Genomic DNA, 144,179 nt, shown 5'->3' on the forward strand with positions numbered 1-144,179 from the left:
GCAGGAAAAAGTTGGATCGACTGATTGAAGAAAAAGGATCACATGACTCAGAGGTACTCTTCACTCTAATTGCAGTCTTATGCAAATAATGTGCATGAACTATTTCTTTTCTGTGTTTTGATGAGTAGTCATTGCGTTGATCCTGTACTACTGTAGGTTGCAAGTCTAAGGTCAGAGCTAGAAAGTTTAGAGAGTCAAGCAAGGCTTTATCAAGATCAAGTTAGTGGAGAAGGAACTATAGAGTTGAATTCAGAAGAGGTGAGAGAGTTTATGTAACTGCTGTAGTCATTACAGATCTCTAATGAATACGATGTATTGTACTGTTTAGCTTGAACATTATCGCCATCTGAAGGACAGAGCTAACAAGCAAGTTTCTGCCATTAGAGAGAAGCTGAACAAAGCACGGCGAGCTGAGCAGTCGGATGAAGCGTCGTTGAAGTACCAAATGTCAATGAAAGACAGCTTAGTTGAACAAAAGAAGAATGCAGTAGACAGGATGCAAGAGCTGCAAGCACGAGTCAAGCGTCTCAATGAATATCTCAGGTTTGCTTGTTTGCAGTTTCTATTGCCTTGCTTGAACATGTTTATATATGATTAATTGCAACTATATGAAATAATGAAATAAAGGAATTGGATATAAGGGTCAATAGGGCATGCTTGTGACTTGTTCTTCGTTGTACTGAAGCAGACCTTAGCAATTGGCAATGAAAAAATGGGTGTGCTTTCTTGATAAGATCAGGAAACAATAGTTGTTCAGGTGGCACCATTGCTATATGCATGTTTTATGTAATTATATTTAGTTTATCTGTGCTTTAGTGAAAGTTGTTAGGAAGGATTACTAATTCTGACATCATAATGCAGCCTTGGTAGCAGTATGGTTTTAGGTACTAGCTGAGCAGCTTGTTGTTTGCTCTGGGGATTATTAATTGTGTTAGTATCTCATTCTAGACATACACCTATTTTTTAGTATCCTGTGTTTGTGTGTGTGCACGTGCTTGAAATTCAGTGCTTGCAAATATTTTCTAGTTTGTTGTACATATGACCAACCAAGCAGAAAATTGTCTGAACATATAGTTGATTTGATCAGAATTTTTTTCAATTCTCTTATCCCAAACTTGTTTCCCCTAGATTATATTGTAGAACATAGGGGTAGTGCTGTCTGTAGTCATAAGGTTACAGGCATTGCACTCAATCTACTAATTACTACCTTGGTAATGGAGTTGTTTAAGCATCATACACTATGTATGGAAGTCAACAGTCATGATCATGATGACCATGAAGAACGTACAGACATGCCAACAACTGATGAACACGACCATCAACTGCTTGAAACAGATCAGCAGAATGATGCCGGATATGTTGTTTAGCCACCTTACGTAAATAATGCTTTACTGGTACAGTACTAACCTCTTAAGACCATTGGTACCCTAGCCTTGACATTACTAGTAGGCCTTCCTCCGCTATGGGTAATCCTTCCATGCAAACGTAGCAGCAGGGTTGGAGATTTTGACTGTCGGTAATACAGTATTGAGTATTAGGTTTCATAGAGTTTGTGTTTGTTAATTGTGATTTATAAATATTTTCTCTAGGTGATACTTTGAGACTTTATGACTGCATTATTTTGATCTGATTGAACTTTTGCATTCTACAATGGGATGCTTTGTGTTACTGGAAGCCCTACAGTTAGAACTGTATGGTATCAAATGTAAATAGACATTCCACAGACATACAACATACTTACATTGCAGCTGTAGATTAGGCAGTTGTTTTAAATCTAACTTGAAAATAGCTCGTGTTTTACTACCTTGCAACGAAAGTTTGTTTGTGGACAGTGAAAATCGTAAAGTTTTGGAGGAACATGAAAAACAATACCAGGAGATGGAACACAACCAAACTACCAGTGCCACTCGATTAACAGAGATATCATCAGAATTAGAAGAGGTAGAAGAGAAGCTGCAGGAAGTTCATATGAGCAGTTTTGAAGATGAGAAGAGGCGGAAACGAGCTGATATACTAAGTGCATTACAGAATGTTACACAGGGAGTGGTGAGATATAGTGTAGTTTCAGTTTACATGCTTGTACAAGAAATTTACTATGCCTTTTAGTATGGAAGGGTGTATGAACTGTGTGAGGCCAAGCATCACAGGTGGGTGAAGTTACACCATGTGTTTGGCTTAATTTTTTATGTTTACGTGCACATGCTTGGTTTGTGCCATGATCATTAGAGTTTCCACTCTTACTGATATTATTACCAGCAAAACATTTGAATGAGACGCTTGTATTCTCAATCAGGTGACTTGGAAAATTTAGTTTGTCTGACAAAGGCACTCATATGGTGTTGGGTGGAACTCTTATTATTTCTTAAAATGCCTTCCTCCACATGTAGTCTCACTTTACATCAGTTACTTTAGCTTCATTTGACTGACTGTGTTTCTGTTAGGCACATGATTGCACTCGTTCGATCTATTGGGAGACACTTGGATGACATTGTTGTAGAGAATGCAGAAACAGCCAAGATATGTATCAAGTATCTCAGGGACCAGGTTAGTGTTCTACCAAAGTAAAGGTTAGCATGTACATCTAAAAATGATGTCAGATTTGAGATTTTTGCAACATAATATTTGTGCTATGATTTAGCCGCACTTACCTAATGGGGTCAGAGGCTACCAATTTAAAGCCCCAGCAAAAGAAATCACTTACTTAACAGTTCCATACTGGTAGTTCTTCTGCATGTGAAAGAAGGACAACTTACTTAGGTTGCAAAGTGTAGTTTTAAAGAACGAATGCAAACTCTACGACAATTTGGACATTTTGAAATTTGGGAAGCTGGTCAGAAAATTTGTATTTCATAGCATTCTTCCGCATTACAATGTGTGTATTGCAATTGCAATCTAATTTTAGATGTGTTTGTGGCTCTAAATGAGTTAAGAATTGTAGCAGTGTACATTTGTAGCACATCAGTGTTTTGCACTGCCACAGTGGGTCTGGATTATGATGTACTGTAAATCCAGAAATTTTTGTACTCATAAATTTAGTAGTTCATACACATGGCATTTTAGTGCATGACATCGGTACAGTACTGTATCCAAATTCAAGTGCATCTATGTATAAATTTTAGTGTTTATGTTTTTTAATACAACCAGGTACCGTTATCTGTACGAAAATAACTAAAATTTCATGAGTACAAAATTTCTGGATTTACAGTACCTAGATACAGTAGGAGAGAAGTTATTGATTGACTATTTCTATTTAGTTTTCTAGTTTGCAAATTGTCAGTGGCTGCTGATACACATTGGGCTGTATTGCTATATACCATGTAAGATGAAATGTTGGCGGGGAATTATTTTTGCAGATTTGGCAGATTTTTCAGCGACCACGAATACAAAATCTGCCATTAATTTGGCCACCAGGATATGTTGACGTCATCACCCACGTGGATCAGGCATCATATGGCGATGGTACGTCACGCGGATGAGGCCACAATATGGTAGGTAATCCCTGCTTGTCGTCTGTTGTGCTTATGAATGAGGCCATGAGGCTATATATGAAGCTGGACTGTCATGTTCACATGGACACGGGTCACATTCTTTGCACTGGCACAGCAGTTCTTCATCACTCGGCAGTAGTTGGAGACCAGTAAGTTAGGGAAATTTGAACCACGAACACAGCTGTCAATCACAAACTTCTCCATGACCACTTAGGGTAAGACATATATCAGTTATTAAACAACGATATCCGAATGCCAAAATATAATCCGCCAAGAGCTTTATCCTTCAAGTTCTTAGCAAACCAATCTCTTAGCCAATGTTTCATCTTATACGGTAGTTATATTTATACATTGCAGCACTACTTTACGCTAATGTGCATGTTTGTGTACACACATGTACGTATATACTGTGTGTGTACATTTTGATGCATTTATGATAGTAAATAATTCTAAACAAAATAATGTATTAAGTTTGACATTTCAACATGCAGGCCACTTTTGTTCGAATAATTTCAACATATACCGTGTAACCGGTTATTTCTGCGATCATAATATTTCTGCGAATTCTGCAAGGAAATCAAGCAGCACATATATAGAATTCGCAATACATTTGTCCTATCCTCAGAGTCTCAAGAAGTCACTGAGGCATGTACATTTGTGACACTGTGTGTACCAGTAACTGCCTTCCTGGTTGGAATGCAGAGATTTATTTGCAGTAATTGAAATTTTGCGTAAATTCTCAAATCGCAGTAATTTGAGACCTCAGAAATAACCGGTTATACGGCATGAATCTATGTATGTACATGTGTATGTACTGTAAACTGTCACTTGAAAGTTACACTAACTTTGGAAGTTGGATTTGCTTACAGATAGTAGAAGGCTATCAGAACAAATGGGACGTTAGGATTAGCTTCCTGTGTATGAAGTGTCTTAGGACAGTTTACTTACTTCCAGCATTGGAAGTAAGTAAACTGTCCTAAGAACAGAAACAGCTAATTATAAAATGGTCTTTTAATGAATCAGTTAACAGCTGTTCTTGTCAACTTTTACTACGTATTTCTGATTGTTTTGGTATTATTAGCATGAGTTGAACATTGTTGTTGTTTTCTGTGCTTGTTCACATCATTTGCTAGTGTAGTAGAGACTGTCTGTATGAACATGAGTGCAGAAAAGATTCTGTCAAGTTTTTGTCTCTGTTACAAGATGGGAATGTACTGAAATCTGCAAGATGGCATTACTCTTGCACTATTTAGCTTCTGGTACAGTAGATTGTGAGAGAGGATTTAGCTTAATGAACTCTGTGAAAACAAGTAGCAGGAATAGGCTTATTGATTAAGGGAGAAACTGTAAATGCCCTTATGGCAATAATGAGCCATAGGCATCCCTGTGTCAGTTTAACATGCAAACTTTATTATAATGTTTGAAACAATACATCACTGCCATGATCAGAGTTTTTACTTAACAAAAAATTGAGCAAGACATTTCAAACCTTAGTAGGCATGAAAATCACATTGCAGCAATGATATGATCATCGTGTAGTCTCCTCTTAAGATGTATACTTCTTGTTTAAGTCAGCAGAGTGTAAATTTTGTAAGTAACTATTAATATGGTTGATTTGACTGGTTATTGCAGTATGTTTTCTAAAGGCACTAGGTGTTGAATATTTTCTACCCATGACTGACTTGAAAGTCAAACCAATTGACGAGAGATTGAGAAGTCTCGGAGGCACTGCTAAGTTGATGTTGGACTGTGTGAAGTTGCATGTTCCAGAAGTCAAGGTAAGTAGTTAAAGAGGCAAATTGTAAAGATGTTGTACAGAGGCAATATGCTAGGGAGCACTGTTTATGTATTATCTTATGTGGTTTTCCACTAGCAAATGATACAACAAATGACGTACTAAGCATCTTGATTACTATTTCTTCTAATACGGTTGTCTTCTAATATATGTTAAAGCAAATGACATCATGAAGTGTTCAAAGAAATGCATACATAGTTTGTTGCAATAAATTTTGGGTCTGTTTGCAATGGCATTGATTGATTGGGACAGGTAGACATCTGATAGTTCATGTCCTGAAATGCTGGACAGTGTAGTGTCATGTGAAGCTCAACTTCATGCTGCATTTTAGTATTGAGTTTACACTCTGTATAATAGCATACATGATGATGACAAAGACTTAAGTGAATGTGGCATGTTACTGTGTTTCAATTCCACTTAACTCTCATTCAATGGTGTTTTGTTATACTTGTGATTGTTATGTACTTGTAGAAAGCCATTCAATTTTGTGTTGGCAATGATGTTGTTTGCGAAAATGTTGACGAAGCTAGAGATATTGCGTATAAAAGCAGAGAAGGACGAACGGTAAGTGTATGTCTATCAGGACATGTGTTTTGTGTAGCAATGATAATATGATGATGATGATGATGATGATGGAACATTTGACTATTTGATAGAGTAGAGTGCTGGTGTGGTCTCTTCTTACATGTACATTGAAATGAGGCAATTTTCTGCTATTATGCTTAGTTACATGGACTGTGTGGGGTTCTTTCAAGCCTTGAACTCTAGGGGTGCATTTGATTGACGTCTTTGAGAAGAAACTGGAAGACTTTGGAAGAGACTGAAAGATTGGAGTCAATCGATTGCCTTTTCCTTGCTGGAAGAGTTGTACCAACTGTGCATGCGTAGTTGTTTGATCCTCGACATTGTGGATGGTGGTTCATTTGCTATGCATGCAGAGCATGCAGAACCACACCTATCTTTCAGACTCTTCACGAGTTGGAAGAAATGGAAGAGGCTAGAGGAGTCTTCCAGAAAAGTCAGTGAGCAATTGAATGCATCTGAAAGATACACTCCTTTTTCCTGTCATGGAAGAGATCAGTTGAATGAGCCCTCAGACTAGCTGATAGAGAGAGAGAGGGAAAACACAGTCAGACACAACCACGTGTTATCCATACCCAAACCAAGTCTGAAGTATTCTACACAAATACATGCTGTGTCAGAACACATAACTAAACAATGTTACGTTACACTTATCTCTACTGAGATGTCAGGTCTTTCTGAAGTCAGACTGCAATGATATACTAGTACCGTTATTCTAAGCACACTCATTAGTTCCAGAAGTTCATGTCCATCACAGTTTATTATTTGCCAGCTACCACACTTCTCACTGACTTTTTTAACACAAGTGACCAGTCTTCAGGATGTCTGTTGGGCTTCACCTCCAGCAGGAAGAGCATTGTTTTGGGGAAGTGTCCTCTTGTAGATTTTGTCTGGCTGGTTCAGGTGGTATCTACTTGCTGTGGGTAGTGCCAATGCACGTGATCCAGAGCCAAATAATAAACTCTTCTTTGTGTTGATCAACCAGGCATACTTCTGTGTTAGTATGATCACTTGCAGTATTTAAAAAGGACTATGGGAAGGTCTTGACACACTTTCCAGTCCTTTCGTTGCGACTCTGACATCTTCAGAACCATTGCACATTCTTCAATTCATAGATCTACTTTTTTGTATTGTAAGCTTTCTTTTGAGCAGCTTAAGACTTGTCTATGTTTGCAAATGGAGCTTGCAAATTAGTCTTCGATTGGCCAGCAAGTCTTCCTTATATTCATCAAGATCTACAACATATGGGCTGTAAACATAAGACAAGACTGTCTCCATGGATATTCAAACATCACACCAATATAAGAGAGGAGAACGGGACAACTTGTTTTACTGAATTTGAGGAAATTTCAAGGTGTCAGAGGAAGAATGCAGACATGGCTGCTATGATAGCATACCTGCAGTATGGTACATTAGTCAATGAGGAGAAGGTATTGCGCAGAGTTGTCATACTAGAAAAACAAGCAATTTGAAGTTGTTAAGACTGTCCTATACCACAAAAATCTTACATTTTATACTAGGAGTAGCTGTTAGAAAACAAGGGAGAAAAGAGTCAGACACAACCACATGATCGAAAACAAAGGCTGATACACACTCCTCATGTACATTCTATATTAGCACAACTAACTAGGACGTGACATATTACATTTTATATGGTCTTTAGAAATCTTTCAATGTTCTTATGTCTGCAGCACTAAGAATTTGTGCCACTTTGTGTGGGATACTATTGCGGTAGTGAGCTGTCAGTAGGCTATGTCTTCTTTTGCAGGTAATCACTCTTGAAGGCATTGTTTTTCATGAGTTTGGAGGAGTCAGTGCTGGGTTTTCGTAAGAGCTTATTCATAATAGCTAAGTGCCTTATATATCAAACATATATGTCACTGACAGAGAATTGAAGAAGAAAGCAAAGCGATGGAATGAAAAGGTATGTGTAGCTGTCTCTTGGTTTTAGAATTCACAAAAAACTTTTGTGTCAGGTATTGGGTTTAACATATTGGGGTTTTAATGCAACAGTCAAACTTGAATTTACTTATCTTGAGATCAAACATGTATAGGCATTGAGAAAGGATAACGTAAATGGTTTAGATCACTGATTTGGAAGTGATTAAGCATGCTTGTTGTAAAGAGCATACAGTATTAAAACAAGCACCTTAAACCACTCTAGATATTGTCCAGCTTAGCACTTTGGCATTGTGCTATTCTTTTTGGTAACCATGGCATTACTGAGCAGTGTGAGCTTTTGCAAAAGTGAAGATTTGTTTTTTAACTTGTTCTTGTGTGTACAGCGGCAATGCATTGACTGATGTAAAAGACTTCTTTAGGAGTTGGCTCTTGTGTCTTTTCTGTGTTTTGCAGTGACGAGCAACCTCTGCTGTAACTCTGCCATGTGCTTCTGAGTGATGAGATCACATCACTCAGAACTGCACGGCTAGAGTGATGACAGAGATCAGCGTGTACACTGTAGTTGTTTTTCACTGCTAACCACATTAAACACACAAGAGTTAGGATCGTATTGGAGTCTTACCTTTTTTAATCTTGTAGTGCTGTAACAATTTTATCTATTTATGGTAGATAATTAGTCATGAAGTGATGTTTGTTGCAGAATGTTGATAATGTAAGGCAACAACGAGAGCAGTTGGTTGCTGAAATGAAACATCTGAAGAAAGACAGGACACAAGTAAAGTTTAGAAGGTGGAATTTAATGTTTTTGTGACATTTCCAAAATGATTGGTAGGAGGCAGAGCTACTGGCTCTGAAAGCCAAACTGGATGCATATCGGCAACGCCAGAGTTACTGTGAGCATGACATCAGAATTACGGTAAGTTGGCAAGAGTTTTGCTCAAGAGTACTGTTTGTTTTTTAGTTACTGTGCTTATGAATTATTGACTTTCTGCTAAGCTCAGCAGTTCTAAACTGTTGTTGAATGCTATTTGAATGTAATTATATAATTTGGCTTGGAAACGATGCATATTGGTAATGGGCTGAAGTTGTTACATATTTAAAACCACCAACTGCAGACATGAAAGAATGAACTCGAGTAAGTATTGATGTGACTGTTCTTGATGGCATACTCAGCTACTTGTGCTTTCATTTGAAGTCGTCTTTTTTGAGTCTGTTGTCTAAGTGCATGTTATTTTGAAGGTTTAGATATTACCCCATTAAAATTAGTAGAAAGAGTATCCTTCATTAAGGATGTTTCACACAGGCAACTTTGAGTAGAAAAAAACTATCAAATTTTATACACAAACCACATGAGGGAAGGACTTTCAGTGGGAAACCATGTGCTGTTGCTATAAATTATGCTGATGTAGTTAGTATACATGAAGGCTACATTGGCTGTCACTCTACAGTACTATGAGTATAGATAATTATGAGTCTAAAATTTACACTTCATCAGTTACATTGGATCTAGTGACAGCTGTTTTTGTAAAAAAAGTTTGTTTTGCTATAGGAGGAAATGAAAATTCCTCAAAGTAGTGATGAGCTCAAAAAACTGGACGTGAAAGTTATGGAAACAGAGGTTATGTTTTCGCATACTATGGTTTGGGGACAATGGATTTATTGCTTATGTTTCTCTAGAGTCTAATTTCGGATATGACTGCTGCTGTAGCCCGTCGTACTAATATAGTTGAAGAGTTAGAACAGGAACTGAACAGCAAGGAAGATCAAGTCTTCGCTGATTTTTGTACAAGAATTAATGTATCAAATATCAGGTAAGCTGAGCAGAATGGTATTTACATTAGGTCTTGTTCTCTAATCCCTTTTTTTCTCATAATGGATGAGCGACAGTCAGGTTTGTTTTTAACAGCATCACAATATTCCATTGTTAATAACAAGGTTTTTTGTAGTTTTCTATGTTGACTTTTCAATGCCTGTCTGTAAACATGCACGCAACAATTACCTTTCAGCACAATTATATTTACAGATTGTAGGCATAGTCATTTTCCCTGTTCCGCAGTCTACAGCTGAGTCACATTTTTTGTATGTGACCAGGAGCACATCAATTTATTCTTCAAGTATCATGTCGCTTATTTTGTTGCTTTCCATATCTCTATCATTGTTAACTGAACTCCCGGTTCAATTCTTTTATTTTGGTTGTACTTGATCTAGGGTGGCTTAGAGAATTTGATTTTAGGTTTAGTAACATTACATTGTTAGAACTCTGAGAATAGCATTGAGGAACGTTTTGTGCCTCTGCTGCCAATTGGTTTAAACTATGTTAACCACAAAAGTCATGTCTTAAAAGCTTGCTAGTAACTTACAGGTAGTACTGTATTGCTGTAATGGTGACATTCACATTACAGGCAATATGAGGAAGGTCAGCTAAAGGTTCATGAAGAGCGAGCGCAGCGTCTAAGAGAGTATCACGAGCAAATCACTAGATTGAAGAATCAGGTATTTGTTTGTAGTTTAATCAAGGTTGGGATTGAACACTGAATTTGCCTCTAGTTGGGCTATGAGCAAAGTCGTAAAATGGATGGTTAGGCTTTGCATGTGTCTTTTGTTTTGCAGCTTGTGCTGATTTCTGTTTATGTAGACTCAATTGCAAAAGTAAAGCAAAGTATTAAAAAGGACAAGAAAGAAGTAAAGGAGAAGGAAAGGAAAGAAGGAGAACTGTCGAAGGTATATGGTTAGACTGGCGCAGCAGTGGTCTGTCTGATTAATTTGGTTCCATGATTACTTTGCTACCAAGTCAAAACACTTGTAACTGCTATTGGTCACATTTATGTCAGAAAATTTGAAAATTTTTGTTTATCTATTGATCTGCAGTTATCAGGTTTAGCTCTGGTTAGGACTGTTGCAATAGTTCTTATGCAGCACTCTTAATTACACGTGCTACTAGATTTCTAGTATAACTAAAAGCCGCAATGCTTTCTCATAGTAACGGACGTCTCGTGAGAGATGGAAAAATAAGAAGAGCAAAATTTGTTAACTATGTACTCTGTCTGATGATAGCAATACAAGCTTCAAGAAATCATTCGGCATTTTCTGATGTTATGTTGTCTTGGAAAACAATATCTGATGTTACTTGGTATTGAAATCCAGGGTAGAGTGGGTCAGGTTTTCTTCCTACTTCTTATTAGAGATTTCTTGAAATTGTATTTGAAATCTGTCGGCAAAGACATCAATGTTTAGTGACTACTTTCTTTCAAGGAAGTCAATGTAGCGTTAGATATTGGCCATGAATTTATATTTTGATCAAGTTAAAATAATGCATTTTTTCTTGTGTATTATTATGCACATGTATGTGTACTTGAATACTGCAGCAGTTGTAATTGTTAACTAACTAATGGTTTGTAGGATACTGAAGAGTGTGCTTCTCAGTTGAAGGAACTTGAAGGAGCAATGGCTGTGAAACAACAGGAGCTAGATGAGAAGGTTTGATAAGAATTGTGTATATGGTTGAGTTCTTAAGTTGTTTTGTTATAACAGAACATTGAGCTAAATGAGGTGAAGACAGAGAATGGAGAAAATCAACGTCAGACACTTGCATTTGAGAGACGCATGATGAACCTGGTTGGTTGCTTTTGAGTTCTCAACACTGTAAAGTAACATACAAGTCACTACGATTACTTAAGTAATTTTATTTGTAAAATGGTGCAGCTTGTTTATATGTACACTATTGTAATTAATACTAACGTCTCAGTCTTATTATGGAAAAGGTAAAATTTATAAAGTAAACATTTAATTGGGGACATATCTGTTGACCTATAACTAGCTGCATACTATGGATATGTCAGAGTTTCAGTGAGCAAGACGAAACTAATGCAAACAGAACAAACAGACAGTACTAACGCATAATGACTATGTACTTTGCAGAACAGTTTGCATAATGCTAGTAATTTTGGTTTTGGTACTTGCGTTGGTTTTGTAGCAATTTATGCTTTATTTTGTATCTTAGCAAAACAAGGACATTACATGTATGTTGATGTGTGCATACTCCTAGACTATGGCTTACTGAAAACAACTGGTAGCATTGTCTGTGGCTTTTATCATTGATATCTGTACATGTAATGTTGTTAAGTACTCAGCTGATTAAGAAAGTGAAAAGGAATAGCTAGAGTGATTCGTTATTTAGTAAAGGCAAATTGATGCCATCTACTGTAGATGTACATTGGTAATCATGGTATATCTACATGCAACCATTTGAAAATTTAGTTCGACGTTGTGTTTCAACAACAATTATCCATTCTATTTCAGTCTTCTCATTGTGACCAGAAATGTGCTGAGCGCCATCGAATATTAAAGAAATGCAAAGTAAGTGCAAAAATGATTTCAGTACAACGTAGAGGAATGGTCATGTCGTTTGCTTTCTTATTAGATGGAGAGTCTTAATCTGCCACTAGAGGAGGGCTCTCAGTTGCTAGAAATTGTGCCACTTAGTGAGGTAAGCCAAATCATAGAACCATTATTTATTATTTATAATACACGTACATTTAGTGTATAGTATACATTAGTATTGCTATTTGGCTACGTTTGTTTTTGCTTTTAAGTATAGTTGTACTATTACATAATTGTGAAGGTTGTATGATAGTTTGGGAACAGACAATGTTAAACTATACATGTTTGTCAATTATGACAAAAACAAGCATTTGAATTTGCTTGCGCCAATCCTCAATTGTTTTTGGTCTTTTAGTTTTGGTGACATTTGTTTCCTTGTATCAGTGAAGTTATATGCAGGCACAGTGTGCATTGCAATTTAGGTCTTAATTAAGGTGTAGATTACTAAAGTAAGGGCTAGAGTTTGCTTATAATTGTATACATTATTTGTTTGCTATTTAGTGTAAACTAGAGACATTAGCTTACTTTCCGAACAATAAACTAGCTAGTTGCTTGCGGTATGGTGTATTTGTCTGCAGTTCTTTTTTTTCATAATTTCAGTTGGTCTTGTGTAGCCAAACTACTCCCCTCTCTATTTGTAAGGTGGGCAGACATCTCCTCGCCTTACAGATGATGAGAGGGAGCACTCAGACTAACTTTCAGTAGATATATGGTCTCCTTGCACCTTGCATTGATCGTATCATGCTTGTGCTGTATTTATGTTTTGATTTACAGGCAGAGATGAGTCATTCTGCAGAAGGTATAAGTGGATCAGAAGGCATTGACTCAATGTCCAGCGAGGTGCAGTTTCTTGATAGAAATGTGGTAGTTTCCATTGTTTAGTTTGTAGTGTACTATTGGATGTGTCAACACTTTAGAAGCTGAACATGTTGTAGTAGTGTTACTAAAGCACTCTTGCTATAATGCTTATTAGTACAATTAGGGGAAGATATGTAGGCCGCCGATTGAGCTGTTTGACAAGGAATTCTATCTTCAAATTCCTGGAATGCTTTCTAGACATATTAATAATATTGTGATGTAGATTTAGTGAGTCAAGGAATTCTGTAGTACAGTAGCTGCAAGATTTGCACAGTGTTAGATTGCTGCTGGATTTTCTATCTGTTGTTGATCTGTTGCTGGATAAATGACTTTGGATTTTAGAATGGTACAGGGTTTCCCCAAGATTTCAAAATAGTGTGGCGGACATGGTAGTTGCAAGACACGCCCTTTCCATGACAGACGCTGGGATACCCAGACCTTTGCTACAGTGTAGGTAATATTATTGTTGATGATTTCAAACTGAGCATTAGTTAGTCAATTAAGCCCGGCTTCCATTACAACTAAACTAATTAACAAAGAGAGTGACGTATTGCGGTCAGCCTGAGGCAGACTGCTTGACTGGAACTGGTTTCCTCCCAGTCGTTAATTTTAGCTTCTGTCTCTTTGTTACATGCTGTCTTTGAATTTTATCCCTAATATACGGGAAAGAACGAAGTTATTGAACCTGCCACTTCCCTCTTCACCTATGTCATTTACGCACATGCACACTAACGCGAGCATCTGTATAGCTTCGAAATTCCAGACCTTCCTCACATAAACGACACTTCTGGACTTCAAAAGTGGAAGCGGTAACTGGTTGACCAAGCAATCGTTCTTCAGTGACTCGCCTTCTAATTATGACTTTCACTGTCAATTAGAATCCAGAACTTTCCTCGTTTTTGTTTACATGCGATTGTACTTGGTCACATGGCTGGGATTTCTCAGCGTGGCACTGTACCACGCTACCATGCTTTAGGGAGAACCCTGTGATAACATCAACACAGTACAGTTGGAATTGCTAACTTGTTTCATGGCACTTGCATTTGCCAGTAATGGTCTTTGGGAGTAGGTGTAGTTTGAGTTCTTAGAGCCAAATGAGTGTGCGGTTGACTAGATGTTTTATTATTAACAAATTATTTACTTTCCATTTCTTCTATAAATTTGTTAGAATGATGTCATTTACTTTAATAGGGTGCTCGTCTTATTTATGATCGTGAGCAAGGTATCAAGCCTGACTACTCTTCATTAGCTGATGAACTTTGTGAGGTAATCTGTTGACAGCAGCTGTACAGTTATGCATGTATAATTGCTAACTGTATTGTTTGTACAAATTTTTGTTTCTTTGATTGATGCATCAATGTTATCAGAAATTGGAATTTCAAACTACATATAGTATTATTTCAAATTTTGGTAAGTCTGAATGTCTTACCAGTGAAGTTCAAACTTTTTCTTATATCCTAAATGATTGTAAATGGTTTGCTTTAGTGGCCTGAGCTGTTGCATGTATTTTCTAATAACTGTTTCTACTTGATGCTTTTGTAGATCACTTTAAACAGCATTGTCTATTAATGTGGCTACTTACTAGAGAAGCAACTTTTTCAAATTTGTTGATGTCAGTTATTGCATATGAAGGTTGATTATGTGTTTGCTAGTGACCTTTAAGTGTAAGCGTTGTTTCTCATGAGAATGCTGTAGCTTTCATTCCTTTTTTGATTGTTGCAGTGACTAATATAGTATGTAATTAGTTTCAAGTTCTCCTTATATCGTTTGTCACTTGTTGTGACTGTTTGTCATCCCTGTCACTCTAACGTGGGCCATCAGGTGGTTGTAAATGGTGATTGTGTTGTGGTAATAGTCTTGATATGAAATGGTTTATTATCTATAGAGGTAAAGGATGTCCACCGTGATCCGCTTGGTTTTGTTTCCTCACAGTAGAGACACATACATGTAGTATATCTTTTCTTGTTATTTGTCAGACTGAACAAATTGAGTCCAATTGCACTGACAAATTGTGCAGATACAGTTATTGTTAAAGATAGTAGTTTATGGTAGAGCTACACTGAGTTATGCACTAAATAATGCTATCTGTACACAATCGTCAAAATATTGACGATAATGTTGGCTGTAAAATATGGACTACTTGATGTGCATACTACAGAATTGTTTTTGATAGGAAGAAGATCTCAGCAAAATTAAGAGCAAGGGGGAAGAAATGGCAGCATCTATCAGTGATATGCAGAACAAGTTAAGAGCAGTTGGTGCTTATAATCCTCATGCTTCTGACAGGTCAGCTGTATTTGAGAGTCTCTAGGTATGAATATATTTACTGCAAATCTAGTGGCATTATTACTGCTGTGCATAACACATGTAGTCTTCATAGTTTGTACTTGGATTACTGGAACCGACACAAGTTAAGCATTTAAACGATCACTTTAACATTCTAGAGACTAACAGCACATGATATTTACATTATAATTGAAGTGTAATGTATATGTCAGACTAAAGGATGCAGATAAACGGCTTCGTGATGCAGCAGACGATCTCAGTGATTTAAGGAAGAGGGCTCAGAGGGCAGAGAAGGCTTTTATGGATGTCCAGCAAGACCGGTAATTCACTTTAAATAGCAGCATTGAAAGACAGCATGTCTTGATGTATTTGTGTTTTATTAATTTGTATTTCTGCCTTTATTGGTAAGTTTTGACAATGTTGTGTTGGTTCCTTTATTACTTTTATATCTGCATTCATTTATTGTCTAATATGAAAACATTTCAGATATCTTACTTGTACTCAATTTTGGTTTGACCAGTGTGGAAAATAGGGAATTATATTTTGGCTTGGACAGACTGAGCGTAGGTAGGACATCCTTATGGTGTTACATGAACTAATTAAGTACCTCCCTACTGCAGCCATTTTGCATGTAATTTTTTACAATCAATTTCCAAGGGAGAAATGGTGTTGAAGGCAGCTAAGGTTTTCTCTCGATAAAGCATGCTAGGAGGCACCAAAGTTCATGAAATTAACAGTGACATGATTGGAAAGCCATCACGTGCTATGAGACAAGGTTTACACTATGATATATGCGTACGTGTGGATGTTTTGTCCTAACATGTCCAAACAGTGGTTCAGTATTTGGTCGGACAAACAACACATTAGGTGGGACATTGTCCTATGTCCTACCGTTATTTTCCACACTGTTGACTATTGCATGGTTGGTTGCAGTTCTCATCTTATAACTCGAATATGTTACTTATATGAGACCATTACTATGGTACATCTTCAATTTGTTCTCAAAAGAGCATTGTTTACAATACCTTGCCAGACATTTTGAAGCTACAGAACACGTAACCATCTTGATTTAACACTAAAATGTTTGATATAGTAACAAAAGGGTACGATGTCTCTTGTTCTTTATTACATGCATATGTTTTGTTCTATTTTGTCTTACTATTCTTGCATATTTTTTGATGTTAACAAATTAGTTTTTAGGATTCTTGCACCAATGTAATTTATACATACATTTGTACCTTTTTATAGTTATAGTATGTGTAGACTCAGCATTTGGCTCAATCTCAGCCATGTGGAGCATACACTCTTCATTAATTTATGTTCTAATGGGAAAATGAACATTAAAGGGTAGAGAAACAAAAATTTACTGTTATAGCATTAAATCTTGTAATTCCATCTAAGTAGATTCCTGCTCTTACTGACCGCTGTGTTACTGGAATTAAAGAAAGATAATTATTTGTAATTCCTGCTAGACTTGGACGTGTGTTAGACTTGGACGTGTGTTTGACTGATCCAAAAATTCAATAAATCACAGTTTTAGTTGTTGACCCAATATTGAAACAGAAATGAAGTAGGTATTGCCACTGGCTAGAAAACAATTTCAATTAGATATTCAAAGACAGAAACGTTTAGAATGTACGGTTTCATTCCTGATTATTGAATTTGAGTTGTTGCCTCCTCAAAATGGAGAAGGTTCTTGGAAACAGGCTCATTGATGTCTCTTTTGAAGAGCACAGATTCAGTCTGCATCTACTATGTCCTAAAACCCTATACTTGCAATACTGTTGATGATCAAACCGGCCTTGTGAAGTTACACTTGTTGTGAATTTACACTTGTGCCTTGTTGCATATCTTACTTTGCTGTACAGATGGTTTCATACAATCAGACAAAATGAAGTGCTTTATGTTTTCTCTAAACTACTGAGTGGTGTTTACCGCAAGCTTTAATTATTGTAGAACAAATGATAAAGTATGATAGTGAATGAGATATGACAAAGAAGATTTCAGTGAATGTTATCAATGATGCAGATACAAAGAAGGCATTAAGGACGTTGAACAAATAGATGTCCTTTACTGCATTGTCATTTAGGGAGGCTCTAGTAAGCTGACAACAACTCTCATAAAAAGCGACTTGCTTTACTGATTGTCGACAGTGACAGTAAGGGCACCTTACGGCATTGCTGTCAACTGGATTTGTTGTCTCCCTTGTGCTTGTTTACCTTCAACTTCCATGTATCTGAAGGAAGAGAGAAAGCTGCGGAGCCTAATGATAAATTTTTCCTTATTGTAACAGAACATTGCTTACAATTAATATTTGCATGGGTATGTGTTCAGTTGTGTTTATATTTTTTTGTTTGTAGTTACACTCGGTTTATGGAGGCATTTGATGTGGTGAAAGATCGTGTTGATGAAATATATAAGGTTTGTTGCAAAACTATTGTTGTAAGAAAACTGTGCAAAAACACTTGTTGTAGAGTATTTGCTACCAGCCAGGAGCACAAGCTGCTCTATATCCAGACAACATAACGGTAATTTCAATGTACCTTGTATTTGGAACAATGGGCATGTAGATGTGTATAGTGGATTAGTTGCAATACCTTTCATTGTATGACATGTGTACCACAAAGCACTTATGTTTCTGCTTCTTCGGAAACTGCTGGTTGTTACTTACCCAACAGATTAAACTAACTACACATAATCATATTTTGTGCATTTCTGTTATCACTGTATTGTGTCTCTGTACGTTTTGGTTACTGTGGTTGTGTGGGGTCTAAGTGGCAAATGGAAACAAGTGTGTTCCATCTTTATAGCAATGTGAGCAGTTGTGTTGATAAATAGATTTCTTTTCTTACAGCAAAGTGAAAAACAAGACAGCAAAATTTTATGACCAGTTCTTTGATGATGATTTAATAGGGGCGCATTTCTTTATTCTTTTCTGCTTCCTCTGAAGAGATAGAGGAAATTCTGCTTTGTTTCTTTATTTTCGGTGGAGGTAGAAGAGTGGTCAGAGGTGTCAGAAGACTCTTCCGCCTCTTCCAGGAGAGCAGCCGGAATAACTTTGCTGTGTTTCTTTTTCGCTTTCGTTTAGTTACCGCACACGTAATTTGGGTTGCAGACATGTGACATTCCACAGGCAATTCGTTAGTGGGCTGTAACGTGTAGATTTCTACCATGACAATCAACTTTGCAAATTCTGCATTATCAACTGCTTCTAGCGACGCCTAACCTTTCAACATACCCAAGAATACGAGTTCTGGCTGCGCTCTCTTTCCCTATAAGGGGGCCACAACTTCTCCAAGCTCTTCAGATGGAAAAAGCTCATTTCATTGTCAGGAAGAAGCAACAACATCACTTCTGCTACCACTACTGCCAGTTTGACACGAAAATCGTCCATTGCCAAAGAATTGACACAAGCGCATGTGCCACATCTTTCGTCTTTGCCTACTCTTCCAAACAACTCTTCCAGAAGAGGCAGAAAAGAATAAATACGCCCTAGATCTGTTTGTGTACATACAGCCAACATCTCAGCAGATGGTTGTTTCTAAACAATGCAGAGTTGTTTCTGCTTGTCTAGGCAGATTATCTCTGTTTTCATGGAGAGAATATGATTATTTTCAGGGTTAGAAAAGCTCATTTGTTCATTGTTATGGCGATTTAAAGTCACGTGATTTTGGGTTGTATCTTACTTCTTTCTTTTTTATTAATAAAGTGTTGGAAGAGTCACAAGACTCCTTTCTGACTTTTTTTTATGGAAGACGGAACAGTGATTAAATGTACTTAACTGCCACGTAAGGTGCATAACTAAACAACAGCTACCATTTTTGCACTTATCTCTATATTACTGCCAGTGCTCAAGCTCTCCTGAATTCTCTTTCAACGGTATTGTACTTGGCTCTTCTCATCCAACTGTGCATGATCTAGCTCTTCTAAAAACTCTTCTTATGCCTCAGACCAGAAAAGATAAAGAAATTCACTACTAGTATTATACTTCAATGTTCAGATGAGCTCTTTCGCTAAAATTTTTGCTCAGGGTGTACATAGTAAGCAACTATGTTTGATAATTACTTAATATCAAACTATGCGTTTATGAAGTAATCAAATGTAGGAAACCCAGGTTTCTAGCCAATATTTTTGAGACAGCTATCATTTACTGTTAATGACCAACCTTACAAATGTGTGTAGTGAGCAGTTATATCATTTAGATTACACTCTGCGATTTCATATTTTCCTTGTTTTTAGGATCCTTACTTGGGTGCAATTATGTATGAGTGTATTCCACCTGGAAAGCGGTAGCAAATTTAGTAGACATTCTATTTCAAATCAAAGCATTTTCTGCATATGTTGTGTCTTAGATTTCTTCCAATGAGAGATCTTTCTGGTGGTGAAAAAACAATTGCTGCTCTTGCTCTTGTATTTGCACTTCGAAGGTTTGTGATCGTAGTATTCAAAAGTTGTATGTATGTGTGTGCATGCCAATCTTGAAACTGCACCTTTATTATATCAAGAAGGCTATCTTGGCTTAGTTGGCAATTTAGGTTTTGTCCATTTTAACATTCCACTTTGATTCATCTTCTGTGTTTGCTGTAGTTTTCGTCATCCTCCTTTCTTTGTTCTTGATGAAGTTGATGCTGCTTTAGATAGAACAAATATTCATAAGGTTAGTGTCTGTACTGTAAGCAATTTTAATTAGGTGTAAAGTCATCCCAAATCTTCAATTGGTATAATGAAAGCTTAATCTTTGTCTTGTTAATCCGGTAGTCCCACTTTCAACTTTATCAACATTGCTGTCGAGAAAGAGAATTGAAATGCTAGGTTTAATTTTATTATGAGGACAGACAATGTGCTCAGATAGTGTTGTAATGAGACAGATGACAAGCAGCAAGACTGACTTACAGTTTGTTATAAATGAGATTCAGTAAATCATATGTCTACTGTATGTGTGTGTTTGTATAGTGGTGTATGTTTGAGTAAGTCTTTATAAATGTCACGCATTTAGTCATTTACAGCTAGTGCTGAAATTGTATGTTAGATATCTAGATTGCGTTTAGTATTATGCTGTAGACATTTTCTTGGTGTTAGTTAAACTTTTGCTACATGTATTGGAAGTGTTGTGATCTAAGCATGCTAAGGTTTCATGTATGCTGTAGATGATGCTATTGTTGCTTTCTGCTATTTTGAGTACTGGCCTGTTGTCATAAATTAGTGGAATTTAAAAGCAGAACATGGAGGTCGAGCAGATCGTAAAGATCATATCAATGTTGTGTTCAATACTCTAGGACTACAATTAGCTGTGTGCATTTCAATAGTCCTGTGTTTCAGAATGCGTAAATCCTTGTTGTCTCTTACATCATAATTTCTATCAGAGTTACAGTTTCTGTTTGGTATATGTGTACAATCCCATGTTGCCATTGAGTATTTGTTGTGTCATAATTATGGTTATCCCATGTTCACGTGATGTATGACCAGTCACGAGTGCATTTTGAGATGGTGTATATGACATATTGCACGGCAAGTGCGCAGTAAGTTACTGCCGGTTAATACCGCACTCTCACTTTATGGTGCATGTCATATGACCATGGTATACTCGCAAATACTTATCGTATGATTAGCATGCTAGTATATGGCTCTCCTAGCAAGTGGAACAAAAAGCATGTGCCAAAACACGTGACCAAAGCACGTGGAGCCCGCGCGAGGAGGACTGGGTACAAGGTTAGCTTTTACCAGCACTCAGAGTGGAGTTAGAGTCCTCGGCTTTTGCCTCAGGCACTAGCCTCCCCTCTCATGCTGGTAAAAGCCGCACACTAATCTTATGATAACATGTATTGATGAAGTAAGGTTACCATAGGGCAAGTCCCTAACTTTCATTCTAGAGATTGTAGAGTTTGTTAGCATACTTCTTTATTTTTGTAGACTAATTAATTTTTTGTATATGTGTCAGGTTGCTAGGTATGTTAAGAAGGAGTGTGAAAAAGGTAATTTTCAGTGTATTGTCATCTCTCTCAAGTTGGGATTGTATGAACATGCTGATGCATTAATTGGAGTTTCAAGAAAGGTACATGCATATGTAATACACATTGTTCTATCCAGCTTGTGTTTTGCAGCTCAGCTTTTACCTTAGTAATGTTATGCTAGCGCTGCTAGTGTATTATTACACTAAGTTTGTTAGCACATCTGGCAAAACTGGTAGGTTGCTCTGACTTGTAGAACTATCAACAGCTGCTATTCTGATTTCTCTCTTGTTGTGCGAGTAGTCCTAGAGGTTGGGATTCCTTGCTGCCATTAGTGCTTATACATTGTACTTTGTGTCACAGTGATTTCTCAGTTGGACAAGCTGTCTAGGCAATTAAATCAGACACGGCATGCAATGTAGACTCCGTAATGTCATGCATTCAAGGCTTGTTTTCGCACAGCCGAATTTGCCAACAGACTTCTATTCAGAACAGGCTTCAATTCAGGACGGACTTCTATGCATGGTCTGAAGCTACAACATTAGAACTGGCTTTTTGCAGCTCTGACTACAGCCAGCTTGAACGTAACAGTGTGTACCGTTCCTTTAGGCTGTGCATGGACACTGATGGTTTTGTAAACAAAGACAATAAGACGAGAGGGAGAAATGCTGTAAAGCCCCTGACCAACACGGACAAATCACAAGGAGATGATTGAGACCAGGCATTCACAAACCTCAGCTTGTATTCAAGATTGGCTCCTGTGCCAATGGCAACTTTGAAAACTTTGGCATTATTTGAGACTGGCCTCTAGTCAAAGTCAGCTTTAATATGCAGCAACACTGTGTGGTGCAGGAAAGTGTTGAGCTCATAGTGCATTGTAGTTTGTCAACTTTCATCCAAACAATACTAGCAACATTATTGTTGTACCCTACTGCAAGCGTCTATTCAGGATCACGGAGACTCTGTTCCAAGAAGCTTTGAATGTTCTGGTCTCTAGTAACATGTGTATTGAATTCATATAAGTCATGTGGGTGGTCACTGGGGTTAGGTACACTAAACATTTTAGTCTTGTTTTACAGTGATTTCTTATGAGTTTCTAATGCTGGTTGTGCAACAAAAAGTGATGTGTATCTCTTATTTTCACTTTCAGTTGCTCTTGAAAATGTTATTATTTCAATAATTGCCATTATTGTTACATATAGTGGAGCTCTGTGCACATTAGGCTAACAGACCACACATGCAGCATGACAACTGCGATTTTGCTCAAAATTATGATCATGATGATACTCAGATGACTGTATAATACTAAAAAGCATGACTATGCTTTTGAGCAATGATAACCTGACATTACAGTAGGCTTCTATTCTTGAAAGGGTACAGTACATATGAGGTGGGATGGTACACTCTATACATCCTCAATTATATGGTGTCTAACTTTGATGTCATAATTTATGAGCAGTAGGGAGTATATCTTAGTTACTGTAACAGCTGTACACATTCTATGTTTGTGCAATTGTATAACCAAATTTTTATTTGCAGAATGGGGCAACTGGCCCGATGAGTCAGATTCTGACATTGGATCTCACACAATATGCAGATGTTCCGTATGCTGACTCACCATATGGCATGTAACTGTTGCTGATATAGTGTATCATCTGAACAGACTCGTTATCGTGTCACTGTAGGTTAGTTATTTTATCACGTAGTTACAACAGCAAAGTCTCTTGAACAATGCAGTCGTAATTAAAGCATTGCAATATGTCACATACTAACGTACCAGAGGAAAGCCTGTTTGCACAGCTCCTGAACTTGGCCATTGACTAGTGCTTCAATCTATGAAACAGAAGATCAGGTTGTAGTTTACATTTCTGTTCATTACATACAATGACATTATATTGACAGCAAGTATATTTTATGCACATAAGGTAACACTGGAAACAATTGCAATAATTGCATTTTCCAGTGCAATTGTAAAGAGATTCTAGATCTGTCAGGTAGAAGTTGGTCAACTTGAAACCAATTGACTTACACTTGGCATGTAATGGCTACGAATGAGTGTATAAGGAGTTGCAGTATTTTTGATCGAATTGCTTGATTACATTTTACAAATTATGGGTCAGACTATAACACCATGCACACTAACTACACCATACATTGTTGTGCTATGGAGCTGTTGGTACAACTGTACCTTCAAATGGAAGTGAACTCGCGTTTACTGCTTAAAGTGCTTTGTGAGTGGTTACACCCAGTCGTCAGAGCAAGTACGATGATGACTGGGCATAGGCATGTGCAAGTAGATAAGGTATGACAGCTTGTGGTGTTGCAGGTTTGTATGCATCATAAATGTTAGAAGTTACAGGGCAACAGGAAACAAAGAAATGCTACAATTTCTAGAGCACCAGGAGACAACTGCTATCTACTCACAAAGGGGATTAACACAGAATTTTTCTCTGTGTGACTCTTCTGCTAGTACACTCACAGCAACGGCCAATTTACAGTAGATTTTGGACATTCTTCACATAAGAAACGAGGATAAACTATATGTTATCATAATGGCAGTTATTATAGGAGAGGACTCTTATTTAAGTTAAACATGAAAGGGAAGAGTCGTCATGGGGCTGCGTACAAAGAAAGGCAAACATTTTTAAATTTGCAGCTACAGTAACATTCATGTATCTAACCCTTACTCTACTTCATAATTTGAATTGAGAAGATACTTATTTATTGGAAAGGAACACGTGCAATTGACTACAACAGTTGAAATGTGAAGTGTTGTAATATTTATGTGGTTTAGTACCTTTTGTAGATATTCGCCAACAGTTGTTGGTCCTTCTGAGCTTTCAAATTTACACGATAGTCTGAGTACCATTTTCTTGAATCCACGACGAAACTGCAACATAAAGAACATTTGCAAATGTATGCAGTATCGTATTCCATGTTAGGTATTACTATATAGGGTCCTGGGGAGGCCATGGCCCCAAAATTAATAGGTGTGCCCTTTAGGACAATAGACAGAATCTCATAAATGTTACCTAATCTCCCCAATTTTTTGGTGGTCTAGTGACACCACTGTTATTACTGCTTGGATTTTAGCTTATATTTAAGTAGAACAACAGGTTTTGAAGACAAAGTAATGGTTCAATGATGATCATTTTTAAACATTGAGAACACGAACAGCAGCAGTGAGACTAAAACTGTCACTAATACAACAGTTATTGTAAAAATAATCAGTTTGGAATTATTTGTACTTTCGTCTTGCTCAATGTGTTGAATTAAAATAAATTGAATAATTTTTATTCAGTAATGAATGTTTGGACAGCTCTAACCTCTTGCATTGTTACAAGGCCATCTCCATCCATGTCAAACTTGTCTCTAAGCTGTAAAGTAGCATGCAAGGTATGATCAGCTAATTGTATATATGTAGTAGTAGTAAACTATACTTCTTGCCATTTGGTTGTCATAGGTCCTGCACCTTCAGATCGTTCAAAGTCTTCTATACTCAGTTTTCCGTCACTATTCGTATCGATAATTTTGAATAGCCGAGTGATCTGCTCATTGCTTTCTTCGTCAAGGACAACATCATAAATTACCGACTCTGCAGCTTCATTGACAAATTGGGAATCGTGGCGTATCTAGAAGCACAGCAAAAGAAAGGTAGTTGATTGCAAGCTTGTACATCGAACTTTAGAAGGTCTGTTGTGCGTGCGTGCGTGTGTGTGTGTGTGTGTGTGTGTGTGTGTGTGTGTGTGTGTGTTCTTTTGTCTTTGTGCGCTATTAATTTACACTATTGTCTTTAGTTGATACAAACTTTACATACTGTATAATTTAAGATTTTAACTTGCCATCAGAGGACTGGCATAGTGTGGTCCTCAAGTTTTGAGGAGCTTATCAATCACACTGCAAAGCCTCACACTGCAAAGCCTCACCCCATTTCTTACTTTTTACTTCCACAGGATGGATGTCCGCCATTTGCAGAAAAGTATGATGGGCATGCCCACTTTACCTGTCACGACTATTTTTCACACTGGCTTCAGTCTGAAATACTGATCTGTTTGTTCCATCAAATAGATAGTTGATTCGTGATCAACACACCACACTATTATATATATGGCTGACTGTTTGGTAACCTTAGGGAAACATGGTGCTTCTGCTTGGCACGCCTACAAAGATTGGGGAGGCACCCTCTTGCACCCCCTCCCTCCCTCTTGCACCCTCTTTCACCCTCTTGCATCCTCCCTCCCTCTTACACCCCCTTCCTTCCTCTTGCACCCCTTCCTCTGGCACCCCCTTCCTCCCTCTTCCCTGACGCTATGCCAGTGGTCAGAGCAAACGAATTATGAACCTTACAGTTTGCAAGATCATAGGAGTATGACAAAGCCCAATAGATCCATGCAAGATTCTCTGGTCACCATTGCATAATCTTTTTTGCTTTTGTGAACTGAACTTGTAAGCTCTCCTATGGCTAAGTATAGAGTTTGGGGACGATGACGTCTTATGACGTTCTAGTACGTAGATATAGCTACAGTACACATTCTAGTTAAACTGCCATGATTACTCCAATATTTGCTGATAGCTGTTTATACGTGTGAGGCAGAGCGATAAGCAGTGTACGTTAACTTTAGTTGATCATTCATAGCATACATACACGATACTTGTACTCTTTTAGCAAGCTACCCAACACCACGCCCTTTTTAACTACTTGATGTCTTACCAACTGCGGTGGAAGACCTCTCGCGCTTTCACGGAGAGAATTGGAACGCTCACGCTTAGCTGCCATTCAGAGTCCCGTCACCAGCGTAATCAGGTCCAGAGTAGAAGCTCACGTGACGTTGACACCTAACCATTGCGCCGGCTCAGCTGTCCAGGCTACATGGAATTTTGATTTTCCCTAAATTTTCGATAGTTGTTCAAGATGTATGCTTTAATTTAAGGCTACAATTTCAATACATTTTTGTTTAAATAATGGTTTAATTACAATGGTCTAGCGCCGTAGAGAGAGACTCTGGGCCTAGTATTGTTAGATTATTAGTGTAGTCGGCAACTTTAGCGTGTGTTGTGTGTTTTAGCCATTCCGTGCGTTTACACTATGTACCAGAGCTCGCGAATTTTTTTGGGCCCGGTTATTTCAAGTCCCGGATATATATATCCCGGATAAATGCTAGACTCACGTGCTTGACTTTTTAGTACACGTGCCGTGGCTATCCTGCACGTGAGTTTGCAGCACTTGTCACAGTGCAATTCCCCGTCTGTTCAATTTCGCGTTCTTTTCAGCTGAAAGCATGTTTACAAACTTCCCTGCTTCTGTTTCATTCACGTTGGAGAAGAGGTTAGCTAGTAGTAATTAGCGAAGGCACTTCGGCTAGGAAACCTTACGTAGCAGGGGCTGTCTAGGCTGCGCCTCACGTTACATTTGACCTGCGTAGATCTGTAAGAGAGCTATCCCGTCAAGATTGCACTAGGCTGATCTTCCCTCGTGTCAGCCCAGAGAAAGGAAGCATCATTTGCGTGACTGGAACTAATCAGTTCAGTGATCCACACAACAGAAGCATGATGCCCAGCCATTCTACCTGTACAACATGCAGTAGAGCATTGAGTAGGAAGGAGAATGAATCTAGCGAAAAGGCTTTGAACAGGCATTATGGTGCATCATTTCTATTTGGAATCTTTGATCTGGATGCAATGCATGAAGCCAAGAGAATAGCATCAGAGGTCAATAACTTAATTAATAAATTGTGCACAGATAGTATATAGCAACTTTCTAACAAATCTAAATACAACATGCGCGCGTGCGTGCGCGCACACACACACACACACACACACACACACACACACACACACACACACACATACACACAGCTACTTACAATGTGCATGCATGTACCTGTCACTATTGTACCAGAACTAATGTTCTATCAGTAATGATAACCATTCAACTTTTAATAGGTCCTTCAGGAAGAAAAATGGTTCGATCAGACCTATAACCTTCCAAAGAATTTGAATCTAGAACACCCTGACAATCATGCTTTACAAACGTTCAAGGAGCTATTGCTAAATCAATCTGCATCTGCAACAGTATGTGCTCGTCTTAGTAACAGCCAATTGTCAAAGTTAGCATGTAATAGATGGTTGTCAGATGAACTGCTAGAGTGTCTTGCTAACATCGTGAACCTGTCATCAGAAGATTGTTTGTGCCTTGTACTATCAGAGTACAACAAGCAAGACTTCAAGACTATATTACAACAGCACTCCATGGAAGAACCAGCATTCGACTAGCTTTTTGGATTATAAATGTGCAAATTGACCCTATGTCAGGCACTGCTGTAGCATCCAATCGACTATTAACAGGAAACCACTGGACTGTTGTTGCTACTGACTTTGATGCCAAACTCTCCTTCTATGGTGATTCCCTTGGCTACCCGGTTCCAACTAACCTAGTTGTCGAGACCCAGCAAGTATTCACTGAATTGAACAAGCTTCTTAATGAACACATTACAACTGCATATCCAATATTAGCCCTACACAAGACAGTGTTTGATACAGAAGGAAAGCATGTTTGCTCACGTGAATGCTGCAATTTCCCAGTGCAAACATGTTCATCCTCTTGTGGAGTTATTGTCATTGCTTTCATTGCTGTTGCATCAATTTGTCCAAAAGAAATTTGGCAGTATGTACAGCTTCCACAGATTTAATGTCCTCCTGTGAAATCTCTGCTTCGTATTTATCACCATCCAAGCACATATGCACAATATCTGCGAAACGTCTTGGCAACCTGGCTATTAACTAAAAAGATAAATGTTCAAAACGTAGTTGACATATCAATATTTGACGTCAACAAACGTCTTTTAATCCCTTTACCAGGAAGTAAAAATGCAAGTCTGTCAGAACAGATCACCACCCTAGCCTCACTTTGAAGAGAAAATGAATGGATATTGATTTAATAAACTCTTACAAACTGGTGCTCAAGTCAGAGGAAACATTTTGTACGAGAATAGCAAATCTATAGCCAACGGAAGTGCTACAGCAGGAGAGTTGCTGAGATAGATAAACTGAGAACCAAAAAGCTTGCTGACAAAGAAAGGAAGAGTGACAAAGCCATTACTGACAAAATAGAGAACAGTCATTCAAGTCTGAATTGTTTTACCATAGCTGATACTAGAAACAGTGAGATACCTCACGAAATAGCGTACTTGTTCCCTGATTCCTACAACTACATAGTTGATCAGTACACTAGACATACACCCGAGTCATTCCTTGGAGCAGAAACCCAAACCTTTAGTTTTCAAGCATTATTGTCTGCTTTGTCTACTATTCTACACAGACCCTGAAATAAGGATTTCAAATTGATTGGCCATTTAGTCAGAGCTGTAGCTGCCATTTTGAAGCGGCTCTATTGCAGCCGCCATTTTGAGAAATGAATGACTAATTACATAACCCTTCGTCGAGTCTGATCTATGTCATAACTGGTAGAGTGATGTGATTTGTGTTGCCTAAACTGGATATGTTTATGCTAAACAGTGTGATTAAATAGAAATATTTAATCAGTTCAGCTATATATCCAGTATTGTTGTGTGATGCCTATCGGCTGCCTGCATGATTGTACAAATGCCCTGTATTGTGTGTGTACTAACGGTTGTCTGTCACAGTCATTTGTGGACAGTCTCACTGCCTGCACAGTGGTTATGTCACTACATTGTGGTAAAGCAGGTGGGTAAAGTCTTTGATCATGAACTAGCTCAACTGTCTTGACCGCTGGTGAGTTGTAAGAAGCGCACGAGCGCAGAGGACGCCTGAAGCTGTGGTCTCCTAGCATCATAAACTGTACCCCTGAAAGCAACCCGAACATTTCAATCCATGCTGTAACTTTGTTTCCAGTAGTGTACCAATGCTCTTATGGCCGGCCGTTATTTCATGCTCTGCTACAGATGTACTAACTATGTATCCATCTGCTCATGCACTAAATAAAATGCCTGCTAATGAATCAACACAAAAGCAAAAAGTTGAGTTTTGTTTATTATAAAATTTATAATTTATAGTGTATATATATGTTATGCACAAACACGGATATGGACAAACCGTGGATGTGTAGTGGATGTCTACTTTTGCCGGGTAATTTAATTAAGGGTTAGGGTCACAATGATATGGTTAGGGTCAGGGTTAGTGGTTAGAGTTAGGGTTAAAATTAGGATTAGGGTTCGGAATGCATGGTTTGTACGGGCAAACCATGAATTGTGCCGGGTAGTTAGTTTATGGATTGTCCAAATCCGTGCTTGGAACACAACATACTGTATATGCAACAATCTGACCAGCAGTCAAGCAGTACTACATTTGAATGAACAACTGTCAGTATGTTTATGGCATTGTAACGCAAAGATTCTTTTAAATCGATGATGTTTACATGACTTAAATTTGAACTTTGGTTGACTTTATACAAAATAGCTATATTAATTTTTATATTTTGATGCACGCCCATATTTGTCTTTATTACATACATAAACAGTCCCGCCTCAACATCCAAACAACTAAGGCATGCATGTCCTAACTCATCCATACATCCACTATCTCTAAATTTAAATGTTGTAACACCAATCTAGCAATGTAAGACCACAATATGATAGACAATTGTTGTAATAAACTGTTTAAAGACTATGAAAAACATCCTGTTGCTCACTGCATAATTCTTGAAGCTATAGAACATAGAATCTTGAAACTGTAAGGTGACCATAGATTGAGAGTTTCCACAGCAAATGGACAGAAGAAGATAACACCAGCTGCTGAAACCTCATAGTTTATAGTTGGTTGATTGCAACCACCTAGCACTGCTCCATCACTATCTTTGATAGTATCCCTTCTCAGTACATTCGAATTAAGCTGCAACTAATCACAAAAATACTCACTACAGCAGTTGCAATATATGACATCTAACAAATGTACGCAACAGGATATCTAATACTTTTTAGTCTTAGATTGACCAAAAACATGCATTTGCATACCCTGTGTTTGTTTGTTGAGCCACATGTCTCTCTTGCTTTAGAATATCCAACCAATCAAAACTTTCGGCAATAACAATGGGTGACATCACATTAGTCCACAATCGTGACAGAAAATTATGGACACGTTTCCACTAGCACTTGAACCAGTTTAACGAGTGGTTTAAGCTAAACTGGTTTAGGGATTAACATGTTTCCACCTGCACTAAACCAGTTACCAGGGTATATTCTAAACCTAAACCGCTTTCCTAGACCTACTTTGTAGTAGGTTTAGCAAAGTGATTTAGATTGAACTATGTCATGACAGTAGCGTGCTTGCTTAGATGGCTTCTCGACAATGCTGTTTGATGATATTGACTGTTTTGCTGGTACAGGATTACCTTGAAAGATGTAAGGGTTGTTAATTAACTAAAGGAGAGAGAGGGAGAAGATCTTTGGTCATCGTCATGCAAATTCCTAGTACTATCATGTGACAACTAACAGTTGCTCTGACTCTGCGACAGAGCAGCCAATACTTCAAACAAGCCTACAAGTGTTCCTAAACTATTTGTCTTGCACAGCCCGGATGTGCAAGTTCCTAAGAGGAAACAGTCGCTTTCTTGAACTTGTTTAGTTTATAAACACATTTAAGCTAAGTTAAAGTGCACTTAGTGGAAACATGGCCTATGTTTCTATCTTACAAGTATACAGATATAAAAAATCCTACATTTCCCACGAGAAAACGCATCATGAAACTGTTCTCCATCATCAACTAATTAATAAGAAATTAAATAAAGTGAAAATGATGTAGCTTGGATTGCATAGTACAGCAATCGGTAAATAATCTACACGGCTGGCTTCCTTTGGGGATTTGACAAATCAATCGCACGTCAATCGCACCTCAAGTACAATTATGTGTAACCTCCCCCCTTCTTCCTCCCCAAAGTGAAAAACCATCCACATTAAGTGCCTTACAGCTCAAAATAAATTTGTAAATGAAATGTGACATAAAGGGGGCAACATGCAACAGAATACCCAAAACATGGTCTAATAATGAACAAGACAAATATTGACCCTCACCCACTTGAGCTATCCTTGACAATTAGCCTTGACTAATTATGTTAGAAAGCTCTCGCGTCTCTGATCAATATTTAAAGTATTGCCTCACCAACCATGTTCTAACTCTTATTAATTTTCCCAATATCAGAATTTATATAAAATACCAATCACACCTCTGATTACCCCACACCATTTACAGTTCAAAATTGTCACTTGTCACATTACATTCCTATTGTGCCGAATCAAATTAGTTTAAAGTTAAGATCAAATACAAAAAGTGTCCAATCTAGTACCTAAAGCCTGATTCACAATATCTGCTGGAGACCTGCCGGACCTACCCGACAGCTGTCGAGCAAAATGGAATAAATCCTATTCTGTCTGGCTACCACTGTGGCTCTGGCTGCACTCTGGCTTCAGTAGGCGTGGCAAGGTGCATTTGCCAGACTGCTGTCCTACCGATATTGTGAAATAAGCTTAAATAAGATGTTGACCGTACTAAGTTTGCACGAAATCCAAGTCAAAGCGCTGAAATTCATAGTCATTAAACATCTTAGGTGAACATCTTGCAAATTTGATTACTAGTTACTAAGTAATAGCAGGTAACTTTTAAATTTGAATTGACACCATCCAGAGTTAATTTGACAGACAACTAAGCTAGTTTAACAAGTTAAAAAAATTTGATTTCTTGACACATTGTGAATTTGATCTGACATAAAACAAACTTGATTTTACAACTTGGAAATTTGATCTGACTACAAACTAATTTGGTGTGACAGAATACAAATTGACTGTGACAAGTGACAATTTTGACCTGTAAATAGTGTACAACAATTTCCAAATTATTAGGATGAACCGTTGACAACTGCACATAAATCAAAGTACTATAGTATGCATGCTCAGTGGGTCTTTCGTGTCAGTGCATGCTAGTACGCTGTACGTACTGTAATCGTATGTAATATCAATATTGCCAATTTACTGTTTGAACAATAATATTCAATTTATGAACTAAAACGTACCGGTTTCAATTTGTTTGAATTTCTGTTGTGTTGCATAATTTGAAATTCTTTCGCAAAGAAGTCCACATATGCAATAGTAGACTCTAAGAGTTCAGCAGCTGCTGCAAATAATTCCAAACTGGGGTCCCTTCAGATTAATATTCTCCTTCAATGCGCGCACTCATATTCAACAATTAAATGACCGACGGTCGAAAACAAGAGAACTATCAGTGGCGCCGTATTCGCTGCAAACACATGCACGTGCTTATAAGTCAAGCACGTGAATATCCGGGATATTTATCCGGGACCTGAAATAACCGAGCCCCCAAAAAATTCGCCAGAGCTCTCCAGGTTGGAGGCCAAACCTCAATGCGCGGCCAGTGTACCATTGTGTACCCAGGTCTGCGCGCAAGTATAGTTTTGCACTGTCGTATTGGAGCTCCTTGTTTTCTTCACTTGTAGCTCGTTTCACGATGAACTATTTCATATAGTGACTATATAGGCTGCTGATTGGGGAGCCGTGGCCCCGTAGTTCCTACGCCTATGCCCAGCCCTTAAGAGGGAACTCCACCTGAGTAACTTGGTGTGATGGAAGTAACATTAACATTGGTGCCTCAGCCTCCCAGACCCCTGTAGCGCCTCCATATCTATGGTATGGGGAGATAAGCTTGAGCTCTTTGATGTAACTACGTGTTTGTTAGGCTGTCCAAATTGCCAACACAAATATCAATTTTGCACGAAAATGGACAAGCAGAGCATTGGTCCTTCGTCCACCCTATTACAACCATTAGCACGTGATATATTTAATCCAGAAAACTTAAGAATTATCAATAATAACACAACGTTTGCAACAGACTATAATAACACTTGTCAGGCATGGCATAGAAACTAGTCTACCACTATCTATAAAACTTGCCAACACGACCATGGATAGCTCAGGTTGGTCAGCTTATACAACGTTCAGCAGGAATTTAATTAATCTTGTAAAAAGACTACTATCACCAACGTCAACTGCAGGGGTAAACTGGGTTTATAAGAAAAGGTGGTTAGCTGCAAGACAACCGGAACTCCACGTGTTGCTCAAACGAAAGTGCTTCCATTCTGCTCAGATTCAGGAACATCCTGGACACAACAACAGTCGAGTTATCACCAATACACATATTAGTAACTACATAACCAAATACACAATCTGTTCACTTCATGCATAGGTGTATTTGACATGTCTGACCCTGATAGTAGAACTTACTTCACATATAAAAATCTTACAGAAACTTATAGGTTTCACAGAAAAATTAATGAAACGAATTTATCATAAAGAAAACATTCACATAACCATAGCTAAATTTTACCCAACAAAAACAAAATGTCAGGGTCAGACATCCTCATCTGATCAAGGGGCAACCCAATGGCATCCCGACTGGGTCTAACTACATTGCCTGTTGACGAAATCATTGCTTCATCAATTCATCAGGTCTAGGCTACATTCACTAATCAGGGTCAGACTACGTTTGTAGGAAAATGAGGTAATCTACGACCTCAAGAGTAGGTGAGTCAATTGGTGGCTTTGCAATACTGTCGTCACTTCCGCCATCTCCAGTTGAAGAGCCACTCATGATGCGTGCATTCGTTGTACGAGGTGTGCCAGAGTAGGGAGGCAGTTCACTAGATGATGAATGACCACGAGCTCGCACCTTGCCCGGATAGGGAGGAGCAGGCTTCCCAGTGTATGGTGGATTAGGACGTCCTTCATCAGCATCGCCAGAACTCGACAATCTCTTTTTCCCAACAGTGGCATATGTGTGGTGGCCATCTGTCTCTTCCGTCTGCTTTTGCTGATCCATAAACTTACCACGATGCTGAATGATATCAGGAGGTGCAGCATAAAGTTCACCACCACCACCATGAGTTCGTAACTGAAAACTGAAAAGAATACACAGAGTCATAAATCTGCTACAAAAGACACATGCTTACCACTCATACCTTCCAATGTTGTCTATACCATGTCTAGCTGGTATATACGATCCTAAAACACAAACTGTATACACACAATAGTTGTGACCATGATCAGAGAAGCAAACCTTTGTTTCTGTGGCAAACAAAGATAATAACGAGTACTGACATAAATACTGCCAACACCACAACTGGCACAATAATGGCAATGATAAACAGTGACTCAAGTTTCGTTTCCATGATAAGAAGAGGGCCTAAAGATCAAACACAGTCAGCTACCGACACAGTGATGATTCATGTGTGCCACATCACTTGCTGTACTGTTCCTTTCTACACACAAAAACAATACATAGAGATCACGCCATGAAAACCAAGTAATTTGTTCAACCTACCTAACTCCTTCAGAGATATAGTAGCTTGCGATGTACCTGCTGAATTTCGGATTTCACAAACATAGTCACCGTAGTCAGAGGATGTTACACGAAACTTCAAACTGCTGGTCAAATCAAGTTTCTCAGTCCACGCTGTCGTAATGGTATATTTGTTAGTGTCATTCAGCAACTTTTTGTCCTTTAACCAAACAACAGTCGGTTCAGGCAGTGCATCGGCTGTACAAGTTAGAACAGCTGAATCCTCCTGAAAAATTGGTGGTTGAGCTTCAGATGTCTTTAGTAATGGAATAACTGCAAAAATGTACAACCACAATCAGTCAACAGCTGGTAAAAACAATCCTATGTATCATCACAAGCACCCTGTTAATAAAACCAACAAACTGCCATTCTTACTCATATTCTACGAGTAAACTGTGCTTCAGATACAAACTCCTGAAGAATTTATTGTACAATAATTACTGTTATGTACACGTGCACAATCAAATCTTAACAGTTTTAGGGTTCTGCCCAAAGTGGTTGGAGGTGGTCAGACCAGACCATCACTCGACAAAGATCGACCACCACTCTGCATGTTCCGACTTCTACGATATGTATATTAGCTAGTGTTTTACTTGCTCCAAGCTGATGAACATTGGAAGGTGAGCAGTTTGTTGAAAGGTGAGCACTTCGCTTTCATGGTGCACAGTGGTAGACCCGCCCTGCTATAATACGATCTACAGCAAGATCACTTGTGGTACTAACGTGGTGTTCCTGGATATTGTCGAGGTGTCTAGTCAAGATGTCTTTACTGAAGTATTTCTCACGGAAACGACATCAATTGGAGTCAGATAGACTTCCAGCATCAGTAAAAGCATTGAGAGTGGCGATGACGGATGGCAAGTAGTGGCAAAGTCTACCACGGATAACCAAATGGAAAGGCATGAGGATATTTAGGCTTAACTAGAGGACAAAGCCTTAATCAGAGGATAGTTGTTTTGTTGTAGTAGTGAATTTGTGTAGATCATATAAGTCACCTTCTGATAAACTGCGCCCCTTAATGCAGCAGATACCCGACCACCACTCCGAAAATCCTGGGCAGAACACCAAGTTTGCAGTCTGGAATAGGAGTATATACATCATAATAACAGGATACATAGTTTTTGCACTGCAATTTCTTCCCTGTGAAACTGCTGCAACTACTCATGACGGTACAGCTAACCAAAGATAAGGCTTGTTCAAGAGCAATCCGCAACCAGTTTTGGTGTTGTCGCATTAAAATTTCTCATAATTAAAAGAATTCTCACCAAAATCAACAATCTCTCAGATGAAAGTGGTCACTTTATGACACAATCTTTGCAAACGTTTACCATAACGGAGAAATACAGCATTGAAATTACCTGTGTGGGTATGTTTAGTACCCGTGTAAGTAAACTCTGATTGCTGGTAGCAAGGAAGACCAATACTTGTGCACTTTCAAAGCAACGATTGTGAGACGTATGGTGGGAAGGTGTGATGTATTGACTAAAGCAAACTGGGACCCCAAACTTGTTATGCCAGTATCGACTGCGTCAATAGAACCGTGGAGCCTCAAAAGGAGACTCTTCTTAGATTAGTTCATTGATTGTGTCTTGCTGCATTTTGGGAGCGTTAGAAGCACTTGATATGGTTAAACCTAAAGTATTTACTTCCAAAACAAGGGCAGAGAGTAAAGCCCTGTTCACAGTACGACGCTGACAAGGACACTCAAAAGAGCGTTAGCAAAGATGCTGGTGCTGTACCATTCACACAGTATTGCGTCTGACAAGAATACTGCACAAAGAACACACTGCGACAGTGGTCTGGCACTGCAAAGTAATCACGTGTGTACTCACGACAGACATGGACGATGACGTTTTGCTTTTGTTGCTGCTGTGCCATAGTCTCAAGCGTTTTCTTTCATCCTTAGGTCCTTGTAGTCCTTTGACTGGACTTGCCAAAGCAGAGAAAATCATGCACACTCAATGAAAACTTCCATTGATGCTTTTTGAACGAATAGAATATTCCGGATACGTCCAGTTGCTCTGACTGACTTTCAATTGGTTGAAAATAAGCACGTGATGTCATCAGACCCTGGGTCACTTCCGGATAAGACGCTCGATTAAAACTTTTCTCTATTTCAGCGTTGTGGACACTAGGCGAGCATCGTGCGAGCATCACAGACGCTGACACGTTCAAAGCGTGACGCTGACGCTCGCTCATCGTCAGTGTCCAGGATGCTCACAAGACGCTTGTGGTAGCGTCGTACTGTGGACCGGGCTTAAGTCAATACAGGAAATCATCTATACAATTCGTGGCCCAGTCTCTGCTTCTGTGGCTGGCTGAACCGTAAGCTTCCTGCAAGAAGATACTTGACCTTGTATCTTTCTTTCAAGCAAGTCTTAGTATTTGGTGAGATTTCTCCTTTAACGTGGTGGGAAGATCCAAACACAAAGTTTGTTACAGGAAATACAAACAACTCAATTCAAACAAATTATGATGCAAGCAAATCTACAAATACAAACAGCTTACCATCTACTGTCACATTAACAGTCAGCTTGTCAGTGTAGTCCTCGTCTCCGACCTTGTTACTAACAGTGCATTCGTACAGACCCGCATCACCAAGTTCCGTAGACCCAACCACAAGCATACCACTCGATGTCATGTTAACTCGACTACCTGACAAATCCACACTGTTTCCATCTTTAGTCCAAACGCGAACCAACCCTTTATGTCCATATGCAGGACAGGACAAAGTTGATAGTTGGCTTCTTACAAATATTTTCTTGTCAGGTACAGGTCTAACTTCAGCACCCACTACACACATAAAACATATAAGTGCAGCACATTTTGTCGTTCACTCCACAAACAACAGCATTTCACCAATGAAATGTCTCACAAACATACTATAGCTGCTTACCTTCAATAACAAATGATGTATTTGAGTCCGTATGTCCCTTTAAGTTCATAGCTCGACAGGTTATCACATGGTCATTGCCAAGGCTTTTGTCGGTGATGTTGTATTTCAATGTTCCAGACGCTTTATTACCATCAGGTGTATAAGTAATAACAATGTCTGTGTTTGCTGAGTCATTCAGAAAAACACCGTCTAGTCTCCATTCAATTGTAGGTAAAGGATCACCAGAAACATCGCATTTAAATTCTGGAATGTCACCAAACACGACTGACACATTAACGGGACTTATCTTGACAGAATGGATTACTACAAAAAGGAAACATCTACTATACTACATCAAAAATTGATCAAAAATTATTTTACCTGGATCACGAACAACCACTCTCACAATGCGTTGATCCACTCCAGCAGAATTAATTGCAAAACATTGATACATTCCTAGATCCCCGTATTTCTTAGCGGATGCAACTTCAAGTTTACCACCATATGTTTTCACAGTGCCATTAGCATACCATTTGACTTCAGCTGTGGGGTCCCCGGATGCAGCGCATTCGATAGCGAACCCGTTCCCAGTGTATGCAATTTTCTCAGCAGGAATCTCGGTTGTGATTATTGGAGCCACTAGAAAACAACACTGCTATTGCCAACTGAAACTGATCATTGCCATTCATAGTCGTCATATTCAATATACATACAAACGTCTACGCTACATAACAAACAAACAATAACACTTCACTTTCACAAGATTGCCATCCTGACCAATGCAAGTCAAGCATTCTTTGCAGTGCAGTTCATAATACCATTGAAACTGCACTGACTAACAGATGTTTAGAAAATAGACTTCTATAGTAAGGTACATAATAGATGGACTATAAATACAACCAAGGAACAGGCAAGCCCATTTCTTCGACAGACCCCTATGAAAAATGTCAACTCTCCAAACCGAATAGTACATACCTAGTGCAAACACATAAATACAACTTTCAGACGTGTATGTGTGCAAGCATGCAAAGCACACTATTGTGTACACTCATGGTTTGCATAGATAATATATTCACTAATAAACATTTATACAATAGATTGCGAAGTATCTGCTAAGAATTATGCTGTCCTAAAATAAAATGCAACTACGCTGTACTGCACACTGTGACTTGTGAATGAATATGACACAACTGCAAAGGTGGGAAACATCACAACTTGGTTCTTTACTATTTAGTTAATAATAATATTTCAGCATACAATGAAGATTTTAGTTCATCGTTACAGTGCTCGAAATGGCGGTCGGACATCGGACATTTCCGAAATCCGAATACTTGTTATTTGTCCGATCACGAAGACTGTTCGGACAAGATGTCAAACTTTAGCTAAAAACGCAACTGTAGACCTGCTGTAAAGGAGCTCTAGTGTCTTGCTCTTAAGGCTTGATATATCATTTTCCACTACAGCTAGCTGCACAATGAGCGTCTATTCGTTTTGCCGCATGTTTCCGATGTCTATTACCAGTGATCGCCACTCTTCATTTGATAATTGAATTATAATTACTAGGCCACAGGTGCGGCCAACTGTAATGGACGTGTTTCATCTCTACATCAAAAGGTTCGTTGTAAGATTAGTGTTTCTCGTATATGGGTTAGTCAGAAGATACACATGAGTTATTAGTAGTATACCCCAACCGGTCTTGTAAAACGGATTCCCGAGTCGTGTGATGTAATGATATGCACGGCATTCTCCAACTATGTCGTAACTGGTCTGCTGTGAACTTCAATCTTCTGTCGCTTTTCAATTTTATAGTATGTACAGTATCCTACAGATTTACAGGCTACTCTCTGTTCGCACTGACTTTGCTCCCGAAAGTCAGTAATGATGCAGCTGTAATTGTTTACCACATGCAGATGTTACGTGATATCCCAAAACTGTCCATTATAGGTCATATTACAATAGAATGAGGTTAAGTAACTGTAAAGAAACTCGAAGACGAAACAGAACGGGAAGAAGAGTCAGGAATACCAACCAACAGCCCGCGAAACAATGAGGACTGTGAGTTGATGTCACAGGGGTAGACCGTTTAGTGACCTTGCTAATTGACTACTTCCTCTAGTAGCTGTAAAGTCATACCTTCTTATTTTATGAGCTAGGAACCCTAGCAACTCTTGAAATGCAGCAAACAGCTAAAAAATATTAGACACGCCGTCGATAGCCTACTATAGAAAATCCGGGAGCTTGCGGATTCTAATGATACCAAGATCGCCGCTGTCCGCCCTAGTGCAAAGAACTTGAGAAGTTATTACAGATTTTCAAAGAGCAAAGTCAGCGTGAACAACCTCCTACTTCCGTAACGTCCTAAACACGTTTAGTGGCCGAACGGATGGATGTGAAGACGATGATGGACAACTGGCTAGCACACGCGCTAAAACTCGACTGTCCGGTGACCCCTCTCAAGAACTCGACTTCCCATGTTTTGCGTTATTTACCGCGTGTTATGGTCGGTAACCTAGAGTTTAGCTACTTTTTAGCTAAAGTAGTACTTTATTTCTACTTTCTACTTTTTTACGTTTAGCTACTAGTAGGAATTGCAAAAAAAGTTATTCCCGGATGTTTTCGGAATGTAACTTCATATATCATGTAACTCACTCGCAAAGGTACAGTATACGCGTAGCATGTACTCTGTTTTTCAAAATTTAGCAAATTAGAATGCGTAGCAAAGGTGTTAATCACTTTTAGCTTAGGAGGAGGTGTTGCTAACAGGTGTTTTAGAAACGCATTAATGAAAACTTTCCATGCTTCAAAAACTCCTAAACATGTTTCTTTCATAATTTTTCAGATTTTTATTAGTACTGTACATCATGTGTATGAATCAGAACCATTTTGGAAACTAACTTTGCTAAGGACACAAACTATTCTGGATTCACAGTAACTTCTAAATAAATTTGGCATTGTAGGAGATATTGGTAGGAGATATTCAACTGCGCAGACTCCAGTCGCTGGCACAACATTCTTAGAATAGTGGAGCTGTTCTTCTGCTTGCCTGTTGCTAGCGGTCATTTAGAACAAGTCTACTCACAGCTTAATTAAGATGATAAAGACTGACAGAAGGACGTGCTTGGCTGAGGACTAATGCGCATCAATGTATCTGGACCTGCTCTAGCTGACTGGGATGCAGACTCAGCCATTGATCACTGGTGGAGAGAAGGGCAGCGTCGTCACCATGAGCGAGCATTAAAGAAGTTTTCATCGCAATCACAGGACAGCCACAACAGTAGTGATGATGTTGAGTTTTCTATTGAGGATTGGGAAGCTTGGGCGGGAACTGTTGACAAGCACTAGTTCTGTACGTTGTACATGTAACCTGTACAATTTAGTGACAGTTTAAGCCTAAGTATTACCTGATTTACTCTCTGATACAACAATTAGTACAAGCTGCTTTACAGCTAATTAATATATATAGTTAATTAACAGTGAATATAAGTGCTTATGATCAGTACAAAACATGACTCAACTTTTGCTTTACTATTAATTAATTTAGGTTTATACATTTTGCCTTACGCATCTCGTTATAGAAAATTTCTAATGTCGCTTAATCCAAATCACAAGTCATGAAAAACAATCTGTGGGAGACCATTTTAGTCTGACGTCTATCTCAAACTCCGTTGACTTGTGGATACTTAGTACTGTTCATAGACCAGAACTGGTCTACCTATGGCTAGACTGCTTTAAAATGTCTTGTCTAGTGTCGTCGTAAAAATGAAGAAATTATTTCCACTGTTGTGTCTTTCAAGAACGGCAAAAAATTGCCTCAGCTTTCGTGATACCTTACTAAACTTTTGTGCTCATGTAGCTGTTGACTGTTTATGGATATCATAAGGCATGGTGAGTATGTTAGTTACAATGGAAAATATGTTTGAACCAATTCTAGCTGTGAAGTCCAATCAATTTAAAAATTTTAGTCTTGTGTAGTCAGCCCCTCCCACTTTTGATATCAAAAGGAGGAGGGGCTGGCTACTGAGACTATGTCCTGACAACGTTGAAGCCTTAATTCGAGCAGTGGTTAGTCTTATTTCCAAGCTTGCTGAGATGAGTCTAACAGCAATCTATGTATAAGTGTCAGAACCTCTCCAGTCTTTCAACAGCAGTATGCGTCAATGACCCCTTGGTTTCCACTAAGACCGCCACCATAAGAGCTTGCCTGGAAATAGCACAGCTTACTACTAGACCTATGTCTAGTCGGCCCTGGCTGTTCAACATAAGAGGACATCACCAAACAACAACCATAGCAGTCTGCTAGCCTTTTGCATGGCAACTGGCCAAAGCTTTTATAACTGACCTGGCTATGCCACCAATAGAGCTCTCTGCTTTTTCTCTCTTGGAGAAGCCATAGCGCTTGGACATCTGCATTGGCCATTCTTACTATTACTAATTTTTACCATTTTCTAAAAACGGGCAAGTCCATTTCTTGGAAATGGTATATTTACAGACGGTGCTCTAGAGAGTAGTAAAAGCCAAAAGATATTAGTTAGCCAGCCACTGAGGTAAAGTAGAGTGAAAAACTAGAAACATAAAAGATGCCTTTTGCCACAAAACTATGCACACCGATCATGCATGCTCTATACATACAGATTGGCATTGCAATAGGTATATCCCATGCAATGCAGATAATACAAACAAGTCCATTTCTGCCAAAAACTTGTCAATTTAGAATTTACTCGAGTGATTTTATTGGACACTCAATTAATACCAAAGAAAACCAGAAACAACAAACTTAGATCATTCTTACCTTGTACTTTAAGCCAGGCAAATTGGCTGTGATTGTTTTGACTTCCACCCACTGCTGTGCATTGGTATTTACCGACATCGCTTTCTTTGACTTCATTAATTACCAAGTTACCAGCACCTTGAATGCGTGATCCTTCATACCGCACAGTTATACCATTATGAGTCCACGTGTACCCAGTGGCAGGGGATGCTGCACATTCCAACGTAGCTGACTCCCCTTCAACTTTAGTAACATTAACCGGCTGTTTCAAAAATTGTGGTGTAGGTAGAGGGCTTGGTCTCCCTGTTAGCACAAAGAGACATACTCAGATCAAAGTCAGGCTACTGTAATTGCTAAGACTGGCTGCATCCAGTTTGCATCCGTTCAAAAATCACTTTAACAAAATTGCAATAGTTCAATGGTTGTTAAACATTCAAATATGTTGACTGTATTTGTCTTAAAAAGTTCACTGACTGCAAACAACAAATCCAGCACACAATGGCGACATCAACCAAAGAGCCTGTTCTAGAAAATCCTCACAAAGCTACACAATGACACAGACACAAACACCTGTTTTACAAAAATCTACATGTAACTTGTACTTTGTACAGTTGTCAAACTCGCGGATTACCAACTGCTAAAGAAGAAACAAAGAAGACAAACAAATACATAAGAATGAAGAACACAAGATAAATGTAGAAAGGAAGAGGGATAGAAATAATCAAAAGGAGACATAAATAAAAGGAGGAATCAGGTGCAAATCAAAGCATGGTGCACCCAGTGAAAGTGCACCCCCAACCTGGTAAGCGTGCCACCTCTGAGAGAACAGTATTTGTTGATATGGCAAAACAACAGACCGCTTTATCAGACTTTGAGGTCAAATGTTCACATCAAGATGAGAAGCACTGCTGTGGGCGAGTTAGGTCTGAAAGCCATCGCTTTTCCATATGACTTTAGATTAGTAGGACAAGACTTTGCTAGCTGCCTGACACAATGTAAAAGTATAATTACTTCTATGACTGCCAGTTTTGGCCAGTAGACTATCCCTATGTAACATCTTCATGCGTCCGTGTAAGTTACAGCCGCTTCCTTGTGATATTATCCAGATTTTCATGCGGAGATGAAGTATGGATGCGATTCTCATGAAAAGTTCATGCAGTACAGACTATTCCACTTGATCTTTGCATGAAACGTCTGTTCGAGCTCCGCACGAGCAATTGAGCTCCGCATGAGTATAGTTTGAAGGCCGCATGATCACTTTGAGCTCTACATGAGCACTCCGTGTGAGCACTCTGCGTGAGTAGTTGACTTCCAAATGTCGTGTAAACTCATCACTGTCTCATGAAGAGACCTTTCAGACATGTTCAAGTTCATTCGATCACCCACACTATCCATCTTGCCAATGTAGACATCACGCTCATTGGTTGAGAACAAAGAAGTTATAAGGAGATGAGGTGCAACAGTTCTACTGAAAGCCGTTCTGATGATGTTTTCACCCTGATTTCTTGGAGGGTCAGCCTGCCTATTTTGACGTAACAGTTAGAAACTTTTTGCAGCCCGTTATATGTTACAAAATCAGCTGTAAGGGCTAGAGCTGCAGCAGAGGCAGGTGAACTACAAAAGAATATTTGCCATGAAGACAGAGTTCGTGCAGCTGGTGGTCTCTTTCACCCCTTAGTGGTTGAGACTTGGGCTCTGGTCATTATTCAGCATCAAAATTCTGACAGCTATTGCTTCCAAAACCTCAGCAGTCAGTAGCCCTAAATTCCACCAGGCTTTCCAAAATGATGCAGCAACCTTCTATTCAATTATGGAAACATAATTCAAGAATGATTCATAAGAGAATTCAGCTTGACGTAAAAGACGTTGATAGTTGAGATATACGTGGGTGTAATCAGACTTGTTGGTTTTGGGATGTTTAGGGGATTGTGAGTTTGCAAAAAATATGAGCCGCACCGAAAAAAGTTCTTCGTGTCAGGTAACAATGCAAAAAATCACGGTTGGTCGATCGGAATTTTTTTATTTACAAATGCATACTAATTAAATTCTGTCAGAGTAAATTGTTCCTCTTGTATTGGTGTTTGCAAAGGCAATTCTCTAGAAGCAAGTAATAGCACAGAACAAACAGGACTTGTCTGGAGGCAACCGTTTTTATTCAGCTGGGAAGGGCGGTTGTCATTCGTTGTCTCTGTTCCCTTCACAGTATCGTATGCCTTGTAGTGGTTAGGTGAATCATCATCTACGACAGGATTCGGCAACCAGAAGAGCTCGTTTTCAACGTCAACAAGATGGCGGGTTCACTAGCACAAACCAAATGTACATTTATCAGTAACACATTTCTTTATCTGGAATGAATAATGACGAATGCGACAGTGGGTAGTGATGAAATTTCTTAAGGTGTGGCTTGTTTTTAGATCATCTTGTTTTGGTGCCAGAATACTGGTATTAATGGCAGGATCAGTAGCAGCTGCAGACTCCATGAAGGATATCCTCGTCAGTAGCCAACTCACATATGTGCACTTGCAGGTCAACGTCTAGAAGGCGATTGAAGCGTTTCTCGACAGACTTCACTACTGGATCCATAGATTTTGCCCATGCCTCTTTGAGAACTAGTGGTAGCTTGCAAAGTGCCTCCATACTAGCACAGGCACAAAGGTATTTCTCCGTGTCATCTGAGCTGGCTTCTCAAGAGAGGGCACAGTTTTGTAGACCTAGGTTCAAAACAGACATACAGCGTTCAGAGGGGTTTACATATGAGAGGTCTGGAGCGGTACGACAAGCGACAAGCATGTCCAGATCCAATGCATAAAATAGCAAGATTCAGGACAACTGCATGAACAGAAATGTGCAACGAAGATCACCACCCCTATCAGTGTATGCAAAAAGAACTGGAGGTACGTCATGTGATGGCAAGATGTGACTTCTCAAAACTGCACAGACCTCAACAGCATCTCGCACGGATGTAGATGGCTGAAGCACAGTATCCTTGATAATTACGTTCAACTGACCTTGGTAAAACGACCCAGAGGTTTCACTAGGAATGCTGCACTTGAATATCACAGATGGTGTCAGTGATCCATTATACTTTTCTGATCGTGATCCATTGTCTTATTTTCCCCAACCATGATGTTTGGTCTGGCTCTTACTCCCTTAGACATTCGTAGTGCTGGTTCACCAACAGGTATCTTTGCCTTGTGGTCAAGGCAGACGAAGGTATTGGGATGTCGAATACTAACGGCCATAGCCCAATGCATCTTGAATAATGCTAAACAGTAGTGGTCGTCTTCATGGACAGAACGCAGCCGTCTGGCCTGCACATATTACCTGACATCCAGCTTACCACTGTATTTCAGTGAGACATGACTCTGTCACAATTTTGGCTGAAATTGCAATGCTAGCCAATCAATACTTGGTATCAGTGTACCAGGAGGGCATTTGTCAGCTGCTTGCTGGTGAAGATCACGTTGTGAGATAAAATGGCTTAGATGGGCAATGCCATGGCGCCGTTCGTCTTCCGCCGTGACTTCTCTGATAAGACTCTGTAAGATGCCCAGGAATGTGTTGTATTCATTGGAACAGCCAGTGTTCAAAGTGCGAAGGCACATAGTTCCGGTAGTTCACCTAGTACGACAAGACGCATGCCATAGTCAATATCCTGCTGGTTAGCATTTGATGCATTGCTGTCATCAGTGAGACAGCTGTACAAGTAACGATGCACAGCAGGAGAATTCCAGTAAGACTGTTTGTTACATTGCAATTTAAAGCTTCTCCTCATCTGCCTAGTGTGATATTGAGGAATCTGGGGCTTTAGGTCCTCTATCATAGAGAAAGACTGAGTGGTAAGCTCAGACGGAGAAAGACCGTCTGCTGTTTTCCAGACAAAGACTATTGTCCCAACATTGTCACCCACTGCATACAGGTACAAAACAACGGGAAAATGAAGGTTAAACGACTGGAGAAAACAATGACGCTGCATAGATGTGCAATTTTCGCCCAGAATCTTGTCATCTTCAAACTCTATTGCTTCTGTTTTCACCTACTTCATTCAAACTAGTCTCTAACCTCATCTCTTCATTGCTTAATACACGTGAAGCGTCACCAGAACCAACTTCAAAATGGGAGAACTGACTCAGTGGCCGCATAACATAATCGAGACTTTCCCTAGACTTGGTTTCTGCAGCCTGCTGTTTCAAGTATGCACTGTACTTTCCATAACGATAGCTAAACTTTCAACATCTTTTGTGAAACTATTCCACGCAGGCCTTCGCAACACTGGTTTTCCAAGCATTCCAAATAGCAACTGAGCAACGGTGTGCATGTCCTTAGCAGACAACTGAGGTCTCTTAACCTTCTTTGCTCTGTAGTCGTTGTAGTCATTAAAAGACATCCAGGTTGATGGAAATGCGGGTATATCTGAATTTCGATCTGCAGCATTTGCTGAAGTGTCATGGTCGCCGTCGACCATCCACAACATGCGAGCAATGGACAGCATGATGTACATACCCTCACTGCCACAGAGACTAACCGGGAATCTGAGGCCAGCAGTCTTGAGGAGATCAATAATGTCAGCAACCAGATGATCCATGCCAGTGGAAGATGCTGCTCCCACACCTTCCACATCAACACGTCATTTGCACTTTTAGCCAGAAGATGTTGACAAGTCAATGTCGTGGCAGCTTCTAAGGTACAAAATACATAACGTCTACCGAACTCTACATGCAATCCAACGTTGTCATCTGGCATTGCATCATAGCGAGTTCCTGAACCTGATGCTGTCTGCACAGACATCAGCCGCCGTGCATCGTTGTCTGACGTTACCATGCAAAGTATGTCTTTCAGTAGAGACGACACTTGGACTCACAAAATTCTAGAATTAACGATGGAACAACCGCCATCCAGAACCGTGACCGAAATTGCAGGCATGGCACGTATCATGTATACTAGCTGTAGTACATGTCCAATTTGCTTTGTCCATACCAATGTGCACTGTGCGCAATGAAACTATACACGCACTTGCATGCAACATGTTCAAAAACACGTGCCGCAAATAAAGAATTTCTAAAAAAATTCAAGGCAACCTCCAAAGGACGGTCGGTCGGGTTACCTGAAACGAAGAAGTTTTCGGTGTGGCCATATGCAGTATTCTCGCCAGTACCGTCTGTACCGTCATTTTGACGGTTAGGACAAGAAAGGGACGTTTGGGGAGGGGAAAACAGCAATTATTGACAGTTGAGAACAAAATTGGACAGCCTACCATACGTAGTGTGGGATGTCTTCCTTCAAGATCCACTGTGGATTTAAAGCCATTAACCTCTTGGTCTTCATGGTCCCGACATTCCTATAGAACAATCTCGTGACATCCAAATTCTTTAGGCGTGGTCTCTTTGTTGTTGCAGCAGGTGTTCTACTAAGTAGTTATGGTCAAACCAAGGATAAATGGTCAGAAGGCGTAGTAGTATCCCTATACTATTCATTAAACACTATTCATTTCTTAAGTTTTACAGCACAGTAGCCAACATATACGCGCAACTTACTCTTGTAAAGCTCAGCTTGCAATCCCAGTTTGAGGGGTCGATTCAATTATATTTTCTGGGCGAGAAGAGTGAAAGGACTCTTCATTTCGCTCTCGTACGCGACTAAGAAGGAAATATGACTTATGCGTGACAAAAGAAATGGAAAAAAAAAGCTAGAAGAGGAAAGTCTGTTTTCTGAGTTTCCGCGTGTTAGTTTGACAGACATTGCTGCTACGCAACCATTGTTACGCAACTAAGTGACCATTGCTATGCGACTAGCTAAGTAAACGAGTGAGACGATTGAAGCGTGAATGAAGAATTGAAGACAACAAGAAGAAGAGTAACTGAAAGTCTATTTTCTCAGTGTTGTCCGAGTTCTCGCGTCTGCTTGCCAGGATTATTGCTACGTAACACAACCATTGTTACGCAAATAGGTAAAGACAGAACACCATCGCTCGCCAAACACAATGCTAACCGAGCATTTACTAGTATACTTACATATTTATATATTTATATGCATACGTCAGCACTTGTCATAGGGATTTACGGCAAAACAGAAAGACGGATCAACAAAATGACGATGCCAGATGAATGCAAGGGGTCGATTCAATTATAATTTGTTGGCGAGAAGAGTGAAATGACTCTCAATTTCGCTCCCGTACGCGACTAAAGAGCAAAGGAGACTGATACGTGACAAACGAAATGGAAAGGAAAAGCTAAAAGAAGAGAAAAGTCTGTTTTTTGAGTTTCCACACATTACTTTGACAGAAATTATTGCTGCGCAATCATTATCACGTGACTACTTGACCACTGTTACGCGAATATCTTAGTAAACAAGTGAGACAATTGAAGCGTGAACAAAGAATTGAAGACAACTATAGTATTTTGCATTCAATTATCCGAACTCAGCATTCAATTATTATCCGATTCAGGCAATCAATTATCCGAATTGACCATTCAACTATCCGATGTTCTGTCCTAATTAGAAGTACCAAATATAGAAATAATTATTATATTCGCAGATTTCTTTCATGACGTCTTTCTGTGATGCTCACTCACGTTTCAGCTGAACAATACATGATTGATTCAAGAAATGTGGGAAGGCAAAGTAGTGAAATTTGAGCTCTTGATTAGCTAAAAACCTGCTACGACGCATGATGGACTGTCGCATGCATGGTATCACACAGAACGCGCTGTTTACAAAGTATGCGGATTACACCACGATTGACGAAGCAAGGGGTTGTTGTAGGCTTCCTAGATATGTAGATTTAGTTTGCTCACAACAGCTGAGTTAGACCTCCGCGGGAACGTGGGCCGGACACCAAGTGCAAAGGAAATTATCGTACAAAACACACTAAAAACTCACCCTAAAGTCAAGATTAATTACAAATTATTGCATCTAGACAGCTGATGAATGATGATATTTGAGCAGCTGCCCAACCGCAGACTATGTAAGTTATTTAGTTTTCCATGATATTGCACAACAGCTGTAAGCAACGGATAATTGAACGCCTGAATCAAATAACTGAATGCCGAGTTCGGATAATTGAACGCAAAATACTATAGAAGAGCAACTGAAAGTCTGTTACCTTAGTCAACGCGTTTGTTTGACAGAAGCTATTGCTATACGTAACGCAACCATTGTTACGCGAATAGATAGACAGAATACCATCGCTCGCCAAACACAATGCTAACCGAGCACTTACTAGCAGCTTTAGCTAGTAACGTAGCACTAGTATAGCCTCACAAGCCAGGCTCTTCCGTGCAGTCGCTGAGCTAAATGCACGTGAATCACACGAGGAGGAGGAACTTTTATCGGAATTGCTCCAGCGCGAGAAGAGCCTGGTTGCTTTCAAGAATGTCATAGCAACGTGGGACCCCAGATCCGGTTTCATAGGGTGCATAACGCTAATTCAATTTCCTAAAGAGCTTGTTAATGTAATTGCATTGATACATAAAGCAGAGAGGTAGCCCTCCACGGAGAGCGCGTGAACACGAAATCCAGTGAAGCTGTTGATGGACAAAGTGCTGGTGAATAGTGAGCGTAGGAATGGCCTACATGGGACTGGTCCGCTGAACCTACACTCTCCAGCAACGTTTCTTTCTACTGAACTCATCTGCAGGTTTGTGTGAATTGAAACCGACGTAGAAGTGTTCACCACTCTTATGCGTCTACTCTGACATCTATAGTCTGTGGGAGAAATGGTGTGAGAACTGCCGGCCCTGTTCACTCAACGGTTCATAAAAACAGTGGTCTAGAGCTTGTTTGGCTTCTCCACGTCATGATCAGATTGGCGTGTATTGCTAACGCAGTCTATGTGACGGTACTTTCAACTCAGCAAGCAGCACTTTTGTACGATATTGACTCTCCTCACAGTGAACCGGAAACATCTAAGCATGGGAAAACAGCAGTGCAGTGGCCCTACCATGTTCAGGAAGTGTAGAGTTGACTCGTAGTTGCATGTGTTGTGTACTACGTACGACTTGTTTCAATGCACAGACTCTGACTGCTACATAGACACTAACCGCGTACAATAAATTCCTTTCTCAAACTACCGCGCTGCAGATCTAAATTCGGCTGTGTGCTGTTGGCGAAACAGAATGCTGAAAAGGAGTTGTGACACTGCAGAATATTACATGACTGAGCTGTCTAGATACATACTAGAAGCGAACAATGATGTCAACTACGTACTTCGTGCAAAACAAGCAAGTGCGTGAAGCAATGTCGCGTGTTCTCAACTTTCCTACCTACATGCTTAGCTAATAGAATTAGCTTTATCAAGCTATGAAACCGAATCCGGGGTCCCACGTCACTATAACGTTCTCAAAAGCGACCAGGCTCTTCTCGCGCTGGAGCAATTCCGGTAAAAGCTCCTCTTCCTCGTGTGATTCACGTGCGTTTAGCTCAGCGACAGCGCGGAAGAGCCTTGCTTGCGAGGCTAGCACTAGTAGACAAGTTCACTAAGCAGTCGATGATAATTTTCCATGCCGATAGAGGCGTGCGCAGCTTATCAGCATGCTCGCCAAGATCTACAAGTTTTTCAAAACTGCGAATGTGTCTACACTAAACTGAGCAATGCTTTCGCTAACTTTGGCGTTTTGGGGTCTGTAATCAGTGCATTGTCTTACATCCTGTGTAGGGTAACGCCTCCCAGATCGGCTGCCGTATATGCCAAAAACGCCACTAGAAGAACGAGAAATTGGGCTATCACTTCAACAACACAATTCGATGCATTGATGTACTTTGTCTTACGACTTTGTATTCTCTCAACGCACCAATAACGACTGCACGGCACAAACGGCTGCCGAGGGCGTGACTCACATACGGATTGGAATGTGGGAGAATACCCCACCAAATGACGTCTGATCGGATTCAAAACAACGTCATAAGTATATTTTGGACATAGCGATCTCTATGACGTTGCTTTTGGACTTTCCACAACAACAACAGGTGTTTTATTCATATAAACAAGAACCGGTCTCACATTTCTTGCCTAACACATAGATAGTAGGGCATGAAAGGCATAAGTCAAGGCGTGGCAGACATAAGTCAAGGCGTGGTGGCGTTAGCGAAGGGATGGTGGGATTGAGCGTGTACTTGTAAAATATAGCCAAGGCGGGGCCGCCACGTCTTGAGATGCCTGGGGAGAACACAATATATATATATATATATATATATATGGGCAGTTTGTTGCTATTGAAATGCTACCAGCATCTAAACAAGACACCCATTAGCTGTGAACTACGGCTTTTCTAATGTGGCTAAACTTTTGAGAATTATTTGCATACTTCTGATGACAACAGGTAGCTGCAAACATAGAATCAGTGCTCTAGATAGACGCAAACATACAGTAGATCTATAATTCGTCAGCAACAACTGAACGGTTTCGTTTTGTTTCATATCCATCACGATAACATAATAGATCACAACGAAAACATGGACATTTTTGCACAAAGGAAACCTCACAGAATGGAAAAAACTTAACATTCTCGATTCAAGTTAGTGTGACGGTAAGAGGAAAATGACAACCATTTACAATGATCGTATGCTAAAAATTAATCTCAACATGTAACATTTGCATTGTTATATAATGTAAATGTGAGTTGCATGTTTGCACCCTGTCAACGAAAAGCTTAATAGAAGCAAGTAGAGAATGAAAACAAAAGATTAGGACAAAAACAAGGTACAAAAAGGAACGATGAAAATAGAATGAAGCAAAAGACAAAGAAAGAAAAAATAAAAAACAAAAAAGGAGATAGAAAAGAATATAGGAAAAGTCTAAAAGTGACTTGAAAAAATACAAGCACCTATACTAGCAAATATTCAATAATTAACACCTCTACTACAAAAATTTCTGACATTGTTCATTGTAGCACTTAATGAAGCACAACCTAGTATTTAAGAGAGTAGGCACTGTACCTTTGACAGTAAGCGTAGCAGAAGAGTCACTTTCATAAGTATATGTCACATGATGGTTGACAATTCGACAACTATACTTCTTTCCATTCATTTCCGATTTCACAACATTTATATCCAGGTCTCCTGAAGCAGAAACTGAATAATCACTATTTGATGACTCAATAACATCGCCATTGACTGTCCATTCCACCACTGGAAATGGCTGAGCATTTTTTGGAACTCGGCATGGTATTACAGCAGCGAAGTCTTGAAAAGCCTCGACTTCACCAGTAGGTCTGTCCCACTGTCCTAAATTGAACTCTGCATATTTAAGAGTGGCATTAGTACTAATCACTTTTCCCACATCGTTAGCAGCAAAACACCAATAATCTTTCCCTTGAACAGAAGCAGTTCCATCCTCTGTTATTCCAAGCGTTAGTGACCCATCTGCTGCATTTACACGTGTAGGTAGGTTAATAGTAGATGTACTTCCCCACACTCGATCTTTGTTAGTTGTGTCTCCTGTAACTCCACATTGAAGTGTTACTACAAATTGAGCTTTTTCATTTCCTGATATATTCTGTGTCTTATACACATACGTTAGAGCCTTGGGAGGATTTGGTATTGTTGGCACTAAAACAGACAAATTGCCATATCAGTTAGATATATATCAGTGTGCAAAATAACGGCCGGACATCGGACATTTACCGACCGAACGAAGCATTTGTCTGGCCATTTGTGATTTCGCTGGACATTTTGTCCGGTGGCGTAGCGGCAGGTGTGGAATTCTGTATGAGCAACTCACATCCTCGCACATCCCAGTGTCATGTCAACAAACGTAGCTTCCGCAGTTCGCGCACAAAACAAACGCAAACAGCCACACGTGGTACGTGTACTGTACTGTACTGAACGTGTATTTTGTCAAATCCCGGATGTGGGCACTCAAGTACACACGCTGGGGCTCCGAGGTGTGCAACAAGATGCAGCGAACAGCTACGGGCCGTACACTGTGAACGCGACAGGATAGGAAACTCAGAGATACTTGCGTGTAATGTTTTCTGTAGGGGTTTTAAGAACCTGAAGATGATTAGGTTGATAGGATAGCACGAAGTCCTTGAACTAAAAAACTGCCACTAGCATAGCGTAGTGCATGTTCTTGAAACGATTGCAGTTTCCCCGTCTAGAGGTATGGCGCCTAAGCAGACGAAGACGACGTTCCAAACTCACCGGGTAGGACACGCCAACGGAAGTCAAAAGGAAGAGGGGTTGGCTGCAAGCATGCAGAAATTTACATGGATGGGTTTGTAGCCAAGCAGGGCAGAGTTAAGGAAGCGATGAAAGTCTGTCTCTTTTCATTGCTATCTTAAACAATGGCCACTTTTTAGTCAAACTTTTTTAGTAAATTTGACAGGTGGGTGGTACTACAGTAATTGCATGCATAGAACTCTTTAGCAAAGGCATGCAACATCAAAGTGTCATCTAGAGCCATGAAACCTAGCACTTGGTCACGCATCCTCGAGCTAGCTGTGGTGGCAAGTGGTCTTTGTCAACCTGTTTGTGCAGTGTATTCCAAAAGATTTGGTTTGGCAACACAAATACATGGACACGTGTACCAACCTTGAATTACTGCGGCAACCCATAATAGTTGTCATGAATTAATCCACTACAGTAACCATCAACTAGATCTGAATGGGGAAACGTATGTATTCACCCACACTACTTCGTTCCTTGTGCTTGTATATCCAGTGTGGTGGACTCAGATGTTGGAAAAAGATGTGATGGGATCAGTGTGTGTACACGTTCCCTTGAACGTGTCATTGCTACACTCCTCGAGGAAGTGTTGCAAGGTCTTTACTCCCAAGCAGGTTTCCATTGGACCCGGCAAGAATGTATATAACCCGTGGTTGAAACTCTTGGTCTTTGGTTGTCTCACAGCCTCGACGTTTCGAAATCAATTGCACTGAGATCAGCACTGCATAACCACCTGACCGTTAGCCAAGCCACCTCACACCTCCATCAACAGTTGTTCATCAAACTTTGGCTTTATAATACTAAAATGGTTTTAGAGAGACTAGCATTCGAGAGTAGTGAAGACATTTTTGGGTTAATTTGAGATAGTTGTGTTGGGGTTGGGGTTGGGAAACTATAGTAGCATAGAGAAAATGTATTGATAATATATATATATATATATATATATATATATATATACAATGAATTGTAAGTGATAAGTAGAATTTGCCAGAATTGGAATGTCCGACCAGACGTTTCTAATGTCCGGCAAATTTTAATGGACAGGACAAGATGTCCGGCGGTCAGTCAAGGACTATTTCGCACACTGTATATTGGATAGTATCCCATTCTTCACCCATGCAGATTACATCGCTAGTAGGTACTCCTTTTCCCCACTCTGAAGCAGAATTTTAACTTCTCAAAAAACTTCTATCTGCAACTTTTACAAATGCACTACGTACATACTTTAGCTATTAGACACATAAACGTCCTGCATAATAAAATTAATCGCCTCCTTGAATATACAAGTTCAATACACTACAGATGACAGTTACTATTTAATTAATTCTGATACATTATTAGAAGACCTTTACCAGCCTATGCAATAAAATTCAGTCTAAATCTCATACATCACTTAAATTAAACAACCCCACTGAAGTGAACACCTGTTCTGTATATATACTAACATTTCGGAATCAATGTGAACAATACAGGGAACAAAGCCATTTATAATCTCATCCATATGCTCTACTTCAATAAACCTGTCATACGCATTACACATCAATTGACCACATGACACATGACTGCAATCACTGGGCAAGAGATTTGGCATAGTTATCACTATTCAAGGTGCAGGGTCACACTCAGACATGCGCACTGCATAGCTTTGAAAAAGGTGCAGTTTCCAAGCACTCAGCAACTGCGAGGACTTGCACGTTCTAATTTGCACTGAAGGCAAAGCTGTCTTAAGTCTCTTTATAACCTGAATTGGAACAATCAAGACGTAGCAGCATGAGGTTGTGTTAGACCATGCAGGGTTGTCTCCAGCATACAAAAGCCACAGCACTCCGCCATGCCTTGGCTTCCACTTGGCACAAGCTAGCCATGCTTTGCTGCATGAGTAGGCAGTGATTAGCTATGAAGACAATGGACTTGTATTTGTATTTTGGGGCGTGTTCTATTGGGCTCTTCCAGAGGCTCAGTGTGCACGACCCCTCTTCCAACTTCTACAGTTCTGTCGCTATAGTCGAAAGAGCCAACTCTACGAACTCTGCTGCTTGTTGGAAGAGCACGCCCCTCTTCCAACCTCTACCAGCTCCTGCACTGGTAAGGTTGAAAAAGGGCGTGTTTTCCAGACTCTACTGGAAGAGCCCAATCAAACGCGACCTTTGAAAAGTGGGAAAGGCTAACTAGTTTCTGGGATGCTTGGTTTGAAGATAAGACCAATTAGGACAAAGACTGTAATACAAGTACTCAAAGATCAACAGTGGTTGTCAGCACTGCCCACTATATATCAGTATCTGATGGTAACATTCAAAAGAGTTCTGTATTCTGGCCTTTAATCCTATCTCATGTACTACGTTTACAGCTTCTTGAGGTCTGGAAATTTTCCACACGCTATGAGGCTTAATATAGCTATCATGTGGTCAAGCACAGTGAACTAAGACAGAGAGAGACTTTCTTTAAAAATAAACCACTGTTCCTTTTTGACCTGAGCATTCCATGACAACAGTTTGTGGTATGTCAGTGTACATCAAAGCTTTCATGGAAGTGAAGCACATAAAAAATCAAAATGAGCGTGACCAAAAATTTTGTGTGGACGTAGTCATAACAATTTACAAAAACTTGGGAACACCCCTGCTCTGGTAGCTAAATTCCAGGCTTTCTAAATGTAGTTCTTGGAATTTTTCTTTTAAAACCTCAAACTGGGGTTGTTACACTGCAGTCTCGGTAAAGTTCAACAAGCACCCTCGCACTTCGAGCCAGATAGGAGTTCCTTACGCTCTGCACATGACCAGAAAGCACACCTCACGTTGCCGTCTGTGACCTCTGCTGTAGTCAGGTCTTTCTCGTAGAGTTCCTAAGCGCACTCAGTTCACAGTGAGCACCAAAACTTTGTATTGTTTAAAGCTTACACTGCTGCCAGCCCGTCAATTGACACCTAAATAGACAGTTTGAAGTAGTTTTGTCTATTGACTTTTGCATGCGCAACATATAAACAGCATTTAAAGGGCTTATTGACGATCGAAACTGATTTTCTTACCAGGAGACTTGAACATATGTTACCCACAATAAGAACGATGTAAAAATTACGTAACTTAAGATGGCTCAAATGTGCATGTCCAAGCATGACCCTGTAACTTAAAATTTAAGTATAGCCACAGGTACTTTCAATTCTCGATTTTAATTCTCCAACTAACAGACTAAAACCCATGCCAATCCATTTACATTCTTCATCTTACAAAACTAGATCACAGGCCTTGGTGCCTACAGAACTATAATAAACATGTCCCTGAGTAGCACAGTACCTGGGGATAACCACACAAGTCTTTCACCTTCAACAGGGAAGTTCCAATCAAAATAAAGAAGACTTAATTAAACTAAACTACAGCGTATAAACCCATGGCATTAACACAGAACAATACTTCAACCTTCCCTACATTTCAGTGAACAACTTCTAAGAGAATGATCACTAGATGATCAATTAATTAATTAAAGTGTGATATTAAAAGTGTGGTTGATCATCTTAGTTTCTCCAGTACTCTTATAAACCACGTTCCCCATTCGCTCTCTATGTATTTTCAAACCCGCTCACTGTTACATTCCCGTGCTGCACTACTGACTGAGTCCCCAACCGCGTGTGGTCGGTGATGAGCTCAAGTTGAGAGGCCCAGATAAATCATAGTACAGTCACTATACTGTCTGTGAGCAAAAACGATAGTAAACCGCCACGCAGACTCATGCATAGACACAGTAGAATCCGCATCCCTAAACGCTCTTTCGCCATTCGATTCTATGAACGAAGAATCGCTTTCACAGGAAGAGAATCTACGCTGTCAGCAATTAATTAAATAGCATTTACAATACCTGCTTGAGAAGTCAAACCGACAGCAACAGTGCATGCCACAAAGAAACTAATTGAAGCAACTTCAGTGTGTTGAACACTAGACTGTAAGGCGATAGTGTTATTACCAATGTAAACATTCTACTGTATACAAGCTTCAGGGGGTGGGTGTCCACGCATCTCCCACAGACCTAGCTCCTGCTCCAGCAGAGAAGCTAACCGGACAGTCTATCAAAGAGCAACTCTTGTCTGCTGCCCGCCGTAATTAATTCCTACGACGCACGCTACGCATAGCACGAACAGGATCCGGTTGCGTCCGTCGGAATACAGAGAAACAAAACGACAGCATACCGTGAAAAGCAAATAAGGTTCCAATTGGTATAATTATGTAGGCCGTCGAAAACGAGATCGAGCGTTCGTCGAATAGCTAGAGTTAGAACAGAGCAAAACGTAGAGTCTGCTTTCCATCCTTACATCGTCCAAACGCCCGACACCCTCTGGTGTATCAAACAGCGACACTTGACAACCAGAGCCGCCTACGTTTCGGGCTGAATCCGAGACTGCATGCAAGTCATCCACCCTACGTACCTGCGACGTACGCACCGCATTCGAATATCCCCCTTTACGTCTATCCAGGTACTTTGCACAAACCATGCAGATCGACTTACCGACCACTGCTCCACTCAAGGTGACCACTGCAGTCAGCAACACACACAACGCACACCATAGTTGCACTCCCATCTTCAACAACAACTGATAGGCTCTGTCAACTCCAAATGCCTGATGTTCTCGCTCACGGAAGAAGCACGACACCGACGGCGACGAGCACTGAAAGGTATGCAGTCGTTTACCACAAGAATTCCAACGGAACTCGCTCCGGCCAATCGGAGAGAGCCACGCCTTTTCGTTTGAAATGATAATTGTTCTATTGATCGTGCGCGTCGAAAGAATCGATTTCGTTGTGGTTGAACATTTGCAGACTTTGCGCGTTGAAAAATTTGCGGACCTTGCGAGTCGTTTACATTCGTCATAGCAGTTTCATAGATATGTAGCTCCCTAGGTGCTGATGCTGCTGATGCCATGGTAACGTGACGCAGAGTGTAACGTATACACGTAGCTGCACCAAACATTTTGCATATCTAAAATTAATTAATTCATTAATTAAGTAGAGGTTGCAGATTCCTGGATATTAAGGTACATATTAATTAAATAGTTCGCAACTTATTCAGACTCATATTTTGAATGTCTCTAGGATGTTCATTTCTTCATCATGCATATATTTGCACAATTTTTAATAGTGTTCATTAGCGGGAATTTGCGTAACTAAATTACACGATATGCTTACATTTGATGTTATGAAAGTTGAAATAATGAAACCGACCACAATGGCGAATACGAAAGTAAATAGAAATTAATTGAATTTAGTAAATTTCAGTGGCGTAGCCAGGCTTCGCAGATTACTACAGTAGCTACCAGTAGGGGGCACAAGTGCAAGAGCGCCATTTCAAAATGGTAGCAAAATTTTTATTGTTGGTTTTGTTTGGACCTCTCATTATTGAGGCCTTATATCAGAAGCGGATCCAGACGAAACACTGCATGGAAGCAAGTGCCCCCGTTTGGAGCTCTTTTTTCTTTATTTTAGTTGATAGTCCAATGTCAAAACAACAGTCTAGATTACAGTATGACCTGTTACAAATGAGAACAAATTCTCCAATCTTGCTACTTGTTCACAAAGACGTCACTGTAAACACATTAAATTTAGGCTTCAAAAGGACACGCCCACATCGCAAAGTTTAGTCTAGTAAATCCTGGATCTACCATTGGATAATTAAATTAGACGAGAGAATAAACAAGCTAGCATGTTTTGCTGTGCCTGAAAACTCTCTCATATTAGGCGTGTATGATAACTTTTGAGCCGCTTGCAAAATCAGCTTTGACTATAATTGTGCACCTCCTCTAGCCAGGCTGTGGTAACTGCAAGGGCCTCAAGCTGCTCGACCTGTTATGTTCTACCAGAGATCTACAAAAGGAGTATATGCATGTGTCTTCTAGTTACATGACTGCATTTGCAGATCTATCTATTCCGTGTCTATATCTATACCCTTACGTTTTCATGTCGCGTTTGACCTCTCTTGACTCATACTTGCTCGTTTTCAATCTTGTAAGACAAAAGACGCGTATTGAAACAACGCAGCGCAAACTAAAACTTAGCTAGTGCTAACATCATGCAAGGAACATGCATTCTTCATTAATTCTCTCTAGCTTCTCCTCTATCGGGGAGTTACAAGATAGTTGGCAGTTCAATGACAGCTCTGAAGGTACCGGGATAATCACGAAGACTTGAAGAAAAGAGAGGTTCATCGTGATCACGTGCACGAGTATACGCAGAAATTAAAATGTTTCACACGCCACACTCGACTTCTTAGATAGCTTTTCAAAATTTCAGAGATAGTGTTCAGAAATAGGCAGAGCAAGAAAACTCTGGACGTACCATGATTTTCACTCACATACTTCTTCCAAGTAATGCATTGCAACTAGAGATTACAGCACCATAGATGGAAGTTCGCTATCTTCGTTTTCATGTCTATCCTATCATAGTACTGTAGACATTGTAAATTCCGCATTTACAACAACTTGCAAGTGCATATGATTATTACTTACTAACCGTCAGTGAGTATACTATAATCTAGGATGCAATCAAAACAGAAAAGAAACGCATCAGTTAGTGAAGAACAATTGAATGTCCGAACAAGCAACATACGAACGCATTACAACAAGGATATCAAACAAAGAACTCGCTGCAAGATATTGCACATGCATCACCAAGCCGGCCAACACTTTACTACGTAGACGGTTAGATTTAAAATGTGGAGAAACGCTGTACCATGCCTAGATACGCCACCAATTTAGTTATCACGTGTGCATGCATATACTATAATAGTGTTTACGTCTTGTTGCAATTAACCTCTACTTGAGAATAATTTGCAGCTAGCTCAGTGTTTTTAGTATAGGTAACCTACCATTTCAGTAAGTGACAGCCAGATCAAGCAAAAGAAAATTCTATATGATCTAATAATATCAGGTCACGGTGCTTCAAGAGTGAAACACTGTCTTTATAGTCATAAATTAATGTTCCACGTTGCAGTAGCGATAATCATCCATGGAACAACATCGTAAAAACTGAGAAAGTAGGCGGAATCCACCTCCGTATCCTGGATGATTGGCAACCAAAACTATTGATTTTGAGCTGTAAAATTCTAGGTGGTTAGACACCCAAACACTACAGCTGACAAGGCCTTAAGTTAATATATTTATTAATAATAACAGGTACAAGCCTGTCACAATGTCTATCTCTGCATTGGAGAGATGTCAGTCAAAGCTACTCACATAACAATGTTGCATTTTTGTAGAAAACACCAACATGGGTTGGATACCGATCAAGCCAATTGCAAGTAGAAACAACGAAATCATGTCCTCATACACATGTACATGTCAAAACTAGGCAACTGAGTCCACTGCTGATCCACCATCACAGTTAACTGTCAATTGACGGGTATCTCCAAAAGCAATAATATTTAATTACTTGATTAAGTTAAGCTGTAGATAGAACAACATACATAGAGGAAAGAAGAGGATTTCATGACAACAAGAGAGTACGGTCTGTCTAGATACATTATTTCAGTAGGTGTGACCTTGCTTTTGCAAGAAGCAGTAGAGACAATTACATAACAACAAATGACACTCACACGTACAACACCAATAAATGTAGACAGAGATTAGTTCAGACACTCTCATCGTTGAATAAATGAAATAACCTCGTAAGGACGTAGCACTAAGTCTTATATGGCACTATAGTGTAAATAATAATAATAATAATAATAATAATAATAAGCCGAGGCTTAGTGGTTAGCGACAATGGCTACCACTCCATGGTTTGGGGGTTCAAACCCCAGTGACGACAGTAAATTGTGAAACTTGTCTGTCTTTCTTTCTCATGTTTCTCTAGCTTTATCCATGAGACTATGACTCGTTTTAGTCGTTGGGGAGTTTCTGTGGTCTGGCAAACGGTCCGTTGACGATGACGTCCAGTGCTTTCCTGGTGGTCGTTGATATCCACTAGGCGTGCTGTATCGAGTACGCGGTCACCGTAATGCCTGCAATCTATATCGAATTGGCTAGTCATTGATCGCCGTATGGACTACACGAAAACATGTACCCCGCTGGGCTCACCTGCCGGGTTGGTGGGCGCCCAGATGGGGGTAAAGACCCCACTTGCCCATTATGGAGGGGCATAACGACACATAATAATAATAATAATAATAAGACTCCGTCGCGAGTACTTGCGCAGAGTGAAGGTGGTTCTCCGGACTGAGTTGTATGGTCGGAACAAGATTCCAGCCATCAATGGGTTTGCACTACCGGTTCTCACTTACGGTTTTGGCGTCATTCATTGGGGGTGCACGGACCTGTAGCAGCTCGATCGACGGACCAGAAAGCTCCTCTCTATGCACGGTGTCCACCATCCTGCTGCAGACGTTGACCGACTGTACTCTCCTTGCAGTGATGGGGGTAGGGGGTTACAACAGATTGAGTCGACATATCAATCTTGTATTGTGAGGCTGAACTGTTACCTTGCTGACAGTTCTGATTCTTTCATGCAGATGATACGGGAGTGTGACTCTGGAAAATCTTCACACTCGATCAAGCGCATGGCTTGTCGCTTTACTGCACAGCTGCGGAGGAGTCTTGCTTTGGACGACAAGTCGCAGAACTTGCACAGGAATGCATCCATCTCAGTTGAAGGTGGCTTCGAGCAAGCGCCTAAAACAGATGCGAGACATTACCGTATGTGTTGCAGTTCTCTTCGTGTGCGGTCCTGGAGCGGGAAGCCTATGCACGGGCAGTATCGCCGTTTCACTGAGCAACCGCCTGTGGACATGAAAGAGACCTACGGATGGCTAAAGCAGCGAATCTTCCTGCTGCAACTGAGGGACTGGTTGTTGCTGCTCAAGACCAAGCTCTTCGGACTCGGTACTATGAGTGCAAGATTCTACATCGTGATGTCAGTCCTACTTGCCGCATGTGCAGTGTAGGCCTGGAGACAGTCGACCACATTGTGGCAAACTGTAGTGCTTTGGTACCGACGGACTACACTGATCGACACAATCAGGTGGCCTCCATCATTCACTGGGATGTTTGTCGCCATTTTGGGGTCCAGTGGAGAGCAGATGGTACCGGCATCATCCTGATAGGCTTGTGCATGGAGACGGATGACATTACTATGATGTGGGATACCACCATCCCCACTGCCAGGAAGATCAAAGCCAATCGTCCAGACATCTGTCTCAGAAATAGGAAAACAAACACTTGTCTTCTTATTGATATCAGCCGTCCTGCTGATGGCAACATTGGCAAGAAACATGCTGAGAAGTTGGCGAAGTACAGCGACTTGCGAGTGGAGATAAGCCGCATGTGGCATTGTCGAACACTGGTGATTCCGGTGGTCTTGGGAGCTTTGGGCACAGTGCACGCAGGTATTGCACGGTGGCTGGACATTATTCCAGGTCATCACAACCTGCAGCACGTACAGAAAACAGTGCTTCTGGGATCTACTCGGATCCTTCGCAAAGTCATGTCTACTTTTTAGACAGCCGTGATGGTCTAAGTACTTCTGAAGCAGGGTTTGCTTCCGGTACTTGTAATAGACTTTACAAACCAGACTGATCTGGTTGAGCACGACACATAATAATAAATAATAATAATAGTCACCGCCGTGGCTTAGTGGTTAGCGACAATGGCTACCACTCCATGGTTTGGGGGTTCAAACCCCAGTGACGACAGTAAATTATGAAACTTGTCTGTCTTTCTTTCTCGTGTTTCTCTGACTTTATCCATGAGACTATGACTCGTTTCAGTCGTTGGGGAGTTTCTGTGATCTGGCGAACGGTCCGTTGACGATGACGTTCAGTGCTTTCCTGGTGGTCATTGATATCCACTAGGCGTGCTGTATCGATGTTCGCGGTCACCGTAATGCCTGCAATCTATATCGAATTGGCTAGTTATTGATCGCCGTATGGATTGCACGGAAACATGTACCCTGCTGGGCTCACCTGCCGGGTTGGTGGGCGCCAAGATGGGGTAAAGACCCCACTTGCCCATTATGGAGGGGCATAACGACACAAGTTAATCACTGCCGTGGCTTCAAACCCCAATGACGACAGTAAATTATAAAACTTGTTTGTCTTTCTTTCTCATAAATCTCTAGCTTTATCCATGAGACTATGACTCGATTCAGTCGTTGGGAGTTTCTGTGGTCTGACGAATGGTCCGTTGAGGATGACATTCAGCGCTTTCATGGTGGTCATTGATATCCACTAGGCGTTCTGTATCGATTTCGCGATCACCGTAATGCCTGCAATCTATATCGAATTGGCAAGTCATTAATCACCATGTGGATTACACAGAAACATGTACCCTGCTGGGCTCACCTGCCGGGCCGGGATTTCTCTGGCATTTGTTCTTGTATAGTAGCCCACGATAGTGACAGATGGTGAGAGAGAGATCCTTCAAAACACTGTCTTTCGAACAAGTTGTTAATCAACTCATGAGAGTTTAACCGCAAAGACAGTTCCCAGGACGTGTGAGCCCAAGCTGCTAGGAATGCCATGGGAGCGACTGAATGCATCCTGGAGAGACCAAACCCTCCATGTCTAATAGGCAAACAACTCTGAAACCATGAATCAAGGTCTGATGCATCTAAGCCCATAATTGAAGAAAAGGTTTGATATGTCTGGTCATCATATATCAAAGCAGCTTTATTGAGTTGTTCCAGTATGACAGTTCTACTCAAATGGTTGAGACTAGGAACGTGACAGTGCCTGAGTAGCAGTAAAGAACTCTGTGGATCGTCCAATTCTAGTAGTTTTGAACATAGTTCAGTACCAAACTTTACCTTGTCTATGCAACGTGCAGAGACGTAATCTGGTGTCTCAATTGGGGTTCCAAGTATGTCAATGCAAGAAGTGTTGATGGCAATGTCAATAGATCACTCATCTGCATAAGCCATTGCATATGCTTCACATTTCTGCTTAGAGACGAGTAGACCTGTTGACTCAAACTGACATTGTAGGTCTTGAAAGGCATTCACAGTTTCTTCAGGCGAACCAATCAAGAAGACGTCATCCAAATAAGCCAAAGTTTGAACTCGGGGATGTTGCATCTGCACCTTAGAGAGTAGTGGTTGTATAGTAATGGAAAACAAAGAGGGGCCCAAAGGGTCTCCTTGATGGACTCCTTCTTGCGACTGGAGGATGACAGTACTATGGCCCTTAGTATACACAAGTGAGCTGACATGACCATACATGTTAAAAGTATGTGGATACACGTCCGGAAAATGATTGCATACTTGGTGTAACATGTGTTGTCGACTAATCGAATTGAAAGCATTCTTAATGTCTGATTTTAAAATTACCCAATCTGGGTGTTGTTCAATCAAAGCTTGAGCTTGATGAACTATAAGCTCAACTCCACCTTTAGTAGTCACGCCATGTTGAATAGAACAGAAGAAAGAATGGAATTCTGTCTGTTTTTCTGAGCAGATGACCTTAGCTGTAATTCTCCTAAAAACTTCCCCAATGGCTATTGGACGCATATCATCGAATCCTTTCTGTAATGCAACCAGACGAGAAGCTGACAAAAGAGAGATGGCTTGTTCAGGATGTGAGTCAGATGCAATAGCACTGCATAGAAAGTGAAGATAGTCACTGATTTGATGATCAGCAATCAGGGCACGTAAATGTTCATATCTCCATCCAGATGGACCGCCTCCAGAACCACGGGGGGCAGGTCTAATCATCCGAGCAAGAGACTGCTGATTCAGATTCAAGCCTGAATCTGATTTTGGATCCTCATACTCAGGAACTTGTCGCTGAATTGGGTGTTTAGAAGCTAACTTGTCAACTGTAGCGTGTGTAGCTGGAGCTAGGCCTTTGCTGCATAGAATTCTATCTGCACAAGACAACTCACCACAACGTATGTGACGAAGAGTAGAATTTCTTTGATGGTTTTTTGGCGTTTTAGATTCGTTTCTTGATCTAGGAGCAGTAGTTCTTCCCAACGATACTCCAGAAATATTTGACACAAATTGCGAATTTCCTGACATCCTGCTCTCCTAACCACGCTTAGGAGGGTAAGAACGATCCTTGGAACAAGCATCAAAAGCTTTCATGCTACAACATCGGATGAATCAGAAGCAATTCTCTCAAGAGAAATAGCACAAAATTTATGGAAAACTGAGACTGCAACGTTGGGAACTCGAGACACAGTACATGGTACTGTAGAAGAAAGAATGTCATTGACCGTCAAACTTTCAATGAGAGACCATGCTCTGGTATCGAAGGGCTCTGAAAATGAGTTTGAAATATAACTGAGATTATTGCTGGGTTTTCCACTCAAGGAACAACTACCTGTATTTTCCTTTGCTTTGTTTGCTAAAGAAGATGATAAAGACAAAGAAGAACCGACTTGACCACGACATTGACTTTCACACATATCATTGGTGCAGAAATCCAAGGAAAGGGGGACCCTTTCTGGATTTTCGTTAGGTGACGATGAATGAGAGATCTTGCACCCAGGATTATGTCTCAGAAGACGATGAAACCATTGACGGGAGTATGGGCATTGGTAGACTTTTATTGAATATCATGTAAATTTATCATGTAAATTTTCCAGTAGGTCTTGAAGTCAGCAGAGTTGTTCTTTCCTTCTTGATCTTTGATATAATCTAAGTGACAAAGTGTTCAAGCAGACGGTCAGTTGCAACTTCCCAGGTGCCAAAGTGCTCAAACACTACAGGTATGCATTTGGATGCATTACCTCCTGGAAGAGTCTCACTGCCGTATTTATCGTTTTTTATTTCTTCTCTTTTCTTTGCAGCTAATCCACTCAATTTGGCGCAATATTTGATGACCGTTTTACTCCAGGTATGAGCAAGTGAAATATTCATCTCCTGATCAGACAAAATTACCTGTGTCACATATGAGAATATCAGGTCTACCCTCATTGTTCAGATATGTATTTTTTGGTTCTTTCTTGTAGAGAACGGCTAACTCTTTCAGGCATGCTGACAAGACTTTACAATTAAGTCATGATCCCAGATGGGGCCTCCTCCGTGTTTACGCGTGCTAATAGATGATAACCTAAAAGAGTCAAGGTGTGTCTTACAATCTCATTTATCTTGCATTCCCTGAAGTGAAGCCCTAAACGTAAACAAGCTGCTAGGCGAAATTCGCTTGGTTTTAGTGCGAGCTCGTTTGACGTCGGGATTACTTGCAAGAAGGCACCAGCTCTCTTCCCACTGACTGATCTAAGTCTGGCTAAAACTTTCTCTGAGTTTCTTTTCCTAACAGAAGATTGTAATCATGATCAATCATTGCGCAAGTGAGACAATGTTGTAACTTTTCCGGATCTTCAAGTATTTGACTGAGGGATTTTGCACTTAATAAGGATTTCTCTGGCATTTGTTATTGTATAGTTGCCTACGCTAGTAACAGATGGAGAGAGAGGAGAGAGAGGAGAGAGATGAGAGAGAGGAGAGAGAGGAGAGAGAGGAGAGAGAGGAGAGAGAGGAGAGAGAGGAGAGAGAGGAGAGAGAGGAGAGAGAGGAGAGAGAGGAGAGAGAGGAGAGAGAGGAGAGAGAGGAGAGAGAGGAGAGAGAGGAGAGAGAGGAGAGAGAGGAGAGAGAGGAGAGAGAGGAGAGAGAGGAGAGAGAGGAGAGAGAGGAGAGAGAGGAGAGAGAGGAGAGAGAGGAGAGAGAGGAGAGAGAGGAGAGAGAGGAGAGGGAGAGAGAGGAGAGAGGAGAGAGAGAGAGAGAGAGAGAGAGAGAGAGAGAGGAGAGAGAGGAGAGAGAGGAGAGAGATCCTTCACAAGGCTGTCTTTCTAACAAGTTGTCAATCAACTCATGTGAGTTCAACCACAAAGACAGTTCCCGGAACGTTTGAGCCCAAGCTGCTAGGAATGCCATGGGAGCAACTGATTGCATCCTGGAGTGACCAAACCCTCCATGCTTAATAGGCAAACAACTCTGAAACCACGAATCAGGGTCTGATACATCCAAGCCCGTTATTGAAGAAAAAGTTTGATATGTCTTGTCATCATGTATTAAAGCAGCCTCATTGAGTTGTTCTGTAGGACATGCAGTTGTACCCAAATAAAATAGTTGAGACTGGCTAGGAACGCGACAATGCCTTAGTAGCAGTAAAGAACAATGTGCATCGTCCATTTCTAGCAGTTTTAAACAAAGTTCAGTACAACACTTTGCCTTGTCAATGCAGCGTGCGGTGACGTCATCTTGTGTCGCAATTGGGGTTCTCAGTATGTCAATATGCCAGAAGTGTTGATGCAATGTCAGTAGACCACTCGTAGAATAGGCCATTGCATATGCTTCACATTTCGGCCTAGAGACGACTAGTCCAGTTGACTCAAATTGACATTGTCGGTCTTGAAAGACATTCACAGTATCTTCTGGCGAACTAATCAAGAAGACATTATCCAAATATGCCAGAGTTTGAACTCGAGGATGTTATTTCGGTACCGTAGAGAGTAATGGTTGTATAGCAATGGAAAACAAGGAGGGGCCCAAAAGGTCTCCTTGATGTACTCCTTCTTGCGACTGAAGGATGACAGTTCTATGGCCCATAGTATACACAAGTGAGCTGACATAACCATAAATGTTGGATACAAGTCCGGAAAATGGTTGCATACTCGCTGTAACATGTGTTCTCGACTAATTGAATTGAAAGCATTCTTATTGTCTCATTTTAAAATTACCCCATCTGCTTCAATCATGCTTGAGCATGATGAACTATAAGCTCAACTCCACCTTCAGTAGCCACACCATGTTGAATTGGACAGAAGAAAGAATGGAATTCTGTCTGTTTTTTTAGCAGATAACCTTAGCTGTAATTCTCCTAAAACGCTTCCCCAATGGCATCGAATCCTTCCGGTAGTGCAACCAGACGAGATAGCTGCTAGCTGCAGCTGCATCCTATGGACCGCCAAACTTTCCAAAGTTGTTGGCACGATTGGCACTCCATACCTCTTCATGCTTTGTGCACAACACTAGGGGGACTGCTTTTTACTTGTGCGACAAGGTTAGGGTAAGACGCCCGTACAGGCGTCGTGAAACGTCGATCGCTGTAGTTACTCATTGCTTCTTGCAGGAAATTTTTGATAATATATACATACTGTTCTGTACAATGATTGTGACTGGTTGCCTACCTCTATAATCCTTGAAAATGCTGTACGCGACCGCAGAAAAGACGAATGGAATTGTGCCAGCTGTGTAGCAATATGTCTCTCTGTACAATATAGTCGCTAATTAATTATCTGTGTGAAACCATGGACTCCGACCGTTCTAAATCTTTTTAATTACGGTTGAGAATTAGAGCAATGTAGAATATGATGCTAATGCTAGACAAATACAATCACAGAACGCTATAGTAATTCCAATCAAATACAGCACAAGGACATGCAGCAATGATTGCCTACCTGGATGATATATATATATATATATATATATATATATATATGTAGGGACCGCGATTCCCCGATCCGTCTCTCATCGACGCAAGCTCAAGTATCCAGCAAGTAAATTCCGACAAACTGAGCAACGCTTAAAACTTTCAGTGCATGTAAACGATACGTCATGTGTTTTCAGGAGCATTAGATATCGTTGAATTTAATACTTGCGACCAGACTTCCCATCCCGCTATACCTCTCTCCATGCAGGCTCCGAATCCATGCAGCGGTAGTTTATGCATCAACGTGCATGAAAATGCCTACTTTAAACTACAGACACAGCCTTCGAATAAAAACGCTTTTGTAATTAACTACACCGTGAAGAAATACGGCACTAAAATGCTGTGTTTATTCTCAAGTAGCTACATTTCTCTCTAGCATACTATCATGCCAGCATACTAGCATACTACCATACTATCACACCAGCAATTAAAAAATCATGAGAATGATCGTCATCACAACTGCTACAACCGAAGTAGCTACAACACTTGATGAATGACCTATACACAGCAACTATAATGAGAAAATCGTAAACACACGTGTAAATGGTTGAACATGCAAATGGTCCTGGACATTGTATGTATTAAAATGCTTTTAGTTAAGGTTTTGTACGGTCAAACACTATTCTGCTAGTTAGCTAAAGCATTTGAGAGTAATGCAGGAACACAGAAAAACTATTGGGGAGCCGTGACCCCTTGGCCCAAAAGGTTCCTAAACAGTTAGGTGTTTCCAATCTTTCTGGATACATTATACACGCTCTAGACGGCGTCTTCCATCTATACTTACCTTGATCATGAGATTGTATGTGTTTCATGTCTATCTACTTCATCTGCTGGAGTGAAGGATCTACAATTTTAGAGAAACGATTCACATAAACCACGTACGGTACGAGGACGAACTTCGAATTCGATTTGTGACCCATACCTACATCAGAGACCAGGAGGACTGTGAGAACTGTGTGTTATATAGAAGCCAGCAGAGGAAGCATCTGATTAGCCTCGCCCCAGAAGCAGAGTGGATTGCAGCCCCGGATGTGCCGCCATCAGATAGTTGTGATGGCAGCGCATCCGAGACTGCAATCCACAATGTGTCTGGGGCGAGGCTAGCATCTGTTAGCAAACTACCTATAGAATTTGTTGCATGTCTTCAGCCAATTAATAATCCAACAGCATGCATACTGTTCTATACTCAAACTATCAGTGAGTAGAGCTATACTGACAAAAAACAACTACAGTACCAGTTGCGCCTAGATTGAGAGTTGGTTGGGGTATTTTCATGTTTAATTTGCAGTTCTGTCACGTCACTAATTGCGTCACCATACACGTGATTTAACAATTACGTCAACTCAAGATAAACTCGTTTTTTAAAATTACAACAGATTCTAAATTTACGAGACAAATCTCGCAGAGGACTTCTACATACGCTCTTCGGAAGCAATGCCGAACATCATTAGTCCACTCTTTCGTGACGACACTCGCCTGTTCCCCAAGAACGTCTCAAAGGACACTCACACAATACTGATAATGAGCCGTTATCTAATTATCTAATTACTAAAGATTTATAGTTAAAGAACATTAGTTAATAAACTTAACACGGCCTAAACGGTGTAATTACGTGACGTTATTTGCTCATGCGGGGGTCCAATATTCGCCTGAGTACACTAACTACAAGCGAACATAACAAACGTCATGACCACTCCTGACAGACATTGTAGTTGCTTTGACTGTAGACAATGTAATAACGGATGTTGGCCCAAAACTATTTGTAGCTTCCACCTTTCTACAATATTAGCTGTGTTGAATTCGCGTCCAAGTACTAGCTAGCAATCTTCCTCATTGCTGTGTGAACCTAGCTTTGTCTGATACCCCCACCCTCCCCTGTTCTCTAGGGCCATATGTACCATCACACAAGATATGTCTAGATAAAATTCTTGCAACTAGACATCTACTAAACCCTACTAAAGTCAGACGGAAAGGTGTAACTATAACACTGTACAAAAGTAGAACAAAAACATAGCAGCTATACACATCTATGGCTTCAAGTTTATCTACATAACAAACAAATCAAAGAAACGTTGTCAATCTGTGGGTAAATGAAGTGATCATCCACTCTTTTCTATGCTCATACATCACCCTACCTGCCTTCTCTTGCAGTACATACACTAGGCACTTACATATATATATATATATATATATATATATATATATATATATATATATATATATATATATATATATACATATAGCCAGTCATACACCAAACGTCTTCATTCCTATATAGGTAGTCCATGGAACTAAATCTCTAAATTGACAGTCATTACTATCACTGCCGATTATGTCTATGTCCTTTACTTTGATAACATGTGTTTGGCCTATAAATATGTAGATTACAGCTACTATAGCCTATCTACATCTTGAAACATGATTGGTAGTTAAAATGGACATTAAGGTGGCAGTTTAATTATACTTATCATAAAAGCAAGAGAATTCAAATGGAACAAGATTCATCGACCATCAGCTGCCAACAATCTGGAGATGTAATGCACCACTCAAATTAATACATTTTATTCCTTACCATTGCTTTGGCTTGATATTTGAAATGTGACTGGTTTTCCTAATGGACGTTCCTGTGACTGATTATTCACTGCATACACTTGAACTGTATAAGATCTTCCTGCCTTCAGTCCTGTTATCGTGAGAGTTAAAATACCACTCTCAAACGAATAGAATGACTGGAGTTTATCAGTAGATGCTACATCTTTAACAATGTAGGTGTCAATTTGACAGTTGACTTCAGCCTTTACTGTCAGGGTAATGACGTCATCAGAGAAAAATACTTCTTTGGCAGCTCGTGGTTGCAATAATGAACCTGACAGAAACAAACAACGTAATGCATGTAAGACCAAACAACAAATTAATAGACGCCAGTAGTAACAGGTATACTGACCACCAAGTGTAGAGCAAGACTGTATTGCAGGAGCACTAGTACCAACACTGTTTGATGCCTCAACCTTTGCATAATATGTTGTCCCTTCAGCTAGACATGGCACATGTACAGTAACCGTTCCACCCTCCGGTGTCAACTCAGAATTGTCAATCACAGATAGCTTCTCTGAATATGCTATCTTTGTGAAATTCAGATTTCCACTCAAGACTACGGCATAATATGAGACGTCTTCACCACCGTTGCTGTTGACTATCCAAGTCAATATTGATACATTTGTACTTGTTGTCAATGTGACATTACACTGAAGAGCAGGCTTGTCTGGTACTAGAGCTAAACACGAACAACATTCTTACAAGTCCATGTAACTACCTGTCGTATTCGAACACATAATTATAAATCCAGTATGAGTCTATGCATGACGTAACTACATTTTCCTGTTTACAGAATTGACTGGGTAGTCGTTTGACTGATTATTCACATGTTTATACGTACTGCCACGCCACCGTTTGTAACACAAAACACGAATTCGAATTGAGTTAGTATGCGGTGTTCTGAATTCGTGCACGCACTAATTGTGTACGTTAGTGCAAATACACAACAGATGTCGACGAGGCAAGCATGATCAATTCTACGCATGGTACGATTAATTAAACCTTCCGAACAGCAGTCAGAGAACTGGCAATCTTACAGAACGCATCGAGTAGTACGTCTAGCTTTAAGGAAGTCCGGATAATAAATGTCACCAGGACAAGATTGATGATTAGCAGAACAGTTCTGTTCTCTTCTACAAGATTTGTTGTCAGACAGTAACGCATGCCACATTATATCACATAAAGCATTGTGACGTTTCAACAACGTACTGTCATAGCTGCAACCTAACAGATGATCACCAAAGCTTGATCACATATAAATCTTAAAGCGTTGTTGGAATTTGCTGCAGGAAATATAGGAATGCCTAACCATAACATGATGGCAACTACAACTTCAAGCTGAAGCATAGCCAGACCGAGATTTCTGTTTGCTGTTGCCCTTAACCAAGCTATATATATATATATATATATACCTGGGCAAATTCGAAGTGTTTTGGCCGTCTGGAGACCAAGAGTTTCCAAGTTTCCCTCCTGAGATCCATCGTTTATATGTGTCTTCCAATGGGGTCGAATTACTTGGATCTCTCATTTTAGGTCACATGAGTTCTTTGACAACTTTTTCAAATCTCGTATCGATAAAGTACTGGATGCACAAGATCGTTTGCCGGATCTAGACAACCCGCAAATAGCACTCCACTTGCTAAGAAGTTGTCTGAGTTTATCTAAAATTAACCATCTCTTGCGAACAGTTCCACCTGGTTCTGCGGATTCTCAACTTGGGCGGTTTCACTGTGGTCTTCGTCAAGCCCCGGGTAATATCACCCACGCCTTTATTTCGGATGCAGCTTGGTTACAAGCTTCCCTGCCAATTCGCTTTGGCAGTTAGGTTTGCGTAAGGCTCGAACTTCATCATCAGCGGCCTTCCTCGAAAGTTGCCATATGACTCGCCAGTTAACTGATCGCCTTTACATTGTGGTACCGTCTCTTCACTACAGCCTTCAACACTTAAAATCTCTGGTGAAGAGTTGGCCAACATGTGCTTTACTGATCTATTCACAAACTCTGACAACCTGATGAATACGGATGCCGTTCCTTCAGGACTTTCTCAAAAATCATTTTAGGGCCAAAAAGATGACTTGGTTTATGCTTCTTTGAAAAACAACAGCAGCATAAGAGATCTTGCTCGTATTAATAATATCATCTCGTCATTCACGCTAGAGCCGGGCTCAGAGCTGTTCCCAATGAAAAATTTGGGCTGGCATTTTCGAAACATGAGTTCATCACATCAATAAGGATCTGGCTGGGATTACCAATATTTCCACCACATCCAAATGCCCAAAGATGTGTGTGTGGTCATATCATTGATCAGTTTGGGGACCACGCCTTGAGCTGTGGAAGTGGTCCTTTGCGAACAAAACGACATGACAGTTTGAGGGATATTGTCTGGCACGCCCTCCACACCGACAATAGTGGAGTAAAGAAGGAACAGAGAATAGGTGGCCGAGATCTTCATCGACCAGGTGACATTTATCATCCTGATTTTACGATTGGAAAACCTGATTTTTTTGACATAATTGTTAGAAATTTCCTCCAACCCAGCTACATCGTTGCCGCTGCAACCAGTGCTGGTGCCGCTGCATTGGCGGGTGAAATGGAAAAAGATGCCTACTATGATGATATCGTTGCTGCTGCTGACGGAGAGTTCTTCCCTCTGGCTTTGGAGACCCTAGGTTATTGAACACCTTCAAGTTTGAAGACTCTAAAGATTATCGCGTTGAAGAATACCGCCTGTAACACGACATCCCTTTCTCAAGCCTTTCAGAACCTCATTGAACAATTATCTGTGAAATTCTGGTTATTTAATGCCCGTTTAGTGCACAGTTGTATGCAACTGCATTCTTCTAGTGACTCTCTTTGGGACTTGCTCACTTAGTGTATATTGATGTTTCACACACGTGTATGTGTGTAAAAACATTAATATATATATATATATATATATATATATATATATATATATATATATAGTGGTGCTTACAGACAGCGAATGACCAAATGTTATTGAAAGTGATGACCATAAATCTTACTGCATGGTTCTCGAGTAGGAATGAATGACGACATCTCTGAGAAGAAAGGAAGATTTATCCATTAAAGATAAATGTATTCTATGCTTGAAGAGACAGATTTACAGAGAAGTAATGCCTGATAGTTTAGGGCTAAAGTCCGTTCCAGAATTAAAGTCACGTCTGGCTTTTGCGAGTGGCTTAGGATACCTAGCATCGTAAAATCTACCGGATGCCCTATTGTTGTAGCAATCACATTAGGTGTCTTATTACCGCTGTTGGAATACCAATTGCCAGTAAACTATACGCAGAACAAGTCGACGGTGCTGTAGAAAGGCAGTCTCAAGTTGTTTCTAGTTACTATTTAGGACAACGTAATAATCTACATTAATTATTACAGTAGGTATCATGCAATAATAATAACATATTATTGACAAGATTCCACCTTCTGTCTCATTATTTTACCCGAAGTACCACATATCTCTATCTATCTCCGGTGTAGTTGTGTGTAATTGAATAAAGCAAACATAAAGCTCTCCAATGATTCCCGGTTGACTTCATTCTGTTCTATGGTTACGTGTCAACAACCAACTTTTGGTTGGGACTGCAAAGTTGACATTATTCTACAGACCGAACATAGTGGAGTTTGCAGAATGAAGGGTATCGCGAGAGGAAACGTTTCGTGGCCAGGAATAATTACAATATCCGAGACAGACTTTGCGTCAGCCAGGAATGTAAAGTAAATCAAAAGACTCCATGCGGTAGCTCCTCTTCACCCATGAGAGTGGCGTAACGAAACTGTGAAGTCGTGTTCACATTGACTATGTCGGCCCGATTTAAAGAACACATTAATGTTTTTAGTGGTAGTCGATGCACACTCGAAATAGCAAGAATTTGAAACAGTTGCTCTAGTCTCATCAGCTAACACAATTGAAAAGCTAGATATATGTTTGCTCGACATGGTTTGTCTGATTTGGTCGTTTCAGATAACAGGTCTGCCTTTACATGCAAGTAATAAATTTAGACAATTTTAGAAAAAAACAACATTCGCCATGCTACGTTTGCGCCATACATCGGGTTAAAACCGCAGCGAAGAAAGCATGCATTATATATAGTAAAGAGCTTCAGCAAAATTATCACGGTTTCTCTTCCGCTATACCAAACTATACCACATTCAATGACTGGCCAAGTATATACAAACAGCTTACCCACTACTGTCACATTGACAATCAGCATGCTGGTGTACTCCTTGTCTCCGACCTTGTTACTAACAGTACACGTGTACAGCCCCGCATCACCAAGTTCCGCAGACCCAAACACAAGCATACCACTTGATGTCATGTTAACTCGACGACCTGACAAATCCACATTGTTTCCATCTTTACTCCAAACGCGAACCAACCCTTTATATCCATATGCAGGACAGGACAAACTTGATAGTTTACTTGCTAAAAATATTTTCTTGTCAGGTACAGGTATAGTTTCGGCGCCCACTAATCACACAAAACACATGTATAACACATCTATATATTTTGTTAGTCACTCCATGTCAATAGCGTTTAACCAATGCAAATCTCACCTACATACCAGGTACTGTGTGTACCACTTATTTTCGGCATAATTTAATTATTTTTCTATAAGAATGCTGAATACCTAATTTTAAAGGAGAACTCTCACCAAATACTGAAACTTGCTGAAAGAAAGATAAAAGGCATGGTATGTACCTGCAGGAAACCTACGGCCCAGACAGCCACTGAAGCAGAGAATCAGCAACGAGTTGTTCAGACGATTCCCCGTATGTACACAAAGTCTTACTCTCTCGAAGTAACTACTTTAGGTTTAACCATACCAAGTGCTTCTAACGCACCCAAAATTCAGCGAGACATGATCTATAAAGTAATCTAAGAAGGGTCTCCTTCCGAGGCTCCATAGCTGCATTGACACATTCGATACTTGCGTGATAACTTTGGGGTCCCAGTTTGCTTTAGTCAATAAATCACAACTTGACACCATATGCCTCACAATGCTTACCTTGAAATGTGCATAGGTATCGGTTTTCCTTGCTAACCAACAATCAGAGTTACGCTCATGCCACATAAGGGTACTAAACACGACCACGCAGGTAATTTCAATGCTTTATTTCTTTGTTACGGTGAACTTCTGCAGTAAACGGTTGGAAAGGGTTGTGTCATAAAGATACAGCTTTCATCTGAGAGATGGTTGATTTTGGTGAGAGTTCCCCTTTAAGACATACCTAAATTACAATCATGTCTCCATGCAGGTACACCAAAGTAGTTTGGCAGAGACATAAACAAGAAAACATTTTAAAACAAACACAGTATAAAAGGAAGACAAAAATTTACACTGCAAAATTTTCACAACGGCTGAACTGTCAAGATGCGTGTGCCGACGAGGTAAGTGACGCACGCGATCAGCCTCGTAAGAATTGGAAGCAGAGTGTCGTGCCGTTCGTGTGTTGACGTCGATTCTTTGAACCAACTTCATGACAATGCAAAACGTATAGTTTTGCCAGCCGATACCGAAATTTGGCTTATGCCAGAAATAAGGGTCATACAATAAAGTAACCGCCTACCTTCAATAACAAATGATGTATTTGAGTCCTTATGTCCCTTTAAGTTCATAGCTCGACATGTTATCACATGGTCATTGCCAAGGCTTTTGTCAGTGATGTTGTATTTCAATGTCCCAGACGCTTTATTACCATCAGGTGTATAAGTAATAACAATGTCTGTGTTTGCTGAGACATTCAGAATAACACCGTCTAGTCTCCATTCAATTGTAGGTAAAGGATCACCAGAAACATCGCATTTGAATTCTGGAACTTCACCAAACACGACTGACACATTAACGGGACTTATCTTGACAGAATGGATTACTACAAAAAGGAAACATCTACTATACTACAACACAAATTGATCAAAAATTGTTTTACCTGGATCACGAACAATCACTCTCACAATGCGTTGATCCGCTCCAGCAGAATTAATTGCAAAACACTGATACATTCCTAGATCCCCGTATTTCTTAGCGGATGCAACTTCAAGTTTACCACCATACGTTTTCACAGTGCCATTAGCATACCATTTGACTTCAGCTGTGGGGTCCCCGGATGCAGCGCAGTCGATAGCGAACCCATTCCCAGTGTATGCAATTTTCTCAGCAGGAAACTCGGTTGTGATTTTTGGAGCCACTAGAAAACAACACTGCTATTGCCAACTGAGACTGATCATTGCCATTCATAGTCGTCATATTCAAATATACATACAAACGTCTATGCTACATAACAAACAAACACTAACACTTCACTTTAACAAGATTGCTATCCTGACCAATGCAAGTCAAGCATTCTTTGTAGTGCAGCTCGTAATACCATTGAAACTGCACTGACTAACAGATGTTTAGACAATAGACTTCTATAGTAAGGTAAATAATAGATGGACCATAAATACAACCAAGAAACAGGCAAGCCCATTTCTTCAACAGACCCCTATTTAGTTAATAATAATATTTCAGCATACAGTGAAGATTTTAGTTCATCGTTAGTCTTTTTTCCAAGCTTGTTGGGATGAGTCTAACAGCAATCTATGTATAAGTGTCAGAACCTCTCCAGTCTTTCGACAGCAGTATGCGTCAATGACCCCTTGGTTTCCACTAAGACCAGCCACCATAAGAGCTTGATAGGAAATAGCACAGCTTAATACTAGACCTACGTCTAGTCGGCCCTGGCTGTTCAACATAAGCGGACATCGCGAAACAACAACCATAGCAGTCTGCTAGCCTTTTGCATGGCAACTGGCCAAAGCTAGACTTCATCTCAAAAGCATTTATAACTGACCTGGCTATGCCACAAATAGAGCTCTTTGCTTTTTCTCTCTTGGGGAAGTCATATGCGCTTGGACATCTGCATTGGCCATTCTTACTATTACTATTTTTACCATTTTCTAAAATCGGGCAAGTCCATTTCTTGGAAACGGTAAATTTACAGACGGTGCTCTAGAGAGTAGTAAAAGCCAAAAGATATTAGTTAGTCAGCCACTGAGGTAAAGTAGAGTAAAAAACTAGAAACATAAAAGATGCCTTTTGCCACAAAACTATGCACACAGATCATGCATGCTCTATACATACAGACTGGCATTTGCAATAGATATATCCCATGCAATGCAGATAATCTAAACAAGTCTATTTCTGCCAAAAACTTGCCAATTTAGAATTTACTCGAGTGATTGTATTGGACACTCAATTAATACCAAAGAAAACCAGAAACAACAAACTTAGATCATTCTTACCTTGTACTTTAAGCCAGGCAAATTGGCTGTGATTGTTTTGACTTCCACCCACTGCTGTGCATTGGTATTTACCGACATCGCTTTTTTTGACTTCATTAATTACCAAGTTGCCAGCACCTTGAATGCGTGATCCTTCATACCGCACAGTTATACCATTAAGAGTCCATGTGTACCCAGTGGCAGGGGATGCTGCACATTCCAACGTAGCCGACTCCCCTTCAACTTTAGTAACATTAACCGGCTGTTTAAAAATTGTGGTGTAGGTAGAGGGCTTGGTCTTCCTGTTAGTACAAAGAGACATACTAAGATGAAACTCAGGCTACTGTAATTGCTAAGACTGGCTGCATCCAGTTTGCATCCACTCAAAAATCACTTAAACAAAATTGCAATAGTTCAAATGATTGTTAAACATTCAAATAAGTTGACTGTATTCATTCTAAAAAGTTCACTGACTGCAAACAACAAACAAGCACACAATGGCAACTTCAATCAAAGAGCTCTACAATATCCTCACAAAGCTACACCATGACACAGACACAAACACCCGTTTTACAAAAAATCTACATGTAACTTGTACTTTGTACAGTTGACAAACTCGCGGATTACCAACTGCTAAAGAAGAAACACAAAAAAAACAAACAAATACATAAGAATGAAGAACACAAGATAAATGTAGAAAGGAAGAAGGATAGAAAGAATCAAAAGGAGACATGAATAAAAGGAGGAATCGGGTGCGGATCAAAGCATGGTGCACCCAGTAAAAGTGCACCCCCAACCTGGTAAGCGTGCCACCTCTGAGAGAACAGTATTTTGTTGATATGGCAAAACAACAGACCGCTCTATCAGACTTTGAGGTCAAATGTTCACATCAAGATGAGAAGCACTGCTGTGGGCGAGTTAGGTCTGAAAGCTATCGCTTTTCCATATGACTTTTGATTAGTAGGACAAGAATTTGCTAGCTGCCTGATACAATGAAAAAGTATAATTACTTCTATGACTGCCAGTTTTGGCCAGTAGACTATCCCTATGTAACATCTTCATGCGTCCGTGTAAGTTTAAGCCGCTTCCTTGGGACATTATCCAGACTTTCATGTGGAGATGAAGTCTGGATGCGATTCTCATGAGATTCACATGAAAAGTTCATGCAGTACAGACTATTCCGCTTGATCTTCGCATGAAACGCAAGTCTGTTCGAGCTCCGCATGAGTATAGTTTGAGGTCCGCATGATCACTTTGAGCTCTGCGTGAGCACTCCGCGTGAGTAGTTGACTTCCAAGTGTAGTGTAAACTCATCACTGTCCCATCAAGAGACCGTTCAGACATGTTGAAGTTTATTCTGTCACCCACACTATTCATCTTGCCAATGTAGACATCACGCTCAGTGGTTGAGAACAAAGAAGTTATAAGGAGATGAGGTGTAATGGTTCTACTGAAAGCCGTCCTGATGATGTTATTCACCCTGATTTTTTGGATGGTCAACCTGCCTATTTTTTAGAAACTCTTTGCAGCCGTTATATATTACAAAATCAGCTGTAAGAGCTGGAGTCGCAGCAAAGGCAGGTGAAGAAAAAAGGATATTTGCCATGAAGATTGAGTTCGTACAGCTGGTGGTCTCTTTTACCCCTTAGTAGTTGAGACCTTGGGGCTCTGGTCATTATTCAGCATCAAAACTCTGAAAGATATTGCTTCCAAAACCTCAGCAGTCAGTAGCCTTAAATTCTACCAGGCTTTCCAAAATATGATGCAGCAACCTTCTATTCAATTATGAAAACATAATTCGAGAATGATTCATAAGAGAATTCAGCTTGAAGTAAAAGACGTTGATAGTTGAGATATACGTAGGTGTAATAAGATTTGTTGTTTTGGGGATGTTTAGGGGATTGTGAGTTTGCAAAAAATATGAGCCGCACCGAAAATGTTTTGTTTCGGGTAACATAACACAAAAAATCACGGTTGGTCGGTTGAAATTTTTTTCCACATTTTTTTATTTACAAATGCATACTAATTAAATTCTGTCAGAGTAAATTGTTCCTCTTGTATTGGTGTTTGCAAAGGCAACTCTCCAGACAAAGTAATAGCACAGAACACACAGGACTTGTCTGGAGGCGACCGTTTTATGCAGCTTGGAAGGGCGGTTGTCATTCGTTGTCTCTGTTCCCTTCACAGTATCGTATGCCTTGTAGTGGTTAGGTGAATCATCATCTACGACAGGATCTGGCAACCAGAAGAGCTCGTTTTCAACGTCAACAAGATGCCGGGTTCGCTAGCACAAACCAAACGCACATTTATCAGTACATTTCTTTAGCTGGAATGAATAATGACAAATGCGACAGTGGGTAGTGATAAAATCTCTAACGCGAGGCTTGTTTTTTAGGTCGTCTTGTTTTGGTGCCAGAATACTGGTATTAATGGCAGTATAAATAGCAGCTGCAGACTCCATGAAGGATATCCTCTCAGTAGCCAACTGACATATGTGCACTTGCTGGCCAGAGTCTAGAAGGCGATTGAAGCGTTTCACGACAGACTTCACTACTGGATCCATAGATTTTGCCCATGCCTCTTTGAGAACTAGTGGTAGCTTGCGAATTGCCTCCATACTACCACAGGCACGAAGGTATTTCTCCGTGTCATCTGAGCTGGCTTCTCAAGAGAGGGCACAGTTTTGTCGGCCTGGGTTCACAACAGACATACCGCGTTCAGTGGAGTTTACATATGAGAGGTCTGGAGCGGTACGACAGGCCACAAGCATGTCCAGATCCAATGCATAAATTAGCAAGATTCAGGAAAACTGCACGAACAGAAATGTGCAACGATGGTCACCACCCCATCAGCGTACGCAAAAAACTGGAGGTACGTCATGTGACGGCAAGATGTGACTTCTCAATACTGTACAGACCTCAACAGCATGTCGCACGGACGTAGATGGCTGAAGCACAGTATCCTTGATAATTACGTTCAACTGACCTTGGTAAAACGACCAAGAGGTTTCACTAGAAATGTTGCACTTGAATATCACAGATGGTGTCAGTAATCCATTAGAATTCTGACCTTGATCCAAGGCCATTGCCTTATTTTCCAGAACCGTGATGTTTGGTCTGACTCTTACTCCCGTAGACATTGGTAGTGCTGGTTCACCAATACTACCAATCTTTGCTTGTCGTCAAGGCAGACAAAGGTATTGGGACGTCGAATACTAACGGCCATAGACCAATGCATTTTGAATAATGCTGAACCGTAGTGGTCGTCTTCATGAACGGCCTGCACATAATACCTGACATACAGCTTACCACTGTATTTCAGTGAGGCATGACTCTGTCGCGATTTCGGCTGAAATTGCCATGCTAGCCAATCAATACTCGGTATCGGTGTACCAGGACGGCATTTGTCAGCTGCTTGCTGGTGAAGATCACGTTGTCAGATAAAGTGGCTTAGATGGGCAATGCCATGGCGCCGTTCGTCTTCCGCCGTGACTTCTCTGATAAGACCCTGCAAGATGCCCAGGAACATGTCGTATTCATTGGAACGGCCAGTGTTCAAAGTGCGGAGGCACATAGTTCCGGTAGTTCACCTAGTACGACAAGACGCATGCGATAGTCAATATCCTGGTGATTAGTATTTGATGCAGTGCTATCATCAAGGAGACAGCTGTACAAGTAACGCTGTAGAGCAGGAGAAATTCCAGTGAGATTGTTACATTGCAATTTAAAGCTTCTCCTCATCTGCCTAATGTGGTATTGAGGAATCCGGGGCTTTAGGTCTTCTATCATAGAGAAAGACTGAGTGGTAAGCTCAGACGGAGACAGACCCTCTGCTGTCTTCCAGACAAAGACTATTGTCCCAACATTCCCACCCACTGCATACCGGTACAAAATGACGGGAAAATGAAAGTTAAACGACTGGAGAAAACAATGTCGCTGCATAGATGTGCAATTTTCGCCCAGAATCTTGTCATCTTCAAACTCTATTGCTTTGTATTCACCGACTTCAATCAAACTAGTCTCTAACCTCATCTCTTCATTGCTTAATACGCGTGATGCGTCACCAGAACGAACTTCAAAATGGGAGAACTGACTCAGTGGCCGCACAACATAATCGAGACTTTGCCTAGACTTGGTTTCTGCAGCCTGCTGTTTCAAGTGTGCACTGCACTTCTCCTTAGCAATAGCTAAACTTTCAAAGTTCTTGTAAAACTATTCCACGCAGGCCTTTGCAGCACTGGTTTTCCAGCATTCCAAACAGCAACTGAGCAACAGTGTCCATGTCCTAAGCAGACAACTGAGATTTCTTAACCTTCTTCACTCAGTCTCTGTAGTCGTTGTAGTCATTAAAAGACATCCAGGTTCATGTAAGTGCTGGTATATCTGAATTTCGATCTGCAGCATTTGCTAAAGTGTCATGGTAGCCGTCGATCATCCACAACATGCGAGCAATGGACCGCAAGATGTACAAACCCTCACTGCCACAGAGACTAACCGGGAATCAGAGGCGAGCAGTCTTGAGCAGATCAATAACGTCAGAAACCAGTTGATCCATGCCAGTGGCTGTACCGCCAGATCCAGATGTAAGTGGTAGGGGAAGACGCTGCTCCGACACCTTCCACATCAACACGTCATTTGCACTTTTAGCCGGAAGTTGTTGACAAGTCAATGTCGTAGCAGCTTCTAAGGTAAAAAATACGTAACGTCTACCGAACTCTAAATGCAATCCAACATCGTCTTCTGGCATTGCATGATAGCGAGTTCCTAAATTTGATGCTGTCTGCACAGACATTAGCCGCCTTGCATCGTCGTCTGACGTTACTGTTATATATTTGCTGAGCGTATACTCTATCAAGATCGACCACTGAACACAACTATACTAGTCGTAAAATAGTTCAACACCAAGTTCACGCATGCGCTCTAAACTATACACATACACTACACTGTTCCCCCTTATATAAGTCCAAACGTTTTGGCGCCCTCCTTAGTCTTGTAAAACGACGTGATGTTGGCATCAGAGCTGTATCTTCTGAAACTGCCATTGGAGTTGCAGGTTCTGGAATTTCTGGTGTAATTGTTTCTGAAATTTCTGGTGCAACCATTTCAGGCGTGGTCGAAGAGCCATCTTCCAACTGGGAGTTAGATATGGGGTTGCTATCCTCAATTGACACTTCAATGGGTGGTATTGGACTACTGCTGCGGTGTTTCAATTGATCTATGTGTCTTTTCCATACCATACCTTCCACCTGAACTCGATAGGATACCGGACTGAGTTGCTTGATTATGTGTCCACGGATCCATTTGTCCGACTTGCCAAAAAGCTCTTACCCAGACGTGTTGGTTGTTCTGAAACTCTCTGAAACTCGCGGGTGATTGGTACTTCTGTGGTTTCACTTGCTTCTGGGCCACTGTTAATGACTAACTGTGTCGCACCAGTGTCAACGGCGTTCTCAACCTGCGTGACAAAAATAACTCTGCCGGAGTCTGTCTCGTTGTGGCATGAGGTACACTCCTGATACTCAACAGAACTACAGCCAGTTTGTGTCGCATGGAGATTTTCTCATTCTTGAAAGTTAGTAGTTTTTTCGTTTCAATGTCTGTACTACTCGCTCTGCTTCTCCATTTGTTGCGGGATGGTAAGGAGCGCTCGGCAGATGTTGGACACCATTTGCCACTACAAACTCCTCAAATTCCTTTGAAGCAAATTGTGGGCCATTATCAATCACAATTGTTCCGGGATTCCCATCGGGCAAAGACATCTCTACATATCTCAATGGTCTTTTCTGTCGTTGTGCTGTTTGTTGCAATAGCCTCTACCCATTTCGATCGAGCGTCCAGCATTACCAAGAAGTTCGTTCCTAGGAGCGGTCCTGCATAGTCTACATGGACTCGCTGTCAAACTCTTTCAGGCCAAACCCAAGGATGCAGAAACGCTTTAGGTGGGTTGCTGCTGGCACCTTGACACGGCCAACAGGACTTCAGGAATTTTTCTATTCGATTATCAATCCCAGGCCACCACACATGCGTCCGAGAGATTGATTTCATTTGTACAATTCCGGGATGTGCCTCGTGCAGAGTACTTAGGATTTGGTCTTGATAGCGTGATGGAACCACCGCTCGCAAGCTCCATAATAGTATGTCTTGTTCCACTGACAGCTCATGCCGCCTATGAAAGAAAATTTTCAGTTCCGGATCAAAGACTTCATTTGGCCAACCATGCAACGTGTACCGTAATACTCGTGACAATATAGGATCCTTTACCGTAGCTGCTCTGATCTGCTTGGCTGTAACCGGTAAAGCATCTATACTTGATATGTTGAATAAGTGTGCCGCCTCATCTCTGATCTCTCCCTGTCCTCAATACTGCAGTGGTAATCGAGACAGTGCATCCGCATTTCCATGATGAGCGGTGCCCTTGAATTCCAAGTTGTACCGTTAAGCAGATAAAAGGATCGCCCAACGTTGAATGCGCGCTGCTTCTATTGGTGGAATACTCTTAGAAGGGCCCAATATTCCCAACAAGGGTTTGTGGTCGGTGACAAAAGTAAATTCTCGCCCAAACAAATATTTGTGAAATTTTCTGATTCCATAAGCTAATGACAAACTCTCCTTCTCAAGCTGCGAATAGTTCCTTTCGGCTTGTGTCAGAGACCTTGATGCATAGGCGATGGGCTTTCTGAACCGTCTGGCAAAACATGTTGCAATACAGCTCCCACACCTACAGCAGACTCATTACATGCTAACTTGACAGGCTGAGACACTGAGTACTGCATTAAAACATCTGTAGAGGTCAGCCTCTCTTTCAATTTCCTAAATGCTGCCTCACACTCTTTTGTCCATTTCCTAAATGCTGCCTCACACTCTTTTGTCCATTTCCAGGCTGTCCTCAGCTTCAAAAGTTCGTTCAAAGGGCTCGCTATAGTTGACAGTTGCTCAACAAATTTCCCGTAATAATTCACCAGTCCAAGGAACAAACGTAGTTCCTTGGAGTTTGTTGGTCGAGGCACGTCCCTGACTGCTGTAATTTTGTCTGGAGTTGTCTGGATACCTTCTGCTGACACTTGAAACCCAAGGTAGTCCACCTTGTCCTGCAGAAATTGACACTTCAACCTTTTCAGTCGTAGCCCATGAGACTTTAGTCTCTCGAGTACTTCCTGCAAGTTGCCAAAATGCTCATTGTCATCTTTTCCGGTAATTAGCAAATCATCTAAGTACATGTTCATTCCTGGAATGCCTTGCAGTATCTTTTCCATGAGTAGCTGCAAAACTGCAGGTGCTGATGAGATGCCGAAAGGCAATCGCGTATACTGATATAACCCCTCCCCAAGAGTGTTAATAGTAACTAACTTTCTCGACTCCAAATCCAGGCGTACTTGAAGGTAGGCCTGACCTAAGTCTAGCTTGGTGAACTTCTGACCTTGGCCTAGTCGTTCAAATAGATCCTCAGCAGTCGGTAAGGGGTAATGGTCTGTTCGAAGCACGGGATTCAAAGTCACTTTGAAATCTCTGCACAGCCTTATTGACCCATCTCCTTTCGATATAGGTACGACAGGTGTTCACTTTGTTTTCACTTTGTGTGACATGCTCCAGGATTCCCTCAACTTCCATTCTATTTAGTGCTCGCTCAATGGCTCCTCTGAGCGCATATGGCACGGGTCTAGCTCGACAGAATATTGGCTTAGAATTCACCTTTGGCTCTAAGCTTGCTTCATAGCCCTGCACCATCCCCAGGTCTCCTTCAAAGACCTTTTCGTAGGTACTCAATAGTTGTGTCAAATCCAGCGTTTGCACTTGGTGAATAGCCTTCCAGTCAAGTTTGATCTCAAGTAACCAGTTTCGCCCGAATAGCGATGGTCCATTGCCTTCTACCACTGAAAGAGGGAGTTTGCATTCCCGCTTGTCCAGGGTCACTGTGACCTCAGTCTGGCCCACGACCTTCAACGTTTCTCCTGAGGACGTTTTCAATATAGTCTGTGTTGGCTGCCAATCCAAATTAGGAAACAGGGTCTTCTGAATATTCTGTGAAATAATTGAGACTGCAGCTCCCGTATCCAATTCTATTTCTACAAGTACGCCATTCATAAATGGACGTACTTTGAATGTACCTTTGACACTGGCATATATTGAGTGTAACGACAGGTCTTCTGCATCTTCTGCCCCCTTTACATGGCTTGCTGCTTCTTCTTGCAGATACTTTGCTGAGACCTCTTCCTTTGGTGCACTTGCATTGATGGTTGCCTTAGTTCGACATGACTGTCCAATATGCCCCTTTTTGTGACATCTATTGCAGACTTTCTCTCTGTAAAAACATTTCTTTGGGCTATGCCCTTGACAGCCACACCAGTAGCATGCTTTCTTTTTTTCAGGATCCTTGATACCTTCCTTCCTTCTCACGCGTAGCTTATCTACCTTGGAGGCTCCGCCCTCTTCTGGCGTGCTTGTCATGCCGGTTGTCTGTTGTAGCTGAGCGGCTTGAATCTCTGCCGCTTCCATACCCTGCGCTGTCTCGAATGCCGTCGCTGTGGTGAGATTCATGGTCAGTAGTTTCTTTTCGTCACTCCGCTCCGTAGCCCGCACACAAAACGATCACAGAGAGCGCTATCCAGGAAATTCCCGAACTCACAATGTTCCGTGAGCTTTCTCAACGTTGCCAAAAACTCGGCTACCGATTCATAGACGCGCTGGTCTCTCCTATAGAACCGAAACCGCTCCGCCATTCGGATTGGAGTTGGTGAAAAGTGGTTTGTCAACATCTCCACTAATTCCGCGTACCGCTTGTCTGCTGGCCTCGCTGGCGCAACTAGACTACGAACTAACTGATACGTGCTCAAGCCCATGTCAATCAAAAGACTGCTACCTTCGTTTGCTAGGAGGTATTGCTCGAACCGTTCCCGATATGCTGGCCAATCTTTGCCTTCTCCTGTAAATTCCTCAATGTGGTCAACTGTGTGCGTCGCCGTCCTCGTCCGCAATTGTTACATATTGGCTGAGCGTATACTCTATCAAGATGGACTACTGAACACAACTATACTAGTAGTAAAACCGTTCAACACCAAGTTCACGCATGCGCACTAAACTATACACATACACTACAGTTACCATGCAAAGTATGTCTTTCAGTAGAGGCGACTCTTGAACTCGCAAAATTCTAGAATTAACGATGGAACAACCGCCATCCAGAACCGTGACCGAAATGGCAGGCATGGCACGTATCATGTATATTAGCTGTAGTACATGCGCAATCCGCTTTGTACGTGCCCCATGTGCACTGTGCGCAATGGAAGTATACACGCGCTTGGATGCAACACGTTCAAAAACACGTGCCGCAAAAAAAGAATTGTAACCTCCAAGAGACGGTCGGTCGGGTTATCTGAAACGAAGAATTTTTTGGTGTGGCCATATATATATATATATATATATATATATACTGGCAGTTTGTTGCTATTGAAATGTTATCAGCATCTAAACAAGACACCCATTAGCTGTGAACTACGACTTCTCAAGTGTGGCTAAACTTTTGAGAATTATTTGCATACTTCTGATGACAACAGGTAGCTGCAAACGTAGAATCAGTGCTCTAGATAGACTCAAACATACAGTAGATCTACAATTCGTCAGCAACGACAGAACGGTCTCGTTTTGTTTCATATCCATCATGATATTAAAATAAACCACAACCAAAATGTGGACATTTTTTGCACAAAGGAAACCTCAAAGAATGGAGAAAATTAACATTCTCGATTCAAGTTAGTGTGACAGTAAGAGGAAAATGACAACCATTTACAATGATCGTATGCTAAAAATTAATAACAATATGTAAACTTTGCATTGTTATAAAATGTAAATGTGAGTCGCATGTTTGCACCTTGTCACGAAAAGCTTAACAAGGAATAAATAGAAGCGAATAGAGGATAAAAACAAAAGATTAGGAAGAAGACAAGGTACAGAAGGGAGTGATGAAAATAGAATGAAGCAAAAGACAAAGAAAATAAACAAAAAATAAAACGAGGAGATAGAAATGAATATAGGAAAAGCCTAAAAAATGACTTGAAGAAAAATACAAGCACCTGTACTAGTAAATATTCAATAATTAACACGTCCACTATAAAATTTTCTATCATTGTTCACTGTAGCACTTAACAGCACAACCTAGTATTTAAGAGAGTAGGCACTGTACCTTTGACAGTAAGCGTAGCAGAAGAGACACTTTCATAAGTATATGTCACAAGAAAGTTGACAACTCGACAACTATACTTCTTTCCATTCATTCCCGATTTCACAACTTCTATATCCAGGTCTCCTGAAGCAGAAACTGAATAATCACTATTTGATGACTCAATAACAACGCCATTGACTGTCCATTCCACCACTGGAAATGGCTGAGCATTTTTTGGAACTCGGCATGGTATTACAGCAGCAAAGTCTTGAAAAGCCTCGACTTCACCAGAAGGTCTGTCCCACTGTCCTAAATTGAATTCTGCATATTTAAGAGTGGCATTGGTACTAATCACTCTTCCCACATCGTTAGCAGCAAAACACCAATAATCTTCCCCTTCAACAGAAGCAGTTCCATCCTCTGTTATTCTAGTTAACGTTAGTGACCCATCTACTCCATCTACAAGTGCACGTAGGTTAATAACAGATGTACTTCCCCACACTCGATCTTTCTTAGTTGTGTCTCCTGTAACTCCACATTGAAGTGTTACTGAAAATGGAGCTTTGTCATCTCCTGATACATTCTTTGTCTTATACACATATGTTAGAGCCTTGGGAGGATTTGGTATTTTTGGCACTAAAACAGACAAATTGCCATATCAGCTACATATATATTGGATAGTATTCCATTCTTCACCCATGCAGATTACATCGCTAGTAGGTATTCCCTTTCCCCACTCTGAAGCAGAATTTTAACTTCTCAAAAAAAGTTCTATCTGCAACTTACACAAATGCACTACGTACATACTTTAGCTTTTAGACACATAAACGTCCTGCATAATAAAATTAATCGCCTCCTTGGATATACAAGTGCAATACAATACAGATGACAATTAGTATTTAATTAATTCTGATACAGTATTAGAAGACACCATTCCCAGCCTATGCAGTAAAATTCAGTATAAATCTCATACATCACTTAAATTAAACAACTCCACTGAAGTGGACACCTGTTCTGTATATATATTAACATTTTGGAATCAATATGAACAATACAGGGAACAAAGCCATTTATAATTTCATCCATATGCTTGACTTCAATAAACCTGTCATTATGCATTACACATTAATTGATCACATAACTGCAATCACCGGGCAAGAGATTTGGCATAGTTATCATGATTAAAGGTGCAGGATCACACTCAGACATGCGCACTGAATAGCTTTGAAAAGGGTGCAGTTTTTCAAACACTAAGTAACCGCGAGGACTTAGACGCTCTAATTTGCACTGAAGGCAAAGCTGACTGAAGTCTCTCTATAGCCTGAAATGGAACGATCAAGACATAGCAGCATGAGGTTGCGTTAGACCGTTCAGAGTTGTCCCCAGCATACAAAAGGCACAGCACTCCGCCATGCCTTGGCTTCCACTTGGTACAAGCCCCATGCTTTGCTGCATGAGTAGGTAGTGATTAGCTATGAAGACAATGGACTTGTATTTGTATTTTGGGGGCGCGTTCGACTTGGCTCTTCCAGCCTCTCCTCTTCCAGAAGAGGCTCCATGTGCACGTCCCTCTTCCAACTTCTACAGTTCTGCCGCTATAGTCGAAAGAACCAACTCTACCGACTTGTTGGAAGAGCACGCCTCTCTTCCAACCTCTACAAGCTCCTTCACTGGTAAGGTTGGAAAAGGGGCGTGTTTTCCAGACTATTCTGGAAGAGGCTGGAAGAGCCCAATCTGACGTGATTTTACAAAGTGGTAAGGCTAACTAGTTCCTGGAATGCTTGGTTTGAAGATAATACCTATTAGGACAAAGACTGCCATATGGTATGAACTTGATTGTAATACAAGTACTCAAAGATCAACAGTGGTTGTCAGCACTGCCAAGTATATGTCAGTATCTGATGGTAACATTCAAAAGAGTTCTGAATGATAGCCCTTAATCCTACCCCATGTCCTAGGTTCACACCTTCTTGAGGTCAGGAAATTTTCCACGGGTTATGAGGCTTAATATAGCTATCATGTGGTCAAGCACAGTGAACTAAGACAGAGAGAAACTTTCTTCAAAAATAAACAACTCTGTTCCTTTTTAGCCTGAGCATTGAATGACAACAGTTTGTGGCATGTCAGTGTACATCAAAGCTTTTGTGGGAATGGAGCACGTAAAAAATTTAAATGGATACAAACAAAAATGTGGGCGTAGTCATAACAATTTACAAATTCTTGGGGACACCCCTGCTCTGGTAGCTGAATTCCAGGCTTTCTAGATGCACTTCTTGGAATTTTTCTCCTAAAACCTCAAACTGAGGTTGCTACACTGCAGTTTCGGTAAAATTCGACAAGCACCCTCGCACTTCGAGCCGGATCGGAGTTCCTTACGCTCTGCACACGACCAGAAAGCAGACCTCACGTTGCCGTATGTGGCATCTGCCCTAGTCAGGTCTTTCTCTCAGCGTACCTAAGCGCACTCAGTTCACAGGAAGCACCAAAACTAGGTGTTGTTTAAAGCTTACACTGCTGCCATGACCGTCAATCGAAACCTAAATAGTCAGTTTTGTAGCTTTTGCCTATTGAATTTTGCGCATGCGCAACATATAAACAGCATTTAAAGGGCTTATTGGCGATCGAAACTGATTTTCTTACCAGGAGACTTGAACATATGTTACCCACAATAAGTACGACCTAAAAACTACTTTACTTGAAATCGGCTCAAGTGTCCATGTTCAAGCATGATACTGCACCTTAAATTTAAGTATAGCCACGGGCACTTTCAATTCTCGATTTTAATTCTCCAACTAACAGACTAAAACCCATGCCAATGCATTTACATTCTCAATCTTACAAAACTAGATCACAGGCCTTGGTGCGTACAGAACTACAATAAACATTTCCCCGAGAAGCACAGTACCACACGAGTCAACAGAAGTCTTAGTAAAACTAAACTACAGCGTATAAACCCACACAGAACAATACTTCAACCTTCCCTACATTCCAGTGAACAATTTCTTCTAAGAGAATGATCACTAGATGATTAATTAATTAATTAAAGTGTGATATTAAACGTGTGGTCGCTCATCTTAAGTCTCTCCAGTACTCTCATAAACAACGTTCCCCATTCGCTCTCTATGTACTTTCAAACCCGCTCTCCGTTACATTCCCGTGCTGCACCACTGACTGATTTCTCAACCGCGTGTGGTACGTGATGAGCTTAAGTTGAGAGGCCCAGATAAATCATAGTACAGTCACTATACTGTCTGTGAGCAAAAACGGTAGTGAACTGCCAAGCAGACTCATGCATACACACAGTAGAATCCGCATCCCTAGATGCTCTTTCGTCATTCAATTCTATGAGCGAAGATTCGCTTTCACAGGAAGAGAATCTACGCTGTCAGCAATTAAATAGCATTTACAATACCTGCTTGAGAAGTCAAACGACAGCAACAGTGCATGCCACAAAGAAACTGATTGAAGCAACTTCAGTGTGTTGGAAACTAGACTGTAAGTCGATAGTGTTATTACCAATGTAAACATTCTAATCTAGGTATACAAGCTTCAGGGAGGTGTCCACGCATTTCCCACACACCTACCTCCTGCTCTAGTCGAGCTAACCCGAAAGACCGTCTATCAAAGAGCAAAACTGTCTGCTGCCCGTCGTAATTAATTCCTACCACGCACGCTACGCATAGCACGAACAGGATCCGGTTGCGTCCGTAGGAACACATAGAAACGAAACGACACCATACAGTGATAAGCAAATAGGGTTCCAATTGGTAGAATTATGTAGGCCGTCGAAAACGAGATTGAGCATTCGTCGAATAGTTAGAGTTAGAACAGAGCAAAACGTAATGTCTGCTTTCCATCCTTACATCATCCAAACGCTCGATACCCTCTGGTGTATCAAACAGCCGCCTACGTTTCGGGCTGAATCCGAGACTGCATGCAAGTCATCAACCCTACGTAGAGTCTAATATCAATTATCGGACACTTTCCAATATCGGACACTGGCGTACGGAAACCAGAAGAAGATTTCTTGTATCTAAGGCATGAATGTAGAGAGTAGTCACACGGTAACACGACGTGCTAGATTCAGCTTGATCACTTGGCGTATTGCTGTTCACGGTGACAAAATAGAACTTCCGCTGCTTTTCCCGTATATCGGACACGCCCATCAAATATCGAACAGCCGCTGGTTTTTGCTTTTGACGGTACCACAGTTCACTGTCTGCACCTTGAACATATCTCTTCTACTCGCAGTGATAACAACAGATCGGCAGCTTTGCACGTTGCTCTTCAGGAAGCTCAAGAAGAGGGGCGGGTCTTGTTCTCTAGTATCGAACACCCGATTTGCTTGATGCGAGTGCAATACAGGCGAGAACCGCGATCAGTTGTGTTAATACTGACTGGAGACGTTTTGTAAATGCCCGACAAACATCAAGAGCCTTTGACTCGTCTCTGTATCGAAAAAACTAGCTAGCTAGATATGGCCGTCTACAAACAAATGAATGAATCTACAGATGCTAAACTGAGAACATTTATAGCCCTCCTTCATCTAGCACGTCCTGAACATCGCCATCGTTCGCGAACAAATGAATCTAGAGACGGCGGCAGTAGATAGCCTCGCGCAGCCAGACCCTACCGTCGCGTCATACACACGACATCTATGACATGTAATGTAATTAGATTGCCTATCCCGTATGTGTAATCGGAAATAGATCAGAACGATTCTGACTGTCACGAAGTGCACAGCTGTAACCGTTATCTTACATGGTGTCAGGAGGAAAGAACCGACAACAGCATGGCAGAAGGACTGAAACCGCCTCAAGCATTCACAACCACACTGGAAGCAGCCAAAGAATGGCCACAGTGGCGGGACCATTTTACATTCTACATGACAGCAACAAAGAAGGACAAAGAAGACGAGAAAACGAAAGTCGCAATACTACTCACGGCGATGGGAGGGGAAGCCATCTTCGTCTACCGAACATTCACTTGGGCCGCAGACGGCGACGAGGACAAACTGGACTGCGTCATTAGAGCGTTCAACAACTACTTCAAGCCTAAAAGTAATGAAATCTACGAAAGATTCCTGTTCCTGCAGAGGAAACAACAACCGAATGAGCCCTTCGACAGCTTCTACACAGATTTGCTGCGCCTGGTGGAAACCTGCGGATATCACCAAGAGGAGAAAACGAAGATCATCCGGGACCAGATTGTAATCAATATCACCGCAGACAACGTCCGCGAGAAACTGTTGGCAGAATCTGACCTAACCCTAACCAAAGCTGTAGACATGTGCAGGTCAATGGAAGCGACAACCCGTTACATTGCCAGTATGACATCAACCGCCACAGCCTTGAAAGAATGCGTCACCGACGCGGCGGCGGTACACATGGTGAAAGCCATGAAGCAGCGCCCTTGCCACTACTGCGCGACAAACCACAAACCAAAAAACTGCCCAGCATGGGGAAAACAATGCAAATATTGCGGCATTATGAATCACACGGCGGAAGCATGCAAAAAGGCAGAAAAGGACAGACTAGCCCGACGACAAACAACAAAGGAGACGGCCAATGCGATATCGCCACAACGAACCACACCAGACACACCAGAGAACGAGGAGAGAGACCATTTCGCTTACTGCACCGGTACCACGACACAAACCAGTAAAACAAAGGCTAAAGTCTGGAACATAATACTGGACATAGGAGGGAGAGGTTTGAAAGCCAAAATCGACACAGGTGCAACGTGCAACATACTGCCATTCACTGCTTACCGCGTCCTCTGTGCTAGCCCTCCCACGCCAACAGAAGTTCAGCTAACAGCATACGGAGGAACAAAATTAGATGTCTGTGGGAAAACAACCATGGAGGCAACATTTCAAGGAGCCACCCACAGGATGGAATTCATCATAGTACGAGAGAACGTGGAGACGCTCATAGGATTGCCTTCCATCACTGACTTGGGACTAATACAACAGACCCTAGCAGTGGATGCAACAGGGGACACACCCACAGCTATATCAGAGTTCAAAGATGTCTTTAAAGGACTGGGACGACTACCAGGAGAGTACAGCATCAAACTAAAGACAAATGCACAACCAGTCATCCAACCAGCTAGAAGAGTTCCATTTAGGTACAGGCTGGAACTGAAGTCACAACTGGATGAAATGGAGAAACAAGGCATCATAGCCAAAGTAACAGAGGCTACTAATTGGGTCAGTCCCATAGTCCTTGTAACAAAGCCAGGTAAAGACAAACTAAGGATATGCATTGATCCAGGAGCGTTGAACAAGGCTATACAAAGGGAGCACTACCAATTGAAAACACCCGAAGAGATATTCGGCACGTTGGCAGGCTCACAATATTTCTCAACCCTAGATGCTACATCTGGTTTTCTACAGATTGCCCTAGACAAGGAAAGTAGCTACTTGACAACAGTGGCAACTCCCTTTGGGCGCTACCGGTATTGCCGACTACCTTTCGGAATCAGCTCTGCCCCAGAAGTGTTTCACAGAATAGTGACAGAATCCTTTGCAGACATACCTGGGGTACACACCTATGTGGATGACATCCTTGTATCAGGCTGTAGCGTAGAGGAGCACGACAAACGCCTTCAGATGGTCCTCGAAAGGTGTAGGGAGCTGAACCTTAGACTCAACCGATCCAAATGCCAGTTCAGAAAGACTGAATTAAAGTATCTGGGACATGTGCTTACATCAGAAGGGATAAAACCTGACCCAGAAAAAGTCGAGGCCATTGAGCAATTCCCAAAGCCACAGTCCAAGACAGATGTTTCAAGACTCCTGGGCCTGGTTACATATTTGTCGAAATTTTGTCCTACTTTGGCTGAGACAGCCAGCCCACTGCGACAGCTAACACAGCAGGAGACTGCATGGGTGTGGGACTCCGTTCACGACCGCACCCTACAGCATGTGAAAGATCTAGTGACAAAGGCCCCAGTACTACGACTTTTTGATCCAGCATTACCAGTGAGATTAACTGTGGACGCATCACAACATGGCTTGGGAGCAGCTGTTATTCAAGAGGGGCACCCAGTAGAATACGCGTCAAGAACAATGTCCAGCATACAACAGAAATATGCACAAATAGAGAAGGAAATGCTTGCCATCCAGTTTGGACTAACAAGATTCCATCAGTATGTGTATGGACAAGATGTCATAGTGGAGACTGACCACAAGCCACTACTTGGAATACTGAAAAAGCCCCTTGCTGAAGTCAGTCCTAGGCTTCAGAGAATGCGCCTACGATGTCTCAAATACAACTACACGCTAGAGCACCATTCCGGGAAAGAAATGGTCCTGGCCGATTCTCTGAGCAGAATGCCATCTACAACACCCTATACAGACTATGATGAACTAACAGAAGAGCAAATCGACTCCGTCACAGAGCAAATCATTCCCACACCACTTGGACGTGAAAGATGTACGGAAGCGACCAGACAAGACCCTACAATGCAGGCACTCATCACTTACATACACACAGGATGGCCACCTACAAGGAGGAGTGTCCCGGGTCCAATCAAACCGTACTGGAATGTGAGACACGACCTAACAGAGAAAGACGGCATTGTCCTCAAAGGAAGCCAAGCTGTCGTCCCTGTGACAATGCGCAAAACGGTGATGAACAGTATACATGAGGGACACTATGGAATAGTGAAGTGTATAGAAAGGGCCAAGACGTCAGTGTACTGGCCTGGCTACACCAATGAAATACATGACATGGTAGCGAGTTGCAGCAAATGCCAAGAAAATCGAAGCCAGAACCCAAAGCCAGACACTAAACCTCATGATGTTCCACACTACCCCTACCAGAAAGTGGGAACAGACTTGTTTGAACTACAAGGGGAACATTACCTACTTACCATCGATTACTACAGCAAATGGGTGACCATAGATCACCTCCAGTCAACGAAAGCAGCTGATGTGATAACTATCCTAGACAAGCATTTTGCCAATTTTGGAATACCAGAAACAATATTCTCGGACAACGGGCCACAATACGCCAACGAAGAATTTCGCAAGTTCTCCAGGAAGCTGGGATTTCAACACACCACATCCAGTCCAGGCTACCCAGCCAGCAATGGCCAAGCGGAAAGAGGTGTCCAAACAGTCAAGAAAATGATGGCCAAGATGTTGGAGGAGGGCCGTACAATCAATGACGCTCTAAGAGTCCTTAGGAACACACCAATAGGAGGAGACCTGCCTACTCCTGCCATCCTGCTACAGGGGAGACACCTCCGAACCCAACTAACAATAAATACTGAGACTCTGGTTCCACATAACATGGATGCAGACAAGACCAGACAAAAACTAATCGCCCACCAATCCCAATATGCGTTCTATGGAGCCACAGGAAACACAACGAACTCACCTCTGCTTCCTGATGAAAGCGTAAGGACAATGAGAGGAAAAAAATGGGTACCAGCAAAAGTCATTGGACACCACACAGAGCCCCAATCCTACATCCTCAGACTAGCAAATGGACGGACAGTGAGAAGAACTAGAACACACATAAACAGGACAACAGAAGTGTGGGATGACAACACAATGTTCGCTAAGTACACTCCGACGGGACAACAAACAAACACCAGCCTGTCAGAAGGACAACCACCAAATCAACCTGAAGAGACAAACGTACTGCCAGACACGGAGATCAGATCTCCGAATACAGAAAGCCCTCCAAAATCTGCCAAGTCCCCAACTGCACCTGCAAGTCAACCTGCAGTCAAAACAACAAGGCTGGGGAGGATCTCAAGACCACCACGACGCCTACTGGAGGACTACACTACGTAATTAGCAACCATTGCTTGACACTGCACTTTTGAGTTGAAGTCACCCAGAGACAGATAGATGACATGTAATGTAATTAGATTGCCTATCCCGTATGTGTAATCGGAAATAGATCAGAACGATTCTGACTGTCACGAAGTGCACAGCTGTAACCGTTATCTTACAATCTATATGGCGTGCCATCTCTGCCAAAACTCCTACAACGCAAACAGACTGCGGTAGTACAACGCAAACAGACTGCAGTAGCACAACGCAAACAGACTGCAGTAGCACAACGCAAACAGACTGCGGTAGTACAACGCAAACAGACTGCAGTAGCACAACGCAAACAGACTGCAGTAGCACAACGCAAACAGACTGCAGTAGCACAACGCAAACAGACTGCAGTAGCACAACGCAAACAGACTGCAGTAACACAACGCAAACAGACTGCAGTAGCACAACGCAAACAGACTGCGGTAGTACAACGCAAACAGACTGCAGTAGCACAACGCAAACAGACTGCAGTAGCACAACGCAAACAGACTGCGGTAGTACAACGCAAACAGACTGCAGTAGCACAACGCAAACAGACTGCAGTAGCACAACGCAAACAGACTGCAGTAGCACAACGCAAACAGACTGCAGTAGGTGCGTGACCATTCGTCCATTCCATTTTCAATTTCCGGCAACAATTGAATATTGAATTAGAAATTGAAAATAGCCTAGAAGTTGCTTGCAATTTCAATATTCAATTCTATTGAAAATTGAAAATTGATTGATCGACGGACTATAATTATTTACAGATTAAAACGAATATTGAAAACACACTTTTTTAACCAATTTTCTTTTTCAATGCAATGGAATATTGAAATTGCAAGCACGTTAGTTCAATTTTCAATGTTAAATTCAATATTCAATTTAATTTAAAAATTAAATATTAAATTTTGAATTGGCGTGGCCAATTCGTCCATTCCATTTTTAATTTTTGAAACAAATTGAAAATTGAATGTCAAATTAGAAATTGACTGGCGTTGCTTGCTCTTACAATATTCCATTACATTGAAAATAGAAATTGATTGAAGACCAATTGTCATTTCAATATTCGTTTACTTTGCAAATATATTCAATCTTTCCATCCGTCCAATTTTCGTAAATTATGAATATTAGATTAGAGCCTCCGATGCAATTTTCTTTCTCCGTACTAAATGTAAATAGAAAGTTACCCGCAGCTGCTAGCGCGAGCCATATCTCATAAACGGCATTATGACACCGCGCGGGCGGTTGCCGGTGACTTCAATATTCAATTCTATTGAAAGACGAAAGTTGCGTCTAGCTTAGCCATGCCCAGCCACGCCTCTGGCACGCATGCAATGTAATGCAATTAAGAGATTCATGAGAAAGCCTCAACTGGCACGCGACCGACCTCTCACAACAAGTCGGTAAGCACTTGCACCTGGCTCTCGTCAACCGTCACGCTCAATCGTGAGACATTCCTTGCGGCGATGAGCGAGGGAAGCCCGTGGCATGAAGGCACGCGTCTAGGGCATCTATAATCAACGAGATCAACGTCTAGCCTACACTGGAAAGTTGACGTCTAGTCGATTTGGAAAGACTTCAAGCAACTATCTAGCTAGAGGACATTTGCGTGGATCATCTAGACCACGCCTCTAAACATCTGACGGGGAAGCCCCAGCCGGTATCTATCATCTCACGATATAAAATTAAGTGTAGTGGAAAACTTAGAAAATTCTGTAAGCGCCGCAAGCTCTGTACCTAGTGAATATGCCTACTGTTCAGCGTGAGATTACTAAAATAGAAATTTTTATAGCAATTTGTCAATACACCTTTTCTATTATTTCAACACGATGCCAAAGTATAATATCGGAGGTACTAATTCTAAGTAGATCGGTTCGTTCGCACCATCTCGAAATTCGACGAATCCTCATATGTACGCGATTGATCTAGGCCATAAACTATCTGTCTGTTTGCGTTGTGCTACTGCAGTCTGTTTGCGTTGTGCTACTGCAGTCTGTTTGCGTTGTGCTACTGCAGTCTGTTTGCGTTGTGCTACTGCAGTCTGTTTGCGTTGTGCAACCGCAGTCTGTTTGCGTTGTGCTACTGCAGTCTGTTTGCGTTGTACTACCGCAGTCTGTTTGCGTTGTGCTACTGCAGTCTGTTTGCGTTGTACTACTGCAGTCTGTTTGCGTTGTGCTACTGCAGTCTGTTTGCGTTGTGCTACTGCAGTCTGTTTGCGTTGTGCTACTGCAGTCTGTTTGCGTTGTGCTACTGCAGTCTGTTTGCGTTGTGCAACCGCAGTCTGTTTGCGTTGTGCTACTGCAGTCTGTTTGCGTTGTACTACCGCAGTCTGTTTGCGTTGTGCTACTGCAGTCTGTTTGCGTTGTACTACTGCAGTCTGTTTGCGTTGTGCTACTGCAGTCTGTTTGCGTTGTACTACTGCAGTCTGTTTGCGTTGTGCTACTGCAGTCTGTTTGCGTTGTACTACTGCAGTCTGTTTGCGTTGTGCTACTGCAGTCTGTTTGCGTTGTACTACTGCAGTCTGTTTGCGTTGTGCTACTGCAGTCTGTTTGCGTTGTACTACCGCAGTCTGTTTGCGTTGTGCTACCGCAGTCTGTTTGCGTTGTGCTACTGCAGTCTGTTTGCGTTGTGCTACCGCAGTCTGTTTGCGTTGTACTACCGCAGTCTGTTTGCGTTGTGCTACTGCAGTCTGTTTGCGTTGTGCTACCGCAGTCTGTTTGCGTTGTACTACCGCAGTCTGTTTGCGTTGTGCTACTGCAGTCTGTTTGCGTTGTACTACCGCAGTCTGTTTGCGTTGTACTACTGCAGTCTGTTTGCGTTGTGCTACTGCAGTCTGTTTGCGTTGTACTACTGCAGTCTGTTTGCGTTGTGCTACTGCAGTCTGTTTGCGTTGTACTACCGCAGTCTGTTTGCGTTGTGCTACTGCAGTCTGTTTGCGTTGTACTACCGCAGTCTGTTTGCGTTGTGCTACTGCAGTCTGTTTGCGTTGTACTACTGCAGTCTGTTTGCGTTGTGCTACTGCAGTCTGTTTGCGTTGTACTACTGCAGTCTGTTTGCGTTGTGCTACTGCAGTCTGTTTGCGTTGTACTACCGCAGTCTGTTTGCGTTGTGCTACCGCAGTCTGTTTGCGTTGTGCTACCGCAGTCTGTTTGCGTTGTGCTACTGCAGTCTGTTTGCGTTGTACTACCGCAGTCTGTTTGCGTTGTGCTACTGCAGTCTGTTTGCGTTGTGCTACTGCAGTCTGTTTGCGTTGTACTACTGCAGTCTGTTTGCGTTGTGCTACTGCAGTCTGTTTGCGTTGTACTACCGCAGTCTGTTTGCGTTGTGCTACCGCAGTCTGTTTGCGTTGTGCTACTGCAGTCTGTTTGCGTTGTGCTACCGCAGTCTGTTTGCGTTGTACTACCGCAGTCTGTTTGCGTTGTGCTACTGCAGTCTGTTTGCGTTGTGCTACCGCAGTCTGTTTGCGTTGTACTACCGCAGTCTGTTTGCGTTGTGCTACTGCAGTCTGTTTGCGTTGTACTACCGCAGTCTGTTTGCGTTGTGCTACTGCAGTCTGTTTGCGTTGTACTACTGCAGTCTGTTTGCGTTGTGCTACTGCAGTCTGTTTGCGTTGTACTACTGCAGTCTGTTTGCGTTGTGCTACTGCAGTCTGTTTGCGTTGTACTACTGCAGTCTGTTTGCGTTGTGCTACTGCAGTCTGTTTGCGTTGTACTACCGCAGTCTGTTTGCGTTGTGCTACTGCAGTCTGTTTGCGTTGTACTACCGCAGTCTGTTTGCGTTGTGCTACTGCAGTCTGTTTGCGTTGTACTACTGCAGTCTGTTTGCGTTGTGCTACTGCAGTCTGTTTGCGTTGTACTACTGCAGTCTGTTTGCGTTGTGCTACTGCAGTCTGTTTGCGTTGTACTACCGCAGTCTGTTTGCGTTGTGCTACCGCAGTCTGTTTGCGTTGTGCTACCGCAGTCTGTTTGCGTTGTGCTACTGCAGTCTGTTTGCGTTGTACTACCGCAGTCTGTTTGCGTTGTGCTACTGCAGTCTGTTTGCGTTGTGCTACTGCAGTCTGTTTGCGTTGTACTACCGCAGTCTGTTTGCGTTGTAGGAGTTTTGGCAGAGATGGCACGCCATACATCTAGAACACAGCTTTTTGCGATCGTAGTTGTCTATTCCGCCTTTTATATTGACCATACATGCATCATATGAGTCATTTCAAGATCTACTTTTCTGTCCAAATATTTCTTTTGTTTGATACGGAGGCGAGTCAAAGACTTTCCGTGCTCGGTGGGCATTTAGTTGACGTCTGCAGTCAACACTAACACAGTTCTTCACGGTTCTCGCCTATATTGCACTCGTATCAAGCAAATCGGGTGTCCGATACTAGAACAAGACCCGCTCCTCTTCTAGAGCTTCCTGAAGAGCAACGTGCAAAGCTGCCGATCTGTTGTTTTCACTGCGAGTAGAAGAGACATGTACCTATTATTTCAAGGTGCAGACAGTGAACTGTGGTACCGTCGAAAGCAAAAACCGGCGGTTGTCCGTTTTCTGATGGGCGAGTCCGATATACGGGAAAAGCAGCGGAAGTTCAATTTTGTCGACGCGAAGAGCAATACGCTAAGTGATCAAGATGAGTCTACTAGTAGTCTGTCGTGTTATCGTGTGACTACTCTCTACATTCATGCCACAGATACATGAACTCTTCGTCTGATTTCCGTACGCCAGTGTACGATATTGGGGAGTGTCCGACAATTGATACCAGACTCTACCTGCGACTTGCTCACTGCATTCGAATATCCCCCTTTACGTCTATCCAGGCACTTTGCAACAGCCATGCAGATCGACTTACCGACCACTGCTCCACTCAAGGTGACCACTACAGTCAGCAACACACACAACACACACCATAGTTGCACTCTCATCTTCAACAATAACTGATAGGCTCTGTCAACTCGAAATGCCAGATGTTCTCGCTCTTGGAAGAAGCACGACACCGACGACGACGAGCACTGAAAGGTATGCAGTCGTTTACCGCAAGAATTTCAACAAAACTCGCTCCGGCCAATCAGATAGAGACACGCCCTTTTCTTCGAAATGATAATTGCTATTGATCGTGCGCGTCGAAAGAATCGATTTCGTTGTGGTTGAACATTTGCGGACTTTGCATGTTAAAAAATTTGAAGACTTTGCGAGTCGTTTAGATTCGTCATGGTAACGTGACGCAGAGTGTATGACGTATACACGTAGCTGCACCAAACAATTTGCAGATCTAAAATTAATTAATTCATTAATTAGGTAAAGGTTGCAGATTTCTAGATATTAAGGTACATATTAATTAAATAGTTTGCAACTTATTCAGACTCATGTTTTGGATGTCTTTAGGATGTTCATTTCTTCATCATGCATTTATTTGCACAATTTTTAATAGTCTACATTAGCGGGAATTTGCGTAACTACATTACTCGATATGCTTACATTTGATGTTATGAAAGTTGAAATAATGAAACCGACAACAATGGCGAATACGAAAGTAAACAGAAATTAATTAAATTTAGTAAATTTCAGTGGCGTAGCCAGGCTTCGCAGATTACTACAGTAGCTACTAGTAAGGGGCACAAGTGTAAGAGCGCCATTTCAAAATGGTAGCAAAATTTTTTTATTGTTGGTTTTGTTTTGGACTTCTCATTATTGAGGCCTTATATCAGAAGTGGATCCAGGCGAGACACTGCATGGAAGCACGTGCCCCAGTTTGGAGCTATTTTTTCTTTATTTTAGTTGATAGTCCAATGTCAAAACAACAGTCTAGATTACAGTATGACCTGTTACAAATGAGAACAAATTCTCTAGTCTTGCTACTTGTTCATAAACACGTCGCTGTAAACCCATTAAATTTATGCTTCAAAAAATGGACACGCCCACATCGAAAAGTCCAGTACACTCGTCTAGTAAATCCTAGATCTACAACGGGCTAAATTAGCCAAGAGAATAAACAAGCTAGCACGTTTTGCTGTGCCTGAAAACTCTCTCATACTAGGCTTGTACGATAATATTAATTTTTGAGCTGCTTGCAAAATCAGCATTGACCTTAATTGTGCACCTCCTCTACCCAGGCTGTGGTAACTGCAAGGGCCTCAAGCTGCTGGGCCTGTTATGTTCTACCAGGGATCTACAAAAAAGTATATGCATGTGTCTTCTAGTTATATGACTGCATTTGCAGATCCGTGCCTATATCTATACCGTTATGTCTTCATGTCGCGTTTGACCTCTCTTGACTCATACTTGCTCGTTTTCAATCTTGTAAGACAAAAGACGCGTATTGAAACAACGCAGCGCAATCTAAAAACTTAGCTAATGCTAACATCATGCAAGGAACTTGCATTCTTCATTAATTCTCTCTAGCTGATCCCCTATCGTGAGGTTACAAGATAGTTGGCAGTTCAATGACAGCTCTGAATTAAAGTATTGGGATAATCTCGGGGGGACTTGAAGAAGAGAAAGATTCATCGTGATCACGTGCACAAATATACGCAGAAATTAAAATGTTCCACACGCTACAGTCGACTTCTTAGATAGTTTTTCAAAATTTCAGAGATAGTGTTCAGAAATAGGCAGAGCAAGAAAACTCTTGACGTACCATGATTTTCACTCACATAGTTCTTCCAAATAGTGCCTTGCAACTAGAGATTACAGCACCATAGATGGAAGTTCGCTATCTTCTTTTTCAATGTCTATCTTATCATAGCACTGTAGACATTGTAAATTCCGCATTTACAACTTGTAAGTGCATGTAAATATTACTTACTAACCGCCAGTGAGTCTACTACAATCTAGGATGCAATCAAAACATAAAGGAAACGCTTCAGTTAGTGAAGAACAATTTAATGTCCGAACAAGCAATAAACGAATGCATTACGACAAGGATATCAAACAAAGAACTCGCTGCAAGATATTGCACATGCACCACCAAGCCGGCCAACACTTTACTACGTAGACGGTTAGATTTAAAATGTGGAGAAACCCTGTACCATGCCTCGATACGCCACCAATTTAGTTATCACGTGTGCATGCATATACTATAATAGTGTTTACGTCTTGTTGCAATTAACCTCTATTTGAGAACAATTTGCAGCTAGCTCAGTGTTTTTAGTCTAGGTAACCTAGCTTTTTCAGTAAGTGACAGCCAGGTCAAGCAAAAAGAAAAATCCTATATGATCTAATAATATCAGGTCACGGTGCTTCACGAGTGCAACACTGTCTTTATAGTCATAAATTAATGTTCCACGTTGCAGTTAGCTGTAATCATCCATGAAACAACATCGTAAAAACTGAGAAAGTAGACGGAATCCTCCTCCACATCCTGGATGATTGGCAACCAAAAGTACTGATTTTGAGCTGTAAAATTCTAGGTGGTTAGATACCAAACACTATAGCTGACAAGGCCTTAAGTTAATATATGTATTATTAATAACAGGTACAAGCCTGTCACAATGTCTATCTCTGCATTGTCGAGACGTCAGTCAAAGCTTCTCACATACCAATGTTGCATTTTTGTAGAAAACACCAACATGAGTTGGATACCGATCGAGCCAATTGCAAGTAGAAACAAAGAAATCATGTTCCCATACACATACATGTCAAAACTAGGCAACTAAGTCCACTGCTGATCTACTATCACAGGCAACTGTCCATTAATGGGTACCTCCAAAAGTAATAATATTTAATTACTTAATTAAGTTAAGCTGTAGATGGAACAGCATACAAAGAGAGAAGAGGAGGATTTCATGACAACAAGAGAGTACGCTCTGTCTAGATACATTAATTCAGTAAGTGTGACATTGGTTTTGCCCAGAAGCAGTAGAGAAAATTACAAAACAACAAATGACACTCACACAACACCAATAAATTTAGACAGAGATTAGTTCAGACATTCTCATCATTGAATAAATGAAATAACCTCATAGAGACGTAGCACTAAGTCTTATATGGCACTATAGTGTAAATAATAATAATAAATAATTCTGGCACCGATGGACTACACTGATCGACACAATCAGGTGGTCTCCATCATTCACCGGGATGTTTGTCGCCATTTTGGGGTTGCAGTGGAGAGTAGATGGTACCTGCATCATCCTGATAGACTTGTGGAGACAGATGACATTACTATGATGTGGGATGCCACCATCCCCACTGCCAAGAGGATCAAAGCCAATCGTCCAGTAATCTGTCTCAGAAATAAAACAAACACTTGTATTCTTATTGATATCAGCTGTCCTGCTGATGGCAACATTGGCAAGAAACATGCTGAATAACACACAAATAACACACAAACTGAAACAGACAAGGCCAACCTGCATACACACAGACAGATAGACGAAAAGACAGAAACAAACAAAAAGGACAGACAGACAGACAGACAGACAGACAGACAAACAAACAAACCTTGCTAGCATTGTATTATAAATGTATGTTTGAAATAAATGTTATTGACAGACAGACAGACAGACTGACAGACAGACAGACAGACAGACAGACAGACAGACAGACAGACAGACAGACAGACAGACAGACAGACAGACAGACAGACAGACAGACAGACAGACAGACACACACACACACACACACACACACACACACACTGAGACGTGCAGTTGTTTTTGATATGGGTATTGCATGGTTGCAGTGTAATTTATGTATAGAACTTGCACATCTTTGGAGCTCGGACATTTTTCCAACTTCAGCTACAATGCACAGAGCAGATCGATCTCGAAGCTACTAGAAGAAATGAAAACCATATTTGTCAAAACGTTCCAGAGATGACTTTGGGAGACTAACAAGTGCACAGTTTAATTAAAAGACTACATACTGGCAACAAAGCTGGCAAATTCAACTGCAAAGATGCAATATTTAATGCAAATGTGCATTGCAAAAATTCCGAATGCTTTGTCTGGACAGGACAATTGCCCTTTGACTTGGAGACTTTCTAGAGAAAGGGATAACATTATCTCTTTAGCCAAGTAGTTAAATGAATGTAGTGGGTTGTTTTAGACGTTTCTCTTATCGTTATTGTCATGCAACGAATCAGTTAGCTATTTGCTATTGTTATCACAGCTCAATTAAATTGAAATAGATGTAATGACAGACAGACAGACAGACAAACAGACAAACATCCGTACTTTCACAATGTGTTGATCACTAATCAAAATCTAAATCTGGATCTTGTGGCAATGCTCTTGTAATTCCATTACTCCTGCCAAGAGTTTTTTAGATTTCATACCAGGGCAGAAGAAAATTGAATGACAGTTGAATTTTCTCACAAGCAAAATCCAAAACATGATTCACGTACTGCTTTTTGAAAGAAGCCCCACCAGTCATGATTCAGCCCGACTTTGGTCACACGTGAGGCACTGATCACTGCAGTTCCCACCTCACAGAGTTTTTGCACTCAACTCTTGCAAATTTCATTTAACTTGTTTAATGAGGCTGGGTCTGCCCATCTTTCCTAAATTGCACACAAAGGTGATTACAGAGTAGCAATCAGCAGTGGATACCACCTAATCACATGCAAAACAGGTGGTGGTGCTGTATGTCTGGTTTCATGAGTCTATAGCTATGATCTGAGCTGAATGTCTCAGAAATCTTCATAGATACCTCACTGCATTGAGCAAAAAATTACTACTCAATACCAATAGCAGACCGTACATTACAGTTCATGATGTGCATTCCAGATCCAGTTTTGATTTAGACATGCACTGTCTTGGCACATGCACCGACAAAGTTCAAATGTGTTCCCAGGATCTGCTCATACATATCAAAAACAGCTCTGAAATAAGAGTTAGTGGTGCCTCTGTCAAAATGATACCTCTTGTCGTAAAGAATTTTGGCAGATGGGGTTTTAAAAGTCTCACAGCATCTCTCTAAATCTTCAGTCAATGAGTCAGGAAGACCAAACCCTAGTAAATTCTTGGACCAACAGAAAGAAGTTCTCAGTTCAACTTCAAAAATGTAACAGCAACACCATTATGATCAAAGGTCTCCTCACTGTCAGATGAAGAACAAAGTCTTCGTAAACTGGACCAGATGTTTGTTCGATGAACGACTGATAAAACGGATACCTTTAAAGGATGGAATCAGACTTACTTTTAATTAAGTTTATACATGTAGTAAAAACTTTATTTTAGTCATTGACTCTATTCTAAGCTTGCTGATAATAGTTCTTGTCATTATCATTGTTAAACATACTACTATTGACAGACAGACAAACAAACAGACAGGAAGATCGACAGGCATATGATTGTCAACGTTTTTATTCTTAGTCGTAATTAGGAACCTCTTGGGTCCAAGTTTTCTTAGAACTTGCCGACTAGCTGTAATGTCTTGTATAAGAAATATGTATGTATTGACAGACAGACAAACAGCTAGACCATAGATAGCTAGACACCCTGACAAACAGACAAACAGACAAACAGACAAACAGCTAGACCGACAGATAGGAAGACAGAAATACAGACAGACAGCTAGACATATAGTCTGACAGTGACAGACATAGAGACAAACATACGAATAGACTGAGACGTTTAAACGAATCGAAAAACAGAAAAACAACCTAGTAATTCAACAACCTACCGTAGTGCGTGCGTCGGTATAACTTGCTGAACTATAAACACATGTTTTGATAGAGACACAAACTGCTGATGCACATGGATCGATAGTAGCCTACTTGACCACTGTGTACTAGCCGTATATATTGATTCTGAAGCACGTGCACGGACTTCCTTGCCTCTTCCCTCTGGTCTCTCCCGTAATGTCAACCGTTGCTAGTGATGACTTGATCGCTGCAGTAACTGATTTGCAAAGCAGAGACATGTTCCGTGCAACTGCAGCAACATCTTCGAACTGGCGACGTCTAAGACAAGTAAGTGCGCATCCGGGAGTTTATGTTGCTCCCGCCCATTGTAGCGCAAAACGCGCCTGTATCGTGAATTTCCTCAGGCTTATTTCCACACAAGCTAGCGGGTGACAGGCTTTAATTCGAAACAGGTTAGCTAGTAAACGACAGTTTGCATCCTGTCAAGCAGAAATTGGTAGACAATTAATTGCTTTTCCTAGAGCGCTGTACCTAGAGTCCTGTAATCTATAGAATGATCAATCACATCTGACTGGCATCCAATTTGAACAGAACGATGTACGCTATAGAGCGCAAAAATACCCCTTAATTAAGTTAACAGAAGTGTGGTGTTGGGGATACCCGGAAACGGACGCCAAGTACAGTACACGAAGACTGACTATATTATATGTCTAGGCTAATCATATACCTAGTAGACGCATGCGTACACGACATTTTCCCTCCCCTTTTGTAAGATCTAACGCAACACAACAGAACAAGGACTGTAATGCAACACTGTAAAGTCATCTAGTGTAGTCCACGTGAAATCATAGTGAGCAGCGGGCCTGAAGGTAGGACGATTGCCTCATCGAAGTGAGACCGTGCTTCGTGAGAGACTGCGTTAGATTCAGCAGGAACGCGACTCGAACGATCAAGTAGGTCAGACTTAAGCCTGGTTCACAATATTGACGCCGGCGTCGGCGTCGACGTTGACACTAGAAGCGAATCCTATTCCAGCGTCGGCGTCGGCGTCAACATCAACGGATGCTGCCGACGTCGAGGCGGTTTCTTTGAAGTTTGACGCTCAACTGAGATTCGGCGTCATATTGTGAACCAGGCTTTAGTCTCGCGTAGCCATCCCCTCCCTTTTCTATTTTCGGTCAGACTGAGGAAATGGAGCAACCGCTGCAGCTTCAATGAGGAGGTCGGCGTTCCAGAGAGAATCAACTGATAACCGGAATGAAGTTGGGGAGACTTGCTTCTTGATGACGATTGGTTTAGAGCATGCTGGTGCCATCTTATGCCGTCTGTTTGGATTGTTTATTCTTACAAGCTGACCCGGTTGAAACTTTGGAATTTGCACTGGGCGCTTGTGATCGAAGTATGCCTTCATCTTTGCTTGTTGGTTTTTGATGTCCTGGGCTAGCTGGTCAGTGCCGGGCACATCTGAAGTGACGACTTGGAATGGAGGTTGTAAAATGCTAAGAGGTAGTCGAAACTGCCGTCGAATCATAAGCTGAGAAGGAGCGTATCCCGTTGTACAATGACGTGAGGATCGATAATTGAGAAGGGTTTCTTGGAGAGCCTGATGAAAATGGAGACCTTGTGCTCTGTGTGTACGTAGGCCCTGCTTTAGCGTTTGGTTGAATCGCTCAACTCCTCCATTAGATTGCGGATGACAGAATGCTGTTGTGGAATGCTTGATCCCTTTGTTGGCCAGAAAAGATGTAAATTCGTATGATCGGGATTGAGGACCATTGTCCGAAATTATAACCTCCGGGAGACCCACCCTGTGAAAAGATCACATAGGAAGGAGATGACTCTCTGAGAGCTGACATGACTGCATGGATGTATTTCAGGCCACTTAGAATGCAGATCATGGACAACGATGATGTACTTGTGAGTGGAGGAAGCACCATGAATCTCACCAACTATATCAATCTGTAGCTTCTGCCATGCATATGATTGTTTTGGCCACTTCACTGGGTTCAGAGGTAATTTTGTGCGTTTAATGGACTTTCCACTCTGAATGCAAGCTTCACAGCTTCGAACATGGTCTTCGATCTGCTTATCGATGCCCTGCCACCACACTGAGGTACGACACTTCTGCTTGGTTTTGACCATGCCTGAATGGCTTTCGTGAGCCATAGATAAGACCTTCTGCTGAAGAGATGCAGGTATGACCAACCGTTCTCCTCTGGCCAAACAGCTGTCATTCCAGACTGAGAGCTCGTCTCTGATCTGATAAAGTGGCCATAATAGACTATCCTCGATCGTACGTGGCCAGCCGTTGATGGTAAATTTGCAGACTTGACATAACAGATCATCATTTCCTGATGCACGACGGAGGTCATCCAAGGTGATAATGTTATTGAAAGGTGCTGTCAGTAGCTGCACTGGCTCCTGTGTTGGGGAGGCGGGACCAGACAATATTCTGGGTGTTCTCGACAAACAATCAGCTACCTAGTTCTGACTTCCAGGCTGATAAGAGGTAGTAAAGGTGTACTGGTGAAGACGATCAGACCATCTGTGCAAGCGAAGTGGACGTCGTCCAGTTCCGGATGAGGACAGAAGAGTAGTGAGAGCCTGGTGATCAGTTCTGAGTGTGAACGAACGACCATACAGGTAAACATGACAATGTTCACATGCTCAAATGCAAGCGATTGTTTCACGTTCGCCCAATGAGTACTTCTTTTCGGCATCGGTGAGTGCTCGTGAAGCATTAGCAGTTGGCTTCTCCTGACCATCAACTTCCTGTGATAACACTGCACCAAGAGCAGTTGCTGATGCATCACACGTCACGACTGTCGATGCTAAAGACGAAAAATGCGACAACACAGTAGAAGTAGTGAGAGATGCCTTTACTTGTTCGAATGATGCTTGGCATGTATCTGGTCGGTCCCAAGTAATATCTTTCTTTAACAGGTTTCTCAATGGTGCCGTTATATTTGCGTAATGGGGTATAAATTTTAGGCAATAGTTCGCCATTCCAAGAAATGACATCAGTTCTTTAACTGTTGTTGGAGCTGGAATGGTAGAAATTGAATCTACATATGACTGAATGGGTTGAATGAATGTCATTACTGGAAACCCGAAACTCCAAAAATTGAACTTCTTCGCTTCCAAACACACACTTTGTGCTATTAAGAGTCACATTGTGATTTTGCAGGGAATCCAAGACAGCAGACAATCGTCTATCATGTTCTTCTTGGGTAGCCCCATGAACAACAATGTCATCCATGTAGACAGAGAAACCTTTTGAGCCAGCAAGAGTTGACACCATTATCTTCTGAAATGAACTAGGAGCAGACGAGAGTCCGAAAGGCATTCGTTTGAACCGGAAAATGCCATCATGACTGACGAAAGCAGTCATATTTCTTCCTTTCTCTGTTAGTGGTATTTGCAAATAACCTTGAGATAAGTCCAATTTGCTGAACACCTTGCTGCTGTGAAACTGGCTACCTAGTTCATCAACTGTAGGCAATGGATACTTGTCAAGAGTGACTGCCTTGTTGACCTCCCTGAGATCCACACAAAGTTGGATACTTCCAGTCTTCTTTCTGACAACAAGCAGATTAGAGATCCACGGAGATGAGTCAATGGGTTCAATGATGCCTTGTGCTTGAAGACGTTTCAGCTCAGCTGAGACTTCATCTCGTAGTGCCGGTGGCAAGCGACGGCAACGCTGAATAACTGGAGGAATCATCGGGTCCATCCTAGGCTCGTGAGCGTATCCATCTAGCTCTCGAAGTTCACGATCAAGAAAAAGAGACGGCCAACGTCTGGTGATTTTAACTACACCCAAGGTTAACACTGGAACTTGGAGTTGTGTAGCAATCGAGAATCCCAAGTGATCGAAAAGATCGACTCCCATCAAATTGGATCTCTTCGTTGTCACAAAGGGCTGAAATTGACTGGCTGGCTGATCTTCATGCTGTACAGACAATGAAACCGTATTCAATGCCTTGATTGGTTTCCCATCATATCCGGTAAGCTGAGTTGAAGTGGTTTGCAACTTATAGTTGCGAAACAATCGACGCCAGGTTTCTTGATTAATGATTGACACTTTGGCTCCGACGTTGAATGATAAAACTGAGGTTATGACCAACCACAACAAGGCAGCACAGTTTGAAATCTGTTTGTTGACAGGTGGATATCTTATTGATAATGGATCGGACTTTGGATGATCCGGAGAAATTCTTGGAAGATCGACAGCATCGGCCAAAATGGTTCAACTTGTGGCATCGAAAGCCTTCTTTTCCTTTAGCAGGACAAAATGAACAACCAGGTTTGTGGCCTGACATACCGCAATTTCCGCAATACGGAGACGATTTTACCGATTGAGTTGAAGATTGTGATGCAGATCGACCATATCGCGGCAATCGTGGCGTCTGCTTGGGCTGCTTTGGTTTTCGTGCTACTCTCTGTATGTCACTTTTTCTGGGTCGTGCAGATGCGGATGAGGTCCCGCCCATCTGCATGGCTTCTTGCTTTGAGAATTCCACTTGGCAGGCGATTTCCAGTGCTTTCGTGCATGACAAACCGTCCTTTTCGAGGAGAAGTCGTTCCATAATTGCCGAAGACGTTGCCTTTTCGATAAATTGATCGCGAATTATTTGATCATGAAGAACGCCAAATTGACACCTCGCTGCTAACTGCCGGAGGGCGGAGACGTATTGCTTAATGGTTTCCCCTGCGACCTGTGAACGATGCCAGAATCGATGTCGCTCAGTGATCACGGTTGCCTGTGTGCCGAAGTGTGCTGTGAGTTCGCTCGCAATGCTCTGATACTGTTGTGCTTCAGCAGGCTGTTGCTCGTCGTTTGCTGGTTGCTGTTGTGGGACGTCCAGGGTGGCTAATACGCGCTGACCCTCTGTACCCAAGCAGTGCTCCAAAAGAGCCTTCTTTCGACGATCAGGCAAAGCATCAAGACCTGCGGCGAGCAAATATGTTTCAAATGCATGATACCATCGAGACCACGCGACTGGAGGATCGCCGGGAAACTGCAAGAACGGTGACGGCGGCTGCACGCTGATGGGCGGAGCTCGTAGTGACTGTTGCTGCTGGTCTGCTTCTGCCATGTAGGGTTGTAGAATATCCTCGTCACCAAATGTGGTGTTGGGGATACCCGGAAACGGACGCCAAGTACAGTACACGAAGACTGACTATATTATATATCTAGGCTAATCATATACCTAGTAGACGCATGCGTACACGAGAAGAAGTAAACTCGATCTAGAGGAAAACAAATAGCACGTCCAGACAGCTTTGAAGAACCGCGGGTTTTAGTAATAGGTAATTAGCTAAAGATAGATAGATAAATAGATTTTTATTTGATATCATGTAAATTTTATCATGTAAATTTTCCAGTAGGTCTTGAAGTCAGCAGAGTTGTTCTTTCCTTCTTGATCTTTGATATAATCTAAGTGAAAAAGTGTTCAAGCAGACGGTCAGTTGCAACACTCCAGGTGCCAAAGTGCTCAAACACTACAGGTATGCATTTGGATGCATTACCTCCTGAAAGAGTCTCACTGCCGTATTTATCATTTTTCATTTCTACTCTTTTCTTTGCAGCAAATCCAATCAGTTTGGCGCAATGTTTGATGACCGCTTTACTCCAGGCATGAGCAAGTGAAATATTTATCTCCTGATCAGACAAAATTACCTGTGTTACATATGAGAATATCAGGTCTATCCTTATTGTTCAGATATGTATTTTTGGTTCTTTCTTGTAGAGAAAGGCTAACTCTTTCAGGCATTCTGACAAGACTTTACAATCGAGTCATGAGCCCAGATGGGGCCTCCTCCGTGTTTACATGCTAAGAGATGATACCCAAAGAATCAAAGTGTGTCCCACAATCGTATTTATCTTGCATTGCATGAAGTGAAGCCCTAAACGTAAACAAGCGCTAGGCGAAACTCACCTGGTTTTAATGCAAGCTCGTTTGCCGTTGGGATTATGTGCAAGAAGGCACCAGCTCTCTTTCCACTGACTGATCTAAGTCTGGTTGAAACTTTCTCTGAGTTTTCTTTTCCTAACAGAAGATTGTAATCATGATCAATCATTGTGCAAGTGACACGATGTTGTAAGAATTTGACTGAGGGATTTTTTACTTAATAAGGATTTCTCTGGCATTTGTTATTGTATAGTTGCCTACGCTAGTAACAGATGGAGAGAGAGAGAGAAATCCTTCACAAGACTGTCTTTCTAACAAGTTGTCAATCAACTCATGTGAGTTCAACCACAAAGACAGTTCCCGAGACGTTTGAGCCCAAGCTGCTAGGAATGCCATGGGAGCGACTGATTGCATCCTGGAGAGACCAAACCCTCCATGCCTAATAGGCAAACAACTCTGAAACCATGAATCAGGGTCTGATACATCCAAGCCCATGATTGAAGAAAAAGTTTGATATGTCTGGTCATCATGTATTAAAGCAGCTCCATTGAGTTGTTCCGGTAGGACATGCAGTTGTACCCAAATAACATGGTTGAGACTAGCTAGGAACGCGACAATGCCTAAGTAGCAGTAAAGAACACTGTGCATCGTCCAATTCTAGCAGTTTTAGACAAAGTTTAGTACAACACTTTGCCTTGTCAATGCAGCGTGAGGTGACGTCATCTTGTGTCCCAATTGGGGTTCTCAGTATGTCAATGCCAGGAGTGTTGATGGCAGTGTCAGTGGACCACTCATCAGGATAGGCCATTGCATATGCTTCACATTTCGGGTTAGAGACGATTAGTCCAGTTGACTCAAATTGACATTGTATGTCTTGAAAGGCATTCACAGTATCTTCTGGCGAATCAATCAAGAAGACGTTATCCGAAATATGCCAGAGTTTGAACTCGAGGATGTTGCTTCTGCACCGTAAAGAGTAATGGTTGAATTGCAACGGAAAACAAAGAGGGGCCCAAAGGGTCTCCTTGATGTACTCCTACTTGCGACTGAAGGATGACAGTTCTATGGCCCATAGTATACACAAGTAAGCTGACATGACCATACATGTTGGATACAAGTCCGGAAAATGGTTGCATACTTGCTGTAACATGTGTTGTCGACTAATTGAATTGAAAGCATTCTTAATGTCTCATTTTAACATTACCCAATCTGCTTCAATCAATGCTTGAGCAAGATGAACTATAAGCTCAACTCCACCTTCAGTAGCCACACCATGTTGAATTGCACAGATGAAAGAATGGAATTGTGTCTGTTTTCCTGAGCAGATAACCTTAGCTGTAATTCTCCTAAAAACTTCCCAAATGGCATCGAATCCTTTCGGTAGTGCAACCAGACGAGATAGCTGCTATCTGCACCTGCATCCTATTGACCGCCAAACGTTCCAAAGTCGTTCTCTCAAGTACTGCTATATCTATATACCACGTATCTCTTGTGTATTAGATAGTGTAAAAGAGAACTAGTTTTGGTACGGTTGGCACTCCATACCTCTTCATGCTTTGTGCACAACACTGGGCGGACTGCTTTTTTTCTTGTGCGACAAGGTTAGGGTAAGACGCCCGCACAGGCGTCGTGAAACGTCGATCTCTGTTGTTACTCATTGCTTCTTGCAGGAAATTTTCGATAATATATACATACTGTTCTGTACAATGACTGTGAGTCGTTCCCTACCTCTATAATCCCTGAAAATGCTGTACGCGACCGCAGAAAAGACGAATGGAATTGTGCCAGCTGTGTAGCAATACGTCTCTCTGTAAAATATAGTCGTTAATTAATTAGCTTTGTTAAACCATGGTCTCCGACCGTTCTAAATCTTTTAATTACGGTTGAGAATTAGAGCAATGTAGCATGTGATGCTAATGCTAGATAATACAATCACAGAACGCTATAGTAATTCCAATCAAAGACAGCACAAGGACATGCAGCAATTATTATCTACCTGAATCATATTTAGATATAGGGACCGCGATTTCCCGATCCGTCTCTCATCGACGCAAGCTCAAGTATCCATGCAAGGAAATTTCGACAAACTGAGCAACGTTTAAAACTTTCAGTGGATGTAAACGAGACGTCATGTGTTTTCAGGAGCATTAGATATCGTTGAATTTAATAAGTGCGGCCAGACTCCCCATCCCGCTATAGCTCTCTCCATGCAGGCTCCGAGTCTATGCAGCGGTAGTTTATGCATCAACGTGCATGAAGATGCCTACTTTAAACTATAGACACCGCCTTCGAATAAAAACGCTTTTGCAATTAACTACACCGTGAAGAAATACGGCACTAAAATGTTGTGTTTACTCTCAAGTAGCGATTTCTCTCTAGGTATTGTGAAAGTTCAAACAGCGAAAGAGCATTGAATATAGTCAAAACAGACAAACACGTTATTGTCTAAACGTATTACCAGAAGAGAAGCAATCCATGTATGGATCACAACATGCAGAATAACTCCTATTGAGACGCAATTTTGCATGTAAGTAAGAAAACGCATGTACTACAAAAACTATAGACTCGCGTAGCCATGCATGCAGAAACTTTTACAGCTGTCACTACGTGTTAGTAGCCACTTGCGTCTTTTCAGTGGTCTTGGTAGCATCTCTCTTCTTTCTTTATTAGCATACTATCACACCAGCAATCATGAGAATGATCGTCATCACAACTGCTACAACCGAAGTAGCTACAACACTTGATGAATGACCTATACGCAGCAACTATAATGAGAAAATCGTAAAACACACGTGTAAATGGTTGAACATGCAAATGATCCTGGACATGGTAGGTATTAAAAAGTGTTTAGTTAAGGTTTTGTGCGGCCAAACACTCTTCTGCTAGTTAGCTAATGCATTTGAGAGTAATGCAGTAACACAGAAAAACTATTGGTGCTGTCGTGACCCCTTGGCCCAAAAGGTTCCTAAACAGTTAGGTGTTTCCAATCTTTCAGGATACATTCTACACGCTCTAGAAAGTCATGCATCTATACTTATCTTGATCATTAGAATGCATGCGTTTCGATTTGCGACCCATGCCTACATCAGAGACCAGGAGAACTGTGAGAACTGTACGTTATATAGAAACCAGCAGAGGAAGCATCTGGTTACCCTCGCCCCAGAAGCAGCGTGGATTGCAGCCCCGGATGCGCCGCCATCATGTAGTTGTGATGGCGGCGCACCCGGGGCTGCAATCCACACTGTTTCTGGGGCAAGGCTAGCATCTGTTAGCAAACTACCTATAGAATTTCTTGCATGTCTTCAGCCAATTAATAATCCAAGAGCATGCATACTGTTCTATACTCAAACTATCAGTGAGTAGAGCTATACTGACAAAAGACAACTACAGTACCAGTTGCGCCTAGATTGAGAGTTGGTTGGGGTATTTTCATCTTTAATTTGCAGCTCCGCACGTCAATAATTGCGTCACTATACACGTGATTTAACAATTACGTCAACTCAAGATAAACTCGTCTTTTTTAAAATTACAACAGATTCTAGATTTACGAGACAAATCTCGCAGAGGACTGCTACATACGCTGTTCGGAAACAATGCCGAACATCATTAGTCCACTCTTTCGTAATAAAACTCGCCTGTTGCCCAAGAACGTCTCAAAGGACACTCACACAATACTAACAATGAGCCATTATGTAATTATGTAATTACTAATGATTTATAGTTAAAGAACATTAGTTAATGAACTTAACACGGTCTAAACGGTGTAATTACGTGACGATATTTGCTCATGCTGAGGGTCGAATACTCGCCCGAGTACACTAACTACAAGTGCACGTAACAAACGTCATGAACACACCTGACGGACAACGTAGTTGCTTTGACTGTAGACAATGTACTAACGGATGTTGGCCCAAAACTATTTGTTGCTTTCATCTTTCTACAATATCAACTGTGTAGAATTCGCGTCCAAGTACTAGCTAGAAATCTTCCTCATTGCTGTGTAAATCTAGCTTGTCTGATACCCCGCCCTCCCCTGTTATCTAGGGCCATCTGTACAATCACACAAGATATGTCTAGATAAAATTCTTGCAACTAGACATCTATTAAACCCTAGTAAAGTCAGACGGAAAGGTATTAACACTGTACAAAAGTAGAACAAAAACATAGCAGCTATACACATCTATAGCTTTACGTTTATCTACATAACAAACATATCAAAGAATAGTTGTCAATCTGTGGGTAAATAAAGTGATCATTTGCAGTACATACACTGGGCACTTACATATATATAGCCAGTCACACACCAAACGTCTTCATTCCTGTATAGCTAGTCCATGGAACTAAATCTCTAAATTGACTGTCATTACTATTACTGCCGATTATGTCTGTCCTTTACTTTGATAACATGTGTTTGGCCTATAAATATGTACAGTACATCTATTATAGCCTATCTACATCTTGGAACATGATTGGCAGGTAAAATGGACCTCAAGGTGGCAGCTTAATTAATTATACTTATCATAAAGGCAAGAGAATTCACGTAAAACGAGATGCATCGATCATCAGCTGCCCACAATCTGGAGATGTATTGCACCACTCAAATTAATACATTTCGTTTCTTACCATTGCTTTGGCTTGATATTTGAAATGTGACTGGTTTTCCTAATGGACGTTCCTGTGACTGATCATTGATTGCATACACTTGAACTGTATAAGTTCTTCTTGCCTTCAGTCCTGTTATCGTGACAGTTAAAATACCACTCTCAAACGAATAGAATGACTGGAGTTTATCAGAAGATGCTACATCTTTAACAATGTAGGTGTCAATTTGACAGTTGACTTCAGCCTTTACTGTCAGGGAAATGACGTCATCAGAGAAAAATACTTCTTTGGCAGCTCGTGGTTGCAATAATGAACTCTACAGAAACAAACAACATAATGCATGTAAGACCAAACAACAAATTAATACACGCCAGTAGTAACAGATAGACTGACCACGAGGTGTAGAGCAAGACTGTATTGCAGAAGCAGTAGTACCAACACTGTTTGATGCCTCAACCTTTGCATAATATGTTGTCCCTTCAGCTAGACATGGCACATGTACAGTAACCGTTCCACCCTCCTGTGTCAAGTCAGAATTGTCAATCACAGATAGCTTCTCTGAATATGCTATCTTTGTGAAATTCAGATTTTCACTCAATACTACGGCATAATGTGAGACGTCCTCACCACCGTTGCTGTTGACTATCCAAGTCATTGATGCATTTGTACTTGTCGTAAACGTGAGATTACACTGAAGAGCAGGCTTGTCTGGTACTAGAACTAAACACGAACAACATTCTTACAAGTCCATGTAACTACCTGTCGTATTCGAACTCATAATTATAAATCTAGTACGAGTCTATGCATGACGTAATTACATTTTCCTGTTTACAGAATTGACTGAGTAGTCGTTTGACTGATTATTCACATGTTTATACGTACTGCCACGCCACCGTTTGTAACACAAAACACGAATTCGAATTGAGTTAGTATGCGGTGTTCTGAAGTCTCGCACGCACTAATTGTGTACGTTAGTGTAAATACACAACAGATGTCGACGAGGCAAGCATGATCAATTCTCCGCATGGTACGATTAATTAAACCTTTCGAACAGCAGTCAGAGAACTGGCAATCTTAGAGAACGCATCGAGTAGTACATCTAGCTTTAACACTGATACCAGGAGAAAGTGTATTACTAGTATTACTAAACAGAGTACAGCAAACGCTCGTTACATCAACACAAATATATATATATATATATATATATATATATATATATATTGTAACATCTACATCTAGCCATACCCGCCCTAACTTAAAACTTAGTAATACATCAAAGTGTCATCTAATGAAGAAAAAACTCCCTAAACGCAAGATCATGCTCTAATGCAATTCTCATAGAATTAACTTTTGCATTGTACTTCCAAACTTTAACAGATAATTGTTCAGAAAGATTCAGGAGAGCTTGATTCAAAGTATTCCCAGAGAAGGTTATAGTTTTTAAAGCTATAGTTTTAGTCTTACGACTGGCCGAAGCTCAATATCCCAAACGTCAGAGATAGGAAAGAAATCTGCTCCACATTGAGTCACATTAAACTCGTGTCATTCGTCTTTTTCCATTTCTCCAGCATTTCCAGCTGCACCAGCTTTAATGGCAGCAGTGCAGACAAAACGTGGTTGCAATGAATTGCGAACAGTGATGACAAAAAAGCTGGGTTTCCATTATGTTAAAGAAGTAAGGGATAATAAATGTCACCAGGACGAGATTAATGATTAGCAGAACAGTTCTGTTCTCTTCTACAAGATTTGTTGTTAGACAATAATGCATGCCACATTATATGACATAAAGCATTCTAACGTTTCAACAACGTACTGTCATAGCTGCAACCTAACAGATGATCACCAAAGCTTGATCACATATAAATCTTAAAGCGTTGTTGGAATTTGCTGCAGGAAATATAGGAATGCCTAACCATGACATGATGGCAACTATAACTTCATGCTGAAGCAGCATAGCCAGGCCGAGATTTCTGTTTGCTGTTGCCCTTAACCAAGCTATAATATATATATATATATATATATATATATATATATATATATATATATATACCTTGGCAAATTCGAAGTGTTTAGGCCGTCTGGAGACCAAGAGTTTCCAAGTTTCCCTCCTGAGATGCATCGTTTATATGTGTCTTCCAATGGGGTCGAATTACTTGGCTCTCCCATTTTTGGGTCACATGAGTTTTTTGACAACTTCTTCAAGTCTCGTATCGATAAAGTACTGGATGCACAAGATCGTTTGCCAGATCTAGACAACCCGCAAATAGCACTCCACTTGCTAAGAATTTGTCTGAGTTTATCTAAAATTAACCATCTCTTGCGAACAGTTCCACCTGGTTCTGCGAATCCTCAACTTGAGCGGTTTCACTGTGGTCTTCGTCAAGCCCTGGGTAATATCACCCACGCCTCTATTTCGGATGCACTTTGGTACAAGCTTCCCTGCTAATTCGCTTTGGCGGTTTAAGTTTGCGTGAGGCCCGGATTTCATCATCAGCGGCCTTCCTCGGAAGTTGCCACATGACTCGCCATTTAACTGATCGCCTATTACATTGTGGTACGGTCTCTTTTCTACAGCCTTCAACACATAAGATTTCTGGTGAAGAGTTGGCCAACATGTGCTTTACTAATTTATTCACAAACTCTGACAACCTGATGAATACGGATGCCGTTTCTTCAGGACTTTCTCAAAATCATTTCAGGTCCAAATAGATGACTTGGTTTATGCTTCTTTGAAAACAACAGCAGCATAAGAGATAATGCTCGTATTAATACCATCTCGTCCATTCACGCTGGAGCCTGACTCAGGGCTGTTCCCAATAAAAAACTTAGGCTGGCATTTTCGAAACATAAGTTCATCACATCAATAAGGATCTGGCTGGGATTACCACCACATCCAAATGCCCAAAGATGTGTGTGTGTGGTCATATCATTGATCAGTTTGGGGACCACGTTTTGAGCTGTGGAAGTGATCACTCTGCGAACAAAACGACATGGCAGTTTGAGGAATATTGTCTGGCACGCCCTCCACACCGACAATAGTGGAGTAAAGAAGGAACAGAGAATAGGTGGCCGAGATCTTCGTCGACCAAGTGACATTTATCATCCTGATTTTACCAATGGAAAACCTGCTTTTTTTGACATAACTGTTAGAAATTTCCTCCAGTCCGGCTACATCGTTGCCGCTGCAACCAGTGCTGGTGCCGCCGCATTGGCGGGTGAAATGGAAAAAGATGCCTACTATGATGATATCGTTGCTGCTGCTGGCGGAAAGTTCTTCCCTCTGGCTTTGGAGACCGTAGGTTATTGGACAGCTTCAAGTTTGAAGACTCTAAAGATTATCGCGTTGAAGACTATCACCTGTAACACAAAATCCCTTTCTCAAACCTTCCAGAATCTCATTGAACAATTATCTGTAAAACTCTGACTATTTAATGCTCGTTTAGTGCACGGTTGTATGCAACTGCATTCTTCTAGTGACTCTCTTTGGGACTTGCTCACTTAGTGTATATTGATGTTTCACACACGTGTATGTGTGTAAAAAGTTAATATATATATATATAAATATATATATATATATATATATATATATATATATATATATATATATATAGTGGTGCTTACAGACAGCGAATGACCAAATGTTATTGAAAGTAATGACCATGAATCTTACTGCATGGTTCTCGAGTAGAAATGAATGACGACCTTTCTGAGAAGAAAGGAAGATTTATCCGCTAAAGATAACTGTATTCTATGCTTGGAGAGACAGATTTAAAGAGAATTAACGCCTGATATTTTAGGGCTAAAGTCCGTTCCAGAATTAAAGTCACGTCTGGCTTTTGCGAATGGCTTAGGATACCTAGCACCGTAAATTTACCGGATTCCCTATTGTTATAGCAATCACTTTAGGTGGCTTAATGGCGTCGATCTGTGTTCATACCGTTCTTAGATCATCTGGTCATGATTGCAGAGTTTGAACATCGCTTTGTGAGTTGTCTTTGGCCGCCATTCAAGCATTGTTGTTCGTCCATGTTAATCTTGATTCTCTGACACCAGACAGGGAATTGGCACTGAAACAATGCTATGCTTCTGATTTGCCGAAAATCTATTCATTCTTCCAGGAAATAAAGAGATGGAGGAAGAAATTGGTGGTTTAGCAGAAAGCTGGCCTTCCTCTAGCAGCAAGCTTAGGTGGTTCATTGTTGGCAGCTGGTTTACTCTCGTTTCCTAATATTACAAGGATTCTAACCATATTTCTAGTGGCACCTGTTACTACATCAACAGTGGAGCGCAGCAACTCAACCTTGGCCTATGTCAAGGCCAAGCTGCGTAGGACTATGAGACAGCAACGACTTAATAATCTGCTTCTGATGATGTTCACAAGAACATCAACCTAGACGTTGAGTCAGATCGTCGATTGCTTTGCAAGAAGAAAACAGTGACGAATGCTTCTGTCCAACTCTCTTGCAGACACTAGCTGCTTGACTTCTTCCTTGTTCAGATACGTATTAGTTAATTTACAATTGTATCGGGAACATGATAATATTTCTTGCACTATGCTTTGGTAAAATAGTAAGTTTTTGGCAAAATAGTAAGTTCGAGTAAAGTAAATGTTGTTGTGACATGCACTCATGCATGGTGTGTATTTTTTGCCGAGAACAAGGCTGATATAATTTTCATTTTTATTCACAAACTGTGCAGGTTGATACCAAAATGTTAAGTATTCTATGATGGCAAACGAAGATGTGTCAGTGCATAATCATGTGACCTAGTCTCCCACGAAAAAGCATGTTTCCCCTGAAGAAAATTTTGGATCCGCCACTTTACCCGAGTATAGCGTAGCAGCTACAACATTAATTAAATTCAAGAACAACAGTAAAACTTACCGCAGAACAGAAGTAAAATCTAGTTAATTAAAGGAAAACAAATAGCACATCCAAGACAGTTTTGGAAAAACTGCTGGTTTAAAGTAAATTAGTCATGTCATTTCGAAGCAGCTATAGCTACTATATTTCTCTCTAGATTCTTATTTCATTTGCACCGAATCCAACCTGTATGTTTCTGGTATGGTAAACTTGGTTATTTTTCAATTGCCTTCAACGGGATATTAATTACGTAACAATCAATAATCTGATCAGCCCGGGAGAAAACGGTTATGATACTCAGCTAGTTCATGTAATACATTTGATCTGCATAAAAGTTGGAATTTAATTAATTAAGCTATCGAGTACCTAGGTAAGTATAGTACGTAGACAAGTACATTATAATCTGAAATAGTAGATTCTATCGTGACACTGCCTTATTAACGTTTTGATTTTAATTAAACACTTTTCTAATTATATAATTACTTAAAAGTAACAGTTACTACAAGTCCAATGTTGCACAAATTGTAAATTGAATTTATTGACAATCAATACTACCTAATACGTTTAGTATTATCTATTTGAAAGTAGTTTCCTATGGTCTTCTTCATGTCCCTTTAGCTACTAAATTATTATGTAAATCAGAATTACACGACATATCACACCGCGGCTGTTCACAGAATTAACATCGCTATCCTTTCTTAAAGATCAGCCATATTACCTATCTGCAGTGCACAAACAATCTTTCGCGCGACTTGTTTTCTAGCGCGCGCAATCATGACACGCGACCGTGAATGCGCACCCTAAAGAACGTGGTAACGTTTACCGGGCATCAGATTCATTAACACTTTACTAATGACCAGATCGCAGTGCAATCCTATCTCAATTAGCTTCTCGAGTACAACTCGAAGACTACCGTCTACAGCAATTAAACGCAACTGCGGCAATGTTGACGTGAACAGGCTTCCATCTAAAAATGGCCATTCCCGAATGGGAGAATACATGAGAAAAACCCATATCTCTTGAAGCGTACATCCTAGAGAGCTGATTCCAACATCATGGGAAAGCTCAAAAGGAGGAGGTTCCGGATCAGTTAATGTATACGGTGATTCGTTTTTTATTAGGTCACAATTAGTAACCTCCTGTATGACATAGGCTTGGCTCTGCTACTGCTGCATTAGCTGTCCTACTCTTGCATTTACACTAGGTGTCAGCTAACTTCGAAGTCATCGCTTTATCGCCCACTACCTGAAAGCTGACGTGGACCTACTTTGAACTATGAATTGATAAGCAAAACAGCTGTAACTAGCAAGCTTAGGTAGTTGAAGCATTGGTTGAATCTTTGAACGTATCTTCATAGCTAAACATTACTATACTGAAAACTATTTATTCTGTTAGCAGTACTTAACTACGCCCATCTCATCTCTTCAATTTCTTATCTATTAACTACAGTTCCCACGTATTCTCCTATTTCAATTTTGGGAATGGACTCTAGTCAAGAAAGAAGGAGGGGCTGGCTGTGCGAGACTAGCTTCCATCTCATAGGCAATCTGTATCACAACGGAGACTGAATGCGAACGTACTGGATGGATGCGAACGTAGTCGACGTAAATTCTACAAAACACATGAGATGATTACCAAACACAGAAAGACGACTCATCTTGTTTCGATGACGTCAGCTCCACGCCCTTCCAGATATCGCTCACTCTGGACTGTCTGCGGTCACTTTAGACGTCAAACAGCAAACAGCATCGTATTCAGTCTCCGTTGTGAGACGAGCACACAACGCTAGACGTATACCACTGGATATCGATTATGGCTGCATGAAACATCGAAGCCTGTCGACGTCAACGTTCCCGCGGCCGCGTTTAACTAATTGCTGCGGTAGACATGCAGATTTCACAAATAGCAACGACTCGACTCTATAGCTGTTGTTATCGAGTCGTTCTCTACGCAACGATTGAGAGATGAATTGCACTGCTTGCATACCAGTGTGGTCTGCAGTGAAGCATTTAAATAATCAAATCCAGTCTTTAGATAGCCGATTTCTGGCTGCACGGCACACAGCGACATCAAAGGCTGTTTACCAGACTCATTTTCGCCCGAAAGTATGACAAGAAAAGGGTGTGGCAAACGGCGTGTCAGATTTCACAGTAAAACCTCTTCCAACGTCGTCCCAACGTCGTCGGTACCTGCTAGCGCCAAAGGGATATATAGTCAAAAAAGACCTTGGCTCCTGCGGAGCCACGCAAGATGATCACAGGGAATATGCCGCGAAACCCCACGCAACATAGCTAGTGTATTCCTTGGGGTTTTAGGGTTCTTGACGAAAAAACCCATGTAACACTATAGTTGGGGAATCTGAAACCCTGTCTGAGCAGAGAACTGATGCGTATACGGTATACTTCCAAGTCAGGAAAGCTGCTAGATCAAAATGATGTAGTAGAAAATGACCTCCTCTAACATTTCGTTGCAAAACCAACTTGGCAGCAGATCATGAATCATGAACTAGCTGCAGATTACGAAAACACTCTGGAACCTTCGAAACACAAGCATAACCTAATGCAGTTGTTAGTTGTTTCCAACTGACTAAACAGTGTGCGTATAAATTTCTTTTAAGTCGGTGGGCTGCAACTAAACGAGAGAAATGAAGTCTAAAAACGGACGACGGCGCGAGCAAAGGCATTAGAATTCCGAGGCACATCAATATAGTAAATTATAAACTTTTCAGTATTATTGGAACTCTACCATATAGTGTGATGCACTTTCTCTATTTCTTTGCTTGTCTTCAGCCTTTTGTAAGACAGAAATGTTGCAATGTTTTGTTTGCCAAGTCATTTATTACCCTGGGTGCACTCGTGATTTAAGGTCACGCCTACCAACCAGACCTATAGTGTTTACTTTCACACTCATTGGAGAGTAGACTAGCAATTAGCAAGTCTAGAGCTAAACAGCTACCCGCTTGGACCTCACAAGATGTGACCGTAAGCAGCTGGATGGAGGAGGATCGAAATGAACCAATCTGCGTCAAACTTGGAAAAGTGTACCTGAACGGGAGTCTTCACTCTAGTCAATCACCATCACACACTGTTCAAATTGCAAGTATCCTGGCACTTGGACTCAACCGGCAGTCTGTTTTGGCGGTTCGCTGTCGCGGCGTCTGCAAAGAGGATTATGCCTGCGCGGAAGTTCACCTATAGCTACCACATGTACAGCACAGTCCAGCGACTTCGGGTACGTCCTAATTGACGTAGTCTGTATACGTGCGGTGATTGTCGCTCTTCAGATGTAGAAGGAGTCACGTTTCCTGTTGATATTGTGCAAAGATGAAAACCATCGATGAAGAAGCGTGGGCCAGCCGAAAGCAGACAAGGCGATAGTTACTTCAAGTTACGAACATGCATGAAGTTGGCCCGGGATTGAGGCCTTTGAACAAGATTCGAACAGAAAACTGGTACATGTACCTCTTGCCTCTTCTTGTCTGTACTACTGCAGTTGCAACGACTTCTTTCTATTAGAAAACGATAAAATCCTCAAGTACTGCACGAAATCAACCAGAAGACCCTCGCGATCATTGCGGTTCAACTGAAAGAAACCACAGCTGCTGTTAGTGATTCATCACATGGGCAAGAGAATCATCAGAGACCAAGTGAAAAAGCAGATAACTAACAAGGATTGCTACTGAACGTGAAAAGAAAGCAGAAACAATGTCACTTGTGAAGAACGTTCATCAACTGCATTTTGCTAGTTTAGAGTGTGCGTGCCAAATGGATATTAGCACGTAATTGAATGTGTGGCGATTAGATAAGCTCATTGAAAATATAATTAGACATGATTACAATCAGTTCAATTTCCACTTACCGTTGCAATTTGCATTGGCGGTTTTATGGATTTTCAACGGTTTTGATGGGTGCCACGGAATGTTGAATACTGCAGTAATCCACGACAACGCGGGGAATTTGGGTTATTCAAAACCCAACTTTGTTAACCAATCATGGGTTTTGAGTGGTTTCAGTGGGTTTCTGGACGAATTTGACAAAACCCAGCTAGGGTAAATGGGTCATTAACCCAGATGGATTATGCTACTTTCCATAGCAAAATCCTACCTAAAGCCAAGAAAAGACAATGTGGGTTTCGCGGCATATTCCCTGTAAATATGAAAATTGTGGCTATAACCCAAGGAAGCATTCAGAGCTATCTATTGCAAAGTGAAAATCGGGATTAATATTAGCTACCTGTGCCATTTCTACTTATGGAGTGCACTCCCAGTTAGCTACGTCTTGAAACCAAGTCAATCGGTATATTTGACTTCTAATCTCATCAAACGCATGGTGTCGAAATTATCCACTGTAACACGTAGTATTGTGTACAGCCATCATTCTTTCATTACCAAAGAGAAGACAACACAAAAAAGCCCAGCACAGCAAAGCACAGCACAGCACAGCACAGCACAGCACAGCACAGCACAGTACAGCACAGCACAGCACAGCACAACACAATGCAACAATACACAAAACAACACAGACCGCACGCCGTGTAAGATATTAGCCAATTTCTGTTGTTGCAACGTGCTAGTTATTAATTAAACGTCTAGTTTTTACAGCAAACTTTCTCATGGTTGCACGATTCAGTTATTACATTACAGAAAAGACTACTTTCATTGTGTCATCATAATTTGCTATCAATATCACATCCTATTCTGCATTCGTGCAAACTTCATATACGCTCTCGTATTTTGTGCACGTACGGATGCAAGCTAGACTAAACTATTTCCTTTGCTGTCAAATTTATTGTCTCCTAGTTCTTTGTATTCTGACTTGCTGTGTTGACGGGACAGTCGGTTCCGCTTTGACATATCAAGTTAGACGTCAGTGGACAGAAGGTGCTTCCAAAGTCAACAACTGGCAGATGTACAACGTTTGGGCGTGTAATGCACCATCGTTTTCAGATGAATCATATCCTCTCTTAGATTCTGTCGCCACCTATGAGAGCGAGACAGTAGTCGCGAGACCGTCAATATGGGGTACTTTGATACGCAGAACAGTAACAGAAAGAATACTCCTTTTCGGGGGAGGATTAAAAGAGAGCGATGTCGTGAACGGAAATGAAACTTGGATTTTTTCTCCGGACTTGAACTCGTGGTGGAAGGTTGAAAACGAAAACAGACCGATTGCGCGATCCAAATATCGGCTTGTAACATTGTGTAACACCAAAGTCTTTCTCTTGGGTGGCTTTTCTAAGATCCAGCAGAAATCACCCGTCTATTTACATGATGTGTGGATGTTCGATAGCATCAATGAAAAGTGGAACGAGATTACCGTAAAAGACCGCAACTTGTCCCCTCTGGTGCACATTCTGACAAGTGCGGCAGTTGCAGGAGAAGATCAGCAGAGCAAATGTCATTGCAATGAGTCTATCTTCTTCTTCTCAAACAAACTCGATAGGAGACATGTCTACAAGCTTACATGCGTCAATGATGATCTCACATATCAATGGATAAAGACAACGATTGCATCATCTTCTCCGGTTCCTACAAAATATTCGACAAATACATTTGCTTACAACCAAACTACACATCGCATCCTTGCTATGAGTGACGAAGGCTTATGGTCCTACTCAACAATCGACAACATTTGGCAGCTGTTAGACGACTCTGTTAAAGGAAACGTCGATGCACTAGCGATACAGCTTAAGAACGCTGACAACAAAGAAGCAAACAAATACATCTTATTTAATAAAGAAATTTCATTGACCTCGGAAATAGTTTGGGTGTACGATGTATTAAAGAATTGCTGGTCTAATAAAACAATTTTGGAGCATCTGCCTCGTTCCTTCGTATCTAATCCACCCCTAGTTTCGTTTTTTGGACGTCTGCTGACATATATGGGGACAATCAAGCCTTGCGATGCCATGCTATGGGAAGCCTTACCCAATCCCGACAACAAGGTGTGGATTTGGAGTAAGATTGAAACTCAGCTACTTTTCCCACCAACTCAAATTCGCCCACTGACAGATATGATTGGCAACCGCCTGTATGCACTCGGTACTCCTGTCGATCCCAACTATAATGCGTTTGGAATAAAATACCGAATAAATAGAATTGATTTCTGGCAACTCAATTTAAACGAGATGATGTGGCAAAGACTGACACCATTTGGAGACAAAAGTTCGGGCCCCATTAGAGATACAGAAAACTCAGTTAAAGGTCGTTTATTACACGAGGGAAAAATTTTTGTTGTTTGCGGTGAATTTTTAAGTGTAATAAAGTCCGCAAGTACCTCATTCCAAATGCAAGGCTATCTATTTCAAATTCGAGTTTGGCTAGCATATAAAAGCAAAAATGAACCTCTACCAAGAAACTTTTATGAAATGGTGGCCATCAACGATACATCATTGTTAATGTTTGGAGGTCAAACAACAACCAAACTCGGAAAATTGGTTTTAACAGATGAAACGTGGATAATGACACTGCGAGATCTAAGCGATTCTTTTGTTTACTGGGTGCAAGTATCGCAAAACTCTAGTGCTCCTCAGGCACGAATTGCTCACACGATGCTGAAGGTAACTCAAGATCTGGTCGTACTGTACGGTGGGTCGAATGGTGCCAATAAAAGTTGTTTTAACGACGTTTGGCACTTTAACGTCAGCCTGCAATCTTGGAGTCCCGTTTTCCCTGTCAATCAAGGACCACACTTGACTACACGAGAGTACTCTGACTGCTATTCGACGGGAACGGTTGTCGGGAGCCAAATTTTCTTTGCCGTTCGTTGTGGAGAAAACAGTACACACTGCTTCGAGTCAAGAATATCTGTAGGACTACAGATTTGGATGTATTCTCCATACTCGAGATCTTGGAGCTTTGTATCGGCGATGCAAACACGAGACAATCGGTGGAGCTACTCAATTTTCTATTGGCAACGAAACCTTTTCATATTGGATTCTGCAAATCAGCAGATCCTGCATACTCGTCTTGGTTGTCCTGCGGGCTACGAGTCTCTCGACATTTCTTCGACACGGTTTCCCTGCAAGAAATGTCCAATTGGATATTTCAGCGCTGCTGGTGCAACCAATTGTTCTCGATGTCCAACTGGTCTGATGACGATAACCACGACTTCCACATCCGTTCTAGACTGCAGCAAATGTGATGTCGGACAATGCGAACACGGTGAATGTCTCGTCCTCCAAATAGAAGCGATGCCAAGACCTACCTGTCGCTGTCAGTTTGGTTATACCGGAAGTAGTTGTCAATACGCCACATATTATCTAATTGCTTTAGGAATAGTCGTTTTTCTTTCACTTCTCGTCGTATCCGTTTGTACAATCCTTTACATTCGAGCCAAAAAACGACGTCGCGAGGCATCGTTGCTAAAAACAGTCGACGAGCTTAACACCGTATGGCAGATCGGAGATGAAGAAATCGAATTACATGAACGCATTGGAGGCGGTGGCTTCGGTGACGTCTTTCGCGCGCGCTACAGAGATCTCATCGTTGCCGTCAAAATTCTTAAATGTCCAGAAGACGAAAAAGTCGACTATGAATTCGAGAGAGAAATTCAGTTCATGCAGACCATGAGACACTCAAATATCGTAATGTTTCTTGGAGCAGGAAGATTTACTGACAGTACCAACACTCCCTTCATTGTCATCGAATACATGGAGAACGGATCAGTGCGGGATCTACTAGACAAAGTCGAAACTGATATTACAGAACAACAGAAGCTTAGCTTTTGCGTCGACGTGGCCAGGGGAATGCGTTTTCTTCACACTCGAAATCCTCCCCGAATACACAGAGACTTGAAATGCAATAATTTGCTTGTCAGTGGAAACGGTACAATTAAAGTAGCCGATTTTGGATTAGGACGGCAGATCACAGGTAGTCGTCAAGCAAAAGTAAGCAACAGAACAGACACCACTTCATCTACTTCTCTTCTGATGAGCGTTTCGGATATCGGCACAACAAGATGGAAGGCACCGGAATTGAGCGCGCGCAAAGCATATTCCACTGCAGTTGACGTCTATAGGTATATGTTGAAATACAATCATTAAATTACCATTTTGCAAAAAGGTTTATTAACGTCGTCATTCTTCTGCTTTAGTTTTGGCATTGTAATGTGGGAGATTTGGACGAGACACTTGCCGTTTGCTGAATACCGATTCAATTACCAAGTAGAGGATGCGGTGAGTGCTGGCAAAAGACCTCGTATTCCTCGCGATACTCCAACCGATTACCGACAATTGATGATCGCCTGTTGGCAACACGATCCTTCAAATCGTCCTACCTTCCCTTGTATAGTTCAAAGGCTCGGTCGTCTTTTGAGCGAGCTTGTCATAATTAGCTAGGGCACGCCAACTTACACAAATTAGCATTTAGTCCAGCAACATTTTTTAATTGATTACAAGAGACATGGAGTTGGCATCGTACAAACTCTACTATGAGCATAACAGTAGGCGTGGTTATAAGTACACCATGCACACTAGTAGGATGTAGCTGCAATTACATGTAGTTATAGTTATAGTGTATAATTATAGGTCTCTGCTGTGTTGCAATGTCTATCTAATCGTCAATCGCTCATACAAGTCCACATCTCTGCAGTCACTCTGCATTCAGGGCCGTGCCGGTTTTCAGAAAGATAACTTACTGTTTGAAGTATATATAAATAATTAAATAAGTAATACATAATATTGGACATTAGTGACTACACTGTTTCTGCATAAAAAGATATTTTGAAGCTCACAACTAAAATAAATAGTTTCATCAAATAACAAAAAATTTGGAAAAAGCGCTTTAACTGGGACTTTTGATACACACCCGGGAATTAGAATGTAACCTTATTCGAGAACCCTATTGACTCCGATAATCTAACGCACGTTTGATCAGTGCAGGTTAATTAAAAACATTAGACCACACCCATTTAAGACTCGTTATGTCGGACTGTTCTAATTTCGTTCCTGCGGCTTTGCGGCATGCAGACGTTTCATTGTCTAGTATTATAAAAATAAAGCCTCTATTTTACAATACAAGGATAGACCAGTCTAGATACGCACAAGCACCCTAATTCGACATGCGAAGTTTGGTGCAGTCAACCTTACAACCACGCATTTCGCCTAGACGTTCTACCTACATAATCGTTTCATTCGCTTTCGTTATGAATATATTGCTCGCTTTTTTCATAATTGATGGATGAAGCCTAGATGATAGAACAGAAATTACTCATATTTCATATTTCAAGTAGCACAGTGATATCGTATCTACTCATTCGTGTCACGATATCGTTTAGAGAATAGCACGTGACTTGTTCCATACAACTCAATTCTTGCACAACACTTGTCTATATTCTTCGCTTCATGGTTCTACAGGAACATACGTGTACATCATTCTTACGTTTTAATACAGATAGGTTTTCTTGTTCTATATGTTGTCGATTGCAGGCGTAGTGCGTTCAGTTTATATAATAAATACTGTACGTATTGCTGATGTTGTCATGTTAGTCTCGCATAGCCAGACCTTTTCAGTCTCGTCACTTCCGGGCCACCTGCTAGTTGGTCGGCTTGCAATGAGAGACCATGCTCTGGCATCCAAAAGCTCTGAAAGTGAGTTTGAAATATAACTGAGATTATTGCTGGGTTTTCCACTCAAGGAACAACTAACTGTATTTTCCTTTGCTTTGTTTGCTAAAGAAGATGATAAAGACAAAGAAGAACCGACTTGACCACGACATTGCCTTTCACACATATCATTGGTGCAGGAATTCAAGGAAAGGGGACCCTTTCTCCATTTTCGTTCGGTGACGATGAATGAGAGATCTTGCACCCAGGAGTATGTCTCAGAAGACGATGAAACCATTGACGGCAGCATGGGCATTGGTAGATTTTTATTCGATATCATGTAAATTTTATCATGTAAATTTTCCAGTAGGTCTTGAAGTCAGCAGAGTTGTTCTTTCCTTCTTGATCTTTGACATAATCTAAGTGACAAAGTGTTCAAGCAGACGGTCAGTTGCAACTCCCCAGGTGCCAAAGTGCTCAAACACTACAGGTATGCATTTGGATGCATTGCCTCCTGGAAGAGTCTCACTGCCGTATTTATCGTTTTTCATTTCTTCTCTTTTCTTTGCAGCTAATCCACTCAGTTTGGCGCAATTTTTGATAACCGTTTTACTCCAGGGATGAGCAAGTAAAATATTCATCTCCTGATCAGACAAAATTATCTGTGTCACATATGACAATATCAGGTCTACCCTCATTGTTCAGATATGTATTTTTGGTTCTTTCTTGTAGAGAACGGCTAACTCTTTCAGGCATGTTGACAAGACTTTACAATTGAGTCATGAGCCCGATGGGGCCTCCTCCGTGTTTACGCGTGCTAATAGATGATAACCAAAAGAGTAAAGGTGTGTCTCACAATCGCATTTATCTGGCATTTCCTGAAGTGAAGCCCTAAACGTAAACAAGCTTCTAGGTGAAATTCGCCTGGTTTTAGTGCAAGCTCGTTTGACGTCGGGATTACGTGCAAGAAGGCACCAGCTCTCTTCCCACTGACTGATGTAAGTCTGGCTGAAACTTTCTCTGAGTTTTCTTTTCCTAACAGAAGATTGTAATCATGATCAATCATTGTGCAAGTGAGACGATGTTGTAAATTTTCCGGATCTTCAAGAATTTGACTGAGGGATTTTGCACTTAATAAGGATTTCTTTGGCATTTGTTATTGTATAGTTGCCTACGCTAGTGACAGATGGTATGTGTGCGTGTGTGTGTGTGTGTGTGTGTGTGTGTGAGAGAGAGAGAGAGAGAGATCCTTCACAAGGCTGTCTTTCGAAAAAGTTGTCAATCAACTCATGTGAGTTCAACCGCAAAGACAGTTCCCGAGACGTTTGAGCCCAAGCTGCTAGGAATACCATGGGAGCGACTGATTGCATCCTGGAGAGACCAAACCCTTCATGCCTAATAGGCAAACAACTCTGAAACCATGAACCAGGGTCTGATTCATCCAAGCCCATGATTGAAGAAAAAGTTTGATATGTCTGGTCATCATGTATTAAAGCAGCTTCAATCAGTTGTTCCGGTAGGACATGCAGTTGTACCCAAATAAAATGGTTGAGACTAGCTAGGAACGCGACAATGCCTAAGTAGCAGTAAAGAACACTGTCCATCGTCCAATTCTAGCAGGCTTAAGCAAAATTCAGTACAACACTTTGCCTTGTTAATGCAGCGTGAGGTGACGTCATCTTGTGTCCCAATTGGGGTTCTCAGTATGTCAATGCCAGAAGTGTTGATGGCAATGTCAGTGGACCACCCATCAGGATAGGCCATTGCATATGCTTCACCTTTCGGCCTAGAGACGACTAGTCCAGTTGACTCAACTTGACATTGTAGGTCTTGAAAGGCATTCACAGTATCTTCTGGCGAACTAATCAAGAAGACATTATCCAAATATGCCAGAATTTGAACTCGAGGATGTTGTTTCTGCACAATAGAGAGTAATGGTTGTATAGCAATGAAAACAAAGAGGGGCCCAAAGGGTCTCCTTGATGTACTCCTTCTTTCGACTGAAGAATGACAGTTCTATGGCCCATAGTATACACAAGTGAGCTGACATGACCATACATGTTGGATACAAGTCCGGAAAATGGTTGCATACTTGCTGTAACATGTGTTGTCGACTAATTGAATTGACATCATTCTTAATGTTTGATTTTATAATTACCCAATCTGCTTCAATCAATGCTTGAGCATGATGAACTATAAGCTCAACTCCACCTTCAGTAGCCACACCATGTTGAATTGGACAGAAGAAAGAATGGAATTCTGTCTGTTTTTCTGAGCAGATAACCTTAGCTGTAATTCTCCTAAAAACTTCCCCAATGGCATCGAATCCTTTTGGTAGTGCAACCAGACGAGATAGCTGCTATCTGCACCTGCATCCTATGGACAGCCAAACGTTCCAAAGTCGTTGGCACGGTTTGCACGGTTGGCACTCCATACCTCTTCATGCTTTGTGCACAACACTGGGAGGACTGCTTTTTTCTTGTGCGACAAGGTTAGGGTAAGACGCCCGCACAGGCGTCGTGAAACGTCGATCGCTGCAGTTATTCATTGCTTCTTGCAGGAAATTTTCGATAATATATACATACTGTTCTGTACAATGATTGTGACTGGTTGCCTACCTCTATAATCCCTGAAAATGCTCTACGCAACCGCGGAAAGGACGAATGGAATTGTGCCAGCTGTGTAGCGATGTGTCTCTCTGTACAATATAGTCGTTAATTAATTAGCTGTGTGAAACCATGGACTCCGACCGTTCTAAATCTTTTAATTACGGTTGAGAATTAGAGCAATGTAGTATGTGATGCTAATGCTAGATAAATGCAATCACAGAACGCTATAGTAATTCCAATCAAATACAGCACAAGGACATGCAGCAATGATTGCCTACCTGGATCATATTTAGATATAGGGACCGCAATTCCCCGATCCGTCTCTCATCGACGCAAGCTCAAGTATCCATGCAAGGAAATTTCGACAAACTGAGCAACGTTTAAAACTTTCAGTGGATGTAAACGAGACGTCATGTGTTTTCAGGAGCATTAGATATCCTTAAATTTAATACTTGCGACCAAATTTCCCATCCCGCTATAGCTCTCTCCATGCAGGCTCCGAGTCCATGCAGCGGTAGTTTATGCATCAACGTGCATGAAGATGCCTACTTTAAACCGTAGACAACGCCTTCGAATAAAAACGTTTTTGTAATTAACTACACCGTGAAGAAATACGGCACTAAAATGCTGTGTTCACTCTCTAGTAGCTATTTCTCTCTAGGCTTTGTGAAAGTTCAAACAGCGAAAGAGCACTGAATATAGTCAAAGCAGACAAACCCGCTATTGTCTAAACGTATTACCAGAAGAGAAGCAATCCATGTATGGATCACAACATGCAGAATAACTCCTATAGAGACACAATTTTGAACGTGAGTAAGAAAACGCATCAACTACAAAAACTATAGACTCGCGTAGCCATGCATGCAGACCCTTTTACAGCTGTCACTACGTGTTAGTAGCCACTTGCGTCTTTTCAGTGGTCTTGGTAGCATCTCTCTTCTTTCTGTATAAGCATACTATCACACCAGCAATCATGAGAATGATCGTCATCACAACTGCTACAACCGAAGTAGCTACAAGGCTTGATGAATGACCTATACGCAGCAACTATAACGAGAAAATCGTAAAACACACCTGTAAATGGTTGAACATGCAAATGATCCTGGACATGGTAGGTATTAAAAAGTTTCTAGTTAAGGTTTTGTGCGGACAAACACTATTCTGCTAGTTAACTAAAGCATTTGAGAGTAATGCAGTAACTCAGAAAAACTATTGGGGCGGTCGTGACCCCTTGGCCCAAAAGGTTCCTAAACAGATAGGTGTTTCCAATCTTTCTGGATACATTATACACGCTCTAGACAGCGTCTTCCATCTATACTTACCTTGATCATGAGACTGCATGTGTTTTGTCTCTATCTACTTCATCTGCTGGAGTGAAACGTCTACAATTTTAGAGAAACGATTCACATAAATCACGACGGTACGTGGACGAACTTCGAATTCGATTTGCGACACATGCCTACATAAGAGACCAGGAAAACTGTGAGAACTGTACGTTATATAGAAATCAACAGAGGAAGCATCTAGTTAGCCTCGCCCCAGAAACAGCGTGGATTGCAGCCTCGGATGCGCCGCCATCATGTAGTTGTGGCGCATCCGGGGCTGCAATCCACACTGTGTGTGGGGCGAGGCTAGCATCTGTTAGCAAACTACCTACAGAATTTCTTGCATGTCTTCAGCCAATTAATAATCCAAGAGCATGCATACTGTTCGAGACTCAAACTATCAGTGAGTAGAGCTATACTACAAAAGACAACTACAGTACCAGTTGCGCCTAGATTGAGAGTTGGTTGAGGTATTTTCATGTTTAATTTGCAGCTCTGCACGTCACTAATTGCGTCACTATACACGTAATTTAACAATTACGTCAACTCAAGATAAACTTTTTTTAAAAATTACAACAGATTCTAAATTTATGAGACAAATCTCGCAGAGGACTTCACATACACTCTTCGGAAACAATGTCGAACATCATAGTCCACTCTTTCGTAATGACACTCGCCTGTTGCCAAGAACGTCTCACAGGACACTCACACAATACTGACAATGAGTCGTTATCTAATTATCTAATTACTAAAGATTTATAGTTAAAGAACATTAGTTAATGAACTTAACACGGCCTAAATGGTGTAATTACGTGACGTTATTTGCTCATGCTGGGGGTCGAATACTCACCTGAGTACACTAACTACAAGTGCACGTAACAAACGTCATGACCACACCTGACAGACGGTGTAGTCGCTTTGACTGTAGACAATGTACTAATGGATGTTGGCTCAGAACTATTTGTTGCTTCCACCTTTCTACAATATCAACTGTGTTGAATTCACGTCCAAGTACTAGCTAGGAATCTTCCTCATTGCTGTGTAAATCTACCTTTGTCTGATACGCCCTCCCATGTTCTCTAAAGCCATATGTACAATCAGACAAGATATGTCTAGATAAAATTCTTGCAACTAGACATCTATTAAAGTCAGACGGAAAGGTGTAACTATAACACTGTACAAAAGTAGAACAGAAACATAGTAGCTATAGCTTCAAGTTTATCTACATAACAAACAAATCAAAGAAACGTTGTCAATCTGTGGGTAAATGAAGTGATCATCCACTGTTTCTATGCTCATTCATTACCCTACCTACCTGCCTTCTCTTGCAGTACATACCCTGGGCACTTACATATATATATATATATATATATATATATATATATATATAGCCAGTCATATACCAAACGTCTTCCTTCCTATATAGCTAGTCCATGCAACTAAATCTCTAAATTGACTGCCATTACTAATACTGCCGATTATGTCTACGTCCTTTACTTTGATAACATGTGTTTGGCCTATAAATCTGTACAGTACAGCTATTATAGCCTATCTACATCTTGGAACATGATTGGTAGGCAAAATGGACATCAAGGTGGCAGTTTAATTATACTTATCGTAAAGACAAGAGAATTCAAATGGAGCGAGATGCATCGGTCATAAGCTGCCCACAATCTGGAGATGTATTGCACCACTCAAATTAATACATTTCGTTTCTTACCATTGCTTTGGCTTGATATTTGAAATGTGACTGGTTTTCCTAATGGACGTTCCTGTGACTGATCATTCACTGCATACACTTGAACTGTATAAGTTTTCCCTGCCTTCAGTCCTGTTATCATGACAGTTAAAATACCACTCTCAAAAGAATAGAATGACTGGAGTTTATCAGTAGATGCTACATCTTTAACAATGTAGGTGTCAATTTGACAGTTGACTTCAGCCTTTGCTGTCAGGGAAATGACGTCATCATACAAAAATACTTCTTTGGCAGCTCATGGTTGCAATAATGAACCATACAGAAACAAACAACAGAATGCATGTAAGACCAAACAACAAATTAATACACTGTGTGTGTGTGTGTGTGTGTGTGTGTGTGTGTGTGTGTGTGTGTGTGTGTGTGTGTGTGTGTGTGTGTGAGTGTGTGTGTAGTGTGTGTGTGTGTGTGTGTGTGTGTGTGTGTGTGTGTGTGTGTGTGTGTGTGTGTGTGTGTGTGTGTGTGGTGTGTGTGGTGTGTGTGTGTGTGTGTGTGTGTGTGTGTGTGTGTGTGTGTGTATGTGTGTGTGTGTGTGTGTGTGTGTGTGTGTGTGTGTGTGTGTGTGTGTGTGTGTGTGTGTGTGAGTGTGTGTGTAGTGTGTGTGTGTGTGTGTGTGTGTGTGTGTGTGTGTGTGTGTGTGTGTGTGTGTGTGTGTGTGTGTGTGGTGTGTGGTGTGTGTGTGTGTGTGTGTGTGTATGTGTGTGTGTGTGTGTGTGTGTGTGTGTGTGTGTGTGTGTGTGTGTGTGTGTGTGTGTGTGTGTGTGTGTGTGTGTGTGTGTGTGGAGTGTTTGTTTGTTTGTGTGTGTGTGTGTGTGTGTGTGTGTGTGTGTGTGTGTGTGTGTGTGGGTGTGTGTGTGTGTGTGTGGTGTGTTTGTTTGTGTGTGTGTGTGTGTGTGTGTGTGTGTGTGTGTGTGTGTGTGTGGTGTGTTTGTTGTGTGTGTGTGTGTGTGTGTGTGTGTGTGTGTGTGTGTGTGTGTGTGTGTGTGTGTGTGTGTGTGTGTGTGTGTGTGTGTGTGTGTGTGTGTATTGTAACACCTACATCTAGCCATTCCCTCAGTAACTTAAAACTTAGTAATACATCATAGTGTCATCTAAGGAAGAAAAACATCCCCAAATGCAAGATCATGCTCTAATGCAATTCTCCTAGAATATACTTTGCATTGTACTCCCAAACTTTAACCGATAATTGTTTAGAAAGATTCCGAAGAGCTTGATTCAAAATTGTCCCAGAGAACGTCGTTGTTTTCAAAGCTATAGTTTTAGAGTCTTACGACTGGCCGGAGTTCAATATCCCAAACTTTATAGAGATAGCAAAAGAAATCTGCTCCACCTTGAGTCACATTAAACTCGTGTCTCTCGTCTTTTTCCATTTCTCCAGCATTTCCAGCTGCACCAGCTTCAATGGCAGCAGCGCAAACAAAACGTGGTTGCAATGAATTGCGAACAATAATGACGAAAAAGCTGGGTTCCCACTAGGGAAGTCCGGATGATAAAGGCCACCAGTACGAGGTTGATAATTAGCAGAAAAGTTCTGTTCTCTTCTACAAGATTTGTTGTCAGACAGTAATGCATGCAACAGTATATCACATAAAGCATGGTGACGTTTTAACAAGGTACTGTCATAGCTGCAACCTAACAGATGATCACCAAAGTGGTCAATGACTTGACCACATATACATCTTAAGGCGTTGTTGGAATTTGCTGCAGGAAATATAGGAATGCCAACCTGATGGCAACTATAACTTCATGCTGAAGCATAGCCAGGCCGAGATTTCTGTGTGGTATTGCCCTTACCCAAGTTATATATATATAAAGGGGGGGGGGGCTACAGACAGCGAATGACCGAATGTCAATGAAAGTGATGACCATGAATCTTACTGCATGGTTATCAAGTAGAAATGAATGACGATCTTACCGAGGAGAAAGGAAGATTTATCCGTTAAATATAACTGTATTCTTTGCTTGGGAGACAGATTTAAAGGAGTAACGCCTGATATTTTAGGACTAAAGTCCGTTCCTGAATAAGAGTCACATTTTGCTTTTGCGAGTGGCTTAGAATACCTTGCATCGTAAAATTTACCGGATGCCCTATTGTTGTAGCAATCACTTTAGGTGTCTTATTACCGCTGTTGGAATACCGATTGCCAGTAAACTATACGCAGAACAAAGTCGACGGTGCTGTAAAAAGGGACGATTACAGTCTCAAGCTGTTTCTAGTTGCTATTTAGGACAACGTATCAATCTACAGTAATTATTACAGTAGGTATCATGCAATTATAATAATACATGATTGACAACATTCCACCTTCTATCTCATTATTTTACCCGAAGCACCTCATATCGCTATCTATTTCCGGTGTAGTTGTGTGTAATTGAATAAAGTAGACATGGAGCTCTCCAATGATACCCGTATGACTTCAGTCTGTTCTAAGGTTACGCGTCAGCAGCCAACTTTTAGTTGGGACTGCAAAGGTAACATTATTCTGCAACAGACCGGACATAATGGAGTTTTCAGAACGAAGGGTATCGCGAGAGGAAATGTTTTGTGGCCAGGAATAAATGCAATATCCGAAACAGACTTTACGTCGGCCAGGAATGTAAACTAAATCAAAAGACTCAATGCAGTAGCTCCTCTTCACCCATGAGAGTGGCGTAACGAAACTGTGGAGTTGCATTCACATTGACTATGTCGGCCCGATTAAAGAAAATACATTAATGTTCTTGGTGGTAGTCGATGCACACTCGAAAAAGGCTGGAATTTGAAACGGTTCCTTTAGCCTCATCAGCTAACACAATTGAAAAGCTACAACCTATGTTTGCTCGACATGGTTTGCCTCATTTGGTCGTTTCGGATAACAGGTCTGACATTACATGCAAGTAATAAATTTGGACAATTCTTAGGCAAAAATGACAATCGCCATGCTACGTTTGCGCCATACATCGGGTTAAAACCGCAGCGAAGAAAGCATGCATTACATATAGCAAAGATCTTCAGCTAAATTATCACGGTTTCTTTTCCGCTATACTGAACTATACTTGTTTGTTGTTACTCCAGAGAGTTCTGTGTCCTATCTGGATGCGAATTGAAATATATTATTATTATTTATTATTATTGTTATAACCAACAAGAAGGTCCACAACGGCCTCAGCATTTGCAGCCGTCATTTCACTTCGTCAACCACCGGGAATTTTGCATTTAGGGCGTGACAGTTCCAACAATTCCAGCTCGCTAGGCAGAACTGCTGGAGCTGTTGTGACAGTTCTAGAACTCTCAGAACTACCAATTGAATGCTATAGAACTTTGCTCCCCCCGCCAATTCCAGTTCTAGAACTAATATTCGAACGCACCCAGACTTACTCTTAATCGTACTAAAAGTTTTATTTTAGTCATTGACTCTATTCTAAGCTAGCTGATGATAATTCTTGTCATTATCATTGTTGAAAATTTACTACCATTGACAGACAGACAAACAAACAGACAGGCAGATCGACAGACATATTATTGTCAACTTTTTTACTTAGTCGTAATTAGGGACCTCTTGGGTTCAAATTGTCTTAGAAATTGCCGACTAGCTGTAATGTCTTGTATAAGAAATATGTATGTATTGACAGACAGACAAACAGTTAGACCATAGATAGATAGATACCCTGACAAACAGACAACACAGCTAGACCGACAGATAGGAAGACAGAAACACAGACAGATAGCTAGACAGACAGACAGACTGACAGTGACAGACAGAGAGACAAACTTACAAATAGACTGAGACGTTTATACAAATTGAAAAACGGAAAAAAACCTAGTGATTCAACAACCTACCGTAGTACGTGCGTCGATCACAGGTAACTTGCTGAACTATAAACACATGTTTTGATAGAGACACAAACTGCTGATGCACATGGATCGATAGTAGCCTACTTGACTACTGTGTACTAGCTGTCTCTATTAATTCTGAAGCACGTGCACGGACTTCATTGCCTCTCCCCTCTGGTCTCTCCCGTAATGTCACAACCGTTGCTAGTGATGACTTAATCGGTCCATTAACTGATTTGCAAAGCAGAGACATGTTCCGTGAAACCGCAGCAACATCTTCGAAGTGGCGACGTCCAAGACATTGCTGGAAGTAGGTGCGTATCCGGGAGTTTGTGTTGCTTCCGCCCATTGTAGCCCTACAAGACTGTATCGTGAATTTCCTCTGGCTTATTTCCGAACAAGCCAGCCGGAGACAAGGCTTCAATTCGAAACAGGTTAGATAGTAAACGATAGTTTTCATCCTGTCAAGCAAAAATTAGTAGACAATTAATTGCTTTTCCTAGAGATAGCGCTACAGTCCTCTAATCTAGAGAATCACATCTGACTGGCATCCAATTTGAACAGAACGATGTACGCTATAGCGCGCGAAAAACCGCTTAACAGAAGTAAACTCGATCTAGAGTAAAACAAATTACCCGTCCAGAAAGTTTTTGGAAGAACCGGGTTCTAGTAATATGTAAGTACAGATAGATTGATAGCTTTTATTGAATAACATGTAAATTTTATCATGTAACTTTTCTGGTACAAAGACATCAGATAGATACAGTAAAGTACATGAAATGTCAGCTAAAACTAACTTAAGTAATTAATATGGGCGCGCCTGGACACGCCTGAGTTCATCAACTAAAAAAGAACAACCATGTACAATGTTTATTTATTAGCTAAGATAGATAGATAGATAGATAGATAGATATTTATTGGATATCATGTACATTTTCTAGTACAAAGTCATCAGATAGATACAGTAAACTACATGAAATGTTAGCTAAAACTCAAACTTAATAATTAATGTGGGTGCGCCTGGACACGCCTGAGTTCATCAACTAATAAAAAACCACCTTGTACAATGTTTAATTGTTTCATGATCACACGAGCATTGATTTTCTGCAGTGTAACGGAAAACCGACGTCTCCTGTAGGTCTTGAAGTCAGCAGAGTTGTTCTTTCCTTCTTGATCTTTCGACTTAATTTTAGTGACAAAGTGTTCAAGCAGACGGTCAGTTGCAACTCCCCAAGTGCCAAAGTGCTCAAACACTACAGGTATGCATTTGGATGCATTACCTCCGGGAAGAATCTCACTGTCGTATTTATCATTTTTCATTTCTTCTCTTTTCTTTGCAGTAAATCCACTCAGTTTGGCGTAATTTTTGACGACCACTTTACTCCAGGGATGAGCAAGTGAAATAAGTATTATAACTGGGTTTGACTCCAGTGGGGCACTAATCGAGCATGTGGCATTATTATTTCATATAGACTCATTATGAGGCATTTGAGC

General features: G+C 41.2%; 6 protein-coding genes across 6 annotated transcripts in view; 2 read left to right on the forward strand and 4 right to left on the reverse strand.

Moving 5' to 3' along the window:
• LOC134176990 (structural maintenance of chromosomes protein 1A-like) overlaps positions 1 to 23,007 on the forward strand; it is a 34,722-nt gene extending 11,715 nt beyond the window's left edge. The window contains exons 12-43 of the mRNA XM_062643688.1: positions 5 to 53; positions 157 to 258; positions 329 to 543; positions 1,833 to 2,046; positions 2,107 to 2,147; positions 2,442 to 2,544; positions 5,135 to 5,266; positions 5,755 to 5,847; positions 7,634 to 7,692; positions 7,753 to 7,789; positions 8,468 to 8,542; positions 8,600 to 8,683; positions 9,317 to 9,385; positions 9,445 to 9,578; positions 10,170 to 10,260; positions 10,315 to 10,345; positions 10,403 to 10,488; positions 11,167 to 11,244; positions 11,299 to 11,382; positions 12,067 to 12,123; positions 12,188 to 12,253; positions 12,922 to 12,987; positions 14,197 to 14,271; positions 15,179 to 15,291; positions 15,504 to 15,611; positions 17,652 to 17,712; positions 17,766 to 17,819; positions 19,531 to 19,580; positions 19,644 to 19,718; positions 19,879 to 19,948; positions 21,230 to 21,343; positions 22,779 to 23,007. Coding sequence (XP_062499672.1) covers positions 5 to 53; positions 157 to 258; positions 329 to 543; positions 1,833 to 2,046; positions 2,107 to 2,147; positions 2,442 to 2,544; positions 5,135 to 5,266; positions 5,755 to 5,847; positions 7,634 to 7,692; positions 7,753 to 7,789; positions 8,468 to 8,542; positions 8,600 to 8,683; positions 9,317 to 9,385; positions 9,445 to 9,578; positions 10,170 to 10,260; positions 10,315 to 10,345; positions 10,403 to 10,488; positions 11,167 to 11,244; positions 11,299 to 11,382; positions 12,067 to 12,123; positions 12,188 to 12,253; positions 12,922 to 12,987; positions 14,197 to 14,271; positions 15,179 to 15,291; positions 15,504 to 15,611; positions 17,652 to 17,712; positions 17,766 to 17,819; positions 19,531 to 19,580; positions 19,644 to 19,718; positions 19,879 to 19,948; positions 21,230 to 21,343; positions 22,779 to 22,871 — 2,779 coding nt within the window. The 3' untranslated portion in view covers positions 22,872 to 23,007. The remainder of the gene's footprint in view (positions 1 to 4; positions 54 to 156; positions 259 to 328; positions 544 to 1,832; positions 2,047 to 2,106; positions 2,148 to 2,441; positions 2,545 to 5,134; positions 5,267 to 5,754; positions 5,848 to 7,633; positions 7,693 to 7,752; positions 7,790 to 8,467; positions 8,543 to 8,599; positions 8,684 to 9,316; positions 9,386 to 9,444; positions 9,579 to 10,169; positions 10,261 to 10,314; positions 10,346 to 10,402; positions 10,489 to 11,166; positions 11,245 to 11,298; positions 11,383 to 12,066; positions 12,124 to 12,187; positions 12,254 to 12,921; positions 12,988 to 14,196; positions 14,272 to 15,178; positions 15,292 to 15,503; positions 15,612 to 17,651; positions 17,713 to 17,765; positions 17,820 to 19,530; positions 19,581 to 19,643; positions 19,719 to 19,878; positions 19,949 to 21,229; positions 21,344 to 22,778) is intronic.
• On the reverse strand, positions 22,933 to 26,064 carry LOC134176991 (uncharacterized). The gene is made up of 5 exons (XM_062643689.1): positions 25,951 to 26,064; positions 24,680 to 24,871; positions 24,566 to 24,616; positions 24,037 to 24,129; positions 22,933 to 23,072 (listed from the first exon to the last, which is right to left on the reverse strand). The coding sequence occupies exons 1-5, from the start codon at positions 26,014 to 26,016 to the stop codon at positions 23,001 to 23,003; spliced, it is 474 nt and encodes a 157-aa protein (XP_062499673.1). The 5' UTR covers positions 26,017 to 26,064; the 3' UTR covers positions 22,933 to 23,000.
• A 6,973-nt stretch (positions 26,065 to 33,037) lies between these two features.
• Positions 33,038 to 58,081, reverse strand: LOC134177262 (hemicentin-2-like). The gene is made up of 12 exons (XM_062644043.1): positions 57,917 to 58,081; positions 52,196 to 52,807; positions 42,284 to 42,565; positions 37,876 to 38,133; positions 37,516 to 37,818; positions 37,128 to 37,412; positions 34,602 to 34,892; positions 34,522 to 34,539; positions 34,338 to 34,463; positions 34,240 to 34,282; positions 33,951 to 34,179; positions 33,038 to 33,381 (listed from the first exon to the last, which is right to left on the reverse strand). The coding sequence occupies exons 1-12, from the start codon at positions 57,987 to 57,989 to the stop codon at positions 33,340 to 33,342; spliced, it is 2,562 nt and encodes an 853-aa protein (XP_062500027.1). The 5' UTR covers positions 57,990 to 58,081; the 3' UTR covers positions 33,038 to 33,339.
• An 11,127-nt stretch (positions 58,082 to 69,208) lies between these two features.
• LOC134177572 (hemicentin-1-like) lies at positions 69,209 to 81,846 on the reverse strand. Its single transcript, XM_062644349.1, has 10 exons — positions 81,777 to 81,846; positions 81,693 to 81,718; positions 80,819 to 80,991; positions 78,729 to 79,009; positions 77,375 to 77,632; positions 77,015 to 77,317; positions 75,630 to 75,914; positions 71,772 to 72,101; positions 71,400 to 71,693; positions 69,209 to 69,325 (listed from the first exon to the last, which is right to left on the reverse strand). The coding sequence occupies exons 1-10, from the start codon at positions 81,844 to 81,846 to the stop codon at positions 69,255 to 69,257; spliced, it is 2,091 nt and encodes a 696-aa protein (XP_062500333.1). The 3' UTR covers positions 69,209 to 69,254.
• An 11,747-nt stretch (positions 81,847 to 93,593) lies between these two features.
• LOC134177315 (uncharacterized protein K02A2.6-like) lies at positions 93,594 to 97,789 on the forward strand. The gene has a single exon (XM_062644091.1). It carries the CDS (start codon positions 93,655 to 93,657, stop codon positions 97,669 to 97,671), a length of 4,017 nt encoding a protein of 1,338 aa, XP_062500075.1. The 5' UTR covers positions 93,594 to 93,654; the 3' UTR covers positions 97,672 to 97,789.
• Positions 97,790 to 109,427: 11,638 nt separating this feature from the next.
• On the reverse strand, positions 109,428 to 113,358 carry LOC134177574 (uncharacterized protein K02A2.6-like). Its single transcript, XM_062644350.1, has 6 exons — positions 112,584 to 113,358; positions 111,362 to 112,369; positions 110,950 to 111,090; positions 110,752 to 110,876; positions 110,175 to 110,680; positions 109,428 to 110,067 (listed from the first exon to the last, which is right to left on the reverse strand). The coding sequence occupies exons 1-6, from the start codon at positions 113,356 to 113,358 to the stop codon at positions 109,428 to 109,430; spliced, it is 3,195 nt and encodes a 1,064-aa protein (XP_062500334.1).
• Between the last annotated feature and the right edge of the window lie 30,821 nt (positions 113,359 to 144,179).

This window comes from Corticium candelabrum, chromosome 3 (assembly GCF_963422355.1).
Source record: "Corticium candelabrum chromosome 3, ooCorCand1.1, whole genome shotgun sequence".
Lineage (NCBI taxonomy): Eukaryota > Metazoa > Porifera > Homoscleromorpha > Homosclerophorida > Plakinidae > Corticium > Corticium candelabrum.

Coding starts and splice junctions, on each gene's coding strand:
- LOC134176991 (XM_062643689.1), bottom strand. CDS start 26,016: ATGGCAGCTAAGCGTGAGCGTTCCAATTCTCTCCGTGAAAGCGCGAGA. Junction 24,130..24,565: donor GCCTTGTAACAATGCAAGAG/GTTAGAGCTGTC, acceptor TTTATGTTGCAG/TTTCGTCGTGGATTCAAGAA. Junction 23,073..24,036: donor TTGGCGAATATCTACAAAAG/GTACTAAACCAC, acceptor TCTGTTTCATAG/ATTGAAGCACTAGTCAATGG.
- LOC134177262 (XM_062644043.1), bottom strand. CDS start 57,989: ATGGGAGTGCAACTATGGTGTGCGTTGTGTGTGTTGCTGACTGCAGTG. Junction 42,566..52,195: donor TGCTACGCTTACTGTCAAAG/GTACAGTGCCTA, acceptor TTGTGCTAACAG/GGAGACCAAGCCCTCTACCT. Junction 38,134..42,283: donor TGCCTGGCTTAAAGTACAAG/GTAAGAATGATC, acceptor GTTGTTTTCTAG/TGGCTCCAATAATCACAACC.
- LOC134177572 (XM_062644349.1), bottom strand. CDS start 81,846: ATGTCTACGGGAGTAAGAGTCAGACCAAACATCACGGTTCTGGAAAAT. Junction 77,633..78,728: donor TGCCTGGCTTAAAGTACAAG/GTAAGAATGATC, acceptor GTTGTTTTCTAG/TGGCTCCAAAAATCACAACC. Junction 72,102..75,629: donor TGTCAATGTGACAGTAGTGG/GTAAGCTGTTTG, acceptor GTTCGTGTTTAG/CTCTAGTACCAGACAAGCCT.
- LOC134177315 (XM_062644091.1), top strand. CDS start 93,655: ATGGCAGAAGGACTGAAACCGCCTCAAGCATTCACAACCACACTGGAA.
- LOC134177574 (XM_062644350.1), bottom strand. CDS start 113,358: ATGGCAGAAGCAGACCAGCAGCAACAGTCACTACGAGCTCCGCCCATC. Junction 111,091..111,361: donor TTTGGAGTTTCGGGTTTCCA/GTAATGACATTC, acceptor TTTCGTCTTTAG/CATCGACAGTCGTGACGTGT. Junction 110,681..110,751: donor TACCTCTTATCAGCCTGGAA/GTCAGAACTAGG, acceptor TCCCCAACACAG/GAGCCAGTGCAGCTACTGAC.